Here is a 144,179-nt window from a genome sequence, read left to right on the forward strand (position 1 = left end):
ACAGAGGGAGAGCGGAGGTTAACATGAGCCAAAGATACAGGACCGAGCGCCTCAATTCCCGTGTCTGGTTCCAGATGAAATACCACTCGTGCAGGGAGAGGATCGTGCGGGGCTGGCAGTTCTGGAGGCCAGTCGATTCTGTGCCATTCCTGGAGGAAGAGAGTAGGTAGGTGGAGGCCACAATGTGTCACTCTGTCCTGGGGGTATTGAGTCTCCAGTTTCCAGTATTATGGCCAAGCTAAAGCTATGGACCCGTAGATACAGTGATCTACTTTAGGTTTCAAGATTTGTTATCTCCTAAGTGAGACCAAGGAGATGGCTTTTGCAAAGGTTTCCAGGGGGGGGGGTGCCTATACCAGAATGCGACGTCTACAGGAAGGAACCCAGTGTGGTTTTCATTAGGGCTTTAAGGTCTGAAGTCACTGAGGAGCCTATTGCTTTCCCAAGGAAAGATGCGGTTAGAGTCTCTTTCCCCTTCCAGATTGCAGGACCTCGTGGCCCCGTGTCCGTCCGCCGTAGCTCACTGGGGGCCAGAGGTGACTTCAGAAGGGAGTAGGGCCTCCGATGCTGGCCTCCGCTCCTGTTCACAGGGCTGCCTCCTCTGAGTTTCCACGCCTGGCTAAATGCGATCACGCCAAGGTGTATGCAACAGTGAAGGCACGTATTACATGCTCAGTGGATGTTGTTATAACAAAGATCATCATCTCTTCTCTGCAGGGAACGTGGCTATAAAAGGGAGTGACCACGTGCCTGCGTGTTTTAGGCGCTTGGGGAACGTTACTCTTTTCTCTTAGATGTTCTGTCGCGACAGACAAGGATTGAGCATGAGAATAGAAGGTGACGTTTGCAGGGCTGACAAAAGCGACCAGAACCTTAGAATTTTGGAGGAGTAATGAGGAGACAGAGGTGGGCAGCTCTCAGTTAGGTGCCCACACATGTGTGCGCGTGCATGAACCGCTCACGCGCAACACGGAGGCTGTGATGTTGAATGTGACGTGATGTTGAATGTGCCAGGAGTTGGCTCAGATATGAGGCACGCTGGAGGGGCCTTGCCCTCACTCAGATGCAGGGGCCGACCCGGAGGCTGGGCCTGGACAGAGGTGCCTCACCTGAGGGGTCCAGTAGGTGACCCTTCTTCATACATGGAAGTGATGGAAGGCAGTGCATTTCAGAAGCCCGATGGATTTCTCTAGGTTCCCGGCAGTTGGAGGGAGGGCACCCCCACTGGGGTAGGAGGCAAGGGGAGCTGAGAGCTGAATGATGAAGCAGCAGGTGGGAGAACCACCCCGAAGAATTTCTCAGCTCAGGCGTGCATTGCCCAAACCAGGTTTGTATCAGAAGCCCGAGCATCTTACGGGGTTGGGGGTCACTACCTGGTGACCGGTGTGGACGGAGCTGGGAGGCCACACACACCTTTGTCGGGGGAGGAGCCTCCCTGCTGCATGTCTGGGGAGACAGACTGCTGAAAACCTTGTTGGGTCGGGGCACCCGGGCTGTCCAGTCGCCCTGTGCAGAGGGACAAGTCTCAGCTGTGGTTGGGATGGCGTGGGCACCTTTGTCCCAGCCAGGGACTCTCCAGGTCAGTAAGGGCGTCTCCGGATGACTGGCCAAGAAAGCAAGTGCTAGCAGGTGAGGGGTCCACTGTGAACTGAGACCAAATGCAAAGGGGTCTGATGAGGTGACAGATAAGGGATACTTTATTGTGGCTTTTATGATCATTGGTCATTTACAAATCTTCCCCGGGGCTTACCTGCTTTGAAACATAGTATTTCTACAACACAGGCATCTACGAGTTGGCTATTCAGCTGTCATAATATTTGATCATTAAATTCCACAGATGAGGAACTCGACCTTTGAGATAAGTAATTTGCCCAGGTTTACGCAGCGTGAGAGGTGGAAAACGTGACCGGCCTCAGAGCTGGTGCTTTATCTCTTGGCCTGAGTGTCCTAAACTCATCCGGGTTCTCAGAAGTCAGAATGGGTTGGTTGGTTCCCTCCTGAAGGTCATTTATAGCGATGTGTGCATTCAGCCGTTGCCTGCAGGCAGCCTCTGGTGCTGTGTGGGTGTGTGCTTGTGAGTATGGGATGTTCACTGGAGCCTGCATCAGATTCCATCTAAGCCAACCAGGGGCCCTTCCCACCGGCTGTCACCAAACACCCAGCAAGGCCATTTGGCTGTTTTATAGCACACGTGAGTGAGGCCAGGCTGGGTTCTGTCGTATGATGAGGCATAATTCCCTCTCGTGAAGCCCCGGAAACGTCTGTTTCTCTTCAGCCTGTTTAAAGGTTTTGCTTTATGAGATATTGGTTAATGAGCACAAAGTAATAATCATTTGCCATTAAAAACAGGTGCTCGTCCCTGCACTTGACGCTGGTGTCTGGGGCCCGTGGGAGAAGAGCTGAGTCCATACGCGGTGCGTAGGCGTTGACGGAAGGAGGCTGCAAGCCCCAAGTGGGCAGAGCATCCAGCCGAGGCCCCCTGAGCTTGCGCTGGGTGCTGTCTTACTACCACCGGTCCCGTTGGCTCAAGACCTTATCTTCCCAGCCCTGTGGACGCCCTGTCCAAATACAGGAAGGGCCCCACACGCTGGAGTTAGTCTGGTGGGCCTGCACTGTCGCCCTGATCTTCCTTAGAAAAATACAATTGACTGCCTAGAAAAACGCCCAAAAACAGATGCCAAGAAAACTGGTGACTGCTCACTGTGCATGCCTGATTCTCCAGGAGCGGTAAACCCGACTTTACTCGAGCAAGGCACTAGACTGTAGCCACGAGCAGCACCACCACCAAGCTCTTGGGCTCCGGAACGCGATTTTGTGCTACAGGGCCTTCTCAACGCCTGTAACATTGCCCCAGCGATGCTACAGCTGTTGGCCGTGAGGGCCACTAGTTGGCCTCTTCGTGTTGGGGTCCACGTCAGAGATTTTATAGGAAGCATGGGACAGAAATGTAAGAAGCCATGATTCTTTATCTGCTTAACCAAAGTTCAGTTTGGTTCCCTCAGCATGTCCAGAAGCAAAAGTACGAAACAAGGCTTCTCCTTCCCCTGGATTGCGCCTTAGAACCTGGGAGCCTGGGAGCCCACCCACACCAAGGTCATATCCCAGAGAATTAAGTCAGAACCCCTGGGGCTGAGACGTAGGCAGCAGTGGTTTCTCTTGGGCTCTTGATCGCATCGATGTGCATGCAGCCTCTCTTGAGAACCACTAGTGGGCCCGGGCTTAGAGAAGACAACAGGTGTGTTTGTTATATTAGAGAAACCAATCTTACTCCATTCTGAAACAGCCAAGTTATTTATTTTTCAATAGCTCCGTCTGGCTCTAGAGTGTTATTTTTGGATCCTCAACATTCAGCAGTCAATAAAAATGCCTTGAACTTGAGGGCTACAGAGCACTCCGTGATGTTCCATTTCAGATACTCGCTCTCCATTTATTCAATAATGATTGCCCGGGTTTCACTTACCGCTAGGCGTTGTGCTGGACACAAAGATACAGCTGACCTCTGCGTGAGAAGTCATAATCCAGTGCGCGAGAGAAACACGTAAGCCAACGACTCCAGTCCGGTGTCAATGAAGGGAAACCACTTTATAGCAAGGGTCTCAGTGAAGACAGGGTCCATCCCGGCGCTATCAGATGTATGCAGATCCCCAGATTCCAATGATAACAGCTGCTTAGGTCAAGACCACTGGTCTGGACGGCTCTGCTTGTTCTCACCAAACATAAGAGCACCGCCTCTGTACTTGGGCTTTAAGACATGTTTCACAGCACCTTCTGTTGGAAACTTCATGCACGCACCTGGCCCAGGGCCACACTCTGCATTTAAATGAAAGTCCACAGCTCTGGGTGGTAGGTCACTATAAATGTATTTCACTAATCGGAGATGTTGGGTTTTTAGTTATTTTTCCCTTCCTGGCTACCAGCCTCTCTCAGGGGGCTGCTTTAGGTGAAGACACTCGTCTTCCGTTGCCCACACTATAGAGCTCCAGACTCAGTCCAGCCTCCTGTTGTTTGAAGGGGCGGGGTTGGTGCAAGGTACTAACTCAAGACCAGGTCCCTGGAAGAACATTAGCTGAATGAGCTGGGGTGCAGACCCAACCCACCCCCACCCCCCGCCCCGCCCCCGCAGGTGTGTGGGCGGGGCCTTTCCCGCCACCGGGTAGACTCCAGCTCCCGCCAGCCGATGCATAGCAACCAGGAGGATTTTCTCCCACCAAAATACACCGCTAATCCTTGCTGCCTCCTCCCACTCCACGTCTACTTCCCCAAATCCACATATTTGTGCAACAATTTCCAAGCCTCGGGTTCTGCAAAACTCCTTTGCACATCAGACGTTTAAGTCTGTTCATTTATCCCAATGACTTCGTCTCTTCCTTTGACATTCTCTTGGTGAACAGGGGACTCGGGGGAGCCTTTAGTCATGACTCCTGCCCACAGGTCCATATCAGGGACTGTATCACTTATGCTGTATGTTGGGCACATCATTATTTTATGGAAATTAAGAGGTTATGTAAAGAGTAAGGGTACTTATTGGGAGACTGAGCTCTACTTCCTGCTCTCCCTCAAAGGTATTGCCTGAGCTGGGGTGGGCTGTTTGGAATCCCAAGGCCTTGATTTGCTCCCGTGTAAGATGAGAGGCTGGGGTTCTGTCCCAGTCCTAATTTGAGCTTTTGGTGTGAGACCGTAAAAAAAGAAGGAAAAAAAAAATCTAAGTCTCAGTTAAAGACAACTGAAACACCAGCAATTCAATGGCTTATCCAGAAAGCTTGTAAGGGAGTTTTGGATCACTCTAGATCTTTTTTTTAAAAAGCAGCCCTCTGCCCCAAGTGATAAGCATCTCTTGACCAGTCAGTCCATCTGGGCATGGCACTCAAAGCTTCTTACCCTTTTATCTCCCAAATATCCCGTGGCGAGTCAGTGTAGAAGTCTGTGTCACAAGTGCAGTTCCCAGTGGGTGCACACTCTATGTGACGGCTGTCTTCCTGCCTTTCGCAGACCCGATGGTGGGAAACTCCAGGGCCGGACATTCCTAACGGCCTCTGCACACAGCGCTGCCTTCTGTGCCCAGCATGTCCGCTTCCCGACAGTTGTAGGTGACAGACACCTGCACCAGTGGAGTGGCTAGGGAACGTCGCTAGGTGTGTGTGTGCTTTAAGGAAGAAAAAAAAAAAAAAGGAAGCAGAGGAGTTGGGCTTTTTCTCTTTAGCTTTTGTGGCTGGCTGCTTCCTGCTTCATAAATCTGGGGTGGGAGGCGGGGGAGTTGGCGAGCCTCGCCCCACGTCCCCAGCCTGTGGGAGGGGCGTCAGGGCGGCACCTCTCTGACCAGCTGCCCGGCCCATCTGCAGCTGGGATCGCTCCGTGATCTACGGCCACAGTGCTGCTCAGGGGGCCTTTAGTGCTGCTTCATGGCAGCTGGTGTGAATGGGAGTGGAAAAATAAACCCTTTTCTTCCCCAACATCAGGAAAAAATGCTCCCAAAGACAGACAGACACACACACACACACACACACACACACACACACACCTCAACCCTTCCTGGTTGCAGTTCTCAGCCTGTGATCTGAGCCCCTGGGTTGGGGTTTTTACTTTTGAAGGTCTGTTGTTGCTTGGAAGCAGATTGAACCCCCAGTGATGTATCAAGGTCATTGGCATCCAAGTTTCCAGCCTCCAAGGGAGCTAGGAGGAAAAACCCAGGAAAAAGGACTGGTCTTGAATTAAGAGGAAAAACATGTCCATTTCCATTCCCGTTGGATTTTAATTTCAAAACACATACCATAAAATGACAGATTGCAAGCAGCTATTTTCCAAGCCAGTGGAAACTCTGTGTTTTACTGGACTAGCTTGGTAATGCAGGGGGCTGGCTGAATATGGACCGTGGGTCTGTGTGCTTTTAACTCCGCGCCCGTGCCCACACCCAGTACCCAGCAGTCCCCGGGATCTTGTGCAAATGCCCCTTCGTTCAAATGGGCTCTACTCCTCTCTGAAAGTACCCTGCCTCAGTTAGCACAGGATGGTGATAGGAACTGAGTGAAAGAACACGCATGCGTTTTTTTTCTTCCTCTTGGCAAGTATTTTTAATAGTTACTAATAAATCCAAGCACTCTTTAGTCTTTGGTTAAGAAAAACCCAAAGCCCTGGGGCACCTGGGTAGCTCAGTCGGTTAAGCGTCTGACTTTGGCGTAGGTCATGATCTCTCGATTCCTGAGTTCAAGCCCCATATCGGGTTCTCTGCTGTCAGTGCAGAGTCTGGAGCCTGCTTCCCATTCCGTGTCTCCCTCTCTCTCTGCCCCTTGTCCACTTCTGCTTTGTCTCTCTTCCTCTCTCAAAACTTAATAAACATTAAACATTAAAAAAAAAGAAAAAAAGAAAAACCCAAAGCCCTGAAAGGGCTCAGAGCCCACAGAGGGAAATGGAACTAAGTGCATTAGAGTAGTAGGTGTTAGGGCAGGTATTTTCAGAGGACCCTGTGGGGTGCAAAGGAGGAAGTTACCAAGCCTGCCACTGGGGAGAGGCCTCAGCAAAGGAGTGGGGCATTATGGTTAGAATTGCCAATTCACACGGCCCAGAGTACAAGCCACCATCTTCAGGAAGCCCCTTCTGTCATTTCAGCCTAAAGTGATTTTTGCTTCTTCTGGGCTCCAATAGTTTAGTTTCTAAAACTTGTTTTTACTAGTTCTGAATGGATATCTAATTTCTAGCCCTAGACATCACGGGGGCAAGGACGGTGATGATACACCTTGTATTCCTACTCATACTTGGCAGGATAGATAGATAGCACATGTTTCTTCTTTGCCTTGAATAGAGAGCTGGGCAGGAGTCAGCCTCGCTCAAGTTCATGCTAAGATCTGTGCGCCTTTGGCCTTCATACCGTGCCAGGCCCTGGCCGGCTCAGGTCCAGTGTGGACAGATCGGAGGTGGAGGGTGAGTTCGTTGCCTGCAAAGCATCCTCAGGAAAGCTGGCCTCCTGATGAAGTTAGTATCTGTAAAGGTCCTTTGTCCTACTGCTGTGATGTGGGGGAAGGTTAGCACTAGTTGAAAGAGAGCATGCTAACAGGAATCAAGAGAACAAGGTCTAAAGAGAGCTACAGTTGAGGAAACCTGGATTGGCGTGATAAAATATACCGTATTAGAAAGGTCACGGTCCATGGGCTTCCTTATTCTGCCACTGTGGATATGTGACCCGGTGTCTCTAAGCTTTGGTTTCTTCATCTTTAATTGGCACTTGTGAACTACATTTTAATAGTGAGGAATTAATGATATATATACACACATGCACACACACACACACACATGCATATATATACATATATATATATATACATATACATATATATATATATATATACACACATGAGAATGCTTCACAAATTACTGTCATATAGAAAAAAAAACTGGATTAGGACTCACATAAAGACAATTATGGAAAGGGAGCCCATGCATTTCTCTTTAAAATCACAGTAACAAATGTGTATGGTTTAGAAAATTCAGAGTAATAAAAGCTTAAAGAAAACCTGTAGACTCTATAACGCTCTTCCTTAGGCCCCAGTCTGCTGCTTCAAACACCTTGCTGTTTCTTCTGGTGTAGAACTTCAGATTTCTAATAATACATACTTACTCTATTTTAAAAAAAAATAAGCACATCCTCTGTTGACTTACACTGTGAAAGGTGAGGGTTCGTACAGCACACCACGTGTTCACTGCACCTATATTTTATTAAAAATTGATTTTTTTCTATCCACCTGCTAATAATTCTTTCTGAAAAGGTATTTAAAGTGCCACTAAATACTATCCAATACTTAGGATATATATTGGTCCCGTTGCGTTATTGCTGTTAAGACATCCTGAGACCTCCCATCCTTAGGCTCCAACACGGACTGTTCCATGGTGAGCCTGTGGTTCAGCTGTCACCCTGGCACTTGCCTTTACAAGTTTCTGGGAAACCCACTTTTTGCCACACCTCATTTGGTTTGCCTTCTTTCTAAATTTCATGACTTTCTCTTTTCTTGGAAATTTCCTTTTTCACTTGTTGGAGCACATTCTCCAGTAGCTTTCTGAGGAAAAAAAATGTGCATAAGATGTTAATCTGGTGGGAGACTGCATGTAAAAATACAATTATTTGGAGCGAAGATTTTTGTTTTGGTTAGATAAACAGTACTAGATCAGAAATTATGTTAATCTCTGAACATTGGATTCTGCAGATAATTATTTCATTGAGTTGTAGCAATTGTTGTTATGAATCCCATCTGAGTCCTTATCTTTAAAGATGTGTTTCTTAGCCCTGAAGCTTTAACTCTCTTTTCCTTATGCTTGGTATTCTGAAAGTTTGCCATGATGTTTCTTGCTACAGGTATTTTATTCATTTATTTATTTAGTGGGTCACTTTATTAGTTTCTTGTGGCCACAACAATCACCACTAACTGGGTGGCTGGAAACAAAACAAATGTACCCTCTCAAGTTCCAGGAGCTGATAGTTTGAAATCGGTTTCCCTGGGCTGGGATCGAGATGTTGGCAGGGCCAACATCCTGCCTGCAGAGGGTCTAGGAGAGAACTTTCTCCCTGCCTCTTCCAGTTTCTGGTGGCTGCTAGTGCTTCTTGGTTTGAGGCTGCACTACTCCCTCTCTGCCTCTGTGGCCGCAGTGCCTTCTCTCCTGCATGTGTCAAATCTCCTCTGCCTCTCTCTTATAGATACACAAATGGTTGCATTTAGAGCCCACTTGGATAATCCAGGATACTCCCCCCCAGGTCAAGACCCTTAACTTAATAACATTTTCAAAGACATTCACAGGATTTAGGGGTTAGGTCATACACATTGTCTGGGGGCTGTTATCCAGCTGGCCATGGTCACTCAATAGGAACTAAAGTCCTTTGGTCCGTCCTTCCTTCCTTCCTTCCTTCCCTCCTCTCTTTCTTAATTAAAGTATATTTGACACATTACATTGGTTTTAGGTGTACAACATAGTGATTTAACAAGTCTACATTTATGCTGTGCTCACCACAATGCATCTGTCACCATACAATTCTATTATAGTACCATTGACCACGTTCTCTATGCTGTGCCTTTCATCTCCGTGACTTATTCCTTCCATAACTGGAAGCCTGTACCTCCCACTCACCTTCAGCCATTTTGTCCATCCCCCAACCCCCTCCCCTCTGGCAACCACCAGTTCGTCCTCTGTATTTTTCAGTCTGTTTCTGCTTTGTTAGTTTACCTGTTTTCTTTTTTTAGATTTCACATACAAGTGAAATCATATGCTGCTTGTCTTTCTCTGTCTGGCTTATTTCACTTAGGATAGTACCCTCTGGGTCCTTCCATGTTGTCACAGATGGTTAGATCTCATTCTTTTTTATGGTTGAGTAATATTCCATTGTCTGTATAAACCACATCTTCTTTATCCATTCATCTGTTGATGGACACTTAGGTTGCTTCCACATTTTGCTATTGTGGATAATACTGCAGTGAACATAGGGGTGCATCTTGCCTTTGGAGTTAGCGCTTTCATTTTCTTTGGGTAAATACCCAGTAGAGGAATTACTGGATTGTATAGTTTTCCTATTTTTAATATTTTGAGCAAACTCTATACTGTTTTCCACCATGGCTGTGCCAGTTTTCATTCCCACCAACAGTGCACGAGGATTCTTTTTTTTCCACATGCTCATCAACATATGTTATTTCTTGGCTTTTTTTTTTTTTAAACATTTATTTATTTTTGGGACAGAGAGAGACAGAGCATGAACGGGGGAGGGGCAGAGAGAGAAGGAGACACAGAATCAGAAGCAGGCTCCAGGCTCTGAGCCATCAGCCCAGAGCCCAACGCGGGGCTTGAACTCACAAACCGCGAGATTGTGACCTGAGCTGAAGTCGGACGCTTAACCGACCGAGCCACCCAGGCGCCCCTCTTGGCTTTTTAATACTAGCCATTCTAACAGGCATAAGTGATATCTCATGGTCATTTTGATTTGCATCTCCCTGATGATGAGTGATATTGAGCATATTTTTGTTTGTCTGTTGGCCATTGAAGTCCTTTCACTCCAAGACATTTTCCTTCGTTATTTATTTAACTATTCTTCCCTTCCATTTATTCCATGCTTTCTGGGACTCCTGTGATTGAGACCTTTGATTTCCCTGATGAACCTTCTTTTTTAAATTTTTTTTTTTCAACATTTATTTATTTTTGGGACAGAGAGAGACAGAGCATGAATGGGGGAGGGGCAGAGAGAGAGGGAGACACAGAATCAGAAACAGGCTCCAGGCTCTGAGCCATCAGCCCAGAGCCTGACGCGGGGCTCGAACTCACGGGCCGCGAGATCGTGACCTGGCTGAAGTCGGACGCTTAACCGACTGCGCCACCCAGGCGCCCCTCCCTGATGAACCTTCTTAATGTCTTACATCCTATTTAACATTTCCTATCATTTTTATTCCAGTTTCCAAGAGATTTTCTAAAATGTAGCTTCTGGCCCTTTAGCGTGTTTTTAATTTTACAGATTTTAGTTTTAATATCTAAGAATTCTGTTGTTCTCTGATTGTTCATACTTAACAGCATTCTGCCCATGGTTTGTTGATGTAATGTGTTATCTCTCTGAAGACTTTAATTAAATATATTTTTTAAGTTTCCTTCTCAATGCAGTGCCTCAGTTTCCCTCCTTTTTCTTGTTCTTCAGCTTTGATTTGTCTTTCCTGCTAGAGGCTTTCCTTGGATCTCTACTGTTCTTGGTTTTTAGCTTGGATGCAAGAGTCACGTACATAAAAGGTGATGGGAAGGGGTGTGTGTGTGTGTGTGTGTGTGTGTGTGTGTGTGTGGCTTAGGGATTGGTAAGCTTCACTTAAGGTGATTGGTGTTTGGGATGGATGTGGCTGTGTACCTGTCTGTTCTCTCAGGGTCCCCCATTCTCCACAGATCTATTCTCTATCTCTTGCTCAGGGTGTGCTGGGAGCCAAGGAGAGGAAGTTCGGAGGACATCCCCTTCATTATGGTGGCTTCGTTCCCTCTGTCTTCAGCCTCATACTCTACCTTCTGTCCCTTTTTCACTCCTGTCTGGAGACTCCGGTTGGGTTTCTCCCTGAAACACACACCCAGTGTCCCACCCAGATGGTGGGTGTTGCTGCCTCACTGCCCCGGGATGGGGAGGCATCTGGTCTAGCTCTTTGTATGGGCATCTAACCGATTCTACTGTTTTAGCCTCTCTTCTTACTCTTGCTTCTAGAAGTAAGTGGAACCTTCATTTCCTGAGATTTCCTGTGGCCTGTGTATTAATAAGCAATTGACTTTTAAATACAATGATTTAATTTTTTTGTTTGGATAAACAACAGACATTGAGCACATACATTGTCCCAGTTAGCATGTGAAGCATGATCTGGGAAATGTGAATGCTTTGATGTGGTAAATTACCCATGGAGGAGACATGTAGGGGATTATTAAAAACTGAGTTGAGAAAGGTCAGGAAGAGCTGATCAAAAAATCCCTGTATGCTGGACCTTTGAGGTTGAATTCATTTTGTGGGCTGTGAGGCACCTACGAAGGGTTTGAAACACAGAAGCAATATGTCTAGCAGCGAGTTCAAAAAGGCACGCTCACCAAATCCTTGTCTCTCTTCAATGATTTCTGTGGCTTTTTTCTCTTGTATTCTCCTTTTCTTCTTTCATGGTCTTTCTGATAATAAACACTTTCATTATAAATATCCCAAGTGGATTTCCTTTCTTTGGGTTTGACATATCTAAGTATCAAGTCATCCTATAACTAATTTACTATTCTTGTCTTTTCTTTTTCTTTCTTCCTTTCTTTTCCTTCCTTCCTTCCTTCCTTCTCTTTTCTTTCCCTTTCTTTCTTTCTTTCTTTCTTTTCCTTTCTTTACTTCCTTCTTTCTCTTCTTTCTTTCTTTCTTTCTTTCTTTCTTTCTTTCTTGTTTTTATTGTTGTTGTTACAAGCACAAATAGTTTGATTTGTTTGAGGAAGATTTTTAAATTATTATTAAAATAAACAGTTCACACCAGTAAAAAGAAATCAGTGCTTACAATAGCTGAAAATGGATAGACATAGAGATTTGGAACATCTTTGATAACTGAACAGGAGGGCAGCTTCAAGACTTGTGACTAAAGGTTGTCCAAGATTCCCATATTTTAAAGATTTGCAGGCAAGCTCAAAACCTGCTTAAAATAAGGAACTCGGGTCTCAAATGCCGCCTTGCACTTGTCCTGCATATGGATAGTGCTTATTTTGTAAATGTCATCCCAGGGAAGGTCAGAGCCACCCACCTGGTCCTCATCTTTACCAGCTGTAAAAAGAGAAAGCTGTAGAGAGGGAGCTTCCAAAAAACTTACATCTCTGGCCATGTACAAAAAACTAGGAAAGAAGCCAAATGTGCTGAATACCTACTATGTGCAGGTCACTGTGCTGGGCACGTCCTCCCCCATTTATCGTACTTCCTGGAGCTGTAACAAGACACAGGTGGTTTTATGACCGTCTTCAGATGGCAAAACGGGCTTTGAGGTCAACAGGTCCAGGTCACAACGGTGGCTCGGGGGAGAGAGCAGTCTGCGCCCAGGGCTGTCTGGGGTCTCACAGCTGCCTTTTCAGGTTTCAAGAGAGTCAGACTGAATCATATGGTTTCTTCTCGTCACACACTGCCGAGAGAACGAACTCCAAATGCTACTGTGTGTTTGAAGGGGAAGCAGGGCTCTTTCGCGCCTCCTTGTCAGCAGTGACAGTCCGCCTTCCTCCAGTGTGGTGCAGAGGGTCAATTTAAATCCTCCGAAGTGCCAAGCGCCCCATCTGCTTCTCCATCTGAAATGGGAATATTTTGCTCTTTTTTTTTTTTTTTTAATCGCGATTTGGTCTTTCAGTGTTTTGTGCTGCAGCCTTCAGCCCAGATGCCAATGAGGAAACTGTATTAAGCGATAAGGGGGAAATCAGTGAAATTAAAATGAGCGAGAGAGGAAGATTGGCAATGGGAACTACAAAAAATGAAGTCTTGCTGTGATATCCCATCCAGGTGTGATGGGGAACGACAGTGTGTCCCTAAGAGATTCCAGCAGTGCTGACAAAGCCCCCATGGCTGGAGTGGGGGGGGGTCAAGACGGCCCCAGAAGGTGTGCCAGAAACACCTTGAAGAGCCTGCTCACCGATGCAGCCGCGCTATGGTCCAGCTGCTGTGTATTAAGGATACTCATATTTCACGTGTGCTCGCCTGAGAGGGGAGCGTGGCAGTCACACACCGTACGTTGGGACCTGCAGATTGTTAGTTTCACATCCACGTGCAAAGCTTCAACTCTTCCGTTACAAGCAGTGTTTTGGAGAATCATAGAATTACAGAGTTTGAAGCCACCAATCGTTGAGGTCACAGGGGCTAGGGGTGGGGATCATGGGATGAGCACTGGTTCGGGAGTCACAGGACCCGTGTGTGCGGCTGGGCGACCTCCAGAATCTCCCGATCCCCAGCTGGAAAATGAAGCTGGGGATGGCGCCACGGAGTTCATTAGAGTGCGGGTGAGATGGCCGTGTATAGCACAGCATGCCAAGGTAACAAGGTGTCGGTAACGCTCACCGCATCTGAATCTCTCATTTCATAGTTGGGGAAAGAGAAACCAAAGAAGTAAAATTATTATTTTCCTTTTTACTTTATAATCGCCATCGTTTAGCTTTTGTATATGCAAAAGGGGTTAAACTAATTTCTTCAAAACTTTGGAAACTCTTGAGTTATTCTCGGACTCCCTCATTTGATACATAGAGAACTATGACTCAGAGAGGTGAAGACACCCTGCTGAGGACGCACAGCCTCATCTGAGACCACCCACTTCTACAAACCCGGAGATAACACTCTTGCTATCAAACCGAAACTCTTCCGTTTAGGTATTAGGCACATTGATTTGATGGATCCCGTATGGAGGTCAAAATAAAAGCTGAGCTTTATATCCATGATGATAAAATATTTTTGGAATACAAAAACAATCATTTCTAAAGTATTTATATAACTACGTAAGGAGCAGGTCGCTTTAAAATGTGCCTTGGGGCGCCTGGGTGGCTCAGTCAGTTGAGCGTCCAACTCGACTTGGGCTCAGGTCGTGATCTCACGTGTTCATGGGCTCAGGCCCCATGTTGGGCTCTGTGCTGACACTGTGGAGCCTGATTTGGATTCCTTCCTTCTCTCTCTCTCTCTGCCTCTCCCCCACTCATGTGTGCACGCACGCGTGTGCCCTCTGTCTCTTTTTGTTGAGTATATGGTAAGAATTTGATAGACACTTCAAATGTTGCCTCACTTAAAAGTGAAGTCAGGCACCTGGCTGGCTCAGTAGGTCATGCCTGTGACTCTTGACCTCAAGGTTGTGAGTTCAAGCTCCGTGTTGAGCATGGAGCCTACTTGAAAAAAAAGTTAAGGCAAATTAAAATCACTAATAATAGAATTATTCCCTAACATGAAAGGCAAGTGGAAAATGGACATGGATAATAAATGTCTCTTGTTCTAATTTCTGGGGTTTTAAAAACTGGAGACTTGTATCTTTGGACATGTAGGTCCTGTAAAGTGAAGGCAGGTGAGACTACGACAGTGTGCATTAGCTCAGGGCAGGGAAGACCAAACAAGGAGAACATCCCTCATCACCTGCTGTGCCCTGGGGTGTGGGAAATGGACCTTGGCCGTCCTTTCCTGGAGGGAAGTCTGTCAGCAGAAGCCGAAGGTAGGTCAGGGTCTTCCTGAAGGGAGGCTGGCTTGGCCTCCAGTGACAGAGACAGAGCACCCTGTCTCCTGGAGGAGGGCCCACCAATGGTGAAAATGGCTCTGAATCACAGGGTCCAAGGGCCATCTCAGAGCAGATCCCTGGCTGGCCGCTCTGTGTCAGGCCAGAGAGCTCTTTGATTTCTTTGTTTTCCATCTCAGGAGACATTTTCTGTCCTTGTTTCTTGTCTTCCTGTCCCTGGCCACTCCTTCAATGTTGCTTGTTAAGTGCGGCAGTGCCTACTGCCTGCAAAATGAACCCACTTATGCATCCAGATGTTGGAAATCTGAAAGCGGTCTTGGCCCCACGGAGAAATTTCCTCTGAGAAATCACCAACTCTGTCCTCAACAGCAGGTGTCACTCTTGCAGCGGAAAACGAGCCAGGGCCCTGGCTAGCCCAGCAGATATTTTTACCCAAAGGAGAAAAGACCCAACGTGAGACACAAACTTGGCAAAGGAAACTCCGAAATGAATGTGGAGTCTCATAAAAGGCTATAAATTATCAGCATGTCTTTAAAGGCTGAGCTATTGGCTTTGAGCTGATGAGCTCCCCAAGATCACCTCCTCAAGGCCCAGGAAGGAGGCAGAAGGAAACAGGCACCGAACCTCCTCCTCTCCTGACCACAGACCTCGGGAGCACCCCGCGCTCGAGTCCTAGATTCCTAACGACACCGTCAGCAAGAACTTGTGCAGTGGGACGTGCAGAGTGTACTTGATTTGCCCAAGGGCAGGCAGAGAGAAGGAAAGCAGCGCAGGCCCCACTCACCGCTCCTTCCCCCACTCCTTCCGGTAGAGGCCCCTAGGACAGCAGTGCGCATGCCCGGACTTCTCCCAGCTGTTCGCCCACGCACACGGAAATCCGCCAATGCTTCCGGCTGGGGGACTGCTTCCCAAGGGCCCTGGTGGTTGCCCCTCTCGGCGCGATCCCTTTGCGCTGAAATGTGCTTTGCTGTTTGCAGAGGTACTTGTTCATTTAAATCCAGGCATCGTGACATATAAATAAGAAGAATTTACCGACCTTACGCATACATGAGAAAGGCCTATTTCAGCACGGAGAACTTGGAGACACAGCTTAGCCCTTCGCCATGGATTTAGGTAGACTGTGTGCAGACCTCACAGACAGAGAGAACCAAAGAAATGAAGAAAAACTGGGAGAGATTGGGCTGGGACTGGATGGGTCCAGAGTGAGATCCATCGGTCTTCCCCAGCAGGATCTCTGATCCCCAGGAGGCGGTGCTGGGGGCGGGCTGGGAGCTGCAGCCACCAGTTAGTTGAGTGGCTTATTCTTCCCATCGAGTCAAACTCAGGGCTCCAGGCCCTGAGCTGTCAGCACAGAGCTTGATGTGGGGCTCAAACCCACAAACCGTGAGATCATGACCTGGCCAAAGTCAAATGCTTAACCAACTGAGCCACCCAGGTGCCCCGCCCCTATTTTATTTATTTAAGTGTGGTTAGCATATAGTATTATATTAGTTTCAGGTGTACTACGCAGTGATTCAACAGTTTTCAGTGCTCATCACAACAGGTGCAGTCTTGACCCCTTTCACCTATGTCACTAGTTAGTTCATGTTGTAATTAAGAAATCATCCTTGCCATACCTCTGTTGGATTCTTCTGTTTACCTCTGTTTCTCTCTTTTTAAAAGAAGTAACAGTTTCTATTTCAGAGAAGTTTTATTTCTGTAGAAAATTGGGCAAGTAGTCACAGGGTTCAGGTAGACCATCTATGCTCTGCCAGTTTCCCATTATTTTCAGTGGTCATTAGTGCTGTTTGCTACAACTGAGCCAATAGGCAACAGTATTTACTAAAGCCCACTGTTGACATTAGAGTTCATTCTTTGTGTTGTACATTCCATGGGTTTTGACAAATGCAGAATGTCATGTATATACCTGTACTTTGTCATAGAGAATAGTCTCACTGCTCTTAAAATTATCTGCCCCCCCCCCCCAATTCATCCATAACCTGAGACTGGTTTTAATTCTTGACCTGTAACTAGCTAATTGTGTGACTAAGTTGGTCATCTGATCTTCCCAAGCCCCGACTTTCAAATCTGTGAAATAAGATTTATAGTGTCGTATACTTTATGGGGTTGCTGTGAGGAATAAGGGAGAAGAGGAATATAAACGTACTGAGGATAGGGGCACCTGGGTGGCTCAGTCGGTCAAGCATTCAATTCTTGGTTTCAGCTCAGGTCATGACCTCATGGTTCATGAGATCGAACCCCTCATTGGGCTCTGAGCTGACATCGCGGTGCATGCCTGGGATTCTTACTCTCTCCCTCTCTCTTTCTGCCACTCCCCGGCTTGCCTCTCTCTCTCTCTCAAAATAAATAAACATTAAAAAAGTACTGAGCGTAAATCTTTATGTATTGCAACCTTGCATTAGTAAGTGTTTGTTAATAATAGATAAGTAGAGTAATACTTGGCTTTCCTTACATAAGTACTGACCTTTCTGGCGAGAAGCGCCCTCAGACATAAGAGGAAAGAAGGGTGTTTGTCTCTTGCTGCACCGTGAGCGGTGCATAGGGTTGACAGAGGGCTTCATGCACTATCCTGAAGCTAGGTCCCACCTAAGTAGGAGAGAGTCTTGATCTTAATCCTCAGTGCCCATCAAGGGCACAGGAAGGAGAAGTGATGTCATAGGGGCTACATGTTTGCCTCAGTTCAGATAAGTCCTGAGTGGCCAGGGAAGCCTCCCCGGGTGATGCAGTTCATTTTGTAGCCCCTTAGCTCCAGACCCCAGTCTCACAGACCCTTAAGTCCACATCCCATTAATCTAAGCTGCTACTGCTGCTTAAATCCTGAATCAATTTACCTAGTCCTTTGGTTGAGATCAGGGATTTAATTCCTGAACTCCAGAGTGGAATTTCTGTAATCACTCTGCATCATCTCTAGTCACAGGATAGAGCAAGACATGAATTTTTCAACCTGCCCCATCAGAAAGATTCAAGAGAATCCATGCAGACTCTGCCCTCCCCTGGTGAGGTCACCAGTGGGGCTGACTGTCCTCCAGCCACTTCCCTGCAGTACTGTTGGGGCCAGTGCACAAAGGGCCATAATTTGAAGTAAACATCATAGGTGGTAGATATGAAAACCAGTATAGAAAGAGCTGGAGATGCCCCTTATATCTGGGGGCAGGACATTCTAAATGAGTCATGTTCTCCCCTTTTCTCCTTCTCTTCCTTCTCTTAGATTTCTGTACCAGACTTAAGTTGGTTTAGAGTATGGGATCGATGTAAATACAGGGGTAGAAGTAGGTCAGATCTCCACTGCTGTTTTAGAAGGGTAATGACCTTCCTTAACTAGCTCTGACTGTTTGGTCTGGAGCAGCCAGAGGGATGGACTTCCTTGGAAGTGACCGTCACATTTCATGTCCTAGGATGAGATGAAATGTCCCCAGATGTAGCAGCCACATGCAACAACGTGAACTCCCAGAGTGCAGGTAGCCCAGAGCACCCAACCCAGCAGGGAAATCACAGCCCTGAACCTGAGTGCTCCCTGTCTGGGCTGCATTCTGGGGGTGGGGGCCTGTTTACTTCATCTGTTTTCCTCTACTTCTTATCAGAATTTTGACTGCAGTGGTACAAATTTCTAGCAGATCAAATATCTGTTTCTAACAACACAATATCTATTTCTATCAGAGATTCTTTAACTCAAAATATCTGAAAATTGTAAGAGAATTAGTTGAGAAGGGGCCAAGCCCACACTATGGAATGAGGAAAAAAGTCTCCCCATTTTATTTGACCTATTCTTGCACACCTTCAAGTACTGTCTGTATAGTGGTTCTAATATTAAGTTCCTCAGCCAAGTGTGATTGAGGTAATCATCTCTATGAAGGTCCGCCCTAGATTTATCGTACTCTCTTAGCCACATTCCACTGGTCTCTGCTTCTGCAGGCACCTTGCTGTCTGATCCCATGTCAATACATGCTAGAACACAACCTCCTTTATTATGTTCTTTCAGTGATTTTCAGAAAGTCCTTGACTTCTAGTTCCGGTTGCTTAAAATATCACCATAAATACCTATTCTTCTCAACTGTATTCCCCTAGGGGATTGCCTTCCTCCCTCTGCTTTGCCCACCTCAGCTAATGACTGGATAGAGTGGGGCAGGGGCAGGGGGGGTGGACTCTGGCTCAAGTTTTGCCCACATGTCTTCCACCAAATGCCCCGACCTGTCCCATTAAAAACATTCTGTATTTCCTGTATTAAAAATCTTGGAAGAATTCTTCAAAGTCTGTCATTTGCTTATTTGTATTACTGTTTGCAGAATAACTTCTAGACTAAGTTCTGAAATGATAGGAGATCCGTATCTTCCCATCTTTGGACATTAACCGTCTTGCAGATGTGGAGGTAGAAGTGGCTCAGGGCTTTAACATTTAACCAGTTCATGCATGTTGACAGACAACCAAGATAGGAGTCATTGATGGGCTGCCCAGTCTTCATGGGCCCCATCATGCCGTCTAAACACCCATCATTTGCTGATTTTGAGGGACTGAAGCTGAAATCACAGCTTCCCACCTTAACTGTGAGCCTCACTTACAGGGGCTTTCAAAACCTGTGAGCTGCCCCAGCACCCGTGGCTCTTCCTGGCTCCCCCGGGACAGCTGTCCTTGTAGAAGTTTGTCCTACCAAGGAAAAACTTTAGTTTGAGTGAGGGGAAATGTCTCTGCTTCAGCCCTACTGCTCTGTCTTCTGGAAAATGTGTGAATTTAATCAGAACCACCAACAGTAAGTTTTGAAAGGATAACCAATAGCAGAAAATAAAAATAGGTAATTATTCCAAATTAAAGGACAACCAGGGAACTGCTGGCTGCAGACCTTGTGCTTGCCTGTGCGTTGTTCAGTCTGGAGAGCCGTAGGTGCCAAGAAGCTTGGGTGTCTTTTCCTAGGTCCCCTGTGAGGTGGGGATGCTGGGACACAGTCTGTTCCCTTGGCTCTACTATTCTGTGCTTCTGAGCTCAATTCTTGGGCTACATTCTTGGGTTACTTCTGAGGCGAATGCTGGAAATTCAGAAGGGAGAGTGAGGCAGAACATGGAGAAACTTAGAAAGAAAAAAATTACAGAAATACTCTGTAAAAAAGGCTAGCATAAGGTCCAAATTTCCTTGTTTCATGCTGGATTTTGTATCTGTGTGGAACATAGCCTGAAAGGGATAGACTGTATTAGGACAAAAAAGAGCTACTGTTTTCCTGCATTGCTGAGACTGGCAATTATTAAGTGGAATAAAAATATACAGCGTGGCAGAGGGTGAGAGGCCTGAGGTGTGCTCATACACAGCTTGTGTGAAAACAGTTTGTTGTTACCTTTCTGCACACGATATCAGAAGCTTTAAAAACGTTCATTGCTTTGACCCACTTCTAGATTTATACCAAGGAAGTTATTAGTCCAGTGCCAAGATACATATACACAAATGTTCATTAGAGTGTTTTTAAAAATAAAAATAACAAAAGTTAATCAGTTGTAACGTTAATAATTTAAGGCTGCGTAGCAAATAATAGTATGAGTCCCATGTGTTGGCATCCACAGCCACTGAGATGATCACGAACGTTACATGAAGATTGTAAGGAACATATCATGAATGCAATGAAATTGTTAATATGGAAGCCTGATAATCGATTACAGATAGCACATCCAGTGTGATTTCACTGTGTAATGTGAGTGTATATGTTCTAAACCTATAGGAAATAAAAAGACAAGTCCCCAACAGGCTATAAGGAGATAAAAAAAAGATTACCCCCTCCCTACAATTGGGTTAACATAAATCAAAGTAAGTTGGTATTAATACCCCCTTATCACTGAAGAGATTACACAGGACTTTTTCCTTTCCTGTTTTTTCTTCTCTGCATTTTCTTCTCTCTTGTTTTTAATTTTTTGTTAACGTTTATGTATTTTTGAAAGAGATAGAGACAGAGTGTGAGCTGGGGAAGTGCAGAGAGAGGAGACACTGACTCCGAAGCAGGCTCCAGGCTCTGAGCTGTCAGCGCAGGGCCTGATACGGGACTCCAACTCATGAACTGTGAGATCATGACCTGAGCTGAAGTCAACTGCTTAAACAACTGAGCCACTCACACGCCCCTCTTCTCTGCATTTTCTATTTTTCCATATAAGCATGCATTATTCGCATACTAAAACAATGAAAGTTAAAATAAAAACAGGTAAAATGTCAACAGGAATTTGGATATTCTTTCCTTAAAAGAAGAAATCAACAGTGATGTGATTGGCCTTTGTTTTAAAAGTGAAAGCTTTATAAATTTAAGTTTTTTGTTTGTTTTGTTTTTTGTTTTTGTTTTTTGTTTTTGTTTTTTTGTAGTTTAGGACCCTTTGAGTTTCTCCCAGTTCCTCCCAAGCTACAGTATGGAAATGCCAGCTGCCATCTGTTCAAGTATTGACCTAGATCATCAGGGAAGAAAATTTGTGCTCAGAAAAGAAATGCAGAAGAGAATTCAAAGACTGAAAATACCATCAAAGCACAAAGCAAATTGTTCTTCCTTAGAGAAAACCTAGCTCAGGCTGCTGGCTCCTGTTCCCTCCAAGCTTGACCTTACTTTTGTAATTCTTTCAACAAAGATACAGCGGAGAGCATAGATGTGTGGCCATATGGGTATCTTCAACCATCTTCTCTTATGATGAAGAAAACTGTCCTGTTTCTATGAAGTCACACTTGAAGATGATGTTCCTGTTCTTCTGGAACATGATTCAATATATGCAATAACTGGTTAGCCCTGGGTGTGAACTAATCAAAATGAACCCTGGTCGTTAAAGAAAAAAAGGGGCTGTGATTATATTTGCATGCTGGCTGAATACCAGGGAAGCTCTGATGTAGTCACATACCTTCCAATTAAATGATTTGGAAGGGCATGTTGTTTTCGCTCTTTTACAGATGAGAATCTACAGTGTGTCACTTAGAATAGTGATCGGTTTCTACTCTATCAAGTGGAACTTCTTCAGCTTGAGGATGATGGTCTGATTGAGTTAAGGGTGTCTTTGGATTCTGACAGAGGAGGCTTTGAACCTCAGTTGCAACCCTCATCAACTGCATATTCTTGGGCAAATGATTTAAACATTTAGGCTTAGTGTCCTAAACCACACAATGGGGGTAAAATTATTTCTCTTGCCCAACTGTAGCACCGCTGAGATAAAGTGTGCAAGATGCCTCCGTGTCCAGCAAGAATAGATACGTAGTCCATAGTAATTCTTCTTGTCAATGTCACTGATAAAACAAAGTTAAAATAAAGTCGGATTTTTTATGAAATCCTGCTTCACTTGGAAGCAGTTTTTTTCATATGAAATCATCTAAAAAACACACAATTTCTGCAGCCACTGCAAATATTAATTAGCAGTCTAGCAAGAAGCCGGTCACAATGCTGAATGTCAATGTGTTAAAATGTCTCCTAGTTACAAGACAGTAGCACCTTGCTAATTTGCCATTAAGGGGCCCCTGGAGCTGAGAGAAATGACAAAAATCTGTGTGAAGAAGAAATTCGCACTGACTAAATCAAGCTTCTTCAATTCTGTAAAAATGTGCTACTTTTGTTACTTTTGCTTTGGAGGTTTTCATGATAATCTTTACAATTGATGGGGTTTTCTGCAGATGAACATTTACCTCTTCAAATCAAGTTTGGCAAAATTTTTTTTAAACCTTAAACGACAAAATCTTCTCACTGTGGACCTGAAACTAGAGACTTATCCAAATGTAAATCTCTCAAAATTTTGCAACTGGCTGTCCCTTCAAAATCAGCCCATTCTATTGCAGTAGCATCAGGAAATGTCAAGATTACTTGGTATTCCCATACACATATGAGGAAGTTTAAGAGTCAACCCAACAAGAAATATAGCATGATCCGTTTCAGATGGGGATTTTGTATTGAAAAAGCCAACGTTTTGAATTCAAAGAAGCCTGTATTTGATTTCTAATTCCAAACTGAGTGTGTGACCTTTGGCCACACAGGTCAAATGGGGACAATTTTTCCTACCTGAACAGGGCTCATAGAGAAGTACGTGGTGTTGCTCTAGAAGATTGGGCACTCCGTCCGTGGTGGTGGGCAATTTCTCTGATCGTATTTATATTTGTCAAGGAAACATCGTTGGAAAGAAAAAAAAAATCCTCCTGTTCCAAATTCTATCCTCAATTCCAAACTTTTCGCCCCTCACAAATAGATTTGGAGGTCTCGGATATCTCCTGTAAGGACCCAGTAAAAACAGGGAGGCACGTGCTTTCACAAGAGCGCCTCGGTAAGAAGTCGTTATTCCAGTGATTCGCACCATCTTCCCCAAGTGTCCTGGTGCACAAAACTCATCCAAAATGTGCCCTGCACAGTGAGACTTTGCAGACTGAGGTTTCCTTCAGGGTGTCTGGCAGCTCCATAAGTGCGTGTCAATCCAGAGTCAAGACCCTGGAGGGCTACCCAGGGTCTCACACCATTAGCTTATTTTTGTCAACGGGGATCCTGTGTCTTGCAAGCAGAGTCCCCATTTTAGGCAGGAGGTCGGCCAAGGCAGTGGAGGCAATGCGGTGTTGTTTACATCAGCCTGAGCTGAGGAGCCGGGACCTGGGGTCCGTCTGGGGTCCACCTGCCATGGGCTGTAGAACCTGGGCGAGCGCACCTCCTCGAGGGTAGACCTCCGCGTCTACAAGGCCCATCCGAGGCCCCGCCCTGCACCCCGATCCTGTGTTTTGGAAGCGGATGTGCCCGAGTCTAGGTTTGCACAAGAGTCCCTTTATTCAATAAAGAAATGACAAAGAAACAACTAGTTACAGACACTACTGTACGAAAGCGATTTAGTGATTGGAAACAACATATTCTAACTGGGCTCATTTTCATGTTTTAAGAGTTAAGACTGGAAGGGGAGTCAACGGAGAGTTTTGCCCGTGTGCTGCATATATTTACAAACAAATTTTAGCAAATAATAAAATTCCTCAATTCAGACACTTAGGTTCCCTAACATTATTTCATATTCTTGTGTCGTAATTTAAGAAGCTTTGTTTGCCTTCCAAAGATTAATGCATAATTGTATGCATATAATAACGGGTCTCTACCTATAAACTTGTGGTGATAGAAAGCCACCACTGTTTGTCATGAAAAAGCCTTTAGCAGGTCAAGCTCTTGGTTCTAATGAAGTTATATTTACAACCCCGAGGTATAAACCATATCGTAACGTCCAACGCTTTTCCAGAGTGAATTTCCTGACTGGCCTTGACCTGAGATCTTTAACTCATTCAGTCCTCGTGAAAAATCTCTAGGCTTGGGAAAGCAGTAACATTATTTCCATTTTACAGAGGGAAAAACCGAGGCACGGAGGGATTAACTATGCTGTCCAAGGTCACAGAGCTTGTTAGTGGTAGAATCTGCTAGGGACCCCAAGCAGGGTGAGTTCATTGTGTTTTTCACAAAAAGCAGAACTACTTTGGCTAAAGCACCCAGGCTTGGGGGCCCAAGAGCCACAGACACTTCACTGTAACTTCCTCCTTGGGACAGCAGTTCTCAGTGCAGACGCAGCGCAGCCCTCGGCCCTCCACCTTTCCTCTGCTCTCACTACACGACTCTGGTGTTTTTCTCCTGTCCTATTGCTTTAAACAGCATCTGTGCTCCCAAACGCTTATCTGAGTCCCTGCCTGGAACCCCAGGCTTCTACGACCACCTACCGGCTTGGTATCTCTTGGTCTCTTGGTGGATCACCGCTTTCATGTGTCCCCAGCTGAACTCCTGGTCCCTCCACCCTACGCACACATGGAGCTGCCTCCCCTCTCAGCAGGTGACAGCCCGACCCCGCACTCGCTCAGCTACACAGCATCTTCAGTCCCATCTACCTCCCACCGTTCATGTGGACAGTCCTCCTGGGTCATCTTCAGAATAAACCTCCGCATGTCCATTCCTCCGGCAGATCCAGACTGGCCTCACCGCGCCCCTGGATTATCACAGCTGCTCCAGATTTGCTCAGGCTTTTCTTGCCTTCCTAGCATGGTCTGTTCCTGACATGGGAATGGAGTGATCCTTTTATTTTTTTAATGTTGCATTTGTTTTTGGAAGAGTGAGGAGCAGAGGAGGGGCAGACCGTGAGGAGCAGAGGATCTGAAGCAGGCTGCAGGCTCCGTGCTGTCAGCAGAGAGCCTGATGTAGGGCCCGAACTCACAAACTGCTAGATCATGACCTGAGCTGAAGTCACTCAGCCGACTCAGCCACCCAGGTGCCCTCAGAGTGATCCCTTGTTGGAAGTCCCATTATTTCAGGCCTCTGCCCACAACCTTCTGGTTGTGAGTCTCCAACTCACCCCAGGTAAGAGTTCCTTGACCTAACTGCCCTCCCCACCGGCTCTGCTCTGCTGGCCAGCTGGCCTCGCCTCTCCTCCCAGTGTCCTGGCATCCTCCCTGTTCCTGTGACATGCCGAGCAGGTGCCTGCGCCAGGGTCCCTCCCTGTGGTTCCTTCTTTTGGATACTCTGCCATCGGATATCCTTATGGTTCCTTCCCTCCCTTCATGCCCCTACTGGATGCCTCTGTCCTACCGAGGCCCATCTTGGGACACTCTAGACATAGTCACCCCCCTCCCTCACCAGTCCTGGAGATTGTTTCCCTCTTACCTTGCTTTGTTGTTGTTCACAACTTTTCCTACCTGACGTGCTCCGTAATCCTGGTTATTACTGTCCGCCCCTCCTGCTCCATCCCTACCAGAACAGTCTCACGAGGACAGGGAGAGGCTTTATTTTTGTTGTGGTGGAACCTGGAGCGTCCACGGCAGTCAGGAAATAAGTATCTGTTGAAGGAGGGAATGAGCGAGTCTCCTAGAAACGTCCAGTTTTCACGGAGCACAGCCATCTGGGCTTGGCAGCAGGGACATCGGTGGCGTGAGCTGAGGTGTAAGGGACAGACTTATGCGGGGCCGACTCCAGGTGCTAAGATCCAGGAATCGAAATAACATGTTCCCTCCCGTGTAGGGAAGGGGGTCAGTGGTGGGAAGAAGCTTCTGTGTGATCCACGCCAGGGTCAACATCCAGGGCAGCCCAGTCCGAGGTAGGATGCAGGAGGGGACGTCTGTAGTAAAGGCATCAGAACGTTCGGTCTGCTTGGGGTGAAGGTGTGTGACTGGGCTCTAGAAGAGGGAGAAAAGAGCTGGGGAGGGCGTCAGGAGCCAGCATGCGAGGCAGGAATATCAGCGAGGTGGCCGGCGTGGCACGTCCCAGCACGGCTGGGTCCACCTGCAGAGTGTGGGTTCCGGAGCGCGGCTGGCAATCCTGGATCCACGTGGACTGGGTCCTGCTGCCACGTGCAGCCCCCACGGCGTCTTCCCCGGGGAATGGGATTGTGCAGGTGCTCTCTGGCAAGGCAGGGCTGACGCCTATCACTGCAGCCTAACGGATTACCTTTCTGGAGGTTTCTCCAGCGTCTGTTTCTGGTGCTTACCTTCTGTTCCTTTTGGTTGGTTTGTTTGTTGAAAGGAAGATTAAATTCATGCCACTTGAAAGTAAAATGAACGTGGAGATTGTTTTTACAAGGAGATAATGAGGCAAACAAACACCTCTGTCTCCTGCCCACCTCTCTCAGGTGGGTCTGCTGTCAGGATTCTCCTGGCAGCACAGGCTCGCTGCCGGGTGCACATCACGCTTGCTCGAATGCAAATTCTCTCATAAATCTTCGTGGCTCCGACAGCCCTCTCTTCCAAGAAGCCTGGTGTGTGAACTCCAGCTACCACCCAGCAGCTCTCTGCTACTACCGGCCGGTGGCCAATGGGACGTGTTCGTCCTTCCTATTGTGGCCCCAGATCACTCCACGTTGACTTAGAGCCCAGGTCTCTGCTCTGCCCAGACCAGCAACCTAGCCGACATCTCCTCGTGGAGAGCTCCAAAGAAAGCATCTCATGGGACGCCTGGGTGGCTCCATCAGTTGAGCGTGAGACTTCAGCCCAGGTCACCATCTCGCGGTCTGTGAGATCGAGCCCCGCGTCGGGCTCTGTGCTGACAGCTCGGAGCCTGGAGCCTGGAGCCTGCTTCGGATTCTGTGTCTCCCTCTCTCTCTGCCCCTTCCCTGCTCGTGCTCTGTCTCTCTCTCAAAAATAAATAAACATTGAAAAAAAATTTACAAAGAAAGCATCTCACATTTCAAAACTGAAGTTTTAGCCCTTCAATCCTGGTTTATTTCAGTGAGCGATGCCAATATCCGTCCTGGGATATCGCGTTTGGGTAGGCAATTAGTGAATCTCGAAAACAACATCGAAGCGAGGGAGGCCTTATTCCCAAACAACGCGTGCACGCCCGTGGACATAGTGTTAACACGACAGGTTCAATACTAAAACACAGAACGTCCTACTTCCCTACCACCTGGGGATAAGGGTAGTGGAAGATCCGCCACCTCCACTCTGCTGCCTTCCTGCTGTGCACATGTCAGTGCCTTATTGAGCATGGTTACTGGAGGGATCTGTTTCCAGCAGCATAAGGAACCATGGTCCCAGAATGACCTTCTCGATGAAAACGACAACTACAAAAATGCCATCACTTTACAGTTTTTAGAGATATTTTTCTAGAAATACATATAAATCATCTTAAGAATTTTTTCAATGTTTATTTATATTTGATAGAGAGAGATACAGGGACCGAGTGTGATCAGGGGAGGGGCAGAGAAGGAGACACAGAATCCAAAGCAGGCTCCAGGCTCTGAGCTGTCAGTACAGAGTCTGACGGGGGGGCTCGAACTCACGGACCGTGATATCATGACCTGAGCCAAAGTCAGCCGCTTAACCAACTGAGCCACCCAGGTGCCCCTAAATCATCCTTTTAATTACATAACAATCCCTTAGAAAATCCCTTGGGGACATCTCAGAGGTATGAGTGTAGAAGAGGAAACCAAAAGAAGCTGAGCAGACAATAAGCTATCACCTTGAGGACATTTGCTAACAGGGTGATTATGAGATTCAGTATTCAAGGCAGCACCAAGCACCAGGCCACACGAAAACAATGTCCCAGCCATCATGGGAGGGCCAACGAATCTCCCGTCTTGGCTGTCACTTCAAACGGCCTCACTTTAGTGTAAGAGTAGTTAAGAGTATCCTCACCCGCAGTTAACTACAAGGAAAACTACCTGTCTCGAGCCCTTGTTCTAGACTGAAGGGGAAATAAGTCTTCCCTGAGAATCCAAAACAAGGTTGAAACTCACTTGGGTATAGAGATTGAATTCATACTCCTTGTGTAGTATGAAAAAAATCACTCAGGGTTGAGGATCTCCAGGTACCTGACGAAAGCAAATACAAGTCCTCCCCGAAGGAGCTTACCTTGTTAAAAAGGTAGGTCCTTGGGACCCACTCCAGACCTTCTCAGTTAAAATCCGTAAACACATTTGCACACTGAAATCCCACAGATAAATTTCCAGTAAGTAGGAGCTCACAGTAAATCCTGAAACACGCAAAGAACCAAGGAACCATGAACAAGTGGGAGCAGAAACAAGAAACAATAGACTTGCAAGACCAATGTGTCGGATATTGGCGTAATCAGACCAAATGCCTTATAACATTGCTTTTGAAAAATCTGTGTGTCATCTGGTAATATTTGGATTTGTTCAAATAAAACTCTTTTTTAATGCTTATTTATTAATTTTTGAGAGACAGAAAACACACGTGGGGGAGGGGCAGAGAGAGAGGGAGAGAGAGAGAGAGAGAGAGAGAGAGAGGGAGACACAAAATCTGAAGCAGACTCCAGGCTCTGAAGAGAGTTGGAGGCGGGGCTCAAACTCACGAACAGTGAAATCATGACCTGAGTTGAAGTGGGACGCTTAACCGACTGAGCCACCCAGGTGCCCTTTAAAATGAAATTCTAACTCTGATGGTGGACGGCTGAGGCCCCGAGAGGAAGGGCCTCAAGGCCCTTGCCAAGAGGATTTTTGGCTTTGCACAAGAAAGAATTCAAGGGCAAGCCATTTAGAGAAAGAGACAGAGATTTATTGCAGAGGTAAGAGAGGAGCTCTTCACAAAGCAGTGGTCTCTCCTTCCAGATGGGGAAGACGGCCTCCCTTTGCCTCTGCTGTAGGATTTTGTAGGTTTTTATTTATTTATTTTTTTATTTTTTAAAATTTACATCCAAGTTAGTTAGTATATCGTGCAACAATGATTTCACGAGTAGATTCCTTAGTGACCCATTTAGCCCATCCCCCCTCCCACGACCCCTCCTGTAACCCTCAGTTTGTTCTCCATGTTTATGAGTCTCTTCTGTTTTGTCCCCCTCCCTGTTTTTATATTCTTTTTGTTTCCCTTCCCTTATGTTCATCTGTTTTTGTCTCTTAAAGTCCTCCTAGGAGTGAAATCGTATGATTTTTGTCTTTCTCTGACTGAATAATTTCACTTAGCATAATACCCTCCAGTTCCATCCACATAGTTGCAAATGGCAAGATTTCATTCTTTTTGATTGCCGAGTAATACTCCATTGCATATATATACCACTTCTTCTTTATCCATTCATCCATCGATGGACATTTGGGCTCTTCCCATACTTGGGCTATTGTCGATAGTGCTGCTATAAACATGGGGGTGCATGTGTCCTTTCGAAACAGCACACCCGTATCCCTTGGATAAATGCCTAGTAGTGAAATTGCTAGGTCACAGGGTGGTTCTATTTTTAGTTTTGTGAGGAACCTCCATACTGTTTTCCAGAGTGGCTGCACCAGCTTGCATTCCCACCAACAATGCAAAAGAGATCCTCTTTCTCCGATCCTCGCCAACATCTGTTGTTGCCTGAGTTGTTCATGTGAGCCATTCTGACAGGTGTCAGGTGGTATCTCATTGTGGTTTTGATTTGTATTTCCCTGATGATGAGTAATGGTGAGCATTTTTTCATGTGTCGGTTGGCCATCTGGATGTCTTCTTTGGAGAAGTGTCTATTCGTGTCTTTTGTGCATTTCTTCACTGGATTATTTGGTTTTTTGGGTGTTGAGTTTGATAAGTCCTTTATAGATTTTGGATACTAACCCTTCATCTGCTATGTCATTTGCAAATATCTGCTCCCATTCTGTCGGTTGTCTTTTAGTTTTGCTGATTGTTTCCTTCGCTGTGCAGAAGATTTTTATTTTGATGTGGTCCCAGTAGTTCATTTTTGCTTTTGTTTCCCTTGCCTCCGGAGACGTGTTGAGTAAGAAGTTGCTGTGGCCAAGGTCAAAGAGGTTTTTGCCTGCTTTCTCCTCGAGGACTTTGATGGCTTCCTGTCTTACATTGAGGTCTTTCATCCATTTTGAGTTTATTTTTGTGTATGGTGTAAGAAAGTGGTCCAGGTTCATTCTTCTGCATGTCGCTGTCCAGTTTCCCAGCACTGCTTGCTCAAGAGACTGTCTTTATGCCATTGGATATTCTTTCCTGCTCTGTGAAAGATTAGTTGGCCTTACGTTTGTGGGTCCATTTCTGGGTTCTCTATTCTGTTCCATTGATCTGAGTGTCTGTTCTTGTGCCAGTACCATACTGTCTTGATGATGACAGCTTTGTAGTATAGCTTGAAGTCTGGGATTGTGATGCCTCCTGCTTTGGTTTTCTTTTTCAAGATTTCTTTGGCTATTCGGGGCATTTTCTGGTTCCATACAAATTTTAGGATTATTTGTTCTAGCTCTGTGAAGAATGCTGGTGTTATTTTGATAGGGATCGTTTTGAATATGTAGATTGCTTTGGGTAGTATTGACATTTTAACAATATTTGTTCTTCCTATCCAGGAGCATGGAATCTTTTTCCATTTTTTTCTTTGTCTTCTTCAATTTCTTTCAAAAGTTTTCTATAGCTTTCAGTGTATAGATTTTTCACCTCTTTGGTTAGATTTATTCCTAGGTATTTTTACGGTTTTTTTGTGCAGCTGTAAATGGGATCAATTCCTTGATTTCTCTTTCTGTTGCTTCATTGTTGGTGTATAGGAATGCAACTGATTTCTGTGCGTTGATTTTATATCCTGCAACTTTGCTGAATTCATGAATCAATTCTAGCCGTTTTTCGTGGAATCTTTTGGGTTTTCCATATAGAGTATCATGTCATCTGAGAGGAGTGAAAGTTTGACCTCCTCCTGACAGATTTGGATGCCATTTATTTCTTTGTGTTGTCTGATTGCAGAGGCTAAGACTTCCAATACTATGTTGAATAACAGTGGCGAGAGTGGACATCCCTGTCTTGTTCCTGACCTTAGGGGGAAAGCTCTCAGTTTTTCCCCATTGAGGATATTAACAGTGGGTCTTTCATATATGGCTTTTCTGGTCTCGAGGTATGCTCATTCTATCCCTACTTTCTTGAGGGTTTTTATCAAGAAAGGATGCTGTATTTTGCCAAATGCTTTCTCTGCATCTATTGAGAGGATCATATGGTTCTTGTCCTTTCTTTTATTGATGTGATGAATCACGTTAATTGTTTTGCAGATATTGAACTAGCCCTGTATCCCACGTATAAATCCCACTTGGTCATGGTGAATAATTTTTTTAATGTATTGTTGGAGCTGGTTGGCTAATATCTTGTTGAGGATTTTTGCATCCATGTTCATCAGGGAAATTGGTCTATAGTTCTCCTTTTTAGTGGGGTCTCTGTCTGGTTTTGGAATCAAGGTAATGCTGGCTTCATAGAAAGAGTTTGGAAATTTTCCTTCCATTTCTATTTTTTGGAACAGCTTCAAGAGAATAGGTGTTAACTCTTCCTTAAATGTTTGGTAGAATTCCCCTGGAAAGCCATCTGGCCCTGGACTTGTTTTTTTGGCAGATTTTAGACTACTAATTCGATTTCCTTACTGGTTATGGGTCTGTTCAAATTTTCTACTTCTTCCTGTTTCAGGTTTGGTAGTGTGTATGTTTCTAGGAATTTGTCCATTTCTTCCAGATGGCCCATTTTATTGGCATATAATTGCTCATAATATTCTCTTATTATTGTTTTTATCTCTGCTGTGTTGGTTGTGGTCTCTCCTCTTTCATTCTTGATTTTATTTATTTGGGTCCTTTCCTTTTTCTTTTTGATCAAACTGGCTAGGGGTTTATCAATTTTGTAAATTCTTTCAAAGAACCAGCTTCTGGTTTCATTCATCTGTTCTACTGTTTTTTGTTTTGTTTTGTTTTGTTTTGTTTTGTTTTGTTTTGTTGTGTTGGTTTCGATAGCATTAATTTCTGCTCTAATGTTTATTATTTCCTGTCTTCTGCTGTTTTTGGGTTTTATTTGCTATTCTTTTTCCAGCTCCTTAAGGCATAAGGTTAGGTTGTGTATCTGAGATCTTTCTCCCTTCTTTAGGAAGGACTGGATTGCTGTATACTTTCCTCTTATGACCGCCTTTGCTGCATCCCAGAGGTTTTGGGTTATGGTGTCATCATTTTCATTGACTTCCATATACTTTTTAATTTCCTCTTTAACTGCTTGGTTAGCCCATTAATTCTTTAGTAGGATGTTCTTTAGTCTCCAAGTATTTGTTACCTTTCCAATTTTTTTCTTGCGGTTGATTTCGAGTTTCATAGTGTTGTGGTCTGAAAATATGCACGGTATGATCTTGATCTTTTTGTACTTACTTATGGATGGTTTGTGTCCCAGTATATGGTCTATTCTGGAGAATGTTCCATGTGCACTGGAGAAGAATGTATATTCTGCAGCTTTTGGATGAAGTGTTCTGAATACATCTGTTAAGTCCATTTGGTCCAGTGTGTCATTCAAAGCCATTGTTTCCTTGTTGATTTTTTGATTAGATGATCTGTCCATTGTTATGAGTGGGGTGTTGAAGTCTCCTACTATTATGGTATTACTATCGATGAGTTTATTTATGTTTGTGACTGATTTATATATTTGTGTACTCCCACATTTGGCACATAAATGTTTACAATTGTTAGGTCTTCTTGGTGGATAAACCCCTTAACTATGATATAATGCCCTTATGCATCTCTTGATACAGTCTTTATTTTAAAGTCTAGTTTGTCTGATACAAGTATGGCTACTCCAGCTTTCTTTTGTTGACCATTAGCATGATAGATGGTTCTCCATCCCCTTTTTTTTCAATCTGAAGGTGTCTTTAGGTCTCAAGTGGGTCTCTTGTAAACAGCATATAGATGGATCTTATTTTCTTATCCATTGTTACCCTATGTCTTTTGATTGGAGCATCGAGTCCATTGACGTTTAGAGTGAGTACTAAAAGATATGAATTTATTGCCATCATGATGTTTGTAGAGTTGGAGTTTCTGGTGATGTTCTCTGGTCGTTTCTAATCTTTGTTGCTTTTGATATGTATACACACACACACATACATATTCATCTTTTCTCCCCTCAGAGAGTCCCCCTTAAAATTTCTTGCAGGGCTGGGTTAGTGGTGACAAACTCCTTTGATTTTTGTTTGCCTGGGAAACTTTTTATCTCTCCTTCCATTTTGAATGACAGCCTTGCTGGATAAAGAATTCTTGGCTGCATATTTTTCTGATTCAGTACACTGAATATACCCTGCCACTCCTTTCTGGCCTGCCAAGTTTCTGTGGATAGGTCTGCTGCAAACCTGATCTGTCTTCCCTTGTAGGTTAGGGACTTTTTTTGCCTTGCTGCTTTCATAATTCTCTTCTTGCCTGAGTATTTTGTGAATTTGACTATGATATGCCTTGTTGATGGTTGGTTTTTGCTGAATCTAATGGGGGTCCTCTGTGCTTTCTGGATTTTAATGTCTGTGTCTTTCCCCAGGTTAGGAAAGTTTTGTGCTATGATTTGCTCACATAACCCTTCTACCTCTATTTCTCTCTCTTCCTCTTCTGGGACCCCTATGACTCTGATGTTGTTCCTTTTAATGAGTCACTGATTTGTATAATTCTTACATCGTGCTCTTTTGTGTTAATCTCCCTCTTTTTTTCTGCTTCGTTATTCTCTGTAAGTTTGTCCTCTATATCGCTGATTCTCTGTTCTGCCTCATCCATCCTTGCCGCCATGGCATCCATCCATGATTGCAGATCAGTTATAGCATTTTTAATTTCATTCTGGATATTTACTTCTTTTATCTCTGCAGAAAGGGATTCTATCTATTTTCAACTCCAGCTAGTATTCTTATTATCATGATTCTAAATTCTGGTTCAGACATCTTGCTTGTATCTGTGTTGGTTAAATCCCTGGCTGTCGTTTCTTCATGCTCTTTCTTTTAGGGTGAATTCCTTTGTTTTTTCATTTTGAAGGGAAAACAGGAATTAATGAGGTAGAAAAATTGAAATTAAAAAAAATTAAAATTAAAAAAATGTTAAAATTAAACACACACACACACACACACACACACAAATCGAATAAATGATACTAGATCCTAGGTGTGTTTTGGTCTGGGTGTTGAAAGTGGTTTGACAGATTAGAGAAAAAAAAAGGGGGGGAGAAAAAAAAGGAAATCCTTTGAGAATTTGAAAAAATGAATACACTGAGGTAGACTAAAATGAGATGATGGGAGTAAAATAGAATTTGAAAAAATATACACAAAAGTAAAGAATATAGTGGAAAAAATTAAAGAAAAATATTTTTAATAAATATTAAAAATATGTATGAATTTTTTCTTTTTCTGTATTCAAGAAGAAAGGAAATGAAAAAGAGAAAAAAGATAAAAAAGAAAAGAAAGGAAATCATTTGAAAATTTTAAAAAGTGAATACACTGTAGTAGACTAAAATAAAATGATGGAAGTAAAATAAAATTTGATAAAATTTACATAAAACCAAAAAATACAGTAAAAAATTAAATAAAAATATATTTAATAGATATTGAAAGTAAAAATAAAGTTTTTCTCTCTCTGCATTCAAGAAAAAGAAAAGAAAAAGTGAAAGAAAGAAAAAGAAAGAAAAAAAGGAAATTGTTTGAAAATTTGAAAAGGTGAATACACTGAAGTAGACTAAAATAAAATGATGGAAATAAAATAGAATTTGAAAAAATTTACACAAAAGTAAAAAATATAGTAATAAAAATTAAAGAAAAATATTTCTAATAAAAATTGAAAATAAAAATGAATTTTTTCTCTTTCTGTATTCAAGAAAAAGGAAAGAAGTGTAAAAGAGAAAAATAAAGAAAGAAAACTGAAAAGATGGAGCCGCTAACAGATTGAAGAAGGACTGAAATTACTTCGTGTTCTCTAGAAGTCAGTCTATGTAGCGCCTTATAGTCCATAAACTAAGCCGGCGGTCAGACTTGTGTTCTTGAAGAGCGAGGTTGGCCCAGTTGGCAGGAGCCCAGTGCAATGGCTCCGCTCTCCACTAGATGGCGCTGCTAGCCTCCTGGGGTGGAGTGTTACCGTGCTCGAAGGTGTGTCTGCGCCTGCGCGGGAGCGGTCAAAATGGCGTCACGCAGCTACCCGGTCTGTTCTCCCGGATCAGCAATGGCGCACCCGTCCTCCGTTGTCAGCTCTCCTCCGCTCCCCACTTTTCCACTCTCCGTGACCAGGCCCCAGGCCGTACCTCGCTCCCGAGTTTTGCCTCAGACGCGGCTGTTTTCCCCGGCCCCTTACTCCCGAAGGACTGCGGCCCTGACCCGCTCCGCCCCTCCGCGGGAGGGTCTCCCTGAGCAACGGCCGAATGTCGGCCGCAGCCAGGAACGCCCGCTGGACCCTGCTGCTGCCGGTGCCCCGAGACCGCGGCCCGAGGCCAGCCCGCCCCAGAAAAAGTTGGCGAGACAGGCTAGCAGCAGCGTGTCGGGGATGGTGGAAAATGGCGACACACGTCTGGCCCCAGGCTTCACCCTCCACGACCCTGTTCCAGCACCGGCGAACGTGGCCGCCTTCCGGGGTCTGCCGGGACCAGGAGGCTTCCACAGTCTCCACCGAATGTCCTTCCGGCAGAGGAACCGCCTATCCCCGTGCGGCCCGAGCACCTCCCGGACCCCACTCTGCTCCTGGGGACTCGCCCTTCCCACCAGAGCACCGCCAGGTAGGGAGCTGCAGAGGTGCAGCCTCGCACTCCCCTCCTTTAGAGTCTTAATGGGATTGAAACCCTCTCCTTTCTCCTGTAGTCCCTGCGGCCGGTTCCAGTTTTCCACTTTCTCTCCAGCTCCTTTGGGGGAGGGGGAGGGGTGCTTTCCCGTATTCTCCCCGCCCCCCCTCCCCCAGTCTCCGTCCTCTCTCCGCCCGCAAAAGCACCTCCCTTCCCACGGCTTCTCGCTCCCCAAGTTCACTCGTCTGCGCCGCGTACCTGCTGAATTCTGTGGTTCAGGTTGTGCAGATTGTTGTGTTCATCCTCCAATCAGTGTTCTAGGTGCGTAGGATGGTTCAGTGTTGGTCTGGCTGTATTTCGTGGACGCGAGACACACAGAAATCATCCATGCTGTTCCACCATCTTGGTTCCTCTCCCCCCAAGCCCCCGCCGGATTTTGTAGGTTTTTAAAAATCTGCTAACCATATAGGGAAGAGGCTTACTCGTTAACTTGGGTTTTATCATTTACATTGGGCGGTGAGTTTTTCCATTCTCTGAGGGCTGGGAGTTAGCCACAGAAAGCAATTTTAATAATGTCCAACCTTTGTGGCTTTTACTCTCAGAGGGAGTGGGGGGTCCTGTGGTCTTCCATGAATCAGATCTTGGGACTCTTTTTATGACCTGTTGACTTTTAGGTTAAAGGTCATCCTGAGACCAAGATGGCTTTACTTCCGTCAGCTTGTCTCCCGAGTCTCCCTTCCCTCCTGCCTCAACTCAATAAGTCTGAGATGGTCTTGACACTTTGCATTTCTAGTAAACTCCAGGGTGTTGTCATTGCTGCTGATTTGTGGGCCACACATTAAATGGTAAAGGTTTGATATTACATTTAAAATTTTTTGACATTTTTATTCATTTTGAGAGACAGAGACAGAGTACAAGTGGGGGAGGGGCAGAGAGAGAGGGAGACACAGAATCTGAAGCAGGCTCCAGGCTCCGAGCTGTCAGCACAGAGCCCTCACGGGGCTTGAACTCACGAATGTGAGAGCATGACCTGAGCCAAAGTCAGACATTTAACCGACTGAGCCACCCAGGCACCCCTTGATATTATGTTTAATATGATCTACTACTGTTCTAGTGTTGCTATAAAAAATTACCACAATTTAGCGTCTAAAGAAACCCAAGTTGATTATCTCACAGTTCTGTGGTTAGAAGCGTGAGTTGGCTCAGTTGAATTCTCAGCTCCAGATCTCGGGAATCCAAAATTAAGGTGTCAGCTGGTCAGGCCCTCATGAAAAGTCTCTGGGGAGACCAAACTCCAAGCTCATTCGTGTTGTTGGCAGAATCTGGTTCTACTCCATCATAAGACTAGGATCCATTTCCTTCCCAACTGTTATGTAAGGGCCACCATTCATGCTATGAGGCCTCTTTTTGGTCATTTTATGGGCACACCTACCTCCGAGAGCCAGCAGAGTTACACTGACTCCTTATCACAGTTGGCATCACTGAGTTCCTCTTCTGCTGCATTTTTTTTTTCCTGCTTTTTCCAGGGGAAGAAGGCCTCCCATGATTTATGGCCTCCTGTGATTAGATCAAATCCTTCTGGGTAATCCAAACTATTCTCCCTATGTAAAAGTAAGATCTCAGTTATGTCTGCAAAATCACCTTTACCATTTAAAGCAACATATTTGTAAATATCAGGGATGGGGCATGGACATCTTGGGTGGGGGGGCATCTCTCTACAGTATATGTATTAGAAGATACTAGGAAAACTTGGTTATATTTTTAAAAAAAAGAGTTAAAAATAATGAAGAAGGTTGATTAAAGAAATAAGTGAAATACTGAAAAACGAAAACACCAGGGCACTCGCGATGGCTCACTCGGTTAAGCATCTGACTCTTGATTTCAGCTCAGGTCACGAATTCATGGTTCACGAGATCGAGCCCTGAGTCTGTCAGCACAGAGCCTGCTTGGGATTCTGTCTCTCTCCCTCTCTCTACCCCCTCCCCTTCTTGCACGTGTGCACATACCACTCTCTCTCTTTCTCTCTCTCTCAGAATAAATAAGTAAACTTAAAAAACGCGAAAACACCAAAATGATAGAAATTAAAATCTATCAGAGAGATAAATGGTGTCACAGGTAGAGTGAAGTTGACACAGATGCAGAAGAGATCACCACTGTTAATTTGTACCAAATCGGAGTTCCTGAAGGAAGTAAGAGTGAGAACCATAAACGAAGCAATATTAAAAGATAATGGATCAAATATTTCCAGAATTGTTAAAAGAAATCAATCCTTAGATCCAGAACTCCCAGTAAATCCCCAGTGGGTTAAATAAAAAGATTACATAGATACAGCACAATGACACTGGGAAAAAAAGCAAAAAGTCCAAAGGAAGATTTTTAAAACAAAAAGAAAAACAAGATTACATTTACAAAGATGATACTTTGATATCTGACTCCTCAAATCCACAATGGAAGCTCAAAAATAAGACTTTCAATCTATTGAAGGAAAAGAGATGACAAAGTAAAATTATATATTTATAATTATAATTATTATAAGCTTTACATGTAATTAATTAGGAATCATTTATTATAGGTAATATTTATAAGTTATATAATTATATGCTATTATATGACTATGCTATATTATATAATTTATAATATAAGAGTTATATGTCATATTTATAAAATGTATAATATAATTTATAATATAATATCCCTGGAGGATGGCCTTTGGGAAGAAGGAAAACTATCACCAACGGAAGGTCTGAGAATCATGAAGAATGGAGCAAAGACAGTAAAAAATATGCAGAAGAATTGAAACAATCATAAATTTAATACTCGAGTAATAATAAAGTGCATGGTATTAAAGAAACAAGAAAAAGGTAGAATAAATGACAGCAGTAACTTAGAAGTCAGGAGACAGGCAATGGAAAAAATAAATGCTTTATGATCTCTATATTGCTAATGGGGAAGGTAAAGCTATCTATTGTATTTCTGGTACCGAGGGATTAAGTATATATTTTAAATTGTCTATGATAACCACTGAAGAATGACAAGAGTTCATAAACTCCAAAGTAATGGAGGGGACAAATGCAAAATGAGTACTTAAATCAATTAAAAGTAAGGCGATGTGGATCAATACAGAGCGCACAGTCAGGAGGTGGAAATAAGTACATGTGTATATGTGTTTGTAATAGTAATTTATTTATAGATAAATATCCAGTTAAAAGACAAAGATGATCAGACTTGGTTAGCATTGTTTTCCTTTTATTTTAAGTTTATTTATTTGTTTTTGAGAGAGAGAGAGAGAATGCGAGTGGAGGACGGGCGGGCAGAGAAAGAGGGAGAGGGGGAGAATGGCAGGCAGGCTCCGCGTGGCAAGGTCATTATGCAGAGCCTGATGCGGGGCTCCAACCCACGAAGCCGTGAGATCATGACCTGAGGCGAAATCAAGAGGCGGACACTTAATGAACTGAGCCACCCAGGGGCCCCAACATTGTTTTTCTATACAGATATGTGTGCTAGTTATAGGGAACACATCTACAACAAAGCAATACAGAAAGGTAAAACGTAGAGGCAAATACTAACCCAAAGAAAGCCGCGATAGCTATATTAATATCAGATGCACTAGCCTTTAAGGTAGAAGGCAGCACATGAGAAAGAAGTGTAATCCACAGTTGATCCCGGAACAATACAGGTCTGAACCGTGGAAGTCCATGTCTGCGTCTGCGTGGATGTTTGCATGTTTTTTGATAAATGCAGTATAGTGCTAGACATGTATTTTCTCCTTCTTATGATTTTCCTAATAACATTTTCTTTTCTCTAGCTTACTTTATTGTAAGAATACAGTGTATAATACATATTAATGTACAAAATATATGTTAACCTACTGCTATTATTGCTACGGCTTCCCGTTAACACTAGGCTATTAGTAGCTAAGTTTTGGGGGGAGTCACAAGTTATATGTAGGTTTTTGACTGCATGGGGGTCAGCACCCTTAACCTCTGCTTTGTTCAAGGGTAAACTGTACTTAAATCTACCATGAAAGTATAAAATTATAAAACACATAAAGATTCTGAAACTTATATGGGGGGAGTAAATGGAAAAAAAAAATCCAAGCCACTAAAGAACAACTTGGCAATACTAGGGCAAGGAGGATCAGGGGTGGCTTCCTTATGAGTTATTGAGACTTCTAATGCTACACTATTTAGGAGACCAGGAGAGTAGGGCATTGCTTCAACGATATGCCAATTAACCAAAGAGACAGAAGAATCCATAATCAGCAGTTAATAACAGAAACCTAATTTACAGCAGTACTGATGTATCTTTGCAGAGTCATAGGGAAAGAGGATATAAGTGTACAACTTTAAAAGATAATCGAGGATAATATCTTTATCACAGTAAGGTATAATTTTTAACCAGACATAAAAAGTGAAAAACAAAAAGATGCAAACATTAAACGCTTTAAAATTAAGGACTCTCTTCCACTAAGTATCCACCAAAGAAAAAGATTATGATTGCTAAAAACTAGAAGATATTTTCCAAACATAAAATTCAGAAGGGGTCAATATGTAGAATGTATGTCCAATTGCTACAAACCCGTATGAAATGAAAAGAACAACCTAGTTAAAAAAAGAGAGACAAAGTTTGAATAGGCACTTGACAGCAAAAGAAATTCAAATGACCAGTAATGTATTTAAAAAATGCTCGGTTTCATTATTCAGGGAAATGGAAATTAAATTCACAAAGTCATTGGATTCACAAGATTGGCATAATTTTAAAGACTGGCAATGTCAAGTGCTGGCAAAAATGTGGAATAATTGGATCACTTGCATGCTGCTACTGGTGGTCTAAGTTGGTTAAACCATCTTGGGAAACAACCTTTCTAGAGTAGTTGGAGATGAAACTAACCTGTGGCCCAGTAGTAGTCCACCTACGTGTGTGCCTGAACAAAAGAGATCCATTGAGACGCTTTATGAACAAGACAAAAACTGGCAAAACACTGAAAACAACCCAAGCGTCCTGTAGGAGAACACATAAATACATTTTGGGGTATTGGCAAAATTGAATATTTGGCAGTGATGGAAATGAGTTGTAACTGTACTAAAAACATTGATGAAATCTTAGGATCAAAATTTTAAATAAAAAGGCCAGTTGCCAAAGAATCTATGAAATGAAATTTTATATAAAGTTTAAAATGTTGGATGACTAAGTATTATTTCTGGGAATAAACACGAATGTGGCAAAATTGTAAAAAGCACAAGGGATGATTGAACCTCATATTTCTTCTCCTTCTGTCACTTGCATTGCTTTCCAAATCTGTGCATTTGGAAGTATTTGTCTTCACCTGGAAGAATTTCCTTCAGCAATTTTTGTAGTATCGTTCTACTGACCACAAGTTCGCTGCATCTGTTTGTAAGAAAATGACTTTTTTTCCAATGCTTATTTTGCCTTTGTTTGGAGACCTTTTTTGTTGTTGTTGTTGGCTTTAAGGTAATATATTTAGAGGACTCCCCCCACCCCCTCTGGACTTTAAAGATGCAATTCTATTATATTTTGGTTTCCAGGTTTGCCATTGAAAAGGTCTACTTCTGCTTCCTTGAATATAGTAAAATATTTTTTCCCAGCTGGTTTTAAGAATTTATCTTTGTCTTTGGTTTTCAGCAATTTGGCAATATAAGCTAAGTTTTCTCTGTATTTTCTCTGACTTGAGCTTGTTGAGATTATTGAATCTGTGAGTTTATATCTTTCGCCAGGTTTGGAAAACATTATCTTTTCAACATTTTTGTTCTTTTCTTTTTCTCCTCTTTTTGGGCTGCAATTGCCCACAAATTAGACCATTTAATTCTGGATTACGCTTCTCATGCTCTCTTAATTTCATTATTTTTTCATTCTCTGTGTTCCACTGTGGCTTTCCTTCTCTCCAATGTGCTGTGTAAAATTGGAATATTGACCTTGAAGTTCTGCCTTTCTAACGTGAATACTCCACGAAGATATTTGAAATTGAGTTCTGCCTTACACTGAGGTAAAAGCCCAGCTTGTCAGCTGCCTTCCATATAAAGTTTGCCATATACGGCAAAACCTTGGTTTGCGAGCATAATTTGTTCCGGAAACATGCTTGTAATCCAAAGCACTTGTATATCAAAGCGAATTTCCCTATAAGAAATACTGGAAACTCAGATGATTCATTGCACAACCCAAAAATATTCATATAAAAATGGTTACAATACTGTAATCTAATACAAATTAATCAATACAAAATATAAAGAAAAATAAGCAAATTAACCTTCACTTACCTTTGTGGCTGGTATGAAGGAGACGAGAGAGGAGGGTTATTTCACCATCACTAGCGGAATCACTGCTAACTTTTGGCTCAAGGGAATCTTTTTCTTTTAGTGCAGCTTTAACAAGAAACCTCTCTGATGACCTAGAAAGAAACAAAGCCTTCCTAAGCTCACTCTTGTCTGGAAAAGCAAAGAACTGTCCATAGGTGCTTTCAAGTGACAAAAATACACTAGTTCCAGTTTTGGGCACCTCCCAGTGTTCTGAAAAATCACTGATTTCCACCAAATACCGCTTCCTGAGACCGAGCATGGGAGATGATCACCCACAGTCCCTCAGTGCGAGTGCGCGCAAGAGAGAGAGAGAAAGAGAGAGAACCATTGGCTCGGTTGTGATCATGTGACATTCCACGTCATGTACTACTCGTGTTGCAAGACATGGCTCGCTTATCAAGTTAAAATTTATTAGAAATGTTTGCTTGTCTTGCGGAACACTTGCGGAACAAGTTACTCGCAGTCCAAGGTTTTGCTGTATTTGAAACTGCCTTCATACAGGCAAACTAGATCTATGTCAACATGGGACTAGTAACGGGACTTGAGGGTCCTCGAAAGTAAATTATATGCTGTGGTGGTACAAGAGGTGGTTGAGTTTTAACTTAAACTTGAATCTCTGCTTGTCTCATAAACACATGACATCATGGTACGTTGTTGGAAAGAAAGAAGGTTATTTGTACGGAAGATACTACACACTTACGTATTATTTAGCAGTAGGAGACAATCCCGTATGAAACATAAATATTGGCAAATATACTGCAAAAGCACACAAATTTAAAAGCTAGGGGAGGGGCGCCTGGGTGGCGCAGTTGGTTAAGCATCTGACTTCAGCCAGGTCACGATCTCGCGGTCCGTGAGTTCGAGCCCCGCGTCGGGCTCTGGGCTGATGGCTCAGAGCCTGGAGCCTGTTTCCGATTCTGTGTCTCCCTCTCTCTCTGCCCCTCCCCTGTTCATTCTCTGTCTCTTTCTGTCCCAAAAATAAATAAAAAACGTTGAAAAAAAAAAAAACCTAGGTGAGACTGATGTGCTTGGAATGGGGATATGACACGGGAGGGTAATTTCAACCAGCAAACCCTTGCAGCTGAATTTGAAGAGAAGTTGCTTGACTTTGACAAAATAAAATTATTTTAACCAAATAATAAATACAAGCAAGACTCTGTTATTCTTAATAATCAAAATTATATTATGGATGTTACAGAGATTAGGGGGTCACTGTCCCCTACATGGGTCAACAAAAATGCATTGTATCATCGTAACCATCTAGGAAACAACCTAGGACCATTATGGATCTGGAAGCCTTTTTGGACAGAAGTTTTGTAGACTTAAGTCCTCATTTTCAGCGCAATTCTGAAGGAGAAATTAGGATGTTATCCTATTTCCTTGGCTCTCGTAATAGCCTGTTCTAATCTCCCTTTGATATCTCTGCCTGCTCTCCCTGTTCCTGACACAGGTGTATCATCTCCAGTCCGGACACAGAATTCCACAGTTTCTCAAGACTCAGTCTCAATCTCTCTCTTCTTCCCAGTCTTTTGTGTTTACTCAAGAACTTCCGTCTGTATCTCTCGCTTGATCACCACCCAGCACAGACCATGCCGAATCCTGTGTTATGCCCAGATTTGTCCTCTGAGCATCATTTCATATATCCAAATGACAACTTGATGTCTCTATCTGGTATTTCAAAGGCAGCTCAAATTCAACATCTAAAAATGGAATTTCATGATATGTTTACTTCAAACCCTATCAACTGTTTCATAGCAAGGGTATCTATTATTGTCTTAGAAAAACCAGAATCCCCTACATCAAGAGGAAAATCCAGCCTATGGCCTCTTTTGCATGGCCTATGAGCCAGGAATGCTCTGAACATGTTTGTCATGGCTACTTAAAAAATAAAAGCAGAATAAAATAAGACAAGGAGCAGAGTTCATGCCTGGTCTTCAAAGCCTAGAATATAAAAAGGGTCTTATGGATCCTGACTTGGAGTGACCTCTGACGTTCATTGTTCATTCACATGGTGTAGCTGACTCACAGAATTTTTACCAGCTTGCCTTGTGAATATTCCGGAAATCTTTTCGGCTCTGTTAATAATCACTGTGCCACTACAGGTGGGAATCTGATGATCTCTTCCCTGAAATATCGCAGTAGGATCCTAATTATGGATTGTTTCCCTGAGTCCACTGTGAGAGAGAAGAGCTTCTGTTCTATGCCTGCTGAGAACCATTCAGTGGCTTTGCACTGGTCCTCAAATGAAGGCCAGTTTACGCTACTGTTCACTACTACGTTCTGTGCTCCAGCCGCAGTGGCATTATTTCAGTTACCAACACATGCCCTTCTTCCTGCCACAGGACCTTTGCACAGATGCTCCTCCTGTGTCTGGAACATCCTTCACTCCTCACCCCCTTCTCCCAGGAAATGGCACTGTTCCTTCAAATCTCCCTTTCGTTGAACAGTCTACATCTATCCTCTCTGACCAAGCTAATTATTCTAATTATATATTGTCTTTTGTAGCATGTATAACAGATACAGTTATATATTTATTTGTTTGATTCATGGCTTAATTCTTTCTTTCTTTTAGTTTAAAAATCTACATATAATAAAATTAACTTTTGGATGTGTAATTCCATGAGTTTTGACAAATGCTTAGAACTTTGTAACCATAAGAGAATAAAGTTACAGAAGGGTTCCATTACCCTAAACAGTCTAATGCCACCCCCCTCCCCCACCCCACACTTCAACCCTGAAAACCACCAACCTGTTCTCTAACCCCATCATTTTGCCTTTTCTAGAAAGTCACTTAGGTGGAGTGATGCAGTACGTATCGTTTTGAGTCTAGTTTGCTTCACTTACCTAATGCATTTGAAATGTAATATTATTACTGTATGTGTCAATAATTTGTTCATCCCTATTTCTGAGTGGTGCCCATGTGCCGTATTTTATTTGTCCAGTCACATTAAAAGTCACTTGTAATATTTCCATGTTTGGTGATTATTAATAAAGCCTCTGTAAACTTTTCATGTAGATTCTTTACATTATTAATTTTTATTTTTTTGAGGTCTTTTCTGATTTCTTTCATCACTCTTTTGTACTTTTCAACCTATGATACCACTGCATGTATTGTTACGATTAGTTCATTTATTTTAGTGCTGTTAAAAATCATATTTAATTTTTTTTTTTGATTTCCAGGTGTCTAATCTCACAAAAGGACAATTCACTTTTGTGTTCTGATCTTTTTCCTGCAACCGTTTTAAACTCATTCATTAATTCAGAGACTATTTTTGTAGATTTTGTGGTATTTTTGATCCTACTGCCTTCTAGAAGAGACAGCTTCCTTTTAAGGCTTCAGACTTTCCCCTTTTGATCTCCTGTTGTCTAGATTATCCAGCAAGATGTTAACTGGGTGTGATTGGAGTGGTCATCTTGCCGTGTTCCTGATCTTAGGGAGCAAAGTATAAAATTTTCCACAACTAAGTATTAACTGTAAGTAGCTTACAGAAGCTCTTTTTCAGGTTAAGGAAGTTCCATTTTCTACCTAGTTTGCTGATAATTTGTGTCATGAATAGATGTTGATTTTTTTTTTAAAGAGAGAGAGAGAAAAAGAGAGAGAGAGAGAGAGAGAGAGAGAGAGAGAGAACATGAATGGGGGAGGGGCAGAGAGAGAGAGGGAGAGAGAGAACCTTAAGCAGGCTCCATACTCAGTGCAGAGCCTGACTCAGAGTTCAATCTCACGATCGTGAGATCATTACCTGAGCTGAAATCAAGATTCAGACACTTAACCGACTGAGCCACCCAGGTGCCCCAATGTTGAATATTGTCAAAGACTTTTTATGATGCATCAGTTGAAATGATCATGTGATACTTCTTTAGTATGTTAATATGGTGAATTAGATTGATGTTTTGAGTGTTCGGTCAACCTATTTCAGATCAACCCACCTTGGTCATGATGTATTATCCTTTTTATGTATTGCTGGCTTCAATTTGCTGATTTTTATTTCATGCATTTTGTGTCTGGTTTCATGAGAGATATTAGTCATGTTGTTGTAATTTCTTTGGATTTGATACTAAGCAATGATAATCTCGTGAAGTAAGTTGGGAAGAATTTCCTCCTCTGTCTTTTAGGAAAGAATGTATAGAACTGATAGAATTTTCTCTGTTAAATGTTTGATAGAATTTTCTTGTGAAACCATCTGGACCTTTTTTGTTGAAAGGTTTTTAACTACAGATTCAGATTATTTATTTGGTGTAGGAAGAATCATATTTACCTATTTCCTCAGTGAAGTTTGGCAATTTGTGACTTTCAAAGAATTGTTCCATTCTATCAAAGTTGTTGATTCACGGGCGCAGAATTGCTCACGGAATTCTGTTATTACCCTTTCAGAGGCTTAAGTGTCTCTAGTCCCATTTCCTTTTCCGTTCTTGAATTACACAATTTGTGTCTTCTCTTTTCTCATGGGCAGCCGGGCAGCACTTTATCAATTTTATTGGACTTTTCAAAGAATGAGCTTTTGATTTTATTGATTTTTTTCTCTATTGTTTTTGCAGTCTGCAACTGCTACAGAGTCCTGCTGCTCGGTTCACCCTTGGGGAAACCAGGGGCGAAATTCACCCTTGGGGAGACGAAGGGGGAAAAACATGTACAAAACTCACTCTGGCTAAGAGCTGTTATTCAAGTTTTCACTTCAGTTCTGAATCTACCTGGTAGTGCTTACTTTTCAGAGACCTCAAGAAGCTTCCTGTATTCTGTGCAGAGTTTTCAGTGGTAATCAGTGGGAGAGCAAGGCCGTGTGGCTTACTCCCTCTTGGCTGGCAGTGGAAGTCTCTGTGTGGTACTGGTGTCCACCTCTGTCTCTCCTCTGTGCTGTGAGTCCATTGACATCAGAACTTGCAGATTTTATTTTTTATTACTCCTCCTGTGTGTCTGGCAAAGCACCTGATACATTAATATATAACAGTATACTTTTTTTTAAAATTTAAATTCAAGTTTGTTAACATACAACATAGTCTTGGCTTCGGGAGTAGAACCCAGTGATTCATCACTTACATATAACACCCAGTGATCATCCCAAAAAGTGCCCTCCATAATGTTCATCACCCAATTAAACCGCCCCCCTCACCTCCCTGCCAGCAACTCTCAGTTTGTCCATGTTGTTGCAGATGGCAAGATTTCATTCTTTTTCATCACTGAGTGTATTCCATTGTGTGCGTGTGTGCGTGTGTGTGTGTGTGTGTGTGTGTATTCTTTTTTTTTTCAATATATGAAATTTATTGTCAAATTGGTTTCCATACAACACCCAGTGCTCATCCCAAAAAGTGCCCTCCTCAATACCCATCACCCACTCTCCCCTCCCTCCCACCCCCCAGAAACCCTCAGTTTGTTCTCGGTTTTTAAGAGTCTCTTATGCTTTGGCTCTCTCCCACTCTAACCTCTTTTTTTTTTTTTTCCTTCCCCTCCTCCATGGGTTTCTGTTAAGTTTCTTAGGATCCACATAAGAGTGAAAACATGGTATCTGTCTTTCTCTGTATGGCTTATTTCACTTAGCATCACACTCTCCAGTTCCATCCATGTTGCTACAAAGGCCATATTTCGTTCTTTCTCATTGCCATGTAGTACTCCATTGTGTATATAAACCACAATTTCTTTATCCATTCATCAGTTGATGGACATTTAGGCTCTTTCCATAATTTGGCTATTGTTGAGAGTGCTGCTATAAACATTGGGGTACAAGTGCCCCTATGCATCAATACTCCTGTATCTCTTGGGGGTGTGTGTGTGTGTGTGTGTGTGTGTGTGTGTGTACATATTCTTTATCCATTCAACAGTCGATTGGCATTTGGGCTCTTTCCATAATTTGTCTATTGTTGATAGTGCTGCTATAAGCATTGTACATTGTTAAGTCCCTCTTTTTCAATGTACAACTGATGCAGTATCCCTAGTTTCCCACGAAGGTTATTAATGCATTGCTTTTATGCTTTATAAGATGGAATCTTAGGATCAAGGAGGCATTAGTTTTCTATTACTGTATACCTAATTAGTACCAATATAGTATCTCAGATCTTCTGTGGGTGAGCCTTCAGGCATGGCTTAGTGGGGTCTTCTGATCAGGCTCTCACCAGGCTGTGACCAAGGTTTCAGGTGGGGTTCTCATCTGTGTTCTCATCTGGACGTTAATTAGGGAAGAATCCATCTCAATGCCCATTTAGGTTGTTGGCAGAGTTCATTTGCTCATGTTTGTAGCACTGATGCCCACGGCTGCTCCCTGGCTGACCCAGGTCCGAGAGACCATTGCAGTTCCCTGACACTTGGCCCTCCCCTTGATCACTTCTCGACAGTCTGTTTGCTTCTACAAGGCCAGCAGGAGAAACTCTCTCTCCAGTCCACTAAGTCATAATCTTTTAAATGTAAACTTATCATGGACTGAAGTCCTCTGCCTTTGTCATATAGCATAACCTAATCAACAGAGTAGCAGCCTTTGCCATATTGTTGGTTAGAAGCAAGTCACTGGTCCTGTCCACATTCAAGGGAAGAATATTCATTACAGTAGACATTACCTCAGAGGGTGTCTACCAGAAAGGAAGTAGAATATTCGTTTATCTCATGTGAGTATTTAGAAAGCAGATCAAGAATGTGAGTAGAAATGTGTCTCACTTCACTTACTGTCATGTTTCATGATCACATATGACAGAGCAGATCTATAGGAAATGTTCTTTGAATGAATAAATGGGTTAATGACTAAACAATGGGACTTAACGTTGGACAGAATGTAGCCTGCTGCCGGCCTTTGGCTAGAGAAGGTCCAGAATAAAGCCTACTGATAATTTGACTTCATTTCAATGTTCTCTAGATTCCCCCAAAACCCAGCACACTGTGTGTGAAGATTTCACAGCACATAACACAGCTGGTGTTTATAATTTCAGAGATAGGCTCTCCAGCGTGGCTCCGGAGTTGTACTCTCCACCCTGGCACAACTGGGTCTCACCGAGCAAGAATCCAGTTTGTGATGGAATGCAGGGTAAATGACCACTGAATGCAGCCATTCAGCTGTGACTTCTGTGAGGCTGCTTGACTGATTCCCTGTGATACATTGCATATTGTCTAGTAAAGACCACATTGAATGTGCTCAGCTTAGTGGAAGTTACTTTCCAAGTGGCATTTTGACATCAGTTGGGGAAACTGTAGAAAGCTGAAATACGCAGTCAAAGCTTGCATCTATGAAATCGAAGTGTAATTCTCCATTTCATTTTGATGATGGCATTCAGAAGCTTGATGTCCTCTCCATACATTACGTATACGACGCCTGTGGTTTTCCCAGGGTGTCCTACCACATAAGTGATACATGCCCACACAGGCAGGTTAGGCTTCCTGAGCTTATGTTGAAATTTTTCTAGTTCAAATCAGATTTTCTACAGGTGCTTGTAAGTGCTTTTACTAAATGCAACAGCATAATCTTTAAACATTGGACTTCAGTGTCTTCAGCACTAATGAGTTTCTTTACCTGATAAAGGGTACAGTTTAAGGGTGACAGGAGAGTCAGAGACGGTGTGCTTCTTTCCTGTTATTGTGAGTTGAGATAAAGTTGAATCCGGTAAGAATGTTGAAGGTCAAATAAGAAATAATGGATCTGAAATTTTCAGAGATTACAAAGACTAGATGGAGTCAGAGTCAAGCTCAGAGACCGGAAGATGATGGTGAGTGCAGGTGTGGAAGAGTGAGGCATGGGTGGAGTGGGGAGGACAGACACCTGCAGTTCAGCCTGTGTTCACGGACCAAAGAAGGTTAGAAGAAGGTACTGTGAAAGCTTCCTAGTTTGCCATGCAAGTCTCCTTGTTACTTGATCTTCCTGACTGGACTTTCCCACCTCTTGGTTCTTGATCCTTTCTCGCCACACTGAGGCATGCCATGCCTTAACATAAAACCCTGCCCTTAATATAAAACCCTGTGTGTGCCAACTGGCCTTTGTGCATGGTCATTTCTAGCTCTGGTCCTAATATGCCCTTCTTTATTTTCTCTGGTTGAAGATGGTCATCTTCATTTAAAATGGACTTGGAAGATTATCTTCTCTGAGAAGCACTCAGTCCTCCCCCTTGGTGCACATTCAACATCAACACATAGACCCACCCTAGGGTTCTTGTCAGTTTCCTCATCTGTCTTCCCTTCCACAGTGTGAGAACCCCACCCATTGAGGACGGGGGCCAGGGCACACACGGTAGGTTCTTTTTTCAATGTTTATTTCATTCATTTTGAAGTCAAGAAATCTTAGCAGGATTCAGTGCTATGGAGGACAAAATGGCCTAGTTCCTGTATTTGAGGCTGGACTGTAGTTGACAAGCTGAGATGTCTACGTGTGGATGGTAGATGGGAGGTGATGAAAAACTAGCATTTGTGTGGTACTTTACGAGTCACAATCGTTACCTCATTTGCTTCTCACAAGGCATATGGATCAGATAATATTGTCAACACTTCACAAATGAGGAAACTGACATGCAAATGGGTTGAGAGGCTTGTTCAAGGACCACAATTATTGTTCAATAGTCATAATTAGGAATTTAATTTTAGCCTTTCCACTCCAAATGTTATGCATTTTCCCTCCAACTCATGATGTCTTTGACGAAAATGAGTGATGCAGATGACTTTTGTAGACTTTCTGAGGAAAGAGTGCTTGATTTTGCTGCATTGGTTAGGGTAGTCTTCATGGAGAATGTTCCAACTGTGATATCTCTGGAAGAATAGAAAATAATTTGATCAATGAAGTAAAAGTGGAAAACGATTCTCTAAAAGGACAAAAGAGTGAACATGTTGCATTTGGGGCATAAATTTTCCGACTGAGGATAATTCCAGAAAAGCTTAAGTTCTTGTTAGGATTTTAGTTGACCTTGAAGACAGCAAGAGTATTGATGGTTTTAGAGCAAAAAAGAAAATGATAATGTGGTCAATGGGGTGAATTATGGAAGGTTCCTAAAGGCAAGACAACCCGACAGGAGACCTGACCGCATTTGTATGTGATCGTCTCTGACATAGTGCATGGATAGTAAAATTATATTTACAAAAGTGGCCATTATATCATATCCAGAGCAATCTTAACCCACTTTTCATATTTGACAAGAGATAATATTTATGCAGTAGAAAATGTGGTTGGTGTTCGGGATAAATCATCACAAATAATGTTTGAGTGCCTACTATGTACCCAGCATTGTTCCTGTTGCTGAGGATGCTACAGTGAACACTACAAAAAATGCCTTCGTGGGGCTTCTGTCCTAGCATTCAATGTGCTTCCAATACATGTATGAGGCACTTAGTGACAAACAATCACTCTTTTTGGGGGTGGGGGATGGTATGAAGGATTAAAAGAGAAGCTGGTCATGAAAAGAAAATGCCTTGATTTAGTAGTTTATGCCTGAGTGAATTGGGATGAAGCTATAAAAGGCCTGATAATTGAAACTGTTTGAAGAAATTCAGTTGAATGGGAAAAAAAAACACACAAAAAAACCTTGTTCCTGTGGGCAGCTGGATGAAAAGTTTGAGGCTTTGTTGTTGTTGAGAACACTGGTCATTCTCATCAAGCTATTCAGAATATTCTGGTCTCCCAAGGCTATGCCCAAGCAGGAAGCAGGTACTGGAGCAATTTTTTTTTTCTAAATTTAAAATAAATCCAGAAGGTTTTGTGCCAAATAATCACCAGCTGCTGTGAGATCAATGTGTGTGGAATTATTAACAGGAAGCAAATTACTAACTACAACCTATGGAGAAAATTTGTCTCAGGCAAGAACTTTCTTTGAAGGATTGCACCCAGCATGAAAACATTTAATTTCTCCACAGTTACTCCACAGGGACCCGCCAAGGGTGCCATTGCTAATAAACAAGAAGACGCTGGTTGCAGTGCTGTGGAGTTACTAACCTGAAATACAGAGAGGGAAGTGTAGGAGAGAAAAAGTGCATTCTGTCAACAAGACCTTCAAGTCTTTGTGTAGGAATTCTAGATTCAATTTTTAGTGAACAGGTCCCTGTATTTGATCCTTTGGTTTGATTTGAGACCTTGTGCTTGGAAGGGCCTCAACAAATATGTACTCTTAGTGCTTGGATGAACCATACCTTTATACTCAGGCCATAGGGGCCATCTAAATAAAATTCATTATTTATCCAGAGATCTAGGGCTTTGGACCCAAACCAGTTAGTGGCCTAGGAGGGAACTAGAACATAGATTCCCAGGGAAGGATTTCATTGTTCATTCCACCTCACTGAAGAGGGCTTATGAACCCTGATGGTATCCCAAATCTTCAGTTAATTAGAAAAGTAGAACATAAACCCACAAAAACCTCAATGAAGAATAATGAGGAGGGTAGGCTGGATATCCATGAAATCCACAGTGCCTTTCTGATTTCTTTCAGATTCTGGATTGTGTGAACCAGGTCACAGAATCATCCAGTAACACATGAAGAGCTGTTGAGGAAGGGGAGAATACTCAGCCATTAAGTGTCTCAAATACTTCAGCCATTGCAGTGAGCTTCTGTGTTGGCCGCAGCTCTCAGACTAAGGACTAGAGTACAGGTCTCCTGACTTCCGTTGGAAGGAGGAGGCTTGTACAGGAAAGCACATGAGCTGCAGATGCAGGTTCAGCTTGTATTTTTACAACTTACTAACTGCCTCATCTTAGGCAAGTTACTTCATCTTTGAGCTTTGCTGTCCTAACTGGGGGGGCGGGGGGGGGGAATCCTTGAAGGAACTCATTCTAAGTACAGAAATAAATACATAATTGCAAAACCAAATGCCATCCAGTATTAGACATATATATATACACATATATATAGATGCATATATATATATATGTGTATATGTATATGCATCTATATGCATCTATATACGTATATATATGTATATACGTATATAGATGCATATAGATGTATATATATATAATTTATTTATTATGATTTTTTTTCTTCGAGAGAGTGCAAGAGGGGGAGAGGGGCAGAGAGAGAGAGAGAGAGAGTCTTAAGCGGGCTCCATTCTCAACACAGAGCCCAACTCGGGGCTCAATCCCATGACCGTGAGATCATGACCTGAGCCTAAACCAAGAATTGGACACTCAACCGACTGAGCCACCCAGGTACCCCTAGACCTATATTTGGAAGGTTTGGCCTATATTTACTGTTGGTGGTTTCAGGTTAGTATCAGGGAGGACTTCACAGAAATGAAGCTATCTGAGCTGAGGTTTGAGGAAGGACTGGCAAAGATCTGTCTGCTGGAGAGCACACTTCATGTGCAAATTCTGAAGGTATGAATGAGAGACAGCAATGCAAGTTCTGCAAAAGGCTTAATGTGGGAGCTGATGGTGTAGGAAGATGACTGCCTTCTGGCAGTCTGATCGACAGGTGCCCCTTTGTGGATGGCTTTGTTTTCGATGCCATGGGGTTTGACCTCGCACTATTATTTCATAGAAGGATTGTGATAAGGCATAAATGACTTTGGATTCCATTATGTTGACAGCAGCAGCAGTGTAGATGATGATGTTGACAAAGGACTTGGAGAGGTAAAATCAATAGCTAGACAGTTGTTACTGTATTCTTGGGTGGACACAAAGGTCAGTAGTAACAGATATCAGTCAGGATAGTCTAGGTTATACAACAGTAACAAAGGAACCACCGATTCCAGGGGTATAGAACATCAGAATTTTATTGCTTGCTCATACTAGCTATTCATCTCAGGTCATCTGAGGGCTCTAGTCTAGCGGCAGGCTGTTCCATCACCCTCCTTCCGTATTATTGTTTACAGTAATGGCAGAGGGAAAGAAAACATGCCAAAGAGCACATAAATTCTAAAGCTTCTGCCAGTGATACACGTCATTTCTCCTACTTCATGGGCTGAAACGAGCATTGTGGTTGCACCTGAGCTCGACATCATAGGGAGATCTAGTCCTCCAATAAGAGTGGAGTTTGGATATTGGCAAAGATGGGCACAGTCTACTGATCAGATGGTGACATTGTGGAGACTGAGTTTCTAGTATTATGTAGACAACCACAAGAAGAGCCACCCATCTTACACACCTTGTGCTGTATTTATCTTTTCATTTTTTGGTAACAAAACTCCTGAGCCGTATCTGTAGGTCCAAACATGCGGGGTGTGTTAGAAACAGATACTCAAATCAAAAGGTTGATTTACTTCCCTTATCCATCACTATTTCTGTCTTATTTCAAGAGGAAAGCTGGCAATGGTTCCTCATTGTCTTTCCTAAATAAGGATTTTACACCCATTCTGCTGGTGGCAAGGATTTTTTTCCCCCGACACCTCTACTGATGCCAGATACATTTGGCCTCAGTCCCTGGATTTGGTTTTGTACTTTTCTGGCTATTTGACAAAGTTTGTAGCTTGAGAAGATCTGGAGAGCAGAATTACAGGATGACTTTTCTGGTGGCTTTGGAACCTTCCTCAGTTGATCCATGGACTGAGAAGGAAGATGTTTTCCAGAAGGTTGATGTCTGTGTCACCTGGTCTGTGGGATAGAGTTGATGGAAGCAGGATTGTCTCTTCCGCTAATTGAGGATAAGTTCTAACATATGAGGTTACTCAGAATCAGGTCCTCAGATCTAATTTCCATAGGACACATACAGTTTGGGGTGGTAGTTGAAATGCTGAGTATCCCCTGGCCTCTTTCCACTTGCATGTTGACATAAACAGTTTCCATTTTGAGCAGTGGTTACAATCATCTAAGGGGCTTTTTTTCCCCAGCTATCATGCACCTGTCCAGTCTTACCTCTGCATAAGTGAGAAACGAGAGAGTATCGTTTTACACCTGGGGGGGGGGTGGATGTTGGGAGTCTGAGTCAGGTGGTACAGGGGATTGAAATGTCATAATGTCATAATTTGTATCATAATTGGTGATTCTGCTGTGCTAAATTCAAGGTAAGTATTCAGAGGAAAACAAAACGAAACCAGGCTGACAGAATATGTAACAGCCTGGAAACAAAGTGGAGACAAAGTGTACCAGACTCTTACTTTGCCAATTGCTTATCCCAGTGCATAGAGCCTGATTTCAACTTAATCCTGTGGGTTTCCCTTGGTAAATTCCATAACATTTTAAAATTATTGAAATAATGCCCACGCAATTTATTTCAATGAATTTAAAGAGTTTCTATTTTTGGTATTTTAGAGTCTGGAGAGGACACGCTAGTCTGGAGTGGGGCGACAGACAGCAAGGGCTGTAGCTTCCAGTGACCTCAGCAGCAAAGGCCTTTAAATATGCAAATAAGCAAGTATTCACCCTCTGTTCTTGGGATGGGCACAGGAAATGAACAGTGCTGTGGGTATTTGTGCTGTTTAAGAATTTCCTTATTCAATAACCCTATTTTATTTGTGTACATATGTTTCTATGCCTATTGTACATCCACCATCTGTATCTGCATACTTTTTTAGCAGGGCTTTGCCAAAATAGTTTCTTTATTTCTTTTTTAAAAAATGAGTATGTGTAGGGGTGCCTGGGTGGCTCAGTTGGTTAAGCGTCCAAGTCTTGAATTTGGCTCGGGACATGATCTCACAGTTCGTGAGATTAAGCCCTGTGTCAGGCTCTGCAGTGATCATGGAGCTTGTTTGGGATTCTCTCTCTCTCTCTCTCTCTCTCTCTCTTTCTCTGCCCCTCCCCAGTTCTCTCTCTTTCTCTCTCTGCCCCTCCCCAGTTCTCTTTCTCTCTCTCTCTCTGTCTCTCTCTGTCTCTCTGTCTCTCTCTCAAAATAAATAAATAAATTTTGAAAAATACCTACCTACCTGCCTACCTACCTACATACATAAAATGGGCGACTTTAAGGTAAACCCCAGTCTTATTTGGGCTTTGTAATCCTAGTGGTTATGAGTGATATGGCAGTCAGTGTGTGGAAGGAGGTTGTGAACTGGGTATATGTCCAGCCTGTTGAGGCTTTGAGATGATTTTGTAAGTCTTATTCAATAGATTTAAGTTGTTATGTTGTATTTAACTTTCACTGTCTTTATTACTTCATCAATGTTTTGCTAAAGAGAGGTTTTCAGGTCCATCTAAAATGGGGTAACAGACTGGATTCACCCTGACACTTAAAACAATCATGAAAACCAGGAAGCATACGTGAAATAACTGTTTCTAAGACCCTAGATACCAGGCAGTTCGTGTAGTTATCCTTGAGAAATGGGAGACCATTTAAGCGAGCCCTGTGATTTCCCAAGATTAATGGCTGAGGGAATTGCTAGCCTATAGTACACAACGTAGGGGCTGGTGAGATCCCAGAGAAAAGACGACGGAGATGAGAGTTCAGGGACAATGCAGCATCTAGAGTTTGAAAGGCAGAATACAAAAGAGGAAGGAGCTGCAGACAGAGAAAACTCCAGAAATCTGCAGAGGGTCCCTCCTGAATATTAAGCAGGGTATTCAGAATGCATATGAAGAAAGCACCCGAGGCTGAGGAAAGAACCACGTGAGAGAATTAGAGAGAACGAAGCCATCATAACACAGTGCTGGGAGTAGGGGCTGTCCCATCTGCCAGACTAGGACTTCTCATAATTCATGGGATACTGGGCATAGTGTTCGGAACAGTCATGCCTCATTAATGGTAGCCAATTAGCTTTCAATTAAATACTGCTTTGGTTCACCTTAACAAATCTTAAAAATTCAAAAATACTAACCTGTTTCCCAGTAATTTTAACCGCATTCCAAAATAACTGACTCGGGTGTTAGAATTATGAAACTTGGCGCAATCCATCCCTGGCAGTCTGAGATTATTTCCTTTTTCATGCAGAGGGAAAATGGCCCTGGATGAAATGTGGAGCTACCCAGAGGGTGGAGGGGTACTGGGAATTGTTACAGTAATAAGAATCTAAGAGTACTTACTTACTATTTAAATACATTTAAAAATATTCTTAACTGTTTAAACAAAAGTAACAAAAGTAATACTGTGTTTATAACACATGGGAATGGAATGCACAACAACCGAGGTTGGGGGGATAAATAGACGTATACTATGTTATGGTTTGTTTGCTATGGCACGTAAAAGACGTATATGAGAAACCCTAAAGCAACCACCAAATAGCTAAACTAAAAATTATATCTAGGGTCACCTGGGTGGCTCAGTCAGTTAAGCATCCAGCTCTTAATTTTGGCTCAGGTCATGTCTCATGGTTCATGGGATCAAACCCCATGTCAAGCTCTACACTGATAGTGCAGAGCCTGCTTGGGATTCTCTCTCTCCCTCTCTCTCTGCCCCTCCCCTGGTCTTTCTAGTGCTCTTTCTCTCTCTTTCTCAAATAAACTTTAAAAAAGTTACATCTAATACTCTGACGTTAGCGATTGAATTAAAGCATGAAAAGTACAATTAATTTAAAAGTGGGCAGTTGAAGAGAAGTGGACACCAGAAGAAACAAATAGAAAGTACATAACAGAATGATAGATGAATGTAATGGTAGCAAAATCCCATTAAGTGTAAACGGTCTAAACAACGAAATTAAAAGACAGAGATTGTCATATTGGATTAAAACACAAGACCACATATATACTATGGTATTTTCAGTACTACAATGCACTTTAAATATAAAGATACTAACATATTAGAATGACAAAATTGGAAACAGTTATAAAAGAAAACTGGGTTTACTATACTGTCCATCAAATTACATTCTAGAGGGGGAAAAAAGCATATTGCCAGAGATAAAGAGCTTTTCCGAATGACAAAGGAATGGATTCATTCATAGGACATAACTGGAATAACTGCAAGGAAAAATAGATTAATTAATTATAGCTGGAGATTTCAATACCTCTTCCTCAAAGAATTGATAGAAAAAGTAGAGAATCAGCAAGAAAACATTCATCTTTCTAAATATCTGATTTTATGGAAGAAATCGTATGGATATTAGGATTTTCTAGACCAACTGGCATTCATTTTCACTGTGGAGGCATTGCAATAATTTGTTTCTCGCCTGCTACCAACCAAGAGCATTTGTGGAAGAAGCAAGCTATGAGAATATATTTGGAACTAAGCCTTCCCAAGAGCACGTGAGGTTCACTGGCACATAAAGTAGCCCAGGGGTTGCATTCTGTCCTCACGCAAAAAACCTGTTGCTAATTAAAGATTTAAGAAATACAGCTGGATAAGTAACATCAGCCCAGATGGCATTTCAAGAAACCTCTGGTGAGGCTTGAGGCAGACAGTAATTCTGCATGATTTATCAGCCAGGCAGGGGTCTGGCATGATTGGCCCAATACACTTCAGGTGGGAAAGTACGTACAAGGACCAAAGACTCTGAGCCAGGTAGAGACTGTAAACCCCACAAAATCACTCAGAAATAGGACAATTCTAACCCCTCTTGTGTTTGTCAGTGTTTGGTACCTAAGGAAGAGAGCTTCATGGAGATTTCTGTCTAGTTTTGTTGTTACCTCCTTACAGGACTCAATAATCAAGTGAATTAAATGTGTGCTTTAAACCGTACTGTGAAAAGAGCAAATATGCAAGATTTTTATAGGATGCAGTGGTAGAATATCTCCCAGAATGTGTTCCTCAGAACGTGAATTCCATCAGCAAAATGGTGGGTAATGTGTTAAAAAGGAAAAAAAAAAAAAGTTGGGTTTGTAGCCAAGTAAAATTAGGAAGTATTGGTTAAGCAATATCAGTAAGGTTTTGATTTTTTTTAAGTTTAAACTTGTAGAATTTTTTGGAACCTGTAAAAATTAGGGAATAAAATAACTGTTGCTCCAACCCTGGATCAGCTGACTTTGTTACTAGAGTCTCCGTGTGCCCCTTTGGGATTCTGTGCTTGATCATTTGGCAGAGGGAGAGAGCAGAACACAGTCTGCCCTCATCTCGGGTCAGTGTTGGGAATCTTGTGCGTGGCTGATGCTGTGGTTTGGAGAATCAGCAGCAGCATTAACCCAACAAAGATGAGCTCACAATGACATGATCTAAAGCTTCTACAACTTGGGTGGTCTTTGTTGACAAAAAAATTGCAAAATTATAAATGCATCCTTAGGAAAGAAATGGAATACATATTTAGAATGCAAATATACATGATAACAAATGGCTAGAACATTAGAGATTTGGGTCTCAATCTTTCTGAAATATCTTTGGGCAATTGACCAGATATACTTACACAGAAATTTTTCCCCCTTGCAAACTGCACACACACACACACACACACACACACACACACACACACACACAGAATGTTCCCAGAAACTCTGAACATTAATGGAAGGAAGGGGGATGGCTTAGTTTGGACTGCTATACTAAATACCACAAGTTGGGTGGCTTATAAACAGCAAACACTTAATTTCTCACAGTTCTGGAGGCTGGAAGTGTAGTTTCCTGTCTGGTGAGTACTTGATGCCGGTTCATGGACAGCCACCCTCCATCTTCTCACCATGTTCTCACATGGCAAAAGGGGGAGGGAGCTGTCTCCAGTAGCTTTTATAAGAGCTCTGATCCCTTTCTTGAAGGCTACATCATCATGACCTGATTACCTCCCAAAGGCCTCACCTCCTAATCTCATCACCTTGGGGATTATGTTTCAACATATCAATGGCCAGGGCAGGGGTTACAAATGTTCAGTTCATAACAGGGGGCAGGAGATTGAGGGTGACTCAGGCTTTAGTTGCTTCAAGCCAAATGCTCCTGGGTCTGTTCCTCTGATTCCATGCTTCTTCCCACAGGGCTAGGGATAAGGACCCCAGAGAAACCTCCTAGAACAAGATGGAAGCATTTTCGCAGTTAAAAAATTGGTCTACCCCTAATCAGGCCAGTGTGTTCTCTGGAAGGGGTCTATTTCTCTTCTTCCCTACGAGGGACATGTTTGGTTTAGTGTTAAAATCCATGGAAAGCAGCATGTACTTCTGTGCACGTTGTTGGACTGAGCACGTGTTAGATTACAGAGGGGCTTGCTGTTCATGGAGCTCTGGAAGAAATGGAGTGCTACTCATTCAGTTATATTTTGCTTAAATCGATCTGGTGTTAACTGAGAACAAATTGAACGTCTCCACAGAAAGTCAATGAGAAAAACCAGGAGGGAATGAGTGTTGGGTTTCTGAGTAGGGCTGAAAGCGCTCAATTCTCACCTTCGATGACCAAGGGATGACAACTCTCTCTAGGTACTGGGGAGGGAAGAGCATCCATGGGAGTGTAACTGGGGAAGACAGAAGAAAATTAAGCAAGGGAAAATTGAGCAAAGGAAAATTAGAGCAATCTTAACAGTGAGGGCTATTAAACCATTGAAAAGTCTCCCGAGGGAAGTGACGGAAACCTCCTTGCTTGAGTCATTTCAAAATCGGCAAAGCAATGGAAAATGTACTGCAGGGAGCAATCCTGTGCTGGCGGGGAGCGGACACGATGATTTACTACTTCTCTTCTGTCTCTCATTTCCACGTTCTGTGAAATTGTATTGCAGCTAAGAAACAAGATATCCTTGACTCCGACAGTATGTTTACAGAGGCTTCGTCTGAAGCACAAAGTTGAAAAGAAAGGGAAAAAATGCATTTTAAAATTCCATCAGTTCTTCACATTCCTTTTGTGAAGGTTGGTTTCAGATAGGGTATAACACGGGCATTTTAGTTGAACTTTGTGTTCCTTTGACTTGACCCAGAAGAACACGTAGAGCTTCCATGAATAATTCTCAAGTCCAGCTTGTATTTGTCGCATCATGGGATGGAATACTGGGAAGGATAAACTTTAATGATTTTTCAGATTGCCCAAGACAACATCAAAAAAAAGTACAGCTTAGAAAATAAGCATTAACTAAAAACTAATTTTAGCACATAAGGTAAAGAGGAATTGAAGGGGCACATCAAAGAGTGTATCTCTTTATTCCTGGGAATTTAGAATGTATCATTAAAACGGGGCCCATGAATTTTATGTTGTGTCCTTGTTTAGAGATGTTAGATCTGATCTTTATAGCTAAGCGAATAGTTACGGCAGAAAACCTGCATGTGATCCACACACGAAAGATCTAGAAAGCTTTGTTAAGAGCAACTTTGGGTTTTATCTTGAAAGGGTTTACTATAAAGACCCAAGTACAATCCCTAACTGAGGACAACTTATTAATTACTTTGTAATTGTTATCTTAAACTATTATATTAGTGATTACTTACTGTGCTGCAGACACACTAAGCCATTCACATCTGTCTATAATCCTTCCATTGGGGCACCTGGGGGGCTTAGTCAGTTGCGTATCTGACTCTTGATTTGAGCTCAGATCATCACCACACACACACACACACACACACACACACACACACACACACATTTAAGTTTATTTATTTATTTCAAGAGAGAGTACATGCACAGAGGAGGGGCAGAGACATGGGGAGAGAAAGAGAATCCCAAGCAGGCTCTGCACTGTCAGTGCAGAACCCAAGCTGAGTCTCAAACTCACAAACTGCAAGATCATGACCTGAGCTGGTATCGAGAATCAGATGCTTAACTGGGTGAGCTATCCAGGTGCCCAATAATCTTGACAGTTTTAAAGAGACCTGCTCAGGTACTCTGCAGAATTTGGATGTATTCTCTCCTAATTAACCTTAGTTAGTTGTTGGAGAAAATACTACAGAGAAGAAGTCCCCTTCTTATCATGTCACCTGGGGGGTACCTGGCCTCCACCGAGCATCAATGGCATATTTACCTGACCTGTTGGTTAGGGAGTGTTGGCCAGGTTCCTCCAGTGTGAAGTTACTACCTTCCCCTCTACTCTGTTCCTGTGAGTGAGTCACTAATTTCAGACCACTCTCAAGGGGTAGGAGATGGGTTAAGGTGGACCTCCTATAGAGGAGAATATCTGCGTATGTGGTCTGAGATTTTTCTGTAAGGAAGATTTGTCTCTTCTTCATTTATTTGTATATTCAATCATTTATTTATGTGTCCACAGACTTATTTTATCCTGTGGATTATAATTCAAACTACATGATTTTCCTGTTGTTAAAGTGGTTCTAGCTTTGGCTGTGGTGGCTCTCTCAGGTTGGTCATGTCCTTTTGGTATGTCCCCACCCTTCCAATTTTTGTCAACACTTCCATACTTTCTGGAATGATGAGATGCTCCGGGCTCAACTTATATATTCCATGATTGCTCTTGAATCAGACATTTCTCCGAGGAGTCCTGGTTTCTTTCTAAGAGAATGATGTTTAGACACCAAAACCTGGGCATTGGTACCAGGTGTTAAGGCTGTCTCAGTGTTAGAGCTAGATAACATGTACATGTGTAGTGACCAGCACATGCATATGTACAATTTTTCACCCATCTGTGAGTATGTGCATGTGTACATGCATACACGCGCATGCACACACACGAGCTCATGTCTTTCACTCATGCACACTCACCTGGGGTCCACTGCAGCCTTTCCTTCTTGCTTACCTCTAATTTCCTTTTCCAACAATTTCCAACAATTTCCCGCCAGCCATTTCTCGTTTGTTCAACACCATTGTACGTGCAAAGTAGTTTAGCAGTTATTAACTCACACCACTATGAGCAGCAATTAGACGATAGTAGATAGTTCCTATGTCTTTAAGTCTTATGATTTCTAGATAAAAATGACACTTTCCACGCTAACCTTGCTCAGGTCCCCCACTCCTTCCTCCTTCAGTGAGATTCTGCCATACATCTTGGATACTTAGATTCGTTTGCCGTTCCATCCTGGGATCCCTTGACATTCTAGTTTAATTTTTATTTTCAGTGTGCATACATTAACATTGACTTTCTGGCATGTACATTTGTTTTTTTGTACATGTGGCTTGTGTATTTGTTTTAGGCCTATGGGTTTTGACAATTGCATAGATTCATGTGTCCATTGACCCCAGCACCACACAGAATGCTTCCTTCACTCCATGATCAGATACATGCACTGAAAATGTTTTCTCCCACTTGGTGGCTCACCTTTTCATTTTCTTGGTTGTATCTTCTGAGGGGTAGATGTTTTGGCTTACCATTAGTTTCCCACTTATCCTGTTTCTTTTATGGTTTTGATTTTGGGGTAGCATCCTTCCTAAGAAATTCTTACTTATCTGAGTAAGCTAGTAAGCTTGAAAAGCTAAGCTAAGTAAGCTGAGTAAGCTTGAAAAGCTATCCTCCTATGACATTGGAAAGAACTTTTGTGTTGAGGTCCATGAATCATGTCAAAGGTTGTGAAAAATCTGAGTTAGGGAGTTAGTATTTAGTCTCCCCCCATGTTTAGTCAGTTAATGAAGTACCATTTTTTTCAAAGGAGTCTCTCTATTGAGATGCCATGGGGCTTTAGTAAAAAATCAATTGAATATACATGGGTCTGTTTCTGATCTATGTTCAGTGCTAATGATCTGTTTCTGTGTCCACAGACCTGTGACTGTCCTCTGTAGTATGGGTTGACATCAGGGTTTGCACAACCCCTAACTTTGTTCTTTGAGATAATTTTGTCTCTTTTAGTTTTTGTTTTGTTTTTGTTTTTTGTATTTTCATATATATTTCAGAGTCAGCTTGTCAACTTCTACAGTAAACTCTGTTGGGATTTCAAATCTATAGGTCAATTTTGAGAAAACAGATTCTTTAAAAATACTGAGATTTCAGATCTTTGAGCATGATATATCTCTGCATAAAGTTTGGCTGTCTTTAATTCTTCCAGCAACACTTCTCATGTTTAGTAAAGTGTTTTTGCATATCTTTTGTTAGATTTATTTCTACATATTTCAGATTTTTTAATGAAATTACAGAGGGCATTGTTTTAATAAATATATTCAGATTTTTTTGTTTCTTCTTATGCCATTTTGGTACTCCCGCCATGAAGGAATCTATCCATTTTATTTCCATTCTCAGTTTTGTTTGTTGGCATAGAGTCATTTTAACATTCTCATCATTTTAATTTCTGTAGGATCTGTAGTGATATCACTGTCTTTCCTTCCTGGTAAATGGTGTCTTCTTTTTGACTCTTGACGAGTATTGCTCAGTCTTTATGTTTTCATGAAGTAACATTTGTCTTTGTTAATTATCTCCATTGGTTATTGCTCATGTATTTACATGTTTTCTCTTGTCTTTTTTGAATTAATGGAACTTTATTATTACATTTTTCATCTCTCTTACATTGTATGTGAATATATACTTTTATAATATAAGTTTTGCTCTTTTGTTGACATTTTTTGTAGAGACATCTCATTATTACATTGAGATTTATTTATTATCTGTTTCCTCTCATGTTTCTATCTGGGATTTTCTTTCTTTCTTCTTGAGAAATTATCTTACATTATTTCCTTTTTTTTTAAGTTTATTTATTTTTGAGAGACAGACAGAATGTGAGTGGAGGAGGGGCAGAGAGAAAGGGAGACAGAATCTGAAGCATCCTCCAGGCTCTGAGCTGTCAGCACAGAGCCCAACGTGGGGCTCAAACCCATAAATGGTGAGATCATAACCTGAACCGAAGTTGGATGCTTAACTGACTGAGCCACCCAGGTGCCCCTCTTACGTAATTTCTTTAGTGACTACCAACTGGCAAAAATTTCTCTGAGTTTTTGTTCGACTGGAAATATTTGTTTTAATTTTGTGTTTCAAGGATATTTTTGCTGGGTATTGAATTCTATGGATTTCTATAGCTTCTTTCTTTTACCACTTTCAAGATGACATGCTGTCTTCTGGGTTTTGTCATTTCTGTTGTGAAGTCAGGTATCAGGGTAATTATTTCTTTCACAGTGATTTCTCTTTTTTTCAAGTTTTTACTTACATTCCATATAGTGTAATATTAGTTTCTGGTGTAGAGTTTAGTGATTCATCAATTACATACAATATGTGGTGCTCATCACAAATGTGCTCCTTAATCCCCATCACCTGTTTCACCCATCTCCCACCCACTGCCCCTCCAGCAACCCTCAGTGTGTTCTATTAAGAGTCTGTTCCTGGTTTTCCTCTCTCTCTCTCTCTCTGTCATATGTTCAAAATTTTCTGTTTTCAAAATTTTTCTCTGCCTCTAGCAATTTTATTATGGTAAACCTTTGGACAGTTTTGTTTGTATTTAGTTTGTTCAGAGTTGATAGTATTTCTTGAACCTGAGCCTCGTGTCTTTCTCTGGTTTAGAATTCGTTTACATCATGTGTTCCAATATGTCTTCTGCCGCATTCTTTCTCAACAACCTTCCTGGGACGGACCTCAATTCCATATAAGTAAAACTTTCCCGCTACCTATCTTTTATACTTTTGCCCTGTATTTCCCGTTCTTTTTGTTCCACAAGCCTCAGCCTAGATATTTTCTACCGATCTATCTTGTAGTTCATTCATTCTTTTTCTGCTGTGTTGAAGGAGTCTTCATCAACGGACATCTGATTTCCAGTATTGAGTTGCCGGTTTTAGGAGAGAGCTGTCCAGACATCCCAGCTGTGAGACTGGAGCACTCCCCCCACTAGAAAGGGGGAATCCAGGACTTTAAACTCATTTCTTAAACATAGTAGTGGTTGTCCTAGTGTTTGCGATATCCATTTACAACCAATCTAAGCCCACTTTCCAACAGCACTACACTGCAGGTGCCTGCTAACAGACCTTTCCCACTTCCCCCTTCTCCTTTATAGCATGTGGTCACTCATTTGACTTATGCATAAACAGTAATCACCAAACACGTTGTTGCCAGTCATTTGGGCAAGCTGTTATCTGTTACATACATTAAATATAAGAAGATTGAGAGGCCCCTGGTTGCCTCAGTAGGTTAAGCATCTAACTCTTGATTTCAGCTCAGGTTATGATCTCGCCATTCCTGGGATGGAGCCCCACGTCAGGCTCTACACTGACAGCGTAGAGCCTGCTTGGGATTCATTCTCTCTCTCTCTCTCTCTCTCTCTCTCTCTCTCTCTGACCCTCCCCACTCACACTTTTTCTCTCTCTCAAAATAAGTAAATAAACATTAAAAAATAAGACAATTGAAAGATTTTATTTTAGCTTCATTTACTCTTTCTCAAATGTTCTTCCTTTCCTTGTGTAAATCTGACAATACCATTTTCCTTGCCTCTGAGGAAATTCTCTCAGCATTTCTTCCAAGACAGGTCTTCTGGTGAAAAAGTCCCTCCACATGTTTGTTTGAGAAAGTCTTTGTTTCTCATTCCATTTTGGAAGGGAATTTCACTGGATAAATCATTCTAGGTTTGGCAATTCTCTTCTTTGGAGTCTTTATTTCATTCCATTCTCTTCTTGTCTGCATGGTTTTAAAAAAAGTCTAATGCAATTCTTATTTTCCCCCTTTTGGGCTTCTTTCTAGATTTTTTCCTTATCTTTGATTTTCTGCAGTTTGACTATGATATGCCTGGTCCCGTAGCATATTAATCATTGTTATTTTAAATTCTCATTCTGATGATTCCCAAACTTTGTCATATATAATCTCTTTTGAAGCTTGATTTGCCTTTTCAGACTGTGTTTTGCCCTTTAGCATGCCTTATAATTTTTTGTTGAAAGCTGGGTATATGATGCACTGAGTAAAAGGGACTGAGGGGAGAGGCCCTCAGTGTGAGGTTCCATGTTTATCTGGCTAAGAGTTAGGCTGGATTTACTCCTCACTGTTGCCCTAGGTGTTGGAGATTAGCATTTTCTTTGGTTCCCTCATTTTTTGTCTCTCTTGCTGTCTGGGTTTCTCTAGAAAATCTTTCTTAAATAGGGTCTGAGCTTTGCAGTTCTTTTAGCTATAATGCTGTTATTTTATAGATGTGTAATGGTGTAAGGTATGAGGGCATGGGAGCCAATCAGTAGTAATCTTACGATTACATCTCAGTCTGTGTGATCTTGTGTGCGTAGCTCGTGAGCTACTCACGAGATGCTCAGCTATTTTTCCCCATTAGGTGAGACAGACCAGCTAGGGGGACTGAGTTTTCCCTTCCCCCAGACCGCTTAGGCTCTGGTAAAATTGTGTCTTTTGAGGGAAGTCCTTTGTTAGGTAAAAAGAATGCTCTGGCTGTATTTCAAAATGGCGGTTTTCCTCCTCTCTCTGCTAAGTCATGAGGGAATTTTTCTCAGATCATATTTACCCCCAAAATTTGGTGGGGCCTGGGAGGTGAAAGTCACAAGTGTAGGTCTTCCTCCAGTATTGAGCCCCCTTGGGGTTTTTAACTCTGGAGGTACTCCACACTGAATCTTTGGCAATTTGTCAGTTACAGTTTAATGTTCCTATTCTGGTAGGATAATTGATTATGTGTAATACACACACCTATTTCTTCTATTATATATTTATGTGCATTAAATGCAACGATACTTGAAAGATTTCTAACCTATATGTATATATATGTGCATATATGTATACTTTGAGAAAGTATACTCCTATGAATACTCCTATGAATACTCCTATGAATAATATTTATATATGTATTCCTATGTGAATATGTAATATTTATACCCACATATATAAAAACCTTAGTTTTAAAATGTACTTCTAGATGAAGAATTATCACTGCAAAGCACATGCCCTTCTCTGTCTTTTGACATTCAATCACTCTTTCCCACCCATCTCTTCTGTTATCTGTACATCCCTTCTATCCCTTCCCTCTCTCTATATTTATCTTCTAATAGCACTTAAAAGCGTTATATAAATGTATTTCCCCAATAGTTACAAGTGGGAAACGTTGTCTCAGTGCATGCTTTTGAAAATAATCCTTTCAGAGTCAAGGATATTCTGAAATTCACCTTCCAGACACCTTCATTCAAAGAAGGTGTATTAATCTTTCTGCTTTGTTCTTCTGCTAACTGCAGTGTTTGAAATGCTGGTAACTACATTTTGGAAAGCTGACCTCTGATTTTCTGATTTTCCTTCTTTATTTCCTGTCTCCTCCATGAGGGCAGATAATAGAGGAACCCTGTCGGTGGACCATTCAGGTCTAATTATATGTCCATCTCATAATGTTCTCAGGCTATTGTGTTTGAATAGATGTGTGGTTTTTTTAAACTCATGGTTCTAGAAATATTAATCAAATGAATATTCATAGTTTAAAAAGCATAACCATGTGAAATTTAACAGAAGGGTGCTTGACCTGAGGGAAACTTCTCCACAATATGAAATTCAGAACAACGCTTTCAAAAGAGACTTGTACACACCCCCTCTCTCCATTTTCCTCATTTAAAATTGGTGAAGAGAATCAAGGGAGCTGTCATTTACTCTTTGGGCTGTGACTAATGCCTGATTTCAGAGCTGTGACTCCCCTTGTATCTGTGTTCAACTTCAAAAGAATTTGGAGGCATTAAGTAAACGGCTCTCTTCAGACATGAATCATGGCACTCCCCGTCTCACTCCTTCACAAGCAAATCCCAGTTCTTTCACAGACAGTTCTATGTAGGTCATGGATAATATGGGAGACCGGTGACATCAGGAGTGGACCAGTACCATCCGCATTGTTGAATTACCCGTAAGAAAAGCAACCAGGAAGCACATTAGAGATGGTTCAGTCCAACCCCTTCGGTTCATGGGTGAGGAAAATGAGGTTCTGTATTACTCACTGCTCTGCCCACATGGCGTAACTGGTTGGTAGAGATAGAATTAGAAATAAATTATCACAGTGCAACCTGACACCATATCCATTATCCCTTCAGGTTGAAGCCCTTGTTCAGTACTCTGGCTCACAGGTAACTTGGATCTAACAATATGCAACACCATTTAAGGAAAGTTGTCTTGTGAGGTATGAATATGCAAACACTCACAAGCCCACATTGGGTGGGATAAGAGGTTCTCGAACTCCTTTACATCCAGTAATCTTCCCATGTCTAATGAAGAGTTAACTATAAAATTTTTAGGAAATGTTGAGTATCTAGGGTCAGTCTACCTCCTGGAGGGTTGTCACTCTGAATTGCCTGTGTTTTGTGCATGAAGGTTCACTGCTACTTAATGATTGTTACTGCAGGGCCAGTAAATTGAGTCAGAAATCTCAATACAGTAATTCCAAGAAAAAGCTGCTTTCATTCTTCCTTCCTTCCTTCCTTCCTTCCTTCCTTCCTTCCTTCCTCTTTCTTTCTTTCTTTCTTTCTTTCTTTCTTTCCTTCTTTCCTTCCTTCCTTCCTTCCTTCCTTCTTCTTTCCTTCCTCTTTCTTTCTTTCTTTCTTTCCTTCCTTCCTTCCTTCCTTCCTTCTTTCCTCTTTCTTTCTTTCTTTCTTTCCTTCCTTCCTTCCTTCCTTCCTTCCTTCCTTCCTCTTTCTTTCTTTCTTTCTTTCTTTCTTTCTTTCTTTCCTTCTTTCCTTCCTTCCTTCCTTCCTTCCTTCTTCTTTCCTTCCTCTTTCTTTCTTTCTTTCTTTCTTTCCTTCCTTCCTTCCTTCCTTCCTCTTTCTTTCTTTCTTTCTTTCTTTCTTTCTTTCCTTCTTTCCTTCCTTCCTTCCTTCCTTCCTTCCTTCTTCTTTCCTTCCTCTTTCTTTCTTTCTTTCTTTCTTTCTTTCTTTCTTTCCTTCCTTCCTTCCTTCCTTCCTCTTTCTTTCTTTCTTTCTTTCTTTCTTTCTTTCTTTCCTTCCTTCCTTCCTTCCTTCCTTCCTCTTTCTTTCTTTCCTTCCTTCCTTCCTTCCTTCCTTCCTTCTTCTTTCCTTCTTTCTTTCCTTCTTCAGTCTATATTGCTTAAATTTTTCTGCCCATCCATCTTGGTATCTGGTTTCATTTCAGTAATTATTTTTCCTCTTCTGATGGAGCTCACTGCCATGTACCACATCTATAAATATTCTCCACTTTATTTGTCAAATGATAGTTTGTTGCATCAGCCAACATCTGTCCTTGGCTCTGCTGAGAATAGACTTGAATGTCAAGTGTCTTGCCTGTGTTAGATGTTCTGAAGGTGACAGAGAAAGTCTGACTTTTCATACTACCTCCAATGCTCAAAACCTTGAGCACACTTGACCAATACGTGCTCTTTCATTGTAAATTCAGATTTGTCACTTTCCAACTATAACTATACGCAAAACACATCATAAGGTGTGAAATCCTTTGTTTTATTGGGAACTGGTAATGTAATGACTATAGGCAACATTTATTAAGAACATACTATATGATAGGTGCCATGTAGTAAGAGCTTTTAATCTCACTTGAACTCCTTATAGGTAAGTAATCTTAGATAATTTAATGAGATAATAAGGAATAAGTAATAATAAGTAATCTTATCTCTCCCTTACAAAAAAGGAAACCAGACCACAGAGAATTTGCGTAACTTATCCATTCATATTACTCATAAATGGCACAGTTGAAATTTTAATTCCCAAACTGTACCTCATAAGCATTATGCTATACAGTGATAGGTTGTGGCAAAATGAAACAAAATAACAAACCCAAATGTGCTTGCAATCTGTGGCTTGAAGTTCAGCTCCATCGTTAGGTTAGTGAACCTGAATGAGTCAACATTTCTAAGTGAGCTTAACTGTGGGTTCATTTCTTTTTTCAATAGAAATATAGCTGCATATCAGAGAACGTTTCTCTCCATTTACTTTGCATTTTAGAATCCTCCATTTGGAAATAACTGGGCTTTGCACCACATGAGGGGACACAGAAATAACCTGGTAGTTCTTCTGCATTACTTTCCAACTACTTAAGTTCATGTAGGAAGACCAAGCATACATAAGTAAGCCATGAGACCTGAAGCAGGAGAAACAAGAAAGGTTTCCTAAAGATATGATAGGTAGGTAGGTAGATAGATGACAAGTAGATAGATAGGAGAAAGAAGGAAAGAAAAGACAAGAAAACAAAAAGGAAAGAAAGAAAGAAAGAAAGAAAGAAAGAAAGAAAGAAAGAAAGAGGTGTATAATGATTCCTCCAGTTAGGGCAAAGATTTATGCCTTGCTATGCCTTTTATCTTCATGCAGTGGGGCTCAGAGCTCCTCTCTGGTAGTGCTCTAGGGAGGCTGGGAGAGCCCAGGAAGGAATGGTCCTCAGGGCATGAAATCTTAAAGAGTTGGGACCCAACTACAGAGATCCTGAAGCTTTCAAAAGACTCCCAAAGAGCTGCTCACTTAGTGGGCCAGTGGGCATTTCAATAGTACTTGTATGAACAGATAACCAATGACCTGAGCTCCCCCTTATGAGAGGCCAGGGACTATGGACTACCCCCTGGGAGGGCAGGTGGGAGGAAATCTGCAAGAAGAACTAGAAGGGACTTTGTGTATATATATATGACTTTATATATCTATATAACAGGGTTTTTAGTTCCAAACTTTATTATCAAGGACTGCCAGCAAAGTCCCTTCTAGTTCTTCTTGCGGATTTCCTCCCACCTGCCCTCCTATATATATGTGTGTGTGTGTGTGTGTGTGTGTGTGTGTGTAGTTTTTAATTTAAATTATATATATGTAATTCTTACATGTGTAGCTTTTAATTTCATAATATATATATATATATAAATTTAATTACACACACACAATTAGTTATGCATATACCTAACGTGTCCAACACTAGGAACTCGGAGCTAACATAACTGCAATAAAATATAGGGAATTATCTATGATGACTATGTACACATTCTTATCATTGGCATTTAAAATAATTAATTTTTTGGTTAAATATTTTCATTACCTCCTTGATGCCAAAGCTATATTACAACCATAAAAGTGAGAAAAGAAACTCCAGGACATAACACTGAGAGTGTTTTGGATTAAATCCTGACCTGCTTCCCCTGGTGTGATAACTCCTGGGTATCGGGGTCCATAGGCAGTGACAGCAAATGAACAGCAGAAGAGAGCAAGGTAGCAGGTCTCACTGGGACAGGCTATATAGTTACCAGCAGATGATGCATTCTTCAAAGATGCCAACCTTTGTGCTTATGTCTTGTATCTGACACTGTAAACGAAAGAGATGTAGATTTTCTGGACCCAGTTCCTGGAATCATGGGGGAAGTATGTCATTGGGTCAGGATACTGGCATCCTAGGCCGTGTGCCTCCGAACATAACTTCCTACGGATTCCTCCGGAGCTTAGCTCCAGGGGTAGGCATCAATTGTGTCTTGCCATTCTCTTCACCAATACCCCTAACCTTCCTCTGCTGAGTAAAATTCACGGGTTCATTCTTACTCATGTATGTCTAAGTGAAATTTAGCTTATTTAAAAATAGGGAGCTGACATAAAATAATATTGATGAATCCAAGGAGATCAGTGAACTAGAGGGAAGAGGAGGGTGACCGAGAAAGCCACACCTGCTTCTTCACGATTCACATCATAATGCAAGGAATTGCACTGCTTGCCACTGGTTTCTTCCTTTTCAAGGTGTACTTGCGTGATGGGTAGGACAGGTATTACTTATCACGAAACTCCTGCTTCCCCAAGATGTATAAGCCACAAATTCTTTTGGCAGGCGGTGTCTTCCTCTGTGGTCCGACCTGACAGGAGAGAGCAGAGCTGTTTTGCTGCAGCAGGGGCGTGCAACCCGGGAGCCCCTGCTCACACCGTCCCATTCCTCCCCAGGAATCCCCAGTGTGCTTCCCTGGACTATTTAGGGCTCTTTGAGCCCCCCAACTATGACCCTAGGCTCTGTGCACCGTGGCGGGAGGAGACCACACTTACCCATCTTTGTCTCTCCAGTGGGAAGAGAACTGTGACAGAATCAGTGGCAAAACTACAGCTGGAACCTCGTTGTCCCGACTCCCCACCCTGGGCTGTTCCCAATTTCACCATATCAAGGATTTTATGGATTTATGAAGCTGAACGTTAACACGTTTAATCAAAAAGCCAGTATAACTGAAAATCTGAGAGTTATTTTCTAGTTATTTCCAAAATTTCCTAAGCATTCTGCAGGAAAATATATTTACCACAGCTAATAAGACTCTGTCTCTCCACTATCATTACATTTCTTCAGAGCATTTCCAATAAGAACACTCCAAATTATCCCCCCTCAGCTAGTTCATCTGTTCAGTCAATAAGCAGCATTTTATTGCTTTTATGAATTAAGCCCACTTTGCATCCAATCATTTTGCAAACATCTGTAGCAGAAGTAGTCTAGGGAGCTTTTGAAAAATCAATCAGAGGGGAACAGCTTTCACTTCATGCGGTTTTTTTTTTTTTTAATTTTAATAAAGTATTTACACATGTTTGCTCTGCCTGAAATGGAAACATGATGGAGGCCGCGGAGGCATCACAGAGCGAGGGCTCCTGAGCCGCGGCCAGTGGGGGGACTCCTTTCCTGGGTCTCGCCCCCCCCCACCGCCCCCCAGGAGAAGTGACCCACAGGGCGGAGTCAGGCTCGCCCAGCAGTAGGTGGGGGCATTGCCTCACTGGATCTACTCAGTTGCTTTAAGACACCGAATTTCTTTTCCCACTTCTGACCTTACTGAGTTATATGTGAATGGGGCAAAAAGGGACATTTTCGGTTATAACACAGTACCTAGTTCTGGTCTTTACAAGTGAAAAAGCAATGTTACCTGTGCGAGAGTGAGTTCTACATGCTGCATGACATTGATTTCAAAACTCACTGCAAATGTAAAACAGGGAGAGAGGAAGGAAAGGGGATGCTGCAGCATCACCAGCACATTTTACACTGGAATCTAAAAGTAAGGACTGTGGACCAGAATTTCTGGAAGGAATTCTGAGGAAATCTCAGATACATTAGTCACTTCTAGAAAATCTTGAGTGCATTGACTTTTAGTCTTATTCCTTTCATCGTGTTGCCTTTGTAATATTCCAGAATCAGTCTTTTAGAGCTTGATGTGTGTCTCGTGCTTTGTGCTTTAGAAGACTTTTCCACAGTGTGCACCTCCTCTCTGTCCCTAACCTGCTGCCATGGATTAATTGATTTTGTGTATTTAGACTCCAGAAGGTTACTATGGTTCGACACGGGGAAAGGGGAAGGGAAGGAGGAGGCGGGGGACAGGAAGAACAAATAGCATATTTATCAACGTTGGTTGGGGCAGAAACTGCACATAGTCAGCTATGGAACCAAAGATGCCTGGGGTAGGATGGGATGCAGTGCAGCTGAAGCCTCCCACTTTACCTATGAGAAGGTTAAGAATCGGGAAGGCCCTTTGTCAAGGAGAAAACCTCCGAGGATTGTATTACAACGTGTAGTTCACTACTTCATTCTGTTTTTCTCTCTGTCTTTCCCCCTGGCAGGTTTGAGGGAGATTATCTTTTCACCACAGCCATGGTGTCGTGCTGGGAGAGGCGTTTCTCATTAACCAGAGGAGGCTGGCCTACGGTCAGTGACACATAAGAGGATCCAGGACAAAGTAGGACTTGGGATTTGCCCACCTAGCTGAGGGTGACAAAATGGCAGGCTCCCGAATTAGGCCATTGTGGCAAGATGCCCCAGAGAGGGCATGGGGAAGGTGCTAGAGAAGAACTGACATAAGGAAGGACCTCCAGCTCCTCGTGCAGGGGGCACGTGAGCTTAGAAAGCCTTTGCACCAGCCCTACACCCTGCATCGTTGCTGTTTTACCAGGGGAACGACAGCACCGGCCCTTTCTGCACAAGCGTGAACGTGGGAGGGCGCCCATGGTAGCAGAGGCGTGGTTATCACGTAGTTGGCCGGGGATGGCTTGGGAGGCCAGACCCTGGAGCAGAAATGGAGAGAAAGTTTAATTTTTTATCCAAAGGCAGTTTTCAGGAAAGTCTGGAGCTGCCACCTGGCAGTTCGGAAGCAGCTGTGACTTAAGAAAGCACCCTTTGCTCCGGAGGCTCTTGTTGTGTGGAGGCCAAGTTTAACACGCTTTTATTCCCCTGTAGCCATTTCTGAATTATTGACTAAAAGGATTGAAGCAGAGAAGCATGCTTCCCTGCTCCCCAAAGTCAGCCCCTCGAGCAAATACATTTCCAAGTTACTTTTTAAAAGCTTTTACCCACTCTGCATTGAAATGAAGAATTCATAAGAACACGAGACACATTTCTTGGTTATTGAATACTGAGGTTTATCACTAAAGTTTTGATGAATATTTACCCATAGTTTTCATTCTTACAGGCATGAGAATGCTGGTATATTTCCCAGGACTACATACCTGTCTGTTCTCACATACTTTATGACCAATAGGTGACTCCCACAAACATAGTGTTTAAACATGTTAACTTCTTTATAAACGTATATATAATATAATATTACTTTGACTAATGAAAGATTATTTTTTGTAGGTGAGAATGCTCGAGAATCTTTGCTTCGGCTACTACTGCAACATTACCCTGACTTAATGTTTCTTAACTTCCAGTTCTACTCTTATAAAGGGTAAACACCCAGAGAACTACACACTTTATATATCATACAATTTTATATGTCAGTTATACCTCAGTATGGCTGGAATAAAACCCTGTGTTTGATTTACTCTCTGTGGCTTTTTAAAAAGCTTGCTGGTTGTTATACTTTTAAATTTTTAATGTTTATTTATTTTTGAGAAAGAGAGAGTGCGCGCATGAGAGAGAGTGGGGGAGGGGCAGAGGGCAAGGGAGACCCAGAATCTGAAGCAGGCTCCAGGCTCTGAGCTGTCAGCACAGAGCCCGATGCGGGGCTCGAACCCACAGACCGCAAGGTCATGACCTGAGCCAAAGTTGGACGCCCAACCGGCTGAGCCACCCGGGCATCCCGAAACATTGCTAGTTTAAACTGCAATCCTTCGATAGCCGCCCCCTTGGTGGCCCCTGTAGCCAAGCTCGTCCCTGAATGCATAAGACACAGAAGACCAGTCCCTTCTCCATCGTTTGCTGCAAACCTCAGACACATCTCAGGTGAGGTCCTGAGTGCCACCTCAGTTTTGTGCCTTCTCCCCACTGTCACGATCGCTTTCTGATTACTTCGACTCCACCTGGGCTGTCTCTGATGTGCTTTAGGCCATACACTGCTGATCAGTGACTGGGATTCTGCCTGCATTGTTTTTGACTGTCCTGAGCCATGCTCGTTACATAAGCCGGGCTTTATTTTCACTTGGGCTGGCCGAAAGGGATGTCTCTGATTTGTCTTTACATCAGACCCAGTGTAACCACAAAGGTCCTCGTAAGGGAGGGATGGAGGCCCGGGGGGGCGGTGGTCAATAGGGAGCTGAGATGTGGGAAGCAAGCCGGCAGCAAAGCGATGTGTGGGGACGCTTGTCACGTGTCTGTTGCATGGGTGACTTACAGACACTGTCCCACAGAGGGTGAGATCCTCTATTCGGGCTCCATTCATTCATTCATTCATTCCTCAGGATGTGTTCAGCGCCGGCTCCGTTTGGGAACCCTATTCCCTGGCTACCGTCTCCCTGTTTCTCCTTCTTTCCTGAACACCTTATTCATTGTTCTGCTACTCCCTCTTCCTTGACCCTCCTTCTTTACTTGGCTCCCGGGACCCCATCTTGCCCAGTTGTCTGTCTTTTATGGACAATAGCTATTCATTATCCTTTGCTGGGTCCTCAGCACCCTGACTCCAAATGCTAGAGTGCTCAGGGCTCAGTCCTTGGCCCTGTTCTTTTCCCTGTACGTACTCTCTCCCTTCATGGTCTCATGCTATCACCCGGCTTTAATTATTATCCGTGTACACATGACCTCCAAATTAACATCTGCTGCTTGGATTTGTCCTCTAATCCCCACATTTGCATATTCCATTGCCTACCCAACATCATGGTTTTTGTGGCTTAAATGGTATTCCCCAGAATTACATATTGAAATCCTAAGCCTGCCACGTGTGAATATGACCTTACTTGAAAATAGGGTTTTGCAGATGTAGCTGAGTTAAGATGAGGTTACCTGGGATTAGCATGGGCCTCACTCCAAGATGACTGTGTCCTCCTAAGATGAGAGCAGACATAGATATACGAGGGAAGATGCCGTGTGAAGACACAGGCAGGGACTGGAGTGGTACAGCTCAAGCCAAGGAGTGCCAAGCGTGGCTGGTGGCCACCCACAGTTAGGAAGAGATAAGGAAGGATTGTCCTCACAGCCTTTGGAGGAAGCATGATGCTACTGCCACCGTGACTGTGGACTGAAGCTTCCAGGAATGTGACACCATAAGTTTCTGTAGTTTGGTGCCACCCAGTCTGTGGTACGTTGTCATGGAAGTCCTAGGAAACACACACAGTGTCTGAAACCAAACCCCTTATTCCTTCCCTCCGAAAGCCACTCTTTGCATCGTCTTCATTTTATAAGTAACAACAACCCCATTCTTCCTGATCCTCTGGCCACAATTCTTGGAGTCGCCACATCGTTGCTCATCTGGATTATTGTAAGTCTCCCTCGGTCTTATTTTTATCAACAGTTTATTCGCCAGTAGTCAGGTCTTTGAATGGTTTGCCTTCTCACCTGTTGAGAACTTTCCTTAACTGCCACCTTCCCAGCGAGGATTCCCAGAACTGCCTTGTCCTCTCCCCTGCTGGTTTCTCCTGTAGCAACTATTGTGATCAAACATGTCACATATTTCATCTATCCATGCGTTTCTTCTCCGCCTCCCTGAACGAGAATAGAAGAAGCTCTGTGCAGACAGGGAGTTGCCTCTGTTTCTTGGCTGTACCTCAGTTCCCAGATCAATGGCTGACACACAAGTTCTCTGCAGGTCTCTGTTACTGGAACGATGGATGGCTTTGACCACCTTCCAGATGTAGTGTGCCTGTTACTTGTTTCCCTCTTGATTTGTCTTTGTCCTTTTCCATGCCAGTCCCCCTGACTCAGAAGGAATCACTCACTGATGAGTTGGACCGCATATTCTTTTCACCTGCACAGAGTCTCGGCTACGAGACAAGCCCGAGGGAGATGGCGATACACAGCTGACAGAGGGAAACTACCCAACACTGCAGAACTTGACTTTGGAGGGAAACTAAGGAAACCTCAAGCCTCTGCCTCTTGTTTTACATCCTGACTGGACCAGCCACAGCCACTCCTTGGGGAGCAAAATGCACTAAAAAAAACCAAAAAGAATTAAAAGTTTGTTTCTCAGTAAGGAGCACGGGAGCTACTGACTTACTTATGAAGCCTTGAGCTCTTTGCTTGACCATAGAGGCTCCTCTAAATGTTTAGATTCCAGCATAATAAGACCCAACCCAAATTCTTTTTTTTAAGCATACTTATTTATTTTGGGAAAGAGAAAGAGAGCACATGCTGGAGAGGGGCAGAGGGAGAGAAGGAGAGAATTCTGAGCAGGTTCTGCACGGTTGCCGTGGATGATCTGGGGCTTGATTTCACAAACTGTGAGATCATAACCTGAGCTGAAATCAGGAGTCAGTCACTCAACCCACCGAGTCACCCAGGCACCCCAAGACCCAACCCAAATTCTATATCCTTCTCAGTTTGACAAGTTTTCAAGTGTATCTGCTTTTCACTGGGGCTCCAGTCTCATTGACACAGTTTTCCATGCTTCCTTACCTTCCACCTGTGTCTCTCAGGAACCTCTTCCTAGAAGATTCTGGAAGGTGGCACGACATCTTAATTTCTCGCTGAATTCCTTGGCTGCTTAGTTTTCAGTTGCAAGGCTCAGGAGTGTCACCACTGAGTTGTGCTCTCAAGTTAATTCACATAAAGAAAGCTTGCCAGGTGAGTCTGTAATTTATGATATCACTTCCTCCATGAGGCCCTTCCCGCATACCCTAACCTACAGTGGGGGAGTGCAGCCAGCAGGCAAAGATCTGTGGAGGGTCTACCCTGAGCATGTGAGAGCTTCACTGTGTCACCTGTCCAATGCTCCTCCTGATATGGCTGACAGATATCATTACCCCAAGCCTCTTATGAAGAAACCCTGATGTCCACATAATAAATACCAGCTGAATTTCTCAACGCTTCTGGGGGCAGAGGTAGGATGGGAAGCCAAGTCTGCCTGGCATAAAGCCCTTTTCTCTCTGTGCCTATGCTTAGAATGTGAAATTTCAAATAAAGGTCCATGAAAAGATGGAACGTATGTTCTTTTGTCCTGTAATACTGTCCTACTTCTGTCCTGAGGAAATGCCCTGTGTAAAACAGACAAATTCCCGGGTTCCTGGGTCCCTCTCTTCCCTCTCCCTTCTGTTTCTAATCCCTCTTGCACAGAGGCATGTCTACAACCCAGACAGACAAGGGAGAAACTACGTACGCCCAAATGTGTTCGAAATGGCGCCATTTTGTAAAGAAAGTCAAATTCACGCTTGGCACAGAGAAGAGTATTTCACGTAGTAGTTGAAATGTTCTGTCAGACATAGCGGTAAACAGCACTCAGTCTCTTATTCTCTATCAAGAAAATGAACAGCTGTAACCTAATCAGCAGGAAGGCCCCACTCCTGATGATAGGCCTTACATTCTGAGGCTAGGACAAAGCCCTAGAAATATACCCAATTAAAGCAGCCAGATTTGTGCTGACCCAACACATAGAGAAACCAGAATCATCAACTACAAGGGTTCTAAGAGGAGGGCTGGCTTTAAGGGAAGGTATAAGCGTAAATGCTGGTCAGAGGAAAGGTGTTGAACTCATAGCCTATGTACACACTTAAGCCAAGAAAACCACAGAAAACAGTTTTTTTTTTTAAGTTTATTTATTCTTGAGAGAGTGCAAGCAAGGGAGAAGCAGAGAGAGGGAGACCGAGGATCTGAAGCAGTTTCGGCATAGAGCCTGACACCGGGGTCAAACTCAGGAGTCATGAGATCATGACCTGAACTGAAGTTGGATGCTTAACCAACTGAGCTACCCAGGCAGCTCCCCTCCACAGAAAACAGTTTCAGTCATTGATAAAACCTGGCTTTCTCTTGGCACATCTGAGGACTTGCTGAAATTCAGCAAGTTGAAGTAAAACCTTTTGGTCTGACCGTATTAGGAAAAATATATGTGCCATTTTTGTGGGCAAGAGAACAGCCATAATAGACCCAAGGTGGACCAGTTGGTTGTCCAGAGCTCATTGTGTTTTCTCTGTTTTTTTTCTAGCTTTTCCTGTGGCTTCTTAAAAGATTATAATAGTCATTTCCCCTACAATTAGAAATCAATAACACTTGACCCAATGTGACTTTGGGCCAAGTTTCCTTTCTGAGTATTTGGATAATTTTGCTTTGCTAGAACAGGCATCCAATACCATTTAGGAAAACAAAAAAACTCTGAAAACAAAATCCCAGATTTTCTTCATCATCTTTCTGAAATTCAGTATGTAGTCAGGAAAGCTGACTTGGGTAAATTGGGTAAATTGATGTTCTTTGTGTAGTTCTGGTCATAGTCATTTATAATTTATTTTTTTATTAAATTTTTTTAATGTTTATTTATTTTTGATAGAGATACAGAGTATGAGTGCAAGCAGGGGAGGAGCAGAGAGAGGGCGAGACACAGAATCCGAAGTGGGCTCCAGGCTCTGAGCTGTCAGCACAGAGCCTGACACTGGGCTCGAACCCATGAACCCTGAGATCGTGATGCTTAAGCGACTGAACTAAGGCGCCCCTATCATTTAATAATGATTATAGGGACTCCTGGGTGGCTCAGTCGGTCAAGCATCCAACTAAAGCTCAGGTCACAATCTCACAGTTCATGAGTTCGAGCGCCACATTGGGCTCACCACTGTCAGCATAGAGCCCACTTTGGATCCTTTGTCCCCCTCTCTTTCTGCCCCTTCCCCACTTGCTCTCTCTCTCTCTCAAAAATAAATAAATCTTTGAAAAAAGATAGTGACTATAAATGGCTCTGTCAGGCCATTTTGAAGGGGAATTCATTGCTAATTCGTTATGCAGCTACACTTACAAACTTACCCCTGCTTAATTAATGCTTTCTGTGAGAGGAACACTCATTAAAGGGAAAACAGGGACAGAAGGACGTCCCCGCCTGGTCCCGTGCGGTGCCCCTCTGGGCAGCTCTTGCTTGCTGTGTGCTGCAGGGTTGTTGGATTTGGATGCATGCATCTGCCTTTCAAAGAGGCTCTTGTCTTCACCAGGGCTCCCAAGATGTGCCAAACCAATTTTAACATTGAAATAATTACAAGGCCCCCTTCCCAAATTCCCTACTGACCAAATGAAAACTGGTCACGGTCCGGGGTGAACGCGTGAGGTCACACCGGGCAAGTATGCTCCCTTGTGCAGGCTTTTCTCTCTCTGTCAAGGAACAATATGGTTGTTGGTTCTGGTAGCACCAGAGTTCATCTCCTTCTGCTTGTGGTAAATGAGCTCATACCAGGAATAGGCCACCCTCCTTATAAATAACAGCTCAGGCAAGAGCACGAGCAAAGTTGTTGCCTCTTTTGGGTTTTGTTTTGTCTATGATGAGTCCATCCTAAAAAGGTAAAACAAAAGTGGACGATGTTAATGTTTGGCAAGTTCTGGAATCCTACCCATGAGCAACAAAATTCTCTCTTGATCTTTCCTTTTTTCTCTACTGCCAAGTTTTTGCTCAGAGTCATGGTTTCAATGGCCTTAGTTATTTTGGAGTAAATGTTATGTCCACAATCCTGGCTAGTGTTCACCCTGCCAAAAGTCTCATTCCAGAGTCTTGGCTGGTGTTCGGATGCTGGCCGTGAGCACGTGGAGCCTGTGGGAGACGCTGAGATCCTTGACCTCTAATAGTTTACTTGACCCAGCCATAGACAGAGTGCTAGGGAGCGATGCCAGTTTGAACAGACATCCTGAGACTTCCTGTATGCGATCTCCTCCATGCTCACACTTGCACCCAGTTGAAAGCCAAGGCTGTGCCTCTGGGTCACTGCGAATTGCCCTGAGCTTTCACAGGGAGACTCCTGCTCTGGCAGACAGGATATGAGCATCAGGAAGGCACATAAGGAATGCCAGTGCCGTCCAGCCTCTCTTTTAACCCATCTGAACACAGGAATGAGGACAATCCTCCAGAGCAATGACTGTCACCTCGCTTACACATTAGACTCATGAATATCTCCAAATAAAATAAAAACAAGCACAGCGTTCGGGTCATACCACACCAAAAAACTAGAATCTCTCATTCACCACAAGCAGGAACCCCTCCTGTACCCCCTGTGCACACCAGCCAGATAATTGCAAATTTCCGAACTTGAGTGACTGTACTTGTGGGTGAGGACACATCAAAATAGAAGGAATCCGAGTTTTTAGACCCACCTGTGGGACATCCTAGGACACCTATCTGTTCAGGCTGTTGCGTGCAAGAGAAGGATCTTCAGTTTTGTTTTTGTCACCTTATCTTGGTTTCTGGTAAAAGAGATAATCCCAGATTGATTCATCTAAACTCTCACTGTCTGCTCTTCATAGCGTGCAGGTGGCCCTGGGCCCACACCGACTTGTGCTGACATCAGCGGTACACGTGCCTGACTTCTTTGCTAGACTGTCAGCTCTTCTGGAGAGGAGTTGCAACTTACTCGTCCTTAGCCTCATCCGCTCAACAAACATGTATTGTGCATATATGATGTGCTTCTTGCTAGCCAGGATTTGGGAAGGTTAAAAATAAAATCTCTGCGTGCAAGAAGTTAATATTCTAGTGGGGAGACACACACACACACACACACACACACACACACACACACCAGATGGTTATGAATACACTAAAGAAAAAAATAAGTGAAGGTGTTTGAATAATAGGGAGGTTTTTGGGGGGGAAGGATGGTCAGGGAAGGTCTTTGTGTTCTAGAATAGTGGCCTGTCTAAATGCACCCTCAGTATCCTTCTGTGCGATAAATGAATCTGTTTTGCCGAGAATACCTAGGCACTCGGAGCTGGAAGAGCGGTCATAATCGACATGACCCAAACCAGTGTGACTGCCCTCCAGCCGTGTCTCTGCTGTTGTGGGTCCCTGTACCTGCCTCCGGTATCTCCTCCCAGGGAGCCCTTCTAAGTTGCTGTGGCTTGCTTATTAAGAATTGGGAAACTGGATAATCAAGTTTATTAAGGTCGTATGAAAATTAGATGTTGCTAGGACCTGAGTGGCATTAGATGATTTGGGGGCCTTCTCTGTGAGAGACAGACAGGATTTGAATGTTTGGATTTTGCAACTCAGGGGTGGGGCAGGGGATAGGGTCCCAGGTGCAGGCAATAGGGTGCATTGTGGGGAATCCCAATACAATAATAAAACAAATTTTAAGTCCGTCTGCTTTTTATTATCACCCTGCACCAACAATTTTAATAATGTCACTAATAAAAAACCTCCTCCGTGTGGACTGCCCCCACCTTCTTCCCTCATCAGTAGAGCACAGGTTGGCCTCAGGGCTCAGCTGTGGGGAACAGAGACTACTCTGCTGTAAACAGAAGGTACTGGGATCTTTCAAAATTGAGGGGAAAGCTAGGGAAAATGGCTGTCGGCTGAGAATAACTTTCAGAATGATCTGCCCCACAGTTGAGGATATGGGGCATTTGGGAGACGTCACTAGTCACCTGGGTTCAAGGAAGCTTTGCTGTGGCTGTAACCCGCAGTGGGGAACCTGTTCTCACTCAACCCCTCTCAGCCCCATGGGGCTTTGATGAGACACTGGATAGTCCAATGCTACAGCTGAAAGTTTCTATTTTAATATTTTTAATGTTTATTTATTTTTGAGAGAGAGAGAGAGAGAGAGCAGGGGAGGGACAGAGAGAGGAGACACAGAATCCTAAGCAGGCTCCAGGCTCCGAGCTGTTAGCACAGAGCCTGATGTGGGGCTCGAACTCACGAACTGTGAGATCATGACCCGAGCCGAAGTCAGACACTTAACCGACGGAGCCACCCAGGCATTCCTCCTCTATTTTTTTAAAGGCTTTTTTTAAGTTTATTTATTTTGAGAAAAAGAGAGAGCACAAGTCGGGGAGGAACAGAAGGAGACAGAGAGAGAGAGAGAGAGAGAGAGAGGGAGGAAGAGAGAGAATCCCAGGCAGGTTCCGTGCTGTCAGCACAGAGACTGACATGGAGCTCAAACCCACAAACCATGAGATCATCACCTGAGCTGAAGTCAAGAGCTGGACGCTCAACTGACTGAGCCACCCACGTGCCTCGAAAAGCCCCAAATCTTGATGGCTTCACTAACCAGAGGCAACAACAGAGCCACAGTCAGATGACTTCCCCCTCACTCTGCCCTTCCCACTCCCTGACCATATCATACAGCCTAATTGTGTCCAGAACCCTGGCCACCAGAAAGTCCTAGACATGTGGTTTTTATCTTTCTAATTGTCAAATACAGGAAGACATTACAAGCAGGTGATTGGAAAGGACAGTAAATGTGAATGGAATGCTCCAGGCTTTGATCATCCTAGCAGCTCCTTTTCTGTGGTATCCTTTTCTACCCAAATTTAGATGGCCACACAATCCTTAGATCACTAACAGCGTGACCCACTGGAGATCATGCAATTATCCTTTGCTTGTGCTAAAATGAACTTACTTTTCCCCAAAAGGGACGACTCACATTTCCATCAGTCCCTGTATCTATCCCTGCAACATGGTATCTTATAACCTGAAGGCTAAGCAATTGAACCGTCCTAGCACACCTTATAAAAACAATATGGCAAAGAAATTGAGAAAAAGAAAAGTGTTTAGTAATTATATTATGTGTGTGTGTGTGTGTGTGTGTGTGTGTGTGTGTGTGTGATTATAAGTACAGGAAACCAAAACCTTATGGATGGCTGGGCTGGATACTAAAGTCCTTATTGCTGTAGCTCCTCATGAGGCCATACTTGATATTTAGGCCTTCCGCCACTGTCCATTCTGTGGCCCTACCTGGTCAGGGTCTATACTCGCTCAGGTGAGGCACATCATTCTCTCTCACCAGGCAAGCCTCTGGTAGTCCTACCTGGAATGACCTGCTAGAGGCATTTCTTAATTTTGTAGATGGACACGGAGTTCCAAGAGGGGAGCCTTAGAGAATCTTCTGGATTTCAAACACACTCGTGCTGGCTGGCACTCCAGAATAGCAGTGCTATTTCCCTTAGGGATCAGCATCAATTACCAGGTTCAGCACAGTGGTCATCCCCAAGACGTAGCAAACCTTACTTCTGGTCAACGGTACAACCTCGTGGAAGCTTTCACATACGGGGTGAGAAGAAGTCTAGCCAGCAGAACTCAAAGGCATGGAGAATGGCAGCAAAAGTTTAGTGAGTGAACAAACCACTAGTTGAATTAGAGTGTGGACTTTACTTAACCCCTGAGTTTCCAGCTCCATTTACTCCGACTCTACAGTCCCGTATAGTGTCCACTCCTGCCTCAGAGCGTTTTGTCACCCGTTTTGCAAGCATCCTCTCAACACCAGCTGCTGCCATGACTACATCTTCCTTCAGCCTTAATACCATTCTCGAAGGACAGCTGCTTCTGTTGAGGTAAAAATCATAGCTTCAGTCCTGGGATCGCCATGGCAAACCCACATTACCGGCACCGCTGAAACATACTCTCAACCCCTGCGATGCTGGGACTGAACGCTGAAACACCCTGCAAAAATGTCCCATGACATGTCTGCCTTCTAGCCGCGCATAGCAGCATCCAATCAGCAGAAAGTGAATTACAGTGGGCTGTGAGTTACAGCCTGTATCCCAGTGTAAGGAAATCACAGAAGTGAAATTTTTAGCTTCCTAGCCTTTGCACAACAGAGAAGTGTACCAGGCAGTGGTTGGGAAGAAAACCACCCCATTCACCACAAAATTCAAGGAATTCCAAATAAAGTAGATGAATGATTGTCCTATGTGCCAAACACAGGATGTCAGTGACAGCCACGGGCAAACTCTGTGGCATGTGTGGCAACAGACAAATGACGTATATTATCATAGTAATTGGGTTCTTATCAGTTCTCTTTGAGTTTGGTTTTATCGTTCCCATTTTATAGATTATGAAAAATAGCTAGAGAGGTGAGTTAATTTATTCAAGAGTATGCTGCCAGGATTTGAACCAAGTCTGGCTACCTGTGGATGGCTCCCTAGCATTTATTGGAGAAAGGTAAAGATTCTTTCTTTTTCATGCTCAATATTGAAACAGAATATGGCAGTCCATTCCCTCCCACATTTAATTATGTGTGTTATGCACTGCACAAATCTTAAAAGCACTGTCACATAGGCATAATTGGGTGCCATACTGTTTTGAGCATTATGGAATATAAGCCCTCCTTCTTTGTAAGTGACATTTTCCCTTAGGTTTTGTGTTAAATACCATGCCCTAAAAAGTAAAAAATTGGGGCTCCCGGGGGTGCCTGGGTAGCTCAGTCCGTTAAGCATCTGACTCCTGATTTTGGCTCAGGTCATGATCTCATGGTTTTTGAGTTCAAGCCCCACACTGGGCTCTGTGCTGACAGTGCAGAGCCTGCTTGGGATTCTCTCTCTCCCTCTCTCTCTGCCCCTCCGCTACACATGCACACATGTGCTCCCCCCGCCAAAATAAATGAATAAACATTAAAGAAAATTGGGGCTCCCAGACATGGAAACATACTGAGTCATATTCGTTTGGGTCACAGGAAACAGGTCCTTTTATTGGGGCACTTTTTCACCCCTCGTAATCTAAAGAATCCATCTGAAGTTGGGATCAGAGTACAAAATGAATGTAGTTTCTTGGAATATTCTTAGGGGTAAGGAGTTGACATTCTATATTCAGTTATGTATATGTTTGTACATGCACTGAGGAATTCTGAATATTTTTTCTCTAAAACTCTTAAAGGAAGGAAAATCATAAAACAAAAGATGAAATACCATAGTTCCAGTGTGGTTAAACTCGGCTGGCGTTATGCTGCATTCCGTTTCTTCCCCTGGAGCCCTGTCGGAGACAGAAGGTTTCCTCAGACAGTGTGTCTTAGCACAGGTCAGGAAGACAAATAAACAAAAAGTGCCCAGGATTTTAGGGAAAAAGGATTTTAAACTGTATTTTTTGGTTTGGGTATACACACACACGCACACACACGCACACACACACACACACGCACACAGAAATAGCTGCTTCCATTTTCTTTAAAAATATAAAGGTAGAGACACTTTGTCATATATTAATTTTTATCCCAGGTGGTGTGACTGGTAGATAAAACTGTTTTGCACTTCCTATCCCTGTCCTTCCCCACACTGTAATCTTACCTTTTTCCTCCTTCCAATATATCTGATGGAGGTGCAAGCTGAAGGCATTAAGTAAACAGGCATTAAGTAGAAGTTTAAAAAATCATATTATGGAGCAAAGAAATCCAAGTTGAGGCCACAGTACTTGATTCTACTTGTGTTCCTGAGGCTACGGATTTCCTCTTTCCTTTCCAGCCTCCCCTCGCATGTGGGCAACACTTAGTAGTGGTGTCCCAGGTAGGGACCCACATCTTCACCCCCATCCTGTAGTCCTGTGGATAGATGTTGCAGGAACCTTGCACGTGCTTTACAAAGTGTAGGCTGGGGTCCCCAACCAGTCTTCACAGTCACCGAGTTTCCCAATGTTCCGGGGTCTCTCCCCTTCCTCATAGGATCTACTGCCCACTGCTCCAGCCAAGAACCAGAACTGTGTTAGTACCAGCCCAGCCCTCCATGGGCAGATGGATCCCAGATGGCTTGTGGCTTGTGGCTTGTGGGTTTCAATCTAGAGAAACAGTCCTTGTGTCCCCCTAGCAGATGTTTATTCTTCGGGTGAAAACTATTCAGTCCAGACCAGAATCAGTGAATGGGAAACACATTTTGAGACTGGGTCATCCATCAGGTATATGTAGGAACACTAGAGCCCTGCCCAGCCCTGTATATGCTACTGATGTGGAGAAGTCTCATCAAATGAAGAGGAAAAACCCTATTGCCTGTACAAAACTGACTGCATGAGTGGAGAACACACACAGAGTACAGAATGATCAGGGCTATGGAGTGAGCTAGAACAGGGTTCCATGTGAGCAGACGTGCGCTCTTCAAATAAATCTGTGGGCAGAGAAGGGCGGTGGTTTTCCAGGCTCTGGACTAGGGATTGAAGGTTGAGTGAGAATGGACTGAGCAGGAGAAAAGCATGTGCTAAGGTGTTGGAGAAACTATGTGCTATGACTGGTTGCAGATGAGATGATGTGGATAATAATGGTTACAAGTAAGACAGATGTGGGCTCGAGTCCTGGTTCTGATCCTTATCTGGGAACTCACTTAACTTATTCTTTGTGTATGTGTTTAATTTATAAACAACTAATGATGGTAGTACTGACCTCATGTTATGTTATGAACCTTATATGGCATAGGGCATGAAGAGTGTGCGTTACTGTGTTTGGCAGAGTTTCAAGTCCAGGTAGTACTTGGTGATAATAATTGCCATCGTGATGATAGGCATCAGCACAATGCAATCTGCCCAGGAAAAGGAGTGTTGTGAATCTGAGTTATGGTCTTGGAGAGTCTTCCAGAGAGATCTGGCATGGTCAGCTGTATTATGGAGGTGGGAGGGAGTAAGAACTGAGAGATACGGAAGTATGTAGACAAGACGGGAGCCAGCCATTTTGCAGAGATAGGGAATTTATGAATGGGGGTAGAAGACCTTAGTAGTTTAGCTGTATTATGTTGGGCTTTGGCTACAAATTGTTTAGACTTCTAGGGTAAGTATTGAGGAAATCAATGGAAAGCACAGGAAAAAACCATCAGGGGAAAAAGGATGAAAAATAATTGTTGAATTTATGGGGCTGACACTATACGTGACCTTTCCTCCATTTAAAAAACGGTGTTGATATAGGTCTTTTGCAGTTGACATTCCAAACACGTGACGGCTCAGTCTAGGATATGACCAATGTGGGCAGATAAGAAATGAGAGAGCAAGCCAAGACTTTCACAAGTGACCCAGTCCTTACCGGAATTTAGCTTTGTGCTAGTCAGCAAGTACAAGAAAATTATCTTGTATTTTGTATACAGCTGACCTTGAGAGTGTCCCTCTCAGCATCTGTTGGCCAATGTCTTAACTACAGCAAACAAGGGCACTCACAGAGCTTGGACTCTTGCTGAACTTGGGATAAGGGGGTGCTGAGCACAGAGAGATGACTCACTGGAAGGGGAAAGTATGGGCAGCATCAGATGTGGGGGCAGAGATGAAGTATTTGTTTTCAACCAGAAACTGACCTTCCCACTTGTTTGGGATCTCCACTGACCCCTTCCGATTCACTTCTAGGGGCCGACCCTAGCAGGGGTGTCCAGGGAGAGGTGCTGGTGGGAAATCAGGCCGGAGAAGGAGAAGTTGTTCCATATTTATTTACCCCTCACCTCCTGGAGCTACCCAGATTGCGTGGGCTGGCCAAGTGCCCCTGCCAAGTGCCACAGTAATTTCTCTGCAGCCTTTTGGGTTCTCAAATCGATCCCTTTCGGTTGCCCCTTAAGATTTAGAGATCGTAACAATTTCCACTATTGCTGGCTCTGTGTCATCACACTACTCCCTGGAGATTCCCTAGACTCTCCTCATAAATTTGTAAATAATCACTATCAAATGACCCACTCTGAGAGGACCAGGAGTGTCTGGGCAGGACCCTGACTGATCCACTGGGCAGAAGACGGGCTGTTACAGACGCACAGGTGGGGATTACATGACACCAGTGGCATTTTATGTCGGTGATGATAGGAAAACCTAGAAGAGCTACTGAGACCCATCTTTTATCATCTTCTGAATCTCCTACGGGACGGATTTATTTCCCCATGACTCTTCTCTAGACGTATTTTCCTTGACAGATTTCCTCTTAGGGAGAACACAAGTGTTGTCTGGAAGACGTTTTGACAAACCATTTGGCTTGACCGGTGAGTTACCAAGAATGTGGCCAAGAAGAAACATTGCCCTACTGGGGACAGGTCAGTGAGAAGCAAGAGGCAACAGAGACGGGTCAAGGAAGAGTGTAGAGGACAGCACAGCTAAGCGTGATTTCTCCTTAGGATGCCCAGGTGTTGGTGGGGTGGGGGGCGAGGTGACAGAGACCCTGCATACAGGAAGTACGGGCAAGGAGTCCAGGGCTTTTTGTCTCCGGGCTTTGAAAGTGGGGTTTGGGGGCCAGTTTACCTAAACCATCAAGGGGCCGTGAGACCCAGGTGGCAGGGTCCCGCTTATTGTCAATAAATGCAAGATTGGAGAGCTCAACACCATGTGACAGGCCCTTCTTCCATACAAGCGAGAACCCCAACATCTGTTTCAGACTTTACCATAGTCTGTTTAAAAGGAGCACTGATGCCAGAGCCAGTGGCTGGTTTTGGCCACGAGGAGAGGCTGGGGTTTAGAATACATGGTTTTTCAGAGACAGAAAGTGAGACAAGAATGGGCAAATACTTTGATTCTGCAACATTTTAAATAGAAATCTAAGTAGAAACCCAAGTGCACCTTTTTTTTTTTTTTTAATTTCTTGGCTTCTTGTTTGCAGGGGAAAAACAGTTAATGTGATTTGGGGAGGATTAATGCTAACTTGCACTTATTTATGCATGCAGTGACTCTTCAGAGAACGGAGAAGGTTTGCTTTTTCCTCCTTTTTGGGCGGATGAGGAAACGAAGATGGAAACTTTAGAAAGCTGGCCAAAGGTCATCGCGGAGATGGAATTAGAATTGGGATTGTCTGAGTCCCACGTGGTTCTCTCTTCACTGCATGTGTTGCTTCCTGTTTGGGGCTTCCTTTCCTTAAGAGAAACTAAAAAGCGAGCTGGTAGAGAAGAGAGACACTTGGGAGCCAATGTAGTGACAGGCAGAGAACGTGACTTTGGGCGTAAGAGTGACTTGGAGTGGAGTTTCCACTTGACCAGATGGACTTCTCCAAGTCTCCGTTTCCTCGCCTGTAAAATGCAAGGCTGTAGTAAAGGTCAGGGAAGTAATACACGTGAGGCACGTGGTGGGGTGCCGGTTGCGATCAGCAAGTACATTTCCCTGACTCCCAGTTACGCCACTCATCCTTTGGCACGGGAGCTTGGACCAGCTTTGTCTCAGCCGTTGTCAAATGGAAAGGGACCCCTGAATGTGGCCATGTAAAATGAAGGCTGTGATTTCACGTGGGGTTTCTTCCAGGCACCCCGCTGTGACGAGAGGCCTGGGTAGGGGCCCCTGCTATCACATCAGTCAGACGTGTCCTTGTAGCTGCTTCGGAGGGCTGCAGGCTTTGGTGTTTCTGTGTGGTTCCGAGAACATTTGGTCTTGGTTGGGCGATGCTCATTACACTTCATATTTTAAAAAATCATGTGGAAGGGGACACATCTATCAAAGAAGTTGTCACTTAGGGGCTGCAGGAAGCATCCTCGAGTAATGAAGGCTGAAGTTTCCAAATGAAGGAGAGCAGTGGTAGTGTATAGGAGAAGCAAAACGAGAGGTTCCTAAACTCATTGTTTCCCCATTTATGCCAGAAACTGGGTATTTATTTTATCTTTCCCTAATATCCCCACCTGTGTGCTTCTTATGTTTCCAGAATCTCAGAGTTTAACAGGCCGTGAGGGGGTGATCCTACTGTTGCACGTGCTTCTCATGCACTTCAAGAAATGCAGGTCACGGTCATCTCCACGAGTTATGACTTTGAGGTGGCTTGCCACGTATACGCCAGTTTCGTGGTGGTGGCCGCACCTGTAGCTAGTGCCGTCCACCTCTTCAAGCACTAGCATGTTTTCTCTGAGTATTTTTCCTGTGAAAGCCAAGTGACTTACAAATACACATTTTGTAGATAGAAACATGCTTCCTTTTAAACTACTGCCTTCTTCAAAGGTGGACTTTTTTACTTTCTTTTGATCTAACCTTGGGATGTTCTTACCTGCAAAATGGCCACAAGGTTGGCCTGCTGGTTACACGTTATTCTATGATCCTCTCCATGCTCTGAACACAGACCGCTTTTCCTCATGTCTTCTAGACGTTTTCTTGCATGTTGGAAGCCATTGGTACTGCCTCTGGTGGTTTTGATTTGCTCTTCATCTCTTACTAGACAGTCTCCTACACGGGGTGCATTTCCAAAGGGGCCTTTTGCCCCTGAGTGAGACATTACAGGGAGTAAGGGAAAGAATGGAGACAATGGGGTCAGCTTGCCTGGGACACAGGGTGAGCTGGGCCCTGGCTTGCCGTGTCCCTGGAGGAAGTTTCCGTACCACATTTCCTCTCTGCAGTGAGGAATTGTCTAAGAGGTGGTTGTTCATCCAAGTTTTGTGTCTACTTTGCCCCGCAGTTGCTCCCTTTAGGAATTTTTCCACTTTCTGCACATCTGCTTTGAAATGTGAAGGCCACAACTTACATACACATAAGAAGCCCGCCAAATTGAGTTAAGCAGACCAGTGACTTCATGGCCCTGGTATGCCTTGGCTCTGCTAAAATATCCAGATCCTAGCCAGCTTTTAACAGACACCATGCACTCTGCTACAGGGCAGGGTGTAACCTTCTGTTCCACGGGCTTCTATGGGCTCTGTGCGTCTGACAGCATCAGCAGCATTTTCTCACACGTCAGTCTTCATGCTTGAAATTTAGGGGTTCACCTTATCAGGTAGAAGTTGAGTGGCTTCTCTGTCCCTCCCCACCCTCGCTATTTACTGGTTCAGTTTTACAATTTTCCTATAGCCTTAGTGAAAAATATCGCTTAGGGATACAGATGGTTCGTATAGAACTATTTATAGATACAGGAATGCACATGGGTTAGTATACACATACTTTTTCTTGCTCTGTCAATTAAGATGGTCTTAAGCAATGACACTGCAGTACCAGCCAGCACATCTGGTGCCCAGAGCTTGTTTTCTGATATCATTCGTTCTCCAGTGAAAAGACCTGGGACGCCTTGAGAAATTTTCTGATTCTAAGGCTGGGACAGAAAATATTTGAGATGTGCTTGGAGCATTTTGTAATACCAGAAAATAAGAGAGGGCTGAAAAAATACAAAATGAAACAGAAACTTCACAGTGATGGGCGTATATGGAAGGGACACAACAGCCAAAGAAAAGAGCTCCTAATGACTAAAGCTGGAAAGTTTTGAGTAACAAAATGTATAAATTAGTGTTGTTTTATAAAATAAAGTATACAATATATATTCATAGAATTTTTGCTTACATAAATAAAAAATTGAATTAATAAAAACATGAGAGAGAAAGGGCCAATCTCCCATGTGGAAGAATTTCCAATAATTTACATAGCTGTTTCACCCTCAAGGGGGTGGAACACAGCCCCTCACTCCTTAACTGTGGGCTTCACAGAGTGACTTCCTTCCAGAGAGGAGAGAGTGGATAGGGAAAATGATTAATTCTACACAGGACAAATGACAGTCGCTACCTCAGCCACGTGGTTCAGGTCAACATCAACAATGACAAGTCACGTTGCTAGAATTTACCCTTTACACAATGGGATGAAAATGTGGTTTTACTCCCCAAAGCACATAATCCCAGTCAAATAAAGAGAAAAATCAGAAAATTCCCAGACATTCTTCCAAATTCTTGACTGGTGCCCCTCAAGCCTGTTGAAATGACTGAAAACAAGAAATGTGTGAGAAATAGTCATAGCCAAGAAGAACCAAGGGAGAAATCACAACTAAATGTCATGTGGTGTCCTACATGGGATCCTGGAGCATAAAACGTAAGAATATCTGAATAATCTATGGACTTCAGTTAATAATAATGTATTGATATCCAAGAAAATTCATCAATTAACAAATACACACTGCTAATGTAAGATGTTAATAACAGGGAAACTGGGAGTGAAATATACAAGAACTCCCTGTGCTTGTTTCATAATTTTCTGTAGGTCTAATGCTGTGCTATAACAATTTAACAAAAAAAAATTCCTTCAATCCATAATAAGAGCCAGGCCCTACTCTAAACACTATGGATATAACTGTGAAAGAGAGGGAGAAAGTGCCTGGTCTCATATAGCATGTAGATTTCCTCGATTTTCTTTCTTTCTTTCTCTTTCTTCTTTCTCTTTCTCTTTCTCTTTTTCTTCTTTTTCTCTTCCTTCCTTTCCTTCCTTCCTTCCTTCCGTCCTTCCTTCCTTCCTTCCTTCCTTCCTTCCTTCCTTCCTTCCTTTTTTAGAGACAGAGAGAGTGCAAGATGGGGAGAGGAGCAGAGTGGGGGGAGAGAGAGAGAGAGAGAGAGAGAGAGAGAGAGAGAGAATCTTAAGCAGGCTCCACGCCCAGCACAGGGCCAGACGTGGGTCTCAATCCCATGACCCCAGGATCATGACCTGGGCTGAAACCAAGAGTTGGACACTCAACTGACTGAGCCATCCAGGCACCCCTCCTCAGTTTTCTTTATATTACTCATTAAATTTGGATCTTGTCTCCCATTAAACTTTCATGAATACTATTGCCATACAGTGTTGCCCTGTGTGATTCAGACACTCTTTGGATGTCAGACTGTGGCCGTCACTCTACCACTGAAGACTGGATGTGAACATGGAAGGTACGGTAAATGAAGATGTCTTAAGAGGATCCCTCAACAGTTGATACAAATACCGTGCTTGTCACTCTTAGTGAAATGACGTTGTGACTATCTATCTCATACAACATTCTACCAAATGGGGCTTTCTCAATATTAGGTCCTTAAGGAGGATGCCCACTGAATCTTGACAGCAAAGAGGGGCACCAAACTGACACCAAAAAACGAATGCAATTGTCTGAAGCCACTTGGTGCATGGAAACACAAGAGCTTCAAAGTCCTCCCGTCTACTGCACACTGAGATGCCTAACGGTCATGAGGATGCTGAGTCATTAGTTAGGAACAAGAGAGACAAAAGAGGTGTAGAGAAGACGGGGGTTCAAACTTCCCTGCTACATAGTCACTCTGTGAGCACAGGCTGCTCTTGACTTCTTCTTGCCTAGTTCCTTACTTATGAGAGTGATGGTGGTCTCTATCTCATACACTACTATAGGAACTAATTATCCATTAAGCAGGCTTAGAATAATACACACCTGGGGCGCCTGGGTGGCGCAGTCAGTTAAGCATCTGACTTCAGCCAGGTCACGATCTCGCGGTCCGTGAGTTCGAGCCCCGCGCCAGGCTCTGGGCTGATGTCTCAGAGCCTGGAGCCTGTTTCCGATTCTGTGTCTCCCTCTCTCTCTGCCCCTCCCCCGTTCATGCTCTGTCTCTCTCTGTCCCAAAAATAAATAAACGTTGAAAAAAAAATTAAAAAAAAAAGAAAAAAAAAAGAATAATACACACCTAAGAAACATTAACCATGATAATCAAGAAATGGTCGAAGTACTTCAGGTTATTGGTGCAAACATTTATGTAATGAAGTAAAAACAAGGTCAAACAAAATCATGGAAAAAATCAATATTGGACAGTTTTACAAGATTCAGTGTATGTGATTAATAGACTGTGACATTTGCATTTCAAAATATGACTCTGACATCCATAGGAAGGGAGGGAGAAAAGGCGGAAGAAAGTACACTGGGGCACATTTGTCAGAAATTGCCCTTTATGGGTTTTGAGAGCAGTCTTGGAGATGGGTTGAAGATGTTACAATTTATGGGACACCTAAAACAATGTTTATTATTTATTTTTGATGTGGTGGGGGGGTGGGGTGCAGAGAGAGAGGGGTTGGGGGGGAGACGGAGAGAATCCCAAGCAGGCTCCTTGCTGTCAGCATAGAGCCTGATGTGGGGCTCGATTTCATGAACTGAGAGATCATGACCTGAGCTGGAATCAAGAGTTGGATGTTCAACCGATGGAGCCACCTAGGTGCCCCAGTAAGACACTTAACTAGCATACAGCAAGAGCCAAATGAACTTACCCTAACTAACTTCATTATTGTTTCATTTGTACTAGAAGTTACTTTATTTTTCAACTTGGTTGAGAGGGAGGACATGTGCCGTTCTATTTTCTTGGCTTCCTCCCTAGCCTATCTCACTTTCTCGTGTTTTTACTGGTACTTCCCAGGATCACCTTTAAGATAAACTACTTGCACTCACACTGAGTCTGCATCTGGGGAAACTCAATCTAAGATAAATTCTGTGCATTATTTTGCCGGTTTTATTTCTAATCCTTGACCATTTTCTTTTCCTAAACAGCAGTACCGGCAAACAAACACAAGTATGATGTTTTGCCATCAGAGTCTTCCATAGAAATGGCATCTAGAAATGATGGCCGTGGAATAAATAAATAATCTGATTATAAGCGCATGTGCAGGGCAGCTCAGCAATGACCACCCCTCATCAAGCCTGATCCTTTATGAGCTGGGGCTACTTATATCTAGTAAAGCAAATTTCCCACTTTGGCCAAAAATTATTCTCATTTCGTTGGCATATTCCAGTCACCAGGACAGGCAGGGACCTGAAGAAGACAGAAGTTCTATTCTGCCCCATCCACGCTTGTGTTAGCAACAAGGGAGGGAACAGGACTTGAGAAGAAGACTGCAGAAATGTCAGAATTTCCCCTATTGGCTGGTTTGTAACTTTCTGTTATTTTGCTCATAATTAAGCTTTAAAATGAAACAGGTTCGTGAAGTGGTTTGTGGAGACAGTAGGAAATGAGGAAACCGATCATTTAGCTATGCTGTAGCTACACTCGAGTAGACAACTTTTAGATACACCAAGGGCAGAGACAGCAGGTCAGAGGGGAGAAGGCAGCCGGGCACCTGCAGTGCAGGGGTGGCATCTGGGGCCCGGACCCCACAAGGGACTGAGCAGTGGGAACACCCCTCCTGTTCCTGCACACATGCGTCCCCCGATCCATAATCTCCTTGCAACTCTGTCGCCCCACCTGCCCGTCATTTTGGGCAAGAGCATTGACTATAAAGTGAGCTGGTGGTAAAAATGTCATTTTGAAAAAATCCAAACAATGAACAAATTTATAAGAAACGACTTCACAGTTTAATTTTCATGTGAAGGGTTTCAAAACAGGAAAAGGAGTTTTAGAGGGCGGAGCTGTGTGTCATGGCATTGCCTGGTCGGGGGGACCCCAAGATATCCGTGTAGCTGTTCACCTGGAAGCGACATGTTGAACATCATTGCGGGGAGAAGGGGGAAACCAGCTCCCCAAAGCACAGGACTTTGTGACGGATAGGGGGGATAATTGACATCTTGAGGTAAATGAGCCTGGGGAGCGTGTGTGCTGTCTCGTGAGCCGGTTAGAAGCAGAGGACAGCAAGAAAGTCAGAAAGTGAACATGGCAGCAGGATATGACTGGTCTTGAAAACGCGGCTGTCAGAGCAAGCTTTTGCCTGTAAAGCCTGCGGGTCGTGTTAGTGTTGTGAGACCAGTAGAATTCCGTAGGGCATCAGACGCTCTTCAAAATCTCTTTCCTCTAGAAATGCACTGACTTTCAGCTCATTAGGACCTGCCCCACTAAAGACTCTCATCATTGTCTGAGCCTCTGCTGAGAAATTTTGCAGCTATCGCCAATGTGGGGGATGCACAATACACGTCTTCTCTTCTGTCACACTGGAGAGGCCCGCATGCATGTACTTTCAAGTGCTTTCCAGATGTCAGCAGCCTCCCGAGAGCCCCAGGAAGCATCAGGTGGCCTGCTGTCATTGGGTAGGCTGGCCCTTAAGACAGGATTGAGGAAGTGTTGGCGAAGAGCTCAGACTGGATTCAATTACACCATCTGAAATGAAGGTCAAGGGAACTCACCCACCAGTGCAAAGGAGACGAGACATGTGGTGGGACTCAGAGGTTATAAATTCATTCAGTCACTCATTCCCTCACACATGGCCCCTCCTGGGTACTGGGCACAGTACTGCCCATGCACGTTTGGGGAAGGTCTGTACCGAGCCCTCCTGGACACTTACATACAACTTTCTCTACCTGAAAGGTGAGGCGATTGTAACTCAAAGCTGTCTCATTGGCTGGCTTTCTGAATTATGCAATGTTGTCAGGATTTGGGATACTGTGAAAAGTAAAAGGTTATTTGACCTTTAGATAATTTTGTTGTCAGTGGTGTGGAACATCATCCCTCATGAAGAATGGTAGCCTTATACAATACAAGCTTTCCACAATTATTTCACTGTGACGGCAGATCCGTGTATGTGTATCGTGTTTGCATTAAATTCAGAAATCGGGTTTATGTTCTTCAGACAGCTGCTTTCTAGACCAAGGTCTTTTTTTTTTTTTTTTTAACATGTGGTTTAAAAAAATTTTTTTTATTACGTTTCTTTATTTTTGAGAGACAGAGCCAGAGCATGAGTGGGCAAGGGGCAGAGAGAGAGGGAGACACAGAATCCGAAGCAGGCTCCAGGCTCTGAGCTGTCAGCACACAGCCCGATGCGGGGCTCGAACTCACGAGCTGTGAGATCATGACCTGAGCCGAAGTCAGACGCTTAACCAACTGAACCACCCAGGTGTCCCTCTAGACCAAGATCTTAAAGGTTTTGGATACCTATTTTTCTTGTTCAGATAGAGATGTGAGTTGTTTCTCTAGAAATAAGTTCACTACTGGAGACAGGCCTTATGCAGCCAGGGGAGGCTACAGTTAAAATAGATCGAAGGCCTCCGGTGTGGATGAAGCAGTTGGGGAAGCTGCCTTCCAGGAAGAGTTCACAAGTAATGGCAATCTCTTAGAGTTGGTCTTGGGAGAAACCTCCTGAAATTAAACCTCGTCCATGTCATGGTAGACTCAGAAAATAATATGTGTCCGGCCTTCTGCAGGGAAAGAAGGAGGTTGCTCATGGTGGAGGCCACCAGCTGGGATTCTCACCAACTCAGACCCCGTCCAGCCTCTTTGAAGGCCACAGGGGTCAGTGAGTTGACCTACCTGCAGTCCATTTGAGCTACACTGTGCACCAGGTGAGAAGTTCTGATTATGTCTTTCTCTAGGATCCCTACACGAAAAGCAAAGCACAATTAGATGTTTGCTTATTGAGTCCCTCGCATTCCATTTATTTAGCTAATTCTACCGATGCTTATTAAGCATTTAGCAGGGGTTGGGTTTCACACGAAGTGCTGAGGTGACAGACACATGATGTGAAGACCCTGTTCTTGAGGGCGTTGCAATGAAATAGAGGAGAGGCAGACAGAGGATAACAAATGTGACAATGGTCCAGTGATGGAGATGTGTGTGTGGGACAATTGAGACCACAGGAAAGAGTGATCCATGAAGGAGATACTCTTCAGAGGATCTTCAGAGGGGGTCAGACCGTGAGGCACGGGCACCTTGCCTGATTCTGAGAAGAAATGTTGGCCTGGCTCTAAGGAAGTCTCTAGTGAATCCATACTGGATCACTCGCATCAGGAGGGTGTTTTTCAGCCATTGGTATCTCGACTCGATTCTAGTACCTTCCACAAATACTATGCATGTGTTCTGTGCCACACGCTGTGGTAGACATTGAGAAGATGTATTCTGCCATCAAGGTACCCATGATTTTCTAGCTGAGGTGGACAACAAATGTTGTCCAGGAAGTGTGTACCTCAGTTCTATCCACTTGTTTTGGGCAAGGATGTGGCCTGTAGAGAGGATCCATTAAATCCGAATGACCCACATTTGAAGAGTTCTTGGTGAGGACCAGGGAACCTTGGAAGGAGATTTGACTATAACTGAGACAAGAGGATGTGGGGGCTCCTGGGTCTCACAGGTGAATTCCCCTGGACCTCTTTGCTCAGAGATGGCTTGCTGTGCCTGTGTCCCGTGGAGCCCTTGCCCGGGCCACCTCAGAGATGATGCTGGGTTCTGGCAGGGATTGCCTATTTCCTCTGTTCTGATACCTGGGCGAGCAGTCCCAGGGAGTGGAAAGATGGTGTTTATACTAAACATTCTGGTTTGCTGTTATCAAAGATATGGTCTTCCCAGTAAGGCAGGAAAATACATCATTTAAAAAAATATGCAAAATGCAAATTGCTGTGTGTGAAAAGGCTTCTCTCCATTCTTTGCCCTTCCAGAATGTATGGCACTGACTGTGAGAGCAAAGAGATCAAGCGAGACACCTGCTGGGTGGATCCCAACAGGGAAGATTTCAACCAGTGTTTCATTATCTGTGAACATTAAAAAAATAGAAATAGTGGGGCGCCTGGGTGGCTCAGTTGGTGGAGCATACAACTCTTGATCTTGGGGCTGTGGGTTTTAGCCCCACTTTGGGTATAGAGGTTACTTAAAAATAAAATCTTTAAGGGGCACCTGGATGGCTCAGTCGGTGGAACGTCCGACTTCGGCTCAGGTCATGATCTCGTGGTCTGTGGGTTCGAGCCCCACGTTGGGCTCTGTGCTGACAGCTCGGAGCCTGGAGCCTGTTTCAGATTCTGTGTCTCCCTCTCTCTCTGCCCCTCCCCCACTCCGGCTCTGTCTCTCTCTGTCAAAAATAGATAAACATTAAAAAACAGAAATAGAAATAGAATACACACACACACACACACACACACACACACACACACACACACATTTCCCTATTCTCTGCAGTGTTTTCTCCCATTTCTCTGCCTGCTCCATTTTTCAGTAAGGGCAGTTGCGTTTTTTAGTGTGCATCGGGAAATCTTAGCCTGCCGTCCGCACGGTCTGTTTCAGTGCCAAAACCCTCCTTGTATTTCTCTGCAACGTCTAAATAGAAACCGTTCATTCAAATCTTATTCAACTTCCTAGAAATGAAATATGAAAGTGAGTGAGAGCTACGTGCTCTCTGCTCTCCAATGCAAATGTATGCAAATTTCTTCATATTAGAATCATTGTCTAGTTGTCACCCTCGCACGGGGCACATCAAAGCCATATGACCTGATTTTTGCACCTGCTGTTTAATTAAATTTACAAGGCAGACACACTCCCCACTCCCGGTGATATACAAATCCGGTTTTACAACCACAGCTTCTAATTTACAAGGTAGTTGACTGCTGTGCTCCGCCATCAATGTGCCCAACTGCTCTTTGTTGCGCCGAAGATTACAAAAGGAAGAAGTGCTATCATCTGGGCAGCCGGATTAACAGAAATATTAAAAGTTGTCTCTGTCTCCCATGCAAGCCCTGATTTTTGTCATAAAGATGCAAAGGAAGGTGTGGATTGGGTATGTAATACCGACGAGAATGGCATTTTTGCTTCTGTTAATTTCCCCTAATCTCCATGCGAGGGACAAAGCCCCAAGCTCCTCTGCGGTCTCATGCTTCCATTTACTTTGTTTGTGGGGGAGTAAGAAGTCCTTAATATAGCAGGGCCAGTGTGGTTTGAGGAGAGAGATCGAAGTTCTGAGGCTATCATAAGCTCGGAGAGTTTTCTAAAGATCTTTATTGCAAGAGAATAATGTACTGTGACATTCTCCCTCAGCTTCTACCCACAGGGGTTTTTAGTCTTTAAATTGTGTGCATCTGTACATAATGGTGGAAGAAAATAGTAGAGCGTGATTCTCACTGCGCTGTGTTGGGTTATTACCATTATTTGTTCTTGGGCTGGCACGGTGTTCTTCATTTCTTGAGAGCTGGTACGCAGACATGGGTCTGATTTCCGTGAGAGATGGCTTGGAAAGGAGAGCCAACGGAAATATTTTTAAGGGAACGCGAGAGTGGATGAAAAAATACTGCTTTGTCTGTTTCTGCTAAATCACCCAGCCCAAGAACTTAAGTGGAGGAATAATGCCTTTTCAGTTGTTGTAGGGAAAATAATTTAATCGAGATAGGATGCTGCTTATTTTTTTTTCAGCCATACGCTCTGAAATCTGGAAGGTCCCCCCAAAACATAATTTTTGTGAAATAATGTGAAACACATGCTCTTGTGATAAAGGAAAGTGAACTTCCTAGAGCCCACCCATAGGTGGCGCCACGCATCCACTGAACCAAATTCTGAGGCAGACAAGTTTGGAACAAGTCACATAAATTAAAGCCTTGAGCTGCCACTAACTCTAAGACATATGGGTTGAGTCCCAGGCCTGCCCAAGAATAACTTTGAAGAAAATTTTGTTTTCTGGCAATCCAGATGCTAACACACCACAGAACCTTTAAAAAGAATAAATATGTAGATGGTTCATAGCTCTTCAGAATAATTTAACCTTCCCCCCAAAAATTAAGATAGCATCACAAGAATGAAATAATATGAGCTCTGTTTTTCTGCTTTGAAAGAAAAAAGACAATCTGATGGCTGTGATATTCTCAAAGAGCCTTTGTCAATTAGTTTTTATTTACTAACATTATTTTAGTCTCACAATGTGGAGCAAAGAGTGAATTCATCTTTTTTTTTTTTTAACGATTTATTTATTTTTGAGACAGGGAGAGACAGAGCATGAACAGGGGAGGGTCAGAGAGAGGGAGACACAGAATCTGAAACAGGCTCCAGGCTCTGAGCTGTCAGCACAGAGCCCGACGCGGGGCTCGAACTCACGGACCGTGAGATCATGACCCGAGCCGAAGTCAGCCGCTCAACCGACTGAGCCACCCAGGCGCCCCAAAGAGTGAATTCATCTTAAAATGAGCTAATGTTTGATGAACAAATAATATGGAAACACAGATTCTATGCAGGAAAATATCATCGCCCGAATTGAGAATTTCTTGCCTCTTTGTTCTAAGGCATGAAATGTAGTCAACTTGTTCCCATTTGAGAACCAAATGTACTCCTTACAAAATTCTTTGTTCTATCATGGGAGAGCCTAGTCATCACACCAGACCCGGGGGTGAACAGCTTCTGAAAAACCCCAGTTACAAAGCCATGAGATGTAACTAGAATATACAGCTACGGCTCTAAGGCAAGCAAAACGTTCACCTTACAACATAGGTTTCACTTAAACAACGGCTGTTTACAAAAGGCTTCGGATTGGCAGGTGTTTGTCAGACGGGAGTTGTTGAAGTCACTCCTGGCACGGGGACCTGCTCAGGGTGGGCCCTGAGAGGAACGCCAGGGTGGCACATGGAGGGGCTAAGGGAAGAGTCATGACCGATACAAACGTCAGGTGTCTTTGACCAAAATAATACTTCTGCAATGGGAAGGCTGAGTAAAGGGCTCAGGACGAAACAGGCCCTTACGCATATTTCTTCGTTGCCTTCAAGGTAGAAAAGGGCAGCAAAAGTAGTTTGTGTTTATCCTTAAAGCCAGTAACGTTAGTCCACCATACTGCCCTGACCACTCAACAGCTGGTCAGACTGGATAAGATCACCTCCAATACGTCTCAGTACAAACAAATAGCATTCCTGCAAAGAAAGCGCATTTAGAAGTGATTTATAAGATGGAGCCAAACTGTTGTAGTTTGTTGTTTATTTTATTTCAGTATCTTCTCAAGGGCAAAGAGCAGACAGGAAACCAGTGTCTCTCTATGCCAGGTATGATGTCATCGTTTCATGCCGACATAGATGTCTATGGGTACATCTTTTTTACTTTTGCGTCAATGAAAGGTTAAGAGATCTTTAAACCTGAGTGTCAAAGGAGGCATAAGCAATAGAAAACACTTTTGACTACTGGATTTTGATCTCCTTGATGATACAGAACCTACCTTATTCAATTTTGTACCCTTGTGTCCAGCACAGAGCCTGAAACATGCTAAGGGATCGTTAACCGTTCGTCGCTGCTACTTTTATGCTTTTATTTACTTATCATATTTGGTCCATTAAACAAATGGTGGGCATCCTGGGAGCTGAGCACGTGGGTGCTAGGAAGGGTGCAGACATGAAAGCCATGCTCCTTCCTTCCCGTGGAACTAATGCTTGAATTATGGAGACAGGTTTATGCATGCGTAATAGGGATAAAACAAACTGGCTGTGGCTCCCACCATCAACTTCATTTGCAAAGTGAGGCTACGATGATCTCTTTCTCAAAGGTGGGAGGATTGCATGAGGGGGGCTTTCCAGGGAGTTGGCACAAGGGGGCCACGTGCTGGACGGCCCCAGAGGCTCTGCGTGGTTATCGCATTACCTCACTTACTGGTCAACGCAACAGCGGGGAGCTATGACATCGGCCCCTTCTTACAGACGAGGACGTGGGAATCCCTTCCCGTGTTTCCTTTTCTTTTACTGAATGGAAGCCTTGTCAGCACTGGTCACCAGCTCCCACACCTCCCAGAATTCCAAGCTCCTTCGCAGGGCCGACCAGACCCTGGCCACATGGCCAACCCCATCCTTTTCATCTGCCCCTAGTGGTCTGGATGCCAACATCTCCCCGTGCTGATGGGTCAGGCTGTCTCACACATTCACAACACTGTCTTCCTTCCAGTGAAGTCCCTCGGGGGGTAGAAGTCTCTCTCTCCAATCCATGCCCTTCCGTCTTGGTTCGGTACAAATGAGAGATTACTTTGTGGTTAACAATCAGGAGACAAGGAATTCAGATTCACTCAATTGGACCTTGGCCAGGCATCTATGCCAGATATGTACGGGGCCCTTAATCAATAGGCTTCTCTTCACCTTCATTAAAACTCCCTACAGCATTATTTAGTTGGCATTTCTGTCCCCTCCAACCAAGGAGGATACTGTGGCTCTGAAAGATTACCTTCTTTTTCTAAGACTGTGGAGCCGGTAACGCAACAATTGTTCTGACTCGCCTAGATGAATGCGTAAAGAGGTCTTCTGTATAAAGCCTCCACAAAAATCCTTCCTGGACATTTTTCTGCACAACGTTCTTCCTTTCTGTCAACCATTGGCTGCTTATTGATCACTGGGGATGCCTGAGACACTGAGATGCACTGGAGAAACTAAGACTTGCTCACCTGTTTGAGGGAACGGGACTAATGCACAGGTAGTGATAACAAAAGATTCTATGTCAGGTGTTTATGAAACCAATATCAACACCTAACGTCTGCCCCTGAGAGGAGTTTATGCCTCTTGCCTGATGAACACTCTGTAGTCCTGGGATTGACCACAGGACATTATTGAGAGGATGGCATGAAATAAGGTGTGCAAACCACATAGAACCTCACCAGGCAGCCAGTAAACATGGGCCGTGCTTCCTATTATCCTGGTTCCTCCTAGGAAGAGCTCTATGAGAGGGATAGAGTCCCTCCACTTTACAAACGAAAAGAAAGGTTGGAACTGCACGTTACCCAAGGTCCACAGTGAGCAGGTGGGGAGCTGGGGCTGGAGCCCCTTCTGCCCAGCGTGGAGGTGCGTGGAAGGCGTGGGGCCCTTGGGGGCGGGGAATGCAGGAGAGGCTTCTCAGGGCGGGGGCCTGGGTGGAGCCCTGGGGACTGATGTGGAGTTTGAGGGACCGAGATCGGGGTTGAGGGCAGGGGGTCAGAGTCGGGGAGGCACAGACGATGCCCTTGGGACAGCTTTTCTACACACACCTGAGACTGGTCTGTATGGTGTATTCCCGTTGCTTTCAGTAAAAGAAAAGTCCTCTGCTGGCTCCACCTTGACAAGTCTCCGAAAATCTCTGTGTGCGCTAAGTAAATGATTGAACAAATATAAGCATCTACTGTTTTTAGCTAACTTTGACACATTCAGCAGGAATGACACCTCTCAATAAAATGTCAACTCTGGTTGATGTCCCTTTGCCCGGATTCCCAAGGAAGAGCTCCATGGTGGTGGTGCCAGCTGTGAGTCCCAGAATTCCTTCATACCGGTGAACCCGTGGCCTTTTCCACGGAGGGAACTTAGTGTCAGCCAGACGCATCGCCCACACTCACACGCAGACATATCGGTGCCTCAGGGGCACAGCTGAGAGCCACATTGTTCTCCAGGATTTAATAATTAAGCCACTGGCCCGGCCCATTCGGAAGGAACAGGTTTGTGCCCAGTGCAAGGCGGTCCTGATAGAAACGCTTTTATGACCGTAACCCGTGACACTGAAGTCCCCTTCGGCTTCAAGTCCCCTTTGCAGACAGGTCTGTGCAGGTGTCAGAAGGCAGGGTCAGAGCTGTTCCTCATGGCCAAAGCATGCTACACGTTTGCAGCCCATGCGTGAGGAAAGCAATGGGGAGGGGACAAATGCAGGCATCCGCCAGGCTGCGAGAGGTCAGGAGAGCTGGTACAGTGGACACCAGAAGCGCCTCGAAGGTCACAGGGAGCACCGAGGACAAGGCAGACCCGGGGCAGGAAGGGACTTCCCTGTGCCTCCTCTGTGGCTGAAGTCTCTTCGTTATCAGGTTGAGGCCACACTCTACCAGAATATGAGGCTGAGAGCCTTAGATGCAATCGAAGAGAAGAAAATGGAAAACCTCCTTCTGCACAAAGCACAGTGGGTGGGTGACTGGTGTTTGGTGTGACAGCGTATGAAAAGGCTTTGTGACCTCAGGCATCAGCGTGGGACACAAACTCTTTTCTGTTTTTGACTGAGCAAGCAAGTCCCTCGAGCATGCCGTGGCTCGTTGTCTCAGCCGTGAGGTGACATGGCAGTTGGCTACCTTACTTCCTAGGCTGCCGGGAATCCAAGGAGGTGACAGCGCTGAAAGCTCTTTGGGGGCTGTGGCACAGGATGCAAATAGTGATCCCAGTAAGTCCACCTTCGGTGCTAATCATACCTTGAAGTTGTCAGCCAGACCTACTCGTATTAGTTTCTTAAATGCCACTGGGCTGAGAACACATCGTAGTGATTCCAGCAAACGCATGTTTGTTTGTTTTAATTTTTTTTTAACTTTATTTATTTTTGAGAGACACACACAGAGTGTGAGTGGGGAAGGGGCAGAGACAGAGAGGGAGACACTGAATCCGAAGCAGGCTCCAGGCTCCGAGCTGTCAGCACAGAGCCCGACACGGGGCCCGAACCCAGGAACCATGAGATCATGACCCGAGCCAAAGTTGGATGCTTAATCGACTGAGCCACCCAGGTGCCCCATCTTATTTTCTTAATTTTATGGAGACTTCTTCCTTATCGTCTCCAAATCAGCCCTTATACTGACTTCTAGGGGAGAACAGAATTCTCCCTCTGCCACATGATGGTCTCTCAACATCTCAAGATGTTCCTATTGTTAAAGACACTTTGGGGAATTTAGTGTATTTTAGTTCATCTCTAGTCCTCTTCTCCCCTAATCGCCCCCCCTCCCCAGTTCACACATAAGTGGTCTCACTGTTAAGTAACGAGAACAGAACAAAACAGAAATAACAAATTTTGGCTTTGCAATCTGAGCTTGGTCCCTGCTTGATTTCAGCCGAGTCCCTCCCCTTTCATTTGCTGACAGTGAGGAAGGCCCGAGATACCAAATCTTAAGTCTTCTTCCCCCAAGCCCTACCAAGCGTTCACTCTAATTGTCCCGAGGTGTGGCAAGACACCACCACACTGTGTGACAGAGTTCTTGCTGGCCGAGGCACTGGAGCATTCTGAGGCCCAGTGTCTCATATATACGGCACTAAAACTCTGTTGGCTGTCTCTGCAGAATCTTCTTACTTTGGAAAGCTGTGGACATGTTGGCCCCTCAGAGGGAAGCCCCAAATCTCCCTGTGCACACAGCTGTAGAATTTCCCTGAACAGAAAGAACTCTTGCCAGTTTGAAGGTTCACTTCACCCTGGCTGTCTGCGTTCAGGCAGAGACTCGGGCACCATGTTGAACAAAGAAACATGTCACCGAAGCCTTTCGAGGCTATGCCACTGTTCACGACAGCACCTCCCAGCACGCTGTGACCGGAGGTCCTGCTTCCCAGAATTAGCCCCGAAGTCTTGCCATGCGATCTTCTTGAACAAATGATGACGGTGAGTCTGCTGGACATTGTGGGTGAGGAAGTGACCTCGTTTCTCACCAAGAGTGTAGGCTTTGGAGGCCAGAACACCTTGAGGTGAATTTGGAAGCTGGGACACAGCTGAAGAGCAAAAGCCTGCTCAGGGCTTCCGACGTGCCACAACTTGACCAGGTCCTTCCCTGATGAGGCAGGTTCTGGAGTGCTAAAGAAATCACAAGAATGGGGACAGTATCGGCTTGTGTTTGGCATCGGGAGGGAGGTCTTTGTTCCTGAGGAAGTCCTCCTGCCCCAGCCCATGTGAACCCTGAAGGAGGTGCCCGAGGGGGCTGCAGGTGCGGGAAGTGTGGCCCGGCCTGCTGGAGAGGCAGCTTCAGAGGATTTTTTGTGGACTTAAACTGAAGATGGCAGGCATGAAATCGAATGGCTCATTCAGCCTCCCGCACAACTTCCTGAAGCAAACAACCACTACATGCCGAAGGCACGCTAGTTCTGAGGGGTTTAGGGAGAACTATAAGTAAGCTCAAGTCTGAACGATACAGTTGGAGCATGCACAGAGATCACTGGAACAGTGTGAGGCGGGTGTTCCAAGCACAAGAAGACCAGTACAGAACCAAGACTCAGGATTCTACGGAGGGACAGCGGTCCCCGAGCTCCAGTGATCAGGGAGCAGGCGGCCCATCTAAGTCCTAAGGGCGTAATGTGAACAGAGTCAAGAGAGAGAAATCTCTAGAAGGGCCAGGCTGGGCCTCTGCTTTGTTTTCCTGAATGCGGTGGAGCTGTAGGAGGTGAGCCACGAGACCCGCTTTGGTCCTCTCCGGAGCCACCTTGTTTTCAATTGCAAGTGCTTGAAGATTAAGCTAATGAGCTATCCTGCTGTTGTGGTGGGGAGCCAATGCCTCCTCCCTGGCACCCAGCCCTAGTGATTTTTCTTTCGTATAAAGAAACAGTCTGTCTAACATCAGGTGGAGACCTGGGTGCCTTGCACAGCCTCAGGTTGGAGAACATCTTTGCCTTGGGTGACAGATGGCCCCATCACACTCCACCTCGCAGACCTCTGGCCCCAGCGATCCTGCACATGTGACAGTGTAGTCGCCAACACTCTGTCATCCGTTCCATTAATGTATGATAGAACTCGATCAGTCCAGCTGCCAGGCCAGCTCAGAGCAAGGTGTCAGGAAGCAAAGAATACCACTCAGACTCGTCCATGACCTTCTTTCTTTCCCTCCCAGCCAGGACGTCGGGAAGCATTTCTCAGGGGTACAACGATCGTTTGAACTCATGGCTGATGATGCTCTGAGCTGACCCTGTGATGCTGTGGATCGAATCCCTGCTCCTCTTTGGAATTTTGGTGTGCTGCATGTTGACTTGAAAATCTCAGCAAAACACGCCCTTGTTTTTGTTGAATGCTACCGAATTTGAAGGAGGTGTGTTTGTGGGTGAGTGTAGGTTTTGAAGGAAAACATTTCCTATTTTTGTGCGATTCTGTATGTCAGGTTTTTAGTCACCATGCTGTTGTTTATTGTGCTCTTTTCATTTTTATTTTCTGCTTCGTTTTGCTCCTTGTGGCTTGGCACTCCACAGCGCTGTCAACTTCAGGACTCTAGAATCCTGTCTTGGTTGTAGACTTGTAGCAAGATCACCAAGTTGTTGAGACGGGAAGTTGTTGCCACCATGACCAATAGAACACCTGCCCTTCCACTTCTCAGTTCTATATGCACCAGTTTAAATACCAGTTTCCAGCCTTCCTTCCAGCTCAGTGGGGCCACGTCACTAAGCTCCGACCAACAGGACATAAACGTGTTCTGCAGTCAACAGCGGGGGGATCCCTTGTGTCTTTCCTCCATCCTGTCCCCATGTGGGAAGCGCTGCTGGGACCAGGGGGTGAAGGTGGCACCTTAGAGATAGCAGAGCAGTGGGCGGGGGCTACCTGGTCCTTGACGATGTGGAGAAACCACCACACCAATCTGGACTGCTTCTTTTTCATGAAAGAATTCAATCTCGTGGGTTTAAGCCAGCAGTTTCTTAGGTTTTCTGTTACATGCAAACCGATTGAATCCCAGCTGACATATCACTGACACTTCCAAGTTACCTTGAGTTACCTGTGGATTTTTTGTACATCCCCAACATGCAAAAATGCTTGTCCATTAAATGAAAGCAATCAGCCATTCTCTTCACTTTTCTCAGGATAATTGTAGCCCCACAATGAGAGTGGAGCGTTTGGAGTATTGATCCCCTTCTCTCCCCTTCCACCCATATTCATGGAGTGCTCCCCGAGTGCCAGGCACCACACTAGCCCTGACCCTTACGCCATGGTGCTCTGACTGGGTGGGAAAGACACATATGCATTTATAGATTTGGCAGAAGTGAGAAGGGGTTGTGTGAGGTCCAGGGATCAGAGAAATTTCTCACTGAGTTGGTAGCACTGAGACCAGTGCCCGGAGGATGAGTAGGGATTAGCCAGATGAGGAGGGGAAATGCTTCAGATGGGGGAGCCACCTCAAGCAAAGGCTCTGAAGTAAGGAGACAGGGAGAAACCTACAGAGCAGGTGAAGCGGGGCCAGGATGGATGAACATGGAGAAGAATGGTGTGTGTGTGTGTGTGTGTGTGTGTGTGTGTGTGAGAGAGAGAGAGAGAGAGAGAGAGAGAGAGAGAGACAGAGAGAGAGACAGAGAGAGACAGAGAGAGAGAGAGAGACAGAGAGAGAGAAAGAAAGAAAGAGAGAGAGACAGAGAGACAGAGACAGAGGAGACTCAGGAGAAGAAGGGAGGTGACAGAAACTGATATCGGCCATGACATTGCAGAGGTCACCAGAACCACATGGATTATTCAGGTCCATTGCAGAAGTCCTTGTAAGCCAAGCCAGGCAGCCAGCTGGTTTGGGATTCATCTTGAAAACCACAGAAAGCATTTGAGGGGGTTTAAATATGCAAATTTCAAAATTCTCCCTCTTGCTATGGTCTGAGGAATATATAGGAGGAAAGCAAGAGAGTCAAAAAGGTCAGGTAGGACGTTGCTTCAGCATCTCGGGCTCAGTCCTGCTTGCTTGTGCTCAGTGGATGCTTGGATTCCAGTTCTTTCCTTGTTTAACCATCCGCACACCTTCCCTTGCGTTTGTTTTGCTGTTCTCTGTGTCCACACTTCCATGCTAATTACCTGGCTGTATGTCACAGAGCATACCTGTGACAAGTGTGCATTCCCTTTCCCTGATGCCTTCCTGTTCCCCAGCCCCCTCTAGTCACCACAGTGTCCCAGTGAGCATCGTCGTGAGTGGTCATCAGTAGCCATTCTTTCCCTCTTTCCTTGTTCACTCAACTGAATAGGATGTTTTACTTCTGTGTTCTCACTCAGGAGTGGTTCTCTGGAGTCCTGAGGATGTCTTCAGGGGATGCCTTAGGTCACGTGGATGGAGGCCAGGGAGGAAATGGACATGGCAGTTGACTCCTACCCTACTTCACTCACTTCACGACTCTGCTCCTTCTCTGCATCATGGAATGTGAGCTTCTGAGTGTGAGTTTGGTTAAAGAATAATCCACTGGTATTACACGTTCAAGAAACATGACTCTGGAAGATCAATGCTTGAAGAACACTAATATGCCATTTCGCATACTACACTTAAAAATTATTTTTAATGTTCATTATTTATTTTGGAGAGAGAGAGAGAGACAGACAGACAGACAGAATCTGAAACAGGCTTCAGGCTCCAAGCTGCCAACACAGAGCCTGACACGAGGCTCAAACTTACGAACTGTGAAATCTTGACCTGAGCCAAAGTTGGACCCTTAATGGACTGAACCATGCGGGTGCCCCACATAATGCACTTTTAAGACCCTATAGACTCCTTCCAAACACAAGCCCTTCCATGGAAGAGCTGCAGTAGTATCCTGGCTTCCCCTCTTTCCAGCAGATGCCCTCAACACCCTCCTGCTCACGTGTTCACTTCACAGCGGGTGTAAGCTTGGTCCCTCGTTTCAAAGTCCTACAGAAACCCTTCCTACAGAATCAAGCAACCTTTTATTTCTTGAATAAAAGCCTTTTATCCTCTCTGATGAGGCCGAGCTCCCTTTAGTCTGGCTTGAAGGCATATTCTTCCTTTCTTCACTTTTTACTGAAGTTTCCTCACCCTGTCTCTCTATAGTAGCCAAAACATGCCTAAGCCCCAAACCTCGCTTATACTCTACCTCTTTCATGACAGTTCCCACAGTTACATTCTCCTTTTCCCAAGATCATGAAATACTTAGCACATGAACATCAGACGCAGTGCTGTTCATTCCACATAGACTTCCGACATCTTCTGTGGCCATTATAAAGTCTGAAGGCAAGACCCCGTCTAGAAGAGCACTGAGCCAACAGACTATAGTAAGGCAGTGCCCTGATATGAACATGGAGGGCGATTTTTGTTGCCTGTAGCATTTCCTTCCTTTCGTCCGCTGCCACACAAGGATGGAATGCAAATACGTCTTCCTACTTCCAGGAAATACTGGGAGATGAAGCGTTCCCTGTCTCGGAGGAAAGACCAAGTTCATGGTGAATGGTGGGAACTCTGGATTTAGTGAGTCATCAGGTCTGTTATGAAAGAGCAAGGTGTGTGGGTGTGTATGGAAGACTCGAGGGTGGGGAGATGAAATGAGGAGGGGGTATAAACTAGAGGGAGACAGTTGGGAATGGCACAGGAAGGTGGGAGAGAAGTGAAAATAATGACCGCAGGAGCCCCAGAAGCTTCAAGCTGTCCTTGATGAAGTTGCCCTGGAAGGAGGAGATTATGGGAGAGCTGACGATTGGAGCCTGTGCTTGAGTGTGCAAGGCCCTATGGGAGATGAGGCCTCGCCTCCTGATGCCTCTGGATTTATGTGGGCCAGGACCTGCCCACAAAGCCCATGCTCTGCCTGTGGGCCTTAGGGAAGACCTGACCAAGACAGGAACCATATCCACCACCTGCCCAGGCAAAGTGACACACAAGTGCAGCATACCTTTGCTCACTTCCTATCCAGTTACCCGTAAAGACGCCTCCCCCTGTCCAGTGCCGAGAATGGCTGTAGGTTCAAAGATGAAGTGAAGACCCCTACTAAGGGGTTTACCAAGGCGGAAGCTTTTGCAGTTGACTTTGGATGGCAGTGCTGAGGAACAACAAGAGCCCCTGAGCTCCAACAGCAACATCTCTGTTACAATTTGGTTGGGTTGCTTTGAGGAAGGAGGGCAGCCTTACCACGTCAACCCTTGCCTTCCTTGGCCCACGAAATCCATCATCAGTGATGCCTTCTACCTGGAGACTCAGTCACCTCTTGTCTCCAGCCAGTGCTGACCAACAAGGCGGAGCGTTGGCAACTTCGCCTGCCAGTGCTAGTGTTAATGCTGGTTACCTGGGGTGACTGGGGTAAATCTTGCCTGCCCACCACTCACTGAGTCATACCTTCCTCCAGTATCCCTCACCCACCAGTCTTTGTCCTCAACTTCACCTCATGTGTATACTTAGCACTTCACTACCTGCTCTGATCCCCGGTCCTTCAACTGAGCCTTTGATGTGCTGTCTGGCACTTGTCAAGTTTTCCCTTGGGGGCTGGGATTTGCTCACCTGTCCTTAATCCATAGGATTTCCTGCCTGCCTGTTGTTTGCTAGGTCCTGGGATAGACACTAAAGACAAGTCAGGGTCCTGTCACTGGGGTCGTTTGGCTGTGTCCCCACTCATGATTTGGTTTCCCTTGAATACTGCGACTATCGTGACTGTATCTCACTCTTTGGACTCACTGTATTGAATGTGGCCCTTTGAGTTCATGGCTATAGCTGGGTCCCACTTACAGTCTATGATGCTGCCTTTTCTCCAGCCCCTCCAGCATGTTTCCCATACCCCAAAACTAAGTCATGATGCTCTTATAATTAACTGGCCTTGTCTTGAAGCATAGTGGGTTCATCTCAGATCAAAAGGGACAGTGTGTTTCATTTTTAGAGCTTGTGGCTCTAATCCATTAAATGCACCTGTGTTGAAAAATGGCTGACCTGATGGTAAAATGCAATAATTGCTTTCTTGAAGCAATTGTGTATCTTCCTGTGGTGAGGATCGTGGCAGTTGGGAGAAATTGCACTGTGCCTGGTGGGGACTGGAGCTGAAACAGAGAGCATGCGTGGCAACAGATGGAATGTACCATATCACCTGCACACAAGGGAGTGGAAGCAACGGGGGCAGTGGAGAGGGGCAGGCTCTTCAGCAGTCACAGGAGGGAAGGCATTCAGGAAGGAAGGACATCCCAGGGAATTGGCAGATCTGGCGGAGAAGGCCAAATGCTGACCCATTCAACAGCGCTGGTAGGAACAGGCTTGGTGAGTGGGGCCAGCCAATCAGCCTGTGCCAGGCATGCCTCTGCACTGTGTTAGGCACTACGAGATCATGTGAATGTTTATAAAGCAGAAAACCTCTGCAGAACCACTATGTGGAATCATGGACGAGGGCTGCACACTGGGGGACGTGGTGAAGTTTGTTCCAACACCAGAAAACTGGGACAGCCACCTCTCCCATCAGTTACACATCAACAATTGCAGAATATCCTCACTGCATGATGCTTTCTTTTCCCAGAACCTCAACTCACTCATGTTGACCCCAGCCTCAAAATAGCAACCAATCCAAAGGCTCCCCCTCCTGATATCCTACATCACTTCAAGAATTTCTGAGCCCAACCCATCAGCAATTCATGCTGTGTACTCATTTCCTTGAATAATGGTAATAATAATAATAATAATAATAACATAATCAGTAAAAATGATCTGTGTCATTTCTCCATTGCTACACTAAGTCAATAAAACTCAGTTATTATAACAGTTTCTTGGTTTGAGGAGGGTGTTTTCTGTGATTTGGAGGACTCAGCAAGATTTCCACTGTGACTTCCCTTGACCATGGCATGGACCAGAGCTCTAGTTCCAGACCGCCGATGTTAGCATCATCTGTCAGGACAGCTAATGTCCTTTTCTTCTTGAGGTTCCTGGACCACAGCAGAGAGGTGAATCACACACTGGGTCTCTGCTCTGATTTTGTTGAAGCTTCTAATTTTGCTTAGCCCTGGGAAAATTAGACTTCACCTGTGGAAGTCTTTGTTCTCATTAGAATTGTTTTCTTAAAACTTCATGGTGAAATTCTGTTCATTTGACCCGACTCTGCCTTGCTCCCTTGTGTTAAGAACATTATCTGAAAGGGGAGAAGTCAATAGAGAGAATCCCAATACATCCGCTAATGAAAACCGACCCCAAAGACTGAAAAGCTTAGAGTCTTGTCATGATGCTGTTCCTCATTAGACCAACTTTGCCTTGGGTAACCATCTGGAAACCTTCAGGTGTCTATTTTTCCTCCCTCCTATCTGCATTCCTGAGAGTTGATCTAGAAGGTGAAATTTCCAACACCTCCTTCTGCTAGGAAAGGCAAACTGTCATGTGTGGTGGTCAGAAATGGCCTCCGGGCTCAGCTGGCATGAAACATGAGGTTCCAAAGGACACATTCGACCAGCTGCTAACAAAACTCACCTGATGATTTTCTCTTACATCTTAGCCAGGCTGGTGCCTGCCTGCAGGTGTGTATCTTCATGACCCACATGTTTGCACGTGCCATTAAATGGCACAAGTTCATCAATTAGAATTTCACCAGAGATATTTGTTTGATAGGACCAAGCTGTCCATCTTAGAAGTGCTTCAGAGCAAAGAGATAGGACATTTCCTGATATTTAATAATGTATCTTTATCAGTTGGCATGAGAAATATTCTAAAAGAAATTTAGGTTCAAAAACAGCTTCATGGAAGGATGCTTTGACGGAGAATTTAGTAACCAGCTTCCAACTTTTTTTTTTTTTTAAACCCAAAGAATTGTCATTAACTATTGACCAAGGTCACTGTTTTCTTATAGGTGTGCTAGTGCTCCAGTTTCAATAAATCCTATCCCAGGGGTCCCTGGGTGGCTCAGTTGGTTAAGTGTCCAACTTTGGCTCAGGTCATGATCTTGCGGTTTGTGAGTCTGAACCCTGCGTCAGGCTCTGTGCTGACAGCTCAGAGCCTGGAGCCTGCTTTGGATTCTGTGTCTCCCTGTCTCTCTGCCCCTCCCCTGCTCTCTCTTTCTTTCTCTCTCTCAAAAATAAATAAACATTAAAAAATTAAAAAAAAATAAAGCCTATCCTGGGTCCACACCCTTCTTCACAGTCAATGAATGCCCCATGTAGCTGACATCTCTACTAGCTTTAGGCATCCCCTACTTTCCAGCTGATAGTAGTTACCTGAGCCCCTTTGATGGAAGAGATGCTTTGCCCTTTTATGAAGCCACCGTCCAACTGAGCTGGGAAGCTTTGTTAACAAATAGAATAGTTAGAATAGATGATCCTTGCAAGATCTCTTCCTTTGAAATGCCTGGATTTCCCTCCAGTTATATTCTGATAATAGCTAACATGGATACAGACTTACCGGTATTTTTGCACGTAAATCAGATCCAAATGTGAATGTAGTTGCATAAAAATCATAGAGGTTTACCTAAAAAGTAAGAAAATAAGTTGATGTATAGCAGTTTACCTATAAAGTAGGAATAATAATAATAATAGTAATGGTAATAACTAATAATAATAGTGTCAATTGAACAAGATACCAGTAAAAGAACTTAGAACAATAAATGGCATTCAATGAATTCAGCATCATCATCATCACCATCATCATCATCATGATCCCACTAAGGGTGAAAGGCAATGTTGACTGTAAATTCATTTTGTGGGTCCAAAAGTCCTGTGCTAATGTGACTGGTACTATCCAGTTCAGTCACAGGTCATAATCTTCCCAGCCATAGGGTGATACTGTTTCTCTTTCTAAATCAGGCCATTGACAAAGTACTGAATGGGAGAAGTTATTTGCAAATGATATATCCAATAGAGGGTTAGTACCCAAAATGTATAAAGAACTGATACAACTCAACACCCCGAGAAACAAATAATCTATTAAAAAATGAGCAGAAAACATGAATAAACATTTCTCCAAAGAAGTCGTATGAATGGCCAAAAGACAGACGAAAAGATGTTCAACATCACTCGTCATCAAGGGAATGCAAATCAAAGCTATAAGATACCACCACACACCCATCAGAATGGCTACAATCAAAAACAGAAGAAACAACAAGTGTTGGTGAGGACTGGAGAAAAAGAAGCCCTCTTGCACTGTTGATGGGGTTATAAAACGGTGCCGCCACTGTGGAAAATAGTATGAACTTTCCTTTAAAAATTAAAAACGGAGCTATCCTACAATCCAGGAATTGCACTGCTGGGTGTTTACGCCTACGATACAATAACACTAACTTAAAGGGATACATGCACTCCTATGCTTATTGTAGCATTATTTACAATAGCCAAACTACAGAAGTAGCCATCGGTTGATGAATGGATAAAGAAGATGTGGTATACAGATACAATGAAGTATGACGTGGCAATCAAAAAGAATGAAATGTTGCCATTTGCAAGAACATGGTTGGGGCTAGAGAGTATAATGCTAAGTGAAATGAGTTAGAGAAAGACAAATACCATATGATCTCATATGTGGAATTGAAGAAACAAAACAAGGGAACAAAGGGGGAAAAAAAAGAGACAAACCAAGAAACAGACTCAACTATAGAGAAGAAACTAGTGGTTACCAGAGGGGAGGTGGGCAGGGGAACAGGTGAAATAGGTAAAGGGGATTAAAAGAGAATACTTCTCATGATGAATAAAAATAAAATAGAGTGATAAAAAGATAAATTCCTAAAAAATAAATCAGGCCACTGAAATTCTTCCTATTGAATGGTAGAAATTGTTCATATCATATTATATTCTGTTTTGATCCAAAAAGACACATAGACAATTCCTCTGTTGTTATTATTGGAAACATTTAATTTCTTTTTAAAATGTATCTTTATTAGAGGGCCACAAATCTGGTTCCCCATACAAATTCAAAATCAGGAATGAAATGTGCTGGGAAGAAAACTCTCTAATGTGTCCAAAGGCATCTATAAATCACTTGGATTTGTGCCACATGTGAAATCACCCAGTTTTAGTGATAAAGGGAATTCTGTTCTTGTTTTTTGTTAACCAATCAGCTGGATAAACTTGATATATTTTCTTTCCTCCCTGGGCCTCAGTTTCCTCATCTATAAACCAAGGAAATTGAAGATAAACAACTGTAGGGCTTAAGCCAGTTTGATTAGTATAAAATTCTATAATTCCATGAATCCTGCTCAGTCTCTAACCTCCAATCAAATCACAATGTGTTCTAATGCCATAGTAACCCAGGTGCACTGCACAGCAATTAAATCAGAGAGCACACAAACAATGCCCAGCTAACAAAGCTGGGGGTCAACCCAACAGGTGGTTTCTATTAAGACAGATTCTAGATTCTACTTTTAAAGCTACAGGTGCATTAATTTTTTTTTTAAAGACAACCCTTCTATAGAACCCATTAACTAAGGATGCAAGAATTAAATGTCATTATCATCATGAACAAATTTGACAGTATCTGTCACAACTTTATCTGAGGCTTTAGGGTTGGGGACTGAAGAGCAACCCTTTTACACTAAGATTAAAGCCATTTGCAGCAAAAGACCACATGCTTTTTTTTTTTTTCCCACCCAGCTCCCTACGTGACATCAAGACACTGATTAAAGAATCACTGTTATTTCCTTTGAGCTGGAGAAACGACAATGCTTTGCGATGCTGCTACCTTGACTAATGTGTAGGGTGCATCACTGAAGAGCAGAAAAAACAAATATTATGTTTTTCTTGATTCTAAATATATGTACTTTTAATCTCTGTATTCAGCCTATGTAACAACCCGCCAGGGAAGAAAATCAAATTACATACTGTGCACATAAACCTCAAAAAGTACTGATTACTGATTAGAGAAAGAAAAAAAAAAGGTAGGGTAGAATTGCAAAAGGAACCGTGAAAAGGCATAGGTCTGAGCTGTTAAGAACTTATTACCATAGTGCTGCTCTCAGGGAAATGAAACACATCGATATGTATTTTAATTAAAGTATGAAGTGTGCAAGCAAATGCCACAGAGTTCTTAGTCAGCACCTTTAAAAAAATCTTTTATTTTATCTTTGTTGAAACCAATTGCAAAATGATTTATTTGCCCGGAAACTCATGATTTGTGAAGCTGTATAAATCAGCCATTTGCAGTAATTCCTTCAAGTGGCAACATATTTGCATGTGGTAAGGTGACTTATGATTTTGGAAGAAATTCATTAGTTTTATGAGAAACTAAAACGCTTGTGGACAAATGAAATATAAACGTATGACCTGAAGCTCTATTTCTGCAGCAAAGCATCTGAAGACTTAGTCTTACTTCAGACACATTAAATTAAATGTACATATCGTGTAGCTTTCAGTGCACGTTACATGACCATGAGCTCATTAACAGTTCTCTCACTCTTGCTAACCAAGTAGTTTTCTCTGAAAATTGTATTTTATTGGGGATTAAACACAATATTGTATGAACCTAAATTATGCTTCTAATTAGTTACTGGTTCGACCTGAATCAAAGAAAGCCTAGGCAAGTCCTTGTGTTTTGAAATAAGGTATAGGAGACTTTCATGGTTTGGAGTATTCACCTCATCAAAGAGATCCACGTCCTCGAAAGAAAACTGCACAGAGTAAAGATTGAACGCATTGAATATTTGGAAGAATCTCGTCAGTCAGTCGTAATGAATTTGCATCATTGTGTTAATCCGGAAGTTTGTTCTTGCGAACTTACAAGCAAAGAGGATATCCATTATTGCTATGTATACAGGCAAAGCACATTAGGTTTGGGCATTGTACAGAGAGCCTCAGGATTGCAAACCCAGAGGAGAGAAAGTCCTTGGCTGACAGCTGCTTCCTTGCCGGGCGGATGCATTGATTCACCCAGGAAGCGTGGACTTGGGGCCCCAGAGGCCAAGCAGACTGTATCAGCGTATGGAGAGCTTTAAGCAAATTTCACAAAATTCTGAGCATGTTTTTATTTTGTTGTATATTTTTCATCCTTGTTTCGTAATGCAGAATGCAAATTATTCAGAAGTTCTAGGAGATTCAGTGTTGCATTACACTGATGATCGGCCCGATGGACCTTTCTGTTCACACCCCTGGAGGGGTGCATGATACGCTGTCACAAGGTCAGTATGACTGAAGTCTGTTGCACCTGGAAGCCCTTGCGTGGTTACGATTTCAGAACTAGAGAATTTTCCAAAGTGATTTTTTTTATGTTAAAAAAAAATTCTTTTTTAATGTTTATTTATTTTTGAGAGAGAGACAGAGACACAGAGCGTGAGTAGGGGAGAGACAGAGAGAAAGGGACACACAGAATCCGAAGCAGGCTCCAGGCTCCGAGCTCTCAGCACAGAGCCCGACGTGGGGCTCAAACCCACAAACCATGGGATCATGACCTGAGCCGAAGTCAGACACTTAGCCAACTGAGCCACCCAGGTGCCCCTCCAAAGTGATTTGTGATCATGTATGAAAATATTACTCCCACCCAAGCATGCTTTTGAGTGTCCATCTTGAACACGGGAAGCTTCAAAAATTTAAACAAATGTGTTTTGTTTATTGTTCTAAGTTTACTTTGGCTTATTAATTTCTTGTTTTATGCCAGTTTGGGAATATTCCATGCTTCAGTCTTGGAACGGCAATATATCCGTGTTCTATTTTCAGTTCAATATCATAAAAGCTTACTGGGCTGTGCCATAGCTGAAGCTCAGCCAGGCGGTGGGGGAGACAGGTCGTCAGTCCCAGCCTTCAAAAGATTACAGCCTTATTTTTTTTTTTAATTTTTAAACTTTTATTTATTTTTGCAACAGAGAGAGAGAGGCAGAGAGAGAGGGAAACACAGAATCCAAAGCAGGCTCTAGGCTCTGAGCTGTCAGCACAGAGCCCGACCCGGGGCTCGAACCCATGAACTGTGAGATCATGACCTCAGCCGTAGTTGGATGCTTAACCGACTGAGCCATCCAGGTGCCTCTGGTTTCTAGTGGGAGTTTCTAATGGAATACATAATTTTTCCGTTGAGGGCAAAAGAATCTTCTCTTTTTTCTCCTTAGGCTGTTGGACAGGTTTTGTTAGTGTTCATTTCTCTGAAGCAGTGGCACTTGGGGAGTTCTGGTTTTACACAAGGATGTCGCCTCCCATCCCCTACCTCTCATGGGCTTGAAGACTTGTCCCCCATTTGTGCGTGGTCATGAAGGCTTTAGCTCCAGAGCATTCATGGCACTCCAGCACTCTAGCAGCAAAAGGTTTGAGCCTCACTCTCTGGCCTTCCAGTGCTGCTTCACGTCTGGTAATACAGATTTCGTGTTTTATTACAGTCTCAGCTACCCATTAAAAACAAGTTGAGGACATCTTGAGGAGAGGGAAAAGGCAACTCATACTTGCGGGGAAGATACTTGCACCACGTTATTTGTCAAAGGACCCACATCTAGAACATTTAAAGAGCTCCTGGGTTTGAGGAATAGCAGGAAACATATGGCAGGTAAAGGACAAAGGCAAAGGAGAGAGTAGTGGGAGGCAAGGGTCCAGAGGCCCACAAATGATGCCAATGTGACACAAAGAACAGCTCACAGCAGGTTATGGCAGAAAGTAGAGAAAATGTTTTCAGTGAGCATTTCTATATAAGGGAGCAGAGAAGGGAAGACGTGTGGTCACAAGAAGCTTTTGTTTTTGTGTATAAAAGGGAGAAAAATAGTAGTATAATCGTATCAATAGGACTGGCTCAGTGGGGTCGGGAAGGATAAAGAGGGAAAGAGGAAGATGTCCGTTGGTCTGGTGACTGCCCTTGGGGAGGGGAGAAGGTGAGAGAAACGGAATGTGAGTCAGGGGGTTGCCAGAACTAAGGACTTGAGGATTCCCCAGTCCCGAGAGAGAAGGCAGAGAATAAAGGCACAGCTATAGGCTGGTGGAGTTGGCACTGGGAGGCTTGGAAACTCTTCTGATAGCTGCAGTTACATCAGTAAAATACCAAGCAAAGTCGGTGGATAGTGAGGATGGAGAGGAAGGTGCTGGAGGTATGAGGAGAAAGGAGGGGGCACGGAATAGTGATCTGGAAGGGAAGGTGCAGGGAGACGAACCAGTATTACGATGGCCAGACGGTAGGAATGCGACAGTCGAAGCTCTTGACCTGAACTTTAACTTGACAGCACTCAGGGCGGCTGCATGCTTTTCTCCCGAGGTGGTTGATGCGTGAGCAGGGGGCACAGTAGGTGGAGAGTTAGGTTTCCCTGTGCTGTGGTTTTGCCAACCGAGGATGATGAAACACAAGGGGGTGAGAGGCTGAAGGTGAAGGAATGCAAGGGATTCACAGTAAGGGTTGACCATGGAATTGCAGGTGGTGGGAAGGAAGACAGGACAGCAAGGGAGTGAGGGACAGGGGAGGGTGGTAGGACCCATGGATCGGTGGCGATATTGGGATAGAAAGACTAAGTGCTGAGAATAGGAGAGGGAGTGGCCTGCAGAGATGAGAGCCGGTGGTGGGAGAACCCAGTGCTTGAAGGAGCCATGCCCGTTGCTAATGGCATAACCTTGGGGTCCATGGATGACAAAATCACTGGGCAGGAGGTCGAGGAACTGACCATACAAGACTTTAACAAAATCGTCTCTAAATCCCCAGTAATTAAACCAAAGGTATTATGGGAGAGGGCAGTGGACAGAAGCCCAAATCATCAAGGAATGGAGACTGTCGGGTAAGTATGAATTTGATCCTGTTTCTTGAATCTTCTTTGTGTCCCGTCTTACCTACTTCAGGACTTGGTCATCTCTGCATCCCAGGACGCCGTCTGTAAATGCCTCCTAGCTTGATTTGGTCTTTATGCAGCCAGACTTTTCCTTTCCCACTCCATTCTTCATGCAGCGGTCTGACTGTGTATCTGCCTATAGCCTGACAACCTCTTGGAGACTCCCCGTCCCCTGTAAGAGATGTCTGAATTCCTCACCCTGGGACTCTGGGTCTTTTGTGACCTGGTGGCTGCCTACCTTCTCATTGTCCCCTCTCACAGTGGCATTTCAGCCGCAGAACACTGTGCATTTCTGCTCGTGGTATGCATCATCACATGACTGCGCCTTCCCTCGGCTGGGACTGCCTCTCCCCTTCCATCTGTGTGCTCAGTTCCTTGTCTAGCAACACTGAGCACATCAGTGGAGTCTCCATTCAAGGGTCACACTTCCAGGGAGCCCTCAAAGCTGGGATGGTCGATGCATTACACCCTGCGTGCAATTTTTCTGCGAAGCTTGCCAGCAGGTCATGAATATTTGTGAAATGCAGGAATAATTGAATAATTGATCTTTTTTTTTAAACATATATACTTTGGGGGAACTTAGAACGTATAGCAAATTAGACCCTTTGAGCCTCAATCTTGTGTTTTTAAAACACTTGTTTTAATATTTGAAAGCAAGTGAAAAGGAAGTAAGCTTAAAATAGTATTTTATTGCACTCTCCTTGGTTTCAAACAAGCCAAGAGTGAACTTGAAAGTCCTGAGACTTTAAAGAGGTAAGCAGGTCCAATGCTTCTGAAAATATCCACTGCCCAGTACCAGTGGATATTTGCACACTGTTACCAGGGTCTGAGTGATTTGTTAACTGTCTGCCACGAGATGCTTTTGCAGCGGAATGGAGAGCGAGCCCATTCCAAAGCATCCTGCTTAGTTCCGCCGAAATGGTGTCTGTTAGCCAGACTTTTTGATGGTTTTCCATGTGTTGATTCACATCCTGGCACAAAGTCCTCGTCTCAGGGCATGTGGGACAGCACCGGCCACTTGCTTCATGGTATCAGTTGGGGAGACTGAGGCACAGGGAGAGTGCTGAGTCGCTAAAGCCACATAGCAGCTCCCTGCCCTTGATCGATCTGTGACTCCTGGCTCCCACGCTCCACCCTCCGCTGCCCCTCGCTCGCCCTTACCACTGGTTTTTAGCCCCATCTTTGGTTTGAATCATTTCGACTTCCAGCTGTGTTCTCAAAATTAAGTTCCTTCCTACGCCACAGTATTCTTCAGGTTTGTCTTTCCCAGAAAGGTTTTTTTTTTTTTTTTTGCCTCTCCCTTCCTGGTGGAAGAGAATCAGCATGTGTTGTGGTATTATTATTTAAATGTTTATAATCTGCCATTTTCTGCACACCACGTCCCCAGCAGCGTCGAGTCAGACGGCCTCACACAGGTATCGTCTGTTCCATCTGGTCCTGGCGGTGCTGCAGGCGGGCCCTGTATGGTGCGGCAGCTGAAGGTCCATATGGTCTCAGGTGTAGCCCCAGGTAAAGCATATTGCAGAGTGCCAGTCCGCGGGCCCTGAGGCGGGAATACTGCCGGGAGGCACACATCTGAGTGAAGTGGCCACCGCTGTGCCAAAATCAGAGGGCAGAAGGTGTTCTTGGCCTCGGGGATGGTCTGGCCTTCCAGGACCGGTCGGGGACCAAGAAGCCATACTGAATCGCAAATGTCAGTGCCTAAGCGGCATCCAGAAAACTTGCTCTTCTCTTTCCCTGCTCTCAGCCCTCCTAAGTCAGGCGACAGAAGACAGAAGTCAGGCGAAGGGAGACAGGGTGCCCGACGCCCAAAGTGGGCCATCGTGAGCTTAGCCTTTTCTGCAGAGTTGGCCTTGTCGCGTTAGGTATTTTGTTCTTTGTTTCCTTTCTAAGAAGACAGTATTGCTAAAGGACGTCTGCTTTGGAAGCTAGAGTTCTTTTCCTTATTTTAGTCCAGACTTTATCGTTGGAGTCTCCACGTGATGATTTGTTCTCATCAATCTTTGCAAGATAAGAATTCCATCTGAGATGTTAAAGTTCTCTGATCAACACAGGGAAGGATACAGAAAGAGGCACTTCACAGGGATTTTCGTGGGAGGTCACCCCCCCCCCCTTGTTCTCAAGGGCATCTGACCTCCCTGCTACTCGTCTTTGCCAAAGATGCCACCTTTGGACCTCTCTTCAGGGACACTTCTCTCTGGGGCCACTAAAAAGCCCTTGTGACCACACTTTACCATTCCATATAAATCTCTGAATCTTTTAAAGTAAATTTAAAAGTCATCCATAAGGCCTGAGGATAACTTTATAATGAAGCTTCCAAGGGTATTCAAGGAATTGCATTACATTTTTGGTGTGAAATTGGCAAGTCTTTTTTAGAATGCTTGGAATTTAGTTGAATCCCCAAAGCAAAGAAACTATTAATGCATACCTATTTGTGGGCCCTGACAAAATGGACAAACCAAAGAATTTTAAGAACCTTCATTTTTATGTCTATATCGGAACATTTAAAAAATACACCGGAGGTACTCGTGTTTTTTTATTTATTTTATTTTCTAACGTTCACAAATCCATGTGGTTTTATGGCGACAAGTCCGTTTGCTTTATGACACCGCACCAGCCCAAACTTTACCAATGGCCAACATCCGAGCGCATAAAGGGAGTTTACGGTTGCTGTCACTTCCTGTACTCCTCAGTGGGCAGAGAAAATTGCACATTAAACCACCCAAATATTTAGCAGCAACATAACTGGTGGGTTGAACCCAAGGAGCAAAGCTCGGAGAGGCAATGTGGCAAACAGTTCATAAGGAATGCGCATTTTTGGAATGGAAGATACAGTCTTTGAGTTCATAAGTAGTGTAGGATTGTGAAAAGGTATGGAAGTGTATGTCATAACCGAAGCAAAACGTGCTAGAGACAATGACACAAAAATAGAACAGCCCCCATTTTTGTCATTATCCTCAGAGAGGGAACTTTGTCTGAGACCAGACAACCAGCATGCAGAGGAGCAAGTCGGCCTCTAAATCCCCACTTCTCAGCCATCACACACGCTAACCTCACCCCTTGCGGGAGAAAGCACTAGCTTGTAAACACCACTAGGAGAGGCGGGGTCCTCAGGGCGCCTCAAGTTATTGAAATGAATTTTGGAATCCTGAGATCAACAACAGAGGGTAAGGTTTTTATAGAAAATTAAAGTAGAACTAAGAAAAACATGTATAAATTGGGTTTGAAACATATTTTATTATTATTTTTTTAATGTTTATTTCTTTACTTTTGAGAGAGGATGTGGGCAGGGGGGAGGCAGAGAGGGTGACGCAGAATCCGAAGCAGGCTCCAGGCTCCGAGCTGTCAGCACAGAGCCCGACACAAGGCTTGAGCACATGAACTGTGAGATCATGACCTGAGTCGAAGTCAGACACTTACCCCACCGAGCTACCCAGGCGCCCCTGAAACGTAAATGAGTATCTTACAATTAAATACAATTTAAAAATGCTCCATTGGAGTGTGCCTTCCCAGCTACTCTGTAACTAGACACTGATGACTTTCCCCAGCATCAGAGCAGGACTCAGAGGTCAGGACCTGGACTCCCACAGCCCTGAAGCTTCCAGTTGCAAAGGTGAATGTGGCTCCTTTTCTAAGCAAAGCATGCTTCCAAGATCCGAGTTAACTTCCGTGCCAAGTGATCGCACTCTGAGGTCCAGTTCACCGTGAGCAACAGTATACACAGTGTCTATGTCTGTTCACAGTCTGATTGCATGACTGATCTCCAATTCTGGGCTCCCCTGGAAGGTAACTACCTCGTGTCCTCTCCTGGGCTTGTCCTGCACTCAGTCTGCAAGGTGCACTGAGGGAGAAACCCTGTCTTCTGCCCAGGCCTCCACAGGCTGGGCACCAGCAAAGCAACAGTGGTCTAGAGATGTCTGCAGAAATGGAGATCGAGGCAAATAAGGGGTTAAGAGGAAGGAAAAAAAAAGTTGAGAAAAATTGCAACAGCAAAAGTGAATCCTCATGTAAACTCTAGACTTTGGGTAATAACGATGGGTCAATGGAGGTTCATCGGTTTTAACAGCTGTATCACTCTAGTTGGGGATGTTGCTAATGGGTGAGGCGGTACCTATGTGGGGGCAGCAAGTGTATAAGTAAGCTCTGTACCTTCCTCTCAATTTCACTGTGAACCCAAAACCGCTGAAATAACGACTTGGGGCGCCTGGGTGGCTCAGTCAGTTGAGCATCCGATTTCGGCTCGGGTCGTGATCTCACGGCCCATGAGTTCGAGCCCCTCTGACGGCTCAGAGCCTGGAGCCTGCTTTGGATTCTGTGTCTCCCTCTCTCTGCCCCTCCCCCATTTATGCTCTGTCTCTCTCTGTCTCAAAAATAAATAAACATTAAAAAATAAATCAAAAATAAGTCAAATAATGAAGACTTAAAAAAAACGGGCAATTGTATAATCAGAGTATTTGAATCAATTGCTGGAAGGAGTTAAATATCAGCAGTTTTGCTGATATTACTGAGATTAAATAGGAATGAAGAAGAAAGAAGAAATGAAGGTTAACTATAAGCATATATTTATGGGGGGGGGGGGTCTAAGGTAAAAGGAGTTCTGAGGACATCCCAGGATTGGCCTCAGAAAAACTACCTCAGGGTGGGCCAGAGAAGTCATTTTGGATGTCAAGTTGCCAACCTGGTCAGCCGGGTATTGAATTCTTTATTGCTTTCCAAGTAGGTAACAGTGTTACACTAGATCATCTATGACTCTGAACACATTGAAATAGGAAACCTCTTTTTCTGCCTCTGAGTTACTTGCCTGTGAGATCAGTCTCGATGAAACCTTGGAGGCATTAATGTAGTTAAAGTGCCTTATGTTACTCTCTTTCTTTGCTTCTTCCCGTTCAATGGTGAAGGATATCTAGATTTCAAATCCCTCAACCAGCCGGTTATTCACCAACTTTCATTGGGGACCTGCCCTGGGCGACTTGGGCCAATGGGAAGCTTATTCTCTACCTAGCCTTTAGGCTCCCACGTTCCGTGATTAAGAGGCTCGTCAATTCTGGGATCTCTTTCACTCTGAGTCCTTAGCTACATGCATTTCCTGCCTTCTCTGTCATCTCATACTTCCCCAAATGTCAGTACCTTCAACATGGGCCTTCCTCACCCAGAATCAAGCCCGGTGTTCTCAATATTTATAATACAGCCCACTCTGCTGCTACGATATTCCTTATAATACGAAAATAATAATGTCCGCTTTCCAAGAAGCGTATGTTTTTGAAACACATCCAAAAATGCATTTTCCTTTGCACTTCTGTTGCCTGTGTTTACACTGTGGATGTTTTAGCTCGGGTATTGTGGGCTGTTGTTATAGAAGAAGGTGTTCAGGGATGCCATTGGCCCAGAAGATTCTCCTTGAGACGCAGTTGCTTTATAACTCACTTGTGTCACTGAGACCCACCATGACTGAGGCTTAATTGGCTCTGATGCGCCGTGAATGGCAAAGAAGCTGGTTGTTTGGATCGTTGCATGGGGCATGATGCTGTTCAGCCTCTTCAAACAAAGGACCGGCCGAGTAGCAGCGCTATCAAAGGCTTGCAGATGGGGATGGTGTGCCGAAGGGCTCCTGCTTGGGTAGGCGTGGAGACAAGTCGCCCTAGCCTGCTGTTTGGGCTTACCAGCACCCAGACTGCTGATAACGCTCACTTCTGGGCATTTCACTTGTGAATCCTCAGTGAGGGCAGAGAATGGCATCTTCTTCTAATCCAGGCTTCCAACCGGCAGAGGAGCTGCTGGGTGAGAAGAGAAAATTCTAGAAGGGGAACAGAAAGAAGAAAAGATGAAGAGCTTGGGTGGATAGGAAGACTCAAAGAAAGGGACAAGTGGGTATTCAATTTCCTTGGAACTCACCAAAACCCTCAGGGGCAGGGATTTCCTCCTTAAAATGGAGGTGCGAAATCCTATTCAAGAAAAGAGGTATTAGGTTCCGGGTGATGTGATTTTCTGTTTGTGCCGTTCCTGACTTACTCTTCAAGGCGATTGTGCAAGCTGTTCCAATTCTTAGGTCCAAAAAAGGGGTTATCTTTTCTGTTCATCCAAGGCAAAGACCGTTTCTCTGAGAAGGCTCCTTGTCTTTCACAGAACATTGGTTTCCCACACCTGGTTTGGGGTCCTCTTCTGTCTATCGTGGAAGCCGTCCCCCGAACGGGCACAGTGGTGTGCACCAAGTAGGTGCTCAGAAGGTGTTGGCCGAGTTGATTTTCACGTGGATATTTTGAACGCTTGTCATGGAACGGCCCTTGGAGGTGCCCTGTTCCAGCTTCCCCACTTAGAGAAGAGGCTGTGAACTTCAGGGCACCGCCGATGACGGGAAATGCTTGTCGTGTGTGCGTGAGATACACCTCAGAGGAGGGGAATCCAGAAATGCAAGGAGCACTTCATCAGAGAAAATTCTACGCACAATAATAAAAGCAACCCCCCAACTCCTCACAGCAAGAGCCACAGATGGGACAAGAGAAGCAAGTGAAGGGCGTGTTCATGTGTCAGATATTATTTCCATGGCCGAGGCAAAATTAACAATCCAACATAAAGCATTTGAGAACAGAATACTAAAAATGAATCTTGAAATGAGACACAGACATTTCTTTTTATATTTATAATTATCTCAAGCCCTCCCTTAAGATTTCCTGCAAGGGATAAAAACAGACGCTTGAGTAATAGGTATTACTTGTGTCTTTTACGAAGTTGCGAGTTCCATGAGATCCGGAGTTTTGCTCCCCTTTACAAGGCTGCCCCCGTGACCACCTCTACCCTGCCGCACACATGTGGGCACACACACAGGCACACGCGGGGACACACACAGAGACACATACATGGGGACACACACGAGCACCCACAGATGGGCACACACACATGGACACACGGGCACACACACACGAGCATACCTGGGTAAACAGAGGCATACGTAAAGAGACACACATGGGCACACACACATGGGCACAGACACGGGGACACACACATGGGCGCACACACACAGGCACACTCATGGGACACATGCCTGGGCACACACACATGAGCACACACGCAGGAACACGCAGTGACACACACACGAGCACCCACACATGGACACACACACGTGGACACATACACAAGGGCACACACGCGTGGGCACACACATGGACACGCACACATGCCCTTGCCTGACACGGTGGCTGGTACAACACAGGTGCTCAGTACATTTTGAAAGGGAGGGGATCCTTCAGTCGTTTAACAAATATTATTAAGAAATTATTCTGGGCGAGCACTCTGCTGGTGTTTTCACCCCGAGTAAGATGAAATGTTTGCCTTCAACAGGTTCATATTCTGGTGGACGAGTAGACATTTCTTGTTTAGAAATTTCAGTAAAAGAGCATGAAGGAGTCCCCAAGGAAGAGTTAGTTAAACCTAGTCAGCTAGCACAGACCAAGCCGTCAAACTAATTCCAAGGTAGAGATTTTCCGGGTAGACTGGGGGACAATGTCATCAATGTGGATTGAACATCAGGAGACATATTGTAGACACACAACAGAGATCTCAGCCCACTGCAGTGACTAACCGGTCATTCATATTCTCCACGGCCCTCCGCTCCCGGAGGTCAGGGACTCTGGAGCTGCCATGCATCCCTATGGCCCCAGAGCTTAGAACATTGCCTAGAAAACAGCCAGCACTCAATAAATGCTGCTGGATGAATACAGGCAGCACCAGATGAATGGCCCCAAAGAGATTGTCAGATCATTTGCGTAATGTCTCCTACCTCATTTTAAATACCTGGCATTTGACCCAATCTCCCCACATATGGCTTATCTACAACTGGGGGTAAAAATCAAAAAAATTCTGCTGAAGTTACTTAAATTTCCAAGGAGAGAACAGATGGTGGTTTTAAATAGTTATGGGAAGAAATTAATGGGAAAGAAGACAATGGCAAGAAAAATCAACACTCTCTCTGTGGGTATAAATCTGGGTGAGGTCAGAAGAGGGGCCTACTCTTTGGACCAAGTTTCTCCTGCAATCAATCCACAAGCTGCAGCCACAGATTCTGTGACACCCAGTGACATTCACTCCAACTGGCAAAGAGAATGTGACAAGCAGGCCTATTTTTAAGTGGCAGTTGAATCGAATTCATGTCAAGAAAAGAAAAGGGTCGGGTAGGAGAGTGAAAGGGAGAGAGAGAGGCTTTCACAGACGCCCTGCTCTGAAGAGTCCCATCAGGACGTCCCGGAAGGCTGCTCTCTGTTTGGGAAACGTCAGGGCAGGAATGAAGGAAAGTTCAGTCCAGGAGTTGTTGGAAGACAAAGCTCTCTGGCCTCCAGTTGTCCCGAGCCCTGAACTCTCACGGATTTCTTTGAATGCAGGCAGGGCCAGACAGCTGGGTCGTTCTGGTGGTCCTGGGGTGTTGTGAGGCCACCGAAATGCCCTAAGTGGCCCGGAACGCTCAGCCCCTTGTAACCTTGGCCACGTTCACACATGTGCTCAGGACCGACGTGGTTCAACAGCTGGTGCCTTCATGGGTCTGTGTTTGTAGGGGGAGAGGAAGGAGAAGGAAAAGGGGGTGTGAGCCACTGGGTCTTGGGTCAGCTCTGAGCATGTATCTGGGTCTAGAGCGTGGTTTAAATCCTTAACTTTTCTGTAGTCTGGAGAAACCCCCAAAGTTCAGGTGAAGAAACGGTAAACAGAAATAATGGAAAAAATCAGAATTTTATTTTTAATAGGTTTGAGGGATATGCCAGAAAAAAAAGGAACCTTCTTGTAAACTTCGTACCGTATTAGAGTTAAAAGTTTCAGAAATCATCATCATAAGGAAACTGCAGGACAGTGAGCAGAATTATAAAATCAGGGTCATTAGCCAGCCTTCTTTCTGCTATCAGTTTCCTCAGGGAGACAGATTTTGTCCTTGCATGGGGACCAGAATGAGGTGCAGGAAATCTTCTAGAAGAGCCTTGATTTACAGGGAGGGAAAAGGGAAGTGCTGTGTGGGGGAGGGGGTCCCTCTTCTGGACATTAGCATAGCTTGGCTTACAGCTCCAGTTTCTGGAGTTTTCTGAGGCCGCCATTCTTGGTTCATGAGTTTAACAGGGGAGAAACAAGCCACTTGTGTATGATGGTTAATTTTATGTGTCAACATGATGGGGCTAAGAGTTGCCCAGGTAGCTGCTAAAACATTACTTCTCGGTGTGTCTGTGAGGGTGTTTCTGGTAGAGGTTGGCACTTGAACCAGCAGCCTGAGTGAGGAAGATAGGAAAATACCCTCACCAAGGTGTGCAGGCATCATTCAATCCACTGGAGGCCTGACTAGAACAAAAAGGTGGAGGAAGGAGGGATTCACTTTGTCTGCTTGAGCTGGGACATCTGTCTTCCTCTGTCCTTGGACGTCAGGTGCTCAGACGACAGACTATGGGACTTCTCCACCTCCGTAACCATGTGAGCCGGTTCCTATAATGAATCGTTTTCTGTGTAACTGTATCTCTATTATTTCTGTCTCTATCTCTGCCTCTCCCTCTCCCTCTCCCTCTCCCTCTCTCTCTCTCTCTACCTCTGTCTCTGTATCTGCAGTGGACAAAGTCAGGGTGGTCATTACTTTCCTGAGCAGGCCATAGGCTTCCTCCTTCCACACTCCAGAGCTACTATGCTCACTGGCTCCCATGATCAGAATTCTCCATGTTTGAGGAACGCCCAGGTGGCTCAGTCGATTGAGCGTCCGACTTCAGCTCAGGTCGTGATCTCCCAGTTTGTGGGTTCAAGCCCCGCATCGGGCTCTGTGCTGATGGCCCAGAGCCTGGAGCCTGCTTCCGATTCTGTGTCTCCCTCTCTCTCTGCCCCTCCCCCACTCATGCTCTGTCTCTCTGTCTCAAAAATAAATAAACATGAAAAAAAAATAAAAAAAAAGAATGCTCCGTGTTTGGGTGTGAGAGTCACAGGTAGGGCAAGGTGCAACGCCCCAGGGAAGACGGGCACGGAGGGACCTTGAAGAACTTGTAAGGAGACACAGGTGGAGCACTTCTGCTGTCTGCTGCAGTGTCTTGAACCAGGAGGGGAACACGGGGTCTTGCTTTCCTGAGATTTAGTCTTGTTTTGCTGGATCTCAGGCATAAGGTGCTTGAGGTTTTATCTCTGCAGACCACACGCGTCCTCAACTCTCCCTGCTCCACAGACAGAAATCAGGGCTTTGTCTAGGTCTGTGCACAGGGAGTACCCATTATCCAGCCACACCTGACACCTGGCCTCACTGTAGCCACAGGGCCCCCGTGGCGGTGACATACGGAGGCCGCAAATGTCCGGGAGGGGCCCTCGCACCATGTGGCGTCTTTGAGGAATGTCCTGCAGCCTCCCCTGTGTCTGCACACACTCTTTCTCCCTGCCCCTTCTCTGTCTCCAATGGGGAAAGACAAAGGTATATGCTATCCTCCTCTCGGGGGATGCTCAGTGAGGTTTACTTGCCAAAGGCTCGCCCTGAAATCCGTATTTTCAGCATTGATACCTCAATAACATTGGTATTTTGAAAACTTTCAAATTTGTAGACATTACTGAGATAGGACAACTGATTTTTTTTTCTTTCTCTCTCTCCAGCCACCTGACAGAACGCCTTGATAATCTTCAACCTGTGCACTTACACCGACCAAGAAATATACATTTCTTGAATCAGGCTGACTTTTGGGGAGGACCCGCTTTTCATCGCAGTGATAACCTGTGATCCCAAGGTATGCTTCACTTTATTTAAAGAAAACGATCCTCTCTGATTGAAATTGCTGGTCACTCGCCAGAAATGTTATGCTGTGCAGGGAGCTGGGGGTCCGTTGGATTAAGTGGTTGTCAATTGTAACTCTTTGATGTTTCAAACACGAGGGGCCAAAGTTGGGAGAAGGTAAGGTGTTCAAGGCATTCTAGAGAGGAACGAAGAACCACAATTTATTCTTTTTGTTAACTTTTTTAATGTTTGTTTATTTTTGAGAGAGGGAGAGAGAGAGAGAGAGACAGAGCGCGAGTGGGGGAGAGGCAGAGAGAGAAGGAGACACAGAATCCGAAGCAGGCTCCAGGTTCTGAGCTGTCAGCACAGAGCCTGACGCAGGGCTTGAACTCAGGGATCGCGAGATCATGACCTGAGCTGAAGTCGGTCGCCTAACCGACTGAGCCATCCAGGTGCCCCTGAATTCTTTAAAAATTACAAACTTTAGGGGCGCCTGGGTGGCTCAGTTGGTTAAGCATCTGACTCTCGATTTCCGATCAGGTCGTGATGATGTCGAGGCTCATGAGTTCGAGCCCCGTGTCGGGCTTTGCGCTGACAGCACAGAGCCTCCTTGGGGTTCTCTCTCTCTCCCTCTTTCTCTGTCCTCTGTCCCTCCCCTACCTTTCTCTCTTTCTTTCTCAAAATAAATATTACAAAAATAAAAATAAAAATTAACAGACTTTAAAAAGATTAACCTGGTGTTGAAAGCGAGGTATCTGATACAGTCTGTGGTAGGACTGTGCCAATATATCCCTTCACCCTTGTGTTAGTAACTGATGCCTGTGAACGGCAGTCACAATGTGAGAAGAGGAAGCATTTGTGTATAGACACCTGTTACAGGTTGCCTTGTGGGAGAGCTAAGGAGTGAGGGTCAGGGTCAGAGGCCTTATTTTTCATGCGCTTGTAGTGTTGAAGTTTTTTTACACGTGTAAATTATATCCTGGAAGAAAAAGTGGGATGCACACGCGTTTTCCTCCTACACCAGCGGAAGTAGGGAGTCCCGTACCTACTCTCTAGCCCTCCACGAAGAAACAGGGCACTCTTCCACCTTCCTGGTTCCTGTGGTTCATCCAGAGCCCGCAGGGTGGCAATGACGTGGAGTGTGTAATTAGGGACTGCTCGTCTGGGGGGAACACTGGGTGTACCGGACCTTAGAGGAGACACAATCATCCAGCTAGTTTGCAGAGGTGGGTTTTACAGCTGGTCTCCCGCCACAAAATAGAGGGAGGCGCTAAAAAGCCTCCCTGATGCAGTTGAATAAGACAAAAGCAGCACTGTTTTTGTATTTCACAGCGGGACCTGGACCTCCTGCAGTATTCCCAATTCCTGACTCCTAAATCCCTCAGCACCTACAATCATTACTAAAATTGCCCATGTGGTACTTTGTATGCTTCGCGTGTCGCCTGCCTTCCCCTGGTGCATTTCCTTTGAAGCATCCTCTCCAGGTGTTTCCATTTTCTTCGGGCTCCCCTTGGGAGGGCCAAGCATGGGGGACCAGAAGTTTGGGGTCAGGCGTGGGCTCTCCCTAGGAGGGTGCTTTGTCCTTTCTGTGTGGATGTCAGTTTTCTTTCTGCAGTGGGAGAGGCTTGGGCAGGGCATTCTGTTCTCTAAGACCCCCTCTGGCTTGCAGAATGGACCGCCATGTTCTAGGTCAAAGGGGAGACTGGGCACCAAGTCCCCACTGCGCCCTCTCACAGCTCAAGGGGGGTTTTGCACCTGTCTTCCTGCCCCAAGTTAGGCGTTTGGGATAAACCCAAATGCATATGTAATCCGTGATTAGGAAGGCATCTCATTATTGTTGTTGTTATTGATTTTTTTAAGTGTGTTCATTACTCAGCTTCTAAATCCATTACAAAGAACAAATACATATTTAAATATTTATTATTATCCAAGATTGTGGTCATACACTTCCTTAAGCTCCTACTTCCATCTGCTTCATGATTGACTGAACAGATGGGTGTTGCACCCAGTTCTAAAAGCCAGAATACAAAGCCTCTGTGTTTCATACTAAAAGAAACTATGTAGCAAAGGCAGAGGAAGTAGACAGTTCCATCATTTCTTCTCTTGCTTCTTTCCTTTTTAGCGAGATAGGAGTTCTGTATCCAACTAGATACAGCCATAGGGTATCAGAGAAAGAAGGATGGCCATTAAATTATCTAGGTCTTCTCCTGGATTTCTTGGCTCCCTTTGGCAACACTGTTCGCCCAGGCTTCCCAGCTAGAAATGGTGTTGCCACCTTAAACTCCTGTGCCTCTTGTCCTTCACCTGGGTAACTTAATTATCAACTTTCTAAGCGCTTTTACAACTGCAATATGGCTTGACTCTATCCCTCTTTCACCATCCCCAGCACTTTTGGCAAATAGTCCCCGCCTTCAGCTCCTCAGTCGAACTTCGTCTTTTTTAATTTTTTTTAATGTTTATTTATTTTTGACAAAGAGAGAGATAGAGCATGAGCGGGGAGGGGGAAGAGAGAGAGGAAGACACAGAATCCGAAGCAGGCTCCAGGCTCCGAGCTGTGAGCACAGAGCCCGATGCGGGGCTCGAACTCACGAACCGCGAGATCGTGACCTGAGCTGAAGTCAGACGCTTAACAGACTGACCCACCCAGGCACCCCTCCTCAGTCTAACTTCTAAGTCTCTGAGTTTCTGTAAAGCAAATAGAGGCAGGCGGGAATGTTCTGGGGGCAGAGAGGGATAACGTGGAAATGCATAGACAAATCATAGTCTTGGGGTGTTGGCCGGGTATATGGGTAGGGGCAGAGTGTGGCCAACTTCTCATACCCCACAAGGCAGTTTGAGCTAAACGCGATGGGCTAGAGGGAGGGGGGTCATCGGAGGTTTATTGAGACCACAGGAATCCCGCGATTGCTTCTTCACTGGGGGAAGAAGGTTCTGCTGGAATATCAGAAATACCACTGAAAATAATTCAGTTCCTCTAGTGTCACGAAGGGGGAGAAGGAGGAGATAGTGGGGGAACATCCCCGAGATCCAGGATGTGGGATCGCACCCTTAGAGAAAGTTACTCCGTAGGCTGGCAGATCTGAACGTTTCCTTAGGAGACAGCTGGGCCATCCCCTTCACAGGGAGTATGAAACGGCAAAGTGGGAGAGTGAGTTACTTAGGTAACACAGCAGCGTAGTGGCTGAAACGAGGCTGGCCTGCCCATGACACGGGCCGCTTACCCTGGAAGCGCTAGGAAGAAGGAAATCGGGTTTAAAGAGGGAGAATGCTTCAGGAGATATTGCGATATCCTTCGACGGGTTGTTTCTCGCCAGCTGCCTGTGACCCCCTTAATCACAGCCTTCCTGTGTACTTCCCCCTTCTCTGCTACACGATCACCAAAGTTGGGGGATCCCTGTCTGGAAACACCGCACCCGCCTTCACATTGCCTTCAACGGCTGACTCCAGGGTAGGAGCTCCAGACCTCTCAGTCTTCAGGCAGCCGTCCATCACGGCTGCGCAGAATCAGTGCTGCTGGTCCCTCCGTCCCTTCACGTTCCGCGACACTAGACGGATGGAGGCCTGGCACCTGAGTTGTGCTGACTGCAATCACGAACCAAAGGAAAGGACTACAGACGGAAGGACAGGGCCAAGGGCAACTTCCTTTACACAGATAAGCCAAATAATTTTTTTACTCATCATGTTTCCTTAGTATTGGAGAATTCTACGGAATCAGTAGTTACTTGACATCCATTAAATAATAGATGAGACATGGTTTCTACTACTGACGAGGGATGCACGCAGAATCGTTATCCATTATTATGTGGCCAGAATGAACAAAGGCTGTATCAGAGGTGCCACAAACGGACTTTGGAGTTACATAATTGTAATTTGGTGGGAAGGGAAAGGCCCCTTTGGAAGAAGAAGCCATTGGGCAAACCCACCAAGACGTAGAGGATTTCATCAGGTGGAGCAGAGGGGAAGAACATTCCAGCGAGTTTAGGTGATGGCCGCCTGGCTTGGAGATGAAGCGTTCTTCTCAAACTTACGCTGGTACATGGAAATGACACCAACAGAAACACCACTCAGACCTGTCAATTCAATGGGGGAAAAAAAAACAGTTGGACGAATAATTTGGCAACTAGAAGACAGAATAACCAGCTGATGCACCAAATTTTGTTCTGTTTTCCAAGTTATCGCATTGATATTATGCACATTCAGGCATAATTTACCTCCAAAGGGCCATTGTTTTGAGGAACAGGACATTCCCCTTTGCAGAAATAGTTACCAATAGGTTTCTGTGGGCAGCTCAGGATGTTATGAAGAAGGAATCGAAAGTAGAGAAACTGCCGTTCAGAGATGTCACACGGCCCTTTGTTCACTGTGGCAAAGCGGATGGAAAAGCGTCAGATTGTCCTTGCCAGTAGGGCACACACTGGAGGGTCGGGAATGCCACCGTTTACCTGAACAGATGCTGGCAACACCACACCGTTCGGAGCTCTTCATCTTCAACAACTGAGCAAACTGTTCAGCATACACTTTTAAATAGAGTGGCACCTCATGTGTCCAATCTGCTGAAATCCGCATCAGGAAACCAGGAATGGGGAAACTGGGAAGGCTTGCAGCGATTACAGGCTGCTGAGGGTCCACGTTTTCTGCGGGAACGTAGTGGAGGTCCACTTGGCAATTGGCAATCAGGTATGATGGGGGTACTTCTGTAACCTGGAATTGTATCGGGATGATGCGGACCGAGAACTCAAGGTTAGGGCTTGGACCTGCGATGCTTCCAGTGGCAATCTGGATTGAATTATTTTTTTCCAGATTACTGATTCAAATCAATATGGTTGTAATCGTTACCACGCAATGTATGCCCTATTTTAGAATTCTTGACAAATAGTATGATAAAATCTAGTATAATTTGCTGATGTGATGGATAAGGCCTTTCCACTTCTGTCATGCCCATGGCCCAAAAGAACCCTAATACATACTTTCTCCCCACCCCACCGTCTCACTCTCTCCATCCCACCCACCCTCCCTCTCCCTTCCCCCTCTCTCCCTCTCTTCATCTCTCTCTGCCTCCCTCTCCATCTCTGCCTCCCCCTCTCTCCCTTTCTCCCCCGTTCTCTCTCTCTTCCTCCCTCTGTGCCTCCCTCTTTCCCTCTCTTTTCTTTCTTTACCTCCCTTCCTCCCTACTCTCTGCCTCTCTGTCTCTGTCTCTCTCTCTCTGACTCCCTCTCTCTCTCTGTCTCTTCCTCCTGCCCCCCTCCCTCTGTCTCTCTCTCTCTCTCTCTCTCTCTCTCTCTGTTTCTCCCTCCTTCCCCCTGTGTCTCTCTCCCTCTGTCTCTCTGTCTCTGTCTTTCTCTCAATATGGTATTTGCACTGCTGGATGTGGGAACTGAGCTAAACGAGTGATTATAACGCCTGCTCTCTGGCAATATTTCTAGTGGGGAAAACTAGTTCCTGTCAACCAACGCTTATTAAGCATCTACTCTGAGAATATAGATGCAGAAAGGAGTAAAGTCTCTTCCTTCATTATTGGCACGGGGCGGGGGGAGAAAGAGACACGGTCGGACCTCGTGAAGGACGTTGGTAGCCGTGGCGATCGCATTGCATCCAGAACCATGAGGATGTGCAGCAGGCATGATGAGGACGGGGCCCAGGAAGGGATTTCTGAGCCAGATGTCCATGCGGAGCCCTGGGCTCCTGGTTCTAAACTGTTGAATCTCCAGGGCCTGGGAAGCCTTTAATTAATAAATGAATAATGGCATGTGACCTTACTGATCTGTAAAGACGTGGGTCGTTGATGTAACGGGTATTGACAGCACCTCCGGCCCCAGCCGTGCCTCTTCAGCCTGACGCTTCCTCCCACAGCCCGGCTCTGCCTCTCCTCCCTCCTCCCTACAGGCCCATCCTTCCACTGTGCTTCGGTGTTTCACCACACTCCGCGTCACCTGCTCCTGGCTTGACCTGGTGCTCACCTAACGCCCAGCTGTGGGTCACCCCCACCGACCCACCTCTTGGGAGAGGTGAAGAGAACAGGGGGTGGGATCCAGCCACAAAGGCTCAGCAGCCTAGTTTAATTCCTTAACAGTTCAGTCCATTTGTCATGGCAGAAATTGTCTCGCGTTTTGCAGAACGCTTTTGATCTTCCTTGAACGTCTGTAAGGTGGGCCTAACAGGACCTGCTGTTTGAGCCTTAAGCTCAAAAATCCAAGTCAGAAAGAAAGAAAAACCCAAACCAAAGCCAGTGGAATAGCAACAAATAAATCTGGGTTTCCTAATCCTCAGCGCCCTTTTGTTTTTTGGTGTCAGGAGCTTGCTCCCCAGAGGGAAGCCAGGAAAAGGACACCGTGTGTTGTACCGAAAAGCCACCCGAAGTCAGACCGAACGCCACCCATTTTCCCGAAGAAGATCCAATCTCCAACTGTGCCCTTGGACGTGTGATGAGAGATTCAAGTTTGATTTCAGGGAACCAAATAAAGAGATGCTGAGGGCGATTTTGACATTTTCGAATATGTGCGTGAAGGCGTTGACATCTGTGACCTCAATAATTGGAGGGTTTCGCCGTGCTGTGAGGGGGGTGGGGGGCCAGCAGGCGGCCCCTGTCAGATACCATGTCAGATTGATGAATGCGTTATTTGGTGCTCTGTCAAAATGCTCGTGCTAGCTGGGCGTGATCTCTCGCGCGCATGGAACACGGGTTGCACCCATCTGCTCACTTTGGAAGCGTAATCTTGAGCCCGTGCTCCATGCCCAAGCCAGGCCTGTGACTCGCCCCAACATGGAGAGGACTTGTGTGTTTGGAGAGGCGCCAGGCTCCGATCTTGTGCTCGCAAACCTTGGCCTGCTCGAGGACTTCTGAGAATTGCTCTTCTCTGGCGCGGTCCGGACTCTGATAAATCACCGTCGTCCTCCCTGCCGCCCATTCAGGGATTGCTCAAGCCGTGGTTGAGTGCTAATGTTTTTATAATGTGCCGTCTTTGCGACAGATTGGGATGGGAAAGCAGGCTGTTCGATGCCCTTTGTTTCTCTTCAAGCAAGGTTCTTTTAGAAATCATCACTCTCATCGAACCGGGGCGGTGTCTGCATGGCAGACAGAGCCAACTGTGACCGCGGCCCCCACTGCTGTTCCATCAAGCCGCCTGTGCTAGCTGTCAGCTGCAGGGGTCCCCGGCTCCGTGTCAGGAGGAGGCTGGGACGAGGTGCTTGATTAATGTTCAGGCCCTTCAAGTACTCTGTCTTTGTGTCTAAGAAGCACCGGGGCATTGCGGGGATGATGGGGGGGCGGGAAATCCTTGACCATGATGAGTTGAGGAATGAGGTCTGACCGGGGCCGAGGGCCCTGGGCCCAGAACACAGACCCCACACCCGGCTCCCTACGACCCAGCTCTGCCGTCTACCTCTGCGTAACTGGGGCGGTCACCAAATCTCTGGGCCTCGGCTTTTCCCTCAGTGAAGAAGATTGTTCTTTTTTTTTTTGGATTTGTGGAATAAGGCACATATTATGACTTTTCCTTTATTGACATTTGGCTCATAACTTAATAAGCGCTGGTTTCCTTAAGTTCAGATGCCTGAAAAGCAGAGGGGTTCTAGTAGAACAGCCATTGTGAACCTCTAGGAGGATACAACATCCTACTAGGTCACACAGATTTATCACATGCGTATAAATGATGTGGTAACCATTTTTTTTTCTGAGCCTTAAATCTGAACTTAGATTATTATCATTATTATTGTGTCATGATGGGGACAGTAGAACACGGTGATACCTATGGGGTCGATAGCATGACTGGAAAGATCAGGACCTGAAAGTCTCTTTTATTTATTTATTTACTTTATTTTTGAGAGGCGGGGGGGGGGGGGGGCGGGTAAGGGCAGAGACAGAAAGAGAATCTTAAACATACTCCAAACCCAGCTCCGAGCCCGACACGGCCCTCGATCTAACGACTGGGAGATCATGACCTCAGCTGAAAGCAAGCGTCAGACGCTTCACCGACTGAGCCACCCAAGCGCCCCAGAAGTCTCTTCTGAGGGGCCATCTGCCCTTCCGCGCTGAGGCAGGCGTCCTGCTTGGAGTGTCCTGGGCTGACAGGCACCGGGCTTACCATTCCAACGCAGTTTACTGTCTTGTCATATAGCGGACAATGTGCGTGAAGGACTCGGAACACCTTGAAGACGTATTGCAGGTATGGGTCAACTTTTCTGCGAGGGTCCAGATCGTAACACATTTGGGCTTCACGGGCCATCTGGAGTCTGTCACAACCGCTCAGCTCCGCCGGGGTGGCTTGAAAGCCGCCGCAGACAGTCGATAAGCTGTGGGTGCCGCCGCATTCTGGCAAAACTTCGTTTAACAAGCTGGGTGGCAGGCTGGATCTGGCCACGGTTGGCCTCTGGCGAAAATTGTATTAAATACGTTAGGTAGGGACGCTTTCAGTCTGTCCCACTTGCAGCGTGGAGTAGAAGAGCAAAGCAGGAGGCAACCCTTGTCTGTTTTCGGAAGTCCTTCAGCGGTTTTGGTTTTCCCTCAAGTGGGCTCAGAAATTGAAGCCACGCGTCCTCTTTCGCTTCCAAGGTGCGCCGTGTGCACTTATCTTTCAGGTCAGGAGGCTGACTTGTTTTTAAAGCAAAAGTCATTATTAAAAAATTTTTTTTCTCATGTTTATTTAGTTTTGAGACAGAAAGAGAGAGACAGAGCGCAAGCAGGGGAGGGGCACAGAGAGAGAGGGGGATGCAGAATCCGAAGCAGGCTCCAGGCTCCAAGTTGTCAGCACAGAGCCCGACGCGGGGCTCGAACCCCCAAACCTCGAGATCGTGACCTGAGCTGGATGCTTAACCGACTGAGCCACCCAGGTGCCCCAAACTGAAAATATTTTAAAAGGCGTGGGTCTGTGGCTTGCGGATGAGAAGGACCGTGTTCTTACACTAGTGAGGGGAGCCTATGGAGTGGGATATAATCTGTTTTGGTCTTTTCCGGACTAAGGAACGGTATTTATGTTTGCTTTAATGGCATCCCTGAGAGATTTTGTGAAACCCAACTCAGGTGAGTGTCATTCGAGCCTTTCCTTCTGCGTGAAATGCTCTGACTATTGTCGGCTACAGGCTGCGAATGAATATCCGACTGAATCTCTGACCCCAATCACAGCTGAAGGTGTCCTGTACGTGGTCTGCCCTGTAAGGGGACAGAGGCGGCCAGGCTGAATTTGGGGCGTGTGGCCCCCGGGCCAGGTGGGTCTGATTTTCATCCTGGGTCTGCACACACCTCCTCTCTCCCTGCCCGCCACCACCCTGCACGTTCAGCAGCTCATGGGGGAGCGGGGGCTAATAGACAAAAGGGGAAGTGTCTTCCTTCGGTCGGCGAGCAGCGTGGCACATTGTGGTCCGCAGCCGGCTGGCTTCTGCAGCCTCCTGTGGCCAGGCCCTGGCCAGGGGTCTGCTGCGTGCGGCTTCCTCTCTCCCCCTTGCCTCGGCTTGGCTCTACCCGAGAGGCTGCTTTTGCCAGGGCACCACTCTGAGCAAGACCCTTCGCTCGCTTTGGGCCACCGCTCACTTGGGCGGGAACCTCCGCCTGGTTAGGACACACGCCTGCCTGCAGACGCAGCCTGGTGCAGGGTGCCCTCTTCCCCGGGGTCGCCTCCTGGAGCGCAGCCAATGTCCTGGCATCCTGAGGATGGCCGCTCTTCCCGCTGCACACGACACAGTCTCTCTCCTCACAGTACACAGCGTTCGGGGCTGAGCCTGCTCTGCGGGTCTTTGTTCAGGACACAGTCCCAGCCCTTCCCTCCTCTCCGCTCTTCAGGGCATCCAGAGCCTGTCTGAACCCCACTCACACTCTTTGTTTCCCCCCAGAAGTGTTTTACCTGCCGTGACACCCTCTGAGGTCAGCCCCGACGCAAACAGAGATGGGGCAGGTGTGGCGGCCGCTTCCCAGGCCCAGCCACACAGAAGCAGACCTCCAAGCGCTCCGAGTGTGATTCCTGCCAGTGCATAGTAAAGAAGTGTCTGGAAACAGTCACCACCAGGCTTGTGCACACTGTGGGCACAGTGTGTGTGTCTACGTGCGTGTGTATGAGTGTGTGTGTCCTGCGTGTGTGTGTGTGTGCATGTGTGCATGCTGTAGGCACGTGAGTGTGTGTACGTGTGTTTGCACTGTGGGCACATGAATGTGTGTGTCTATGTGCATGTGTCTGAGTGTGTGTCCTGTGTGCATGCATGTGTGCATGCTGTGGGCACATGAGTGTAGATCTCTACATGCGTGTGTATGAGTGTGTGTGTCCTGTGTGTGTGCATGCTGTAGGCACGTGAGTGTGTGTGTGTGTGTTTGTGTGCACTGTGGGCATGTAAGTATGTGTCTATGTGCATGTGTATGAGTGTGTGTGTCCTGTGTATATGTGTGTGCATGCTGTGGGCACATGTGCCTGTGCACGCTCTGGGCATGTATGAGGGTTAAAGGCAGGGAAGCCGGGGGCAGGGTGGCAGCTCCCTGCCCCCTGAGCACGGGGACTGATGCTCCCAGCCACGTGGCCACTCGGGAGCAGCTGTTGGCCCAGCCCCCCGGGTGCATCTTATGTGGCCCCCGCGGAGAGCCAGGTGGCCGCCTGCTGGCAGGAGGGCCTCACTGGACTCACCTGCTCTGGGCCGGCAGGGCACTCCTGCTGCGTCCTTGGGGGGACAGATCCCATTAGCTCCGATGACGTCTCCAAGCCAGAAAATGACGCTTTCAGTGTTTGTGATGGGGACCGGAACACACGCGCCCCCTCCCTCCCCCCTCGTCGAACTGAGGGAGTCGACCCAGAGGCAGTCGAGAGGGGCAGGTGCGCTCTTGGGGAGGAGCCAGGTCCGATGGGCGCCAGAGGCTTTGCGGGAACATTCGCTCGACTGGAGAAAGTCCCTCCCAGAACAGCCAGACAGAGACTTGAGTGTTTATCACTTCATAATAAAATCTAAAAGGGTGAGTAGAAACCACCTGAGAAGAAGTCAATATTATTCAGATGAAATGTGAAATAGCCTCAATTAGGCTCTTTCGTCGGGGGTCAGGGACGCTGGATGCCAGTAGATCCTCCCAGGAGATTTGCTTCCTAGAGTCGCGTTGACCTGGTTCGATGGTTGTTTAGTGAGAGCAAAATATATTATTGTGCATGTTGCAGAGAACAGCAAGGGAGATGGTGGGGACTGAGTAAGAAGGGAGACTGGGAACACGTGTGCTGGCCGCCTTCCATGAGTGCCAGGTTCTTACCATGCCCAACCCTGCAGAGTGGGTATCACCTCCATCTTACAGACGAGCAAACAAAGGCGCAGAGAGGTGAAGGAACTTGCCCGAGGTCATCATAAATTGCGGAAGATTCAGGTTTGGAACAGGAGTGTAGCTAGCTTCATGTTTTTCTACTTTCCCCAGTGCAGAACACTGTCTCATTGAAACATAATGTTTAGAGAGGCATGTGTGTGCATATAGCAATGTTCCTCTCTTCCCCTCTGATGGATGCATCCAGAAAATGAAAGCACAAGGTCTCATTCATTCTTTGAAATGATGTGTTCCATACCCCATTTTCTCAGGGGGCTGAAGATTTACCTTTATAAAATCTAACATCATACAGGAAGACTACCGTAATAAAACTATTGTGGAATAGTTTATATCCCCCCACCCATTTTGGCTCCATTCATTCATCCTGTATTTCTTTACAGACACTCTGGTTCGGTATGGTGAATGCATACCTTGAAGTAAGAAATGAGAAAGCCAGGTCATAAGGCAATGAGATTATCCTGTGGTGCTGAACCGTAATAGAATATTTCTTGACAAAAATATGATTTTGCTCAGCTCCGATGTCTACTGGATACATAACCGAGCTTGCTTTCTTCTGGGGTTTTAGATCATTGGTGGCCGCACCTGCTATTATCATAGCACATCTGTCTAGTTGTCTTTCCAGTTCATTTCTT

At 44.6% G+C, this 144,179-nt stretch overlaps 1 protein-coding gene across 1 annotated transcript; it reads left to right on the forward strand.

Annotated features, from left to right (window-relative positions):
• Nucleotides 1-1,585: 1,585 nt before the first annotated feature.
• On the forward strand, nucleotides 1,586-108,131 carry LOC125158266 (uncharacterized). The gene is made up of 3 exons (XM_047845111.1): nucleotides 1,586-3,843; nucleotides 34,647-35,534; nucleotides 108,064-108,131. Exons 2-3 carry the CDS (start codon nucleotides 34,946-34,948, stop codon nucleotides 108,129-108,131), a joined length of 657 nt encoding a protein of 218 aa, XP_047701067.1. The 5' UTR covers nucleotides 1,586-3,843; nucleotides 34,647-34,945.
• Nucleotides 108,132-144,179: the final 36,048 nt, after the last annotated feature.

This window comes from Prionailurus viverrinus, unplaced genomic scaffold, assembly GCF_022837055.1.
Source record: "Prionailurus viverrinus isolate Anna unplaced genomic scaffold, UM_Priviv_1.0 scaffold_33, whole genome shotgun sequence".
Lineage (NCBI taxonomy): Eukaryota > Metazoa > Chordata > Mammalia > Carnivora > Felidae > Prionailurus > Prionailurus viverrinus.

What these genes read in the sequence shown, in the direction of transcription:
- LOC125158266 (XM_047845111.1), top strand. Translation starts at nt 34,946, where the DNA reads ATGGCGTCACGCAGCTACCCGGTCTGTTCTCCCGGATCAGCAATGGCG. An exon ending in TCCCACCAGAGCACCGCCAG is followed by an intron (nt 35,535 to 108,063) that starts GTAGGGAGCTGC and finishes TTTCCCTCCCAG; the next exon opens with CCAGGACGTCGGGAAGCATT.